Source organism: Panthera onca, chromosome D3 (assembly GCF_046562875.1).
Source record: "Panthera onca isolate mPanOnc1 chromosome D3, mPanOnc1 haplotype 2, whole genome shotgun sequence".
Taxonomy (NCBI): domain Eukaryota; kingdom Metazoa; phylum Chordata; class Mammalia; order Carnivora; family Felidae; genus Panthera; species Panthera onca.
In genome coordinates, this window is record NC_138350.1 from 572,890 (window position 1) to 710,338 (window position 137,449).

Here is a 137,449-nt window from a genome sequence, read left to right on the forward strand (position 1 = left end):
GACACACAGATGAAAACCACGACGAGATACCGCCTCACACCTGCCAGAACGGCTAACGGTAACAACACGAGAAACACAGGTGCTGGCGAGGATGCGGAGAAAGGGGACCCTCGTGCACTGTTGCTGGGAATGCAAACAGGTGCGGCCGCTCTGGAAAAGAGAGTGGAGCTTCCTGCAAAAGTTAAAAATAGAAGTCCCCTATAATTCAGTAACCGCACTACTGGGTATTTACCCCCAAAATACAAAAACACTAATTCAAGGGGATACGTGCGCCCTTTATAGGCGCATTACCTACAACAGCCGAAATACGGCAACAGCCCAAGTGTCCATGAGCTGATGAACGGAGAGGAAGACGGATATAGGCGACGGAATATTACTCGGCAATCAAAAACGAAGGCTGGCCACTTGCAAGGACGTGGGCGGAGCTAGAGTGTATCATGCTAAGCAAGACAAGTCAGAGACAGACAGATACCATACGATTTCACTCCCATGTGGAATTTAAGAAACAACCTAAAGGAAAAAAAAGAGAAACCAAGAAACAGACTCAACCGTGGAGAACACTCCTGGTTGCGGGCGGGAGGTGGGTGGGGGATGAGTGAACTGGGTGAATGGAACTGACAGTACTTACGATGAGCAGCGAGTGATGGATGAACAGGTGAATCTCCGCATTGCACACCGGAAACTAATACAACACTACGTTAACTACGCTGGATTAAAAAAAATTAAAAAAAAAATTTTTGATGTTTATTTTTGAAGGCGAGAGGGAGACAGAGCATGAGGGGAGAGGGCCAGAGAGAGAGGGAGACTCCGAAGCAGGCTCCAGGCTTGAGCTGTCAGCACAGAGCCCCACGCGGGGCTCGAACTCACAGACGGTGAGATCATGACCTGAGCCGAAGTGGGAGGCTTAACCGACTGAGACACCCAGGCGCCCCTGGAATTTAAAAATATTTTAAATGTATCAAACAACAGCAACAACAAAAAGACACTGGTGGCGAAGACAATCAGTCTCAGCACTGTTTGTCCCCAAACCCACCAGACTTCAGGGGGGCACGTGACACTGGTGCAGGTCAGGGCTTGGCTTTAGGTAGATTCGGGTCCACGCAAGCCCGCTACCGTGTCCCGACCTCGCCCCACGCGGCCCTGCTCCAGGCCCTGCCCTGCCCTGCCCCCCCACCCCCACTCCCACTCCCACTCGTGAGGCTCACGCATGCACGGTACTCACCCCGTCCGTCCGCCGCCTTGGGAGCCAGGGCCCACCTCCCCCCACCTCTGCATTGCGTCAATTGCGTCAAACACGGAGGGAGCCCGCCCACCTCTGAAATCGCTTTGCAGGCCGCCCGGAAGTGGTGGGAGGCAGTCCCCAGGTGAGCTCGCTGTTCGGAAGTCCCGGGTCTCCGCGGCAAACAAGGCTCCCAGGTGCCTGTCGTGGAGGGGTACCACGGTGCGCGTGCTGGGCTCGATGCTTGCGAGGCTTCCGGATCCCTCCGCTCTGCCCTCCGGCAGAAGGGATCCACGCCTTCGTGCGGACTGGCGCTTGCAAATAGGCAGGTGCCACGTCCCCCACCGGGCCACGCCTGCGAACCGGCCTCTCCAGACCCTCACCTGTGCGGCTGGAGCCTGCTCAGTAGGCGCCCCGTCGGCCCGCGGAGGGCAGCTGGGGGTATCAGCCTGTGGAACCCCGGGGGGGGGGGGTCTGGGGCCACATGCACCGCCTGCAGGCTGGAGGGGCCACCACCCACACCTCTCTCTTGGATGCCCCTCTCGAGCGGCCAAGCGCAGTCCCAGCTTGGAACGGCCGCCTGAGGCTCCGGGCTTACCCTCCTCAAGGCTCCCAGGTGTCTCTTATCACAGGACAGGACAGCACCGTCCGGGGGCTCAGGGCCACCCGGGCCAGACAGTCCCAGTTCCTCCAGCTCCGGCTAAAAGGGTAGCACCCCCAGCTAGGCAGGTTGCACCCACCTGGGGCGCAAGTATGTAGGGCACGTGGACCCCCTACAGCCGAGCCTCTGTCCTGGGCTCCCCTGACCCGGCAGCTCGTACAAGCGGGATACACACCCCGGCAGCCAGCGGAGCCCTGGACCCCGGTGGAAATCCGGAAGCGCCGGAATCACCCAGCAGCCTCCACGATGAAAACAGGCACCCCCTCCACCCAAACACTTTCTCAGGTGACGAAACGCTGCAGTCCGTGCCCCCTGCGCCTGGCTGCCTGCCTGAGGGGTCCCGGGGTTACCAGGAATCGAGGCTCCCGGGCGTCTCTGGCTGGAAACCAGCCACCCCGGCCCCTCCGACCGAGGCAGCGCGCTCCCCCCCCCCCCCCCCCCGCCTTTACCTTTGGGGTGAAATAGGCACAACTGTGGAGCGGAGGGCGGGGAATCAGGCAGAGGCCTGGGACGGCCGGGCGCCCGCTCCCCTCCCCAGACCTCTCCGCACATTCGCTCCATTCTAGGCACCCGCGGGGCGCGCACGTGCGCACCAGGCCCCCCTCCCCCCCGTGTGTGGAGCCGGGGCCCTCTGCCCGTGGAGCTCCGTCCACACCAGAACCACCTGGACGGCCTTCCAGGACCGGAGCCCTGCCCCCACAACATGTTTCTGAGGGGGCACTGAGCCCCCACGGTGGCGGCTGCCTGCCTGAAGGGGCCCAGGCTCCACCTCCTGCCCCCGCTTTGGGGCCCGGGACCCCCGCGCCTCCCGCGCCTCCCGGCAGCCGGAACAAATGTAGCGGGTCCCCAGTGGGCCTTCGGCTGAGCGTGCCCAGGGGCCCCTCTCTCTCCTCCTGTGTCCCCCGCCCGCCTCCCGGCCTGTCGGGCTCAGGTCGATCCCCAGGTTGTAGAGAAGTCACACCCCCAAATCCTGTCTGAGGCAGAGCTGGAAGCTGGGGACAGCCAGTCCCCTTTACGTTGGATGCCCGGTGGGCCCCGGGGCCTCCCAGATCACTGGAGCGCTCTCCGGCCTGAGTTGGGGTGGCCCGGGCTCTCCCTGCGAGTCCCCCGGGTTCGGGTCCACGCCTCCCCCGTGCCCCGGCGGTCCGCGCACACACAGCCGGCCCCTCGGTGTCGCGGCCCCTGCAGGCCTCTGTCTGCCAGCTCCCTCCCGGCCTGTCGTCTGGGGCAGAATTCGGGTTGGAGGGAGCCCACTGCGCACCCCCTTTCTGAGGCAGCAGCCCTCAGCTGCCCGCGCGCCCTCACCCTTTCCTCGGGAGGCCCGATGGGCTCCCGGGTGTCCGTTCGCCGCCTGCCCGCAGCAGCCGGGCCTGGTCTGCAGGGCAATCCGAGTCCTCCCGCGGGCTGAGCGCTGGGAACTGAGGATCCAGGTTCCTCCCGCCAGCCCCTCCCCCCGCCCCCCCCTCCCCCCGCTGCGGGCCTCGTCAGCCCTGCCCCAGGCCCGGCTCCCCGCCCACGTGCCCACTCACGCAGCTGTCCTCACTGAGTCTGCCATCCCTTGGTGCAGGCCCAGGCTCGGAAACAGGCGGATGCTGCCACAAACCCCCCAGCCGCTCCCACTGTCCCCCAGCCTGGCGGGACACGCCCTGTTCTGGGGCCCGGCTCCCCTGACCCCCCTCCCCGGGCCCGCCCCCGCACAGTCAGCACCCTGGGAGCTGGCCCCAGGCCCGGGGGGGGGGGGGGGGGGGTCTGGCTTGACCTCCAGGGTGCAGGGGCCACACTCCGAACGGCCTTCTGGGCTTCCTTGGACACCAAGGACCGTCGGTCCCTGTGGGGACTGGGCGCTGCTTCAGCGGTCGAGGCCTCCGGGAGTCTCTTCTCGGAGGGGATCCCCGACCTCCCATGGGGCCATGCCGCGGCCGTCCGGATTCCTCCAGGCGTGCCTTCAGGGCCGACACACACGTTTGTGGAGTTGGAGGCTGGAGCTGGGCAGAAGCCGGCGGCACCCACCTGCCCCCTCCTGGGTCCGGCGCCCCTACAGCCGCCCCCGCGCGGGTATCTGGGTCTGCTGGTCCCTGCGGGGCTCTGTCGGGCAGCCTGGGGAGCCTGGGCGGTCCGGGCCTGTGGAGCTAGGGCCCGGCCCCACACCCCGCAGAGCCTCAAGCGTGCAGTGACCACACGCAGCTGGCATCTTTCGGGGGGGGGGGGGGCAGCTCTCCACCGACGACCGTCACCGCCCATTTGCACAGGCTGCCCGAAGGGGTGGACGTCTGTTACCGAGCTCGAGGCTTCCTGTGTCTCCTGGGGCTGGCCGCCCAGGCGCTGAGCCAGCAGGACACTCAAGTCCTTGCTCTGCCCTCGGGGGTGACGGGCCTGGCCGTGCTACCAAGGCCCCGGAAGAAGGCAGAGGCTGGTCCCCCCTCACCTGCTTGGGTCTGGCTCCCGACCCCGGCCCCACACCGTCCTCTCCCAGCTCCCGGCTGCCCAGACCGTCCACACCCCGTCATCTGGCGTGGCCTTAGGAAACCCCGCACGCCCATGGAAACAGGCCTTAACCCAAACGCCTGCACGGCCAAGACCACACCGGCCAAGCCACGCGAGCACGTGCCACGTCTGGCGAAGCCACGTTGACCTCGAAAACACGGACCGAGGCCACGAGCCGCCACCACAGGGACCGAGGCCACGTCAGCCAGCTCCACGAGTACCGAGGCCACCCCACTCTGGCCTCCGGACCCGGCTGCCCTATTCGGTTTAGACCGAGAGCCCCTCGGAGGAGGGGACCCACCAGGATCCACCGACACCCGGGCCCGGCCCCGAGCGGGAGGTGGCGCTGGGTGTGACGTGTGGGTGTGAGGGAGGGGCTTTGCGGGGAAGGTGGGGCGCGGCCCCCAGCCCCCGTGAGGAGAAGGGGAAGGGGAAAGCCGGCCGCCCGCCGCACAGTGCTGTTGACAGAGGTCGCGCTGGCACGTTCACGTTTCTGTGCTCAACAGCTCCGGCTTGAGCCAAGCGGATCCCACAACAGACATTCCTGCAGGATGTGAGGCCAGGATGGAAGAAATGGTCGTGGGGGGGCGGGCAGGAAGGGACCGCTCCGCTGAGACCGAGATCCCGGCTTGGGGAAGACGTCCGGCTTCTGGGAAGCTGGCGCTAGGGGGGCACAGGGTGTCCCCTCCTCTGCGAGCGCAGGATGGGCGGGGCGGGGTTGGGGGCGCGGGCGCTTCCGGGAACTTACTCCACACGGTCTCTCCCCCCAGAATAAACCACTAAGAATTAACGAGAGGCATCAGCCCCCTGGTTCGCGTCCCCCAGCGCGCTATCCCGAGGCGTCCGCTCTGGACCAGCTTGGTATGACGTGGTGGGGGGCCCGGACGCTCCGGACACGGGGTGTCACATCAGGAAAGAGGAGGGAACCAGAGCTCAGCAGAACCCCCTGGTCCTGCGGGACCCCCACCGGCCCTCGCCAGTGACCCCCCTCCCTCTGCAGCCCGGGCTCCTGACGGAGCAGAGGGGACGCTGGGCGGTGAACACGGGGCGACGACAGAGGAGCCTAGGACCGGGACCTGACCCCCAGGAGACTGGTTCCCGTCGACACCAGGGCCAGTGCCCGGCCACACTCGCCCTGCCCTGCTCTCGGCTCTCGGCCTCCTGGGCTTTCGCCAGAGCACACGGCAAGCAGGGGGGCGTCCCCGCGTGTCAAGGCCAGGCCAGGGGAGAACAGCACAGACAGGCTGGCCGCCAGTGTCGGGGGCAAAAGTGCGCAGTCCTCAGAAAGGTCGCCAAACAGGCATCGTGTTAAGTAGCCATGGTGACACGGGGGAACTGAGTCCCAGTTTCCCCCTCTGGATTCAGAGACGTGGAACAACTTGTTTGCTTAAAGCGGTCACGCGCACAACTTTTAAAACCATTTTTTTTTTTTTTTTAACGTTTATTTATTTTTGAGACAGAGAGAGACAGAGCATGAACGGGGGAGGGGCAGAGAGAGAGGGAGACACAGAATCCGAAGCAGGCTCCAGGCTCCGAGCGGTCAGCACAGAGCCCGACGCGGGGCTTGAACCCACGGACCGCGAGATCGTGACCTGAGCCGAAGTCAGACACTCAACCGACTGAGCCACCCAGGCGCCCCTTAAAACCATTTCTAAAGTAAGAGTGCCTGCATCAAGGCAGTGACGTGGTGCCCGAGTGCACCCGAGGTCACTGTGACCGGTGTGGGTCATTTCATAAAAACGTGGGCCAGTGAATACAAGATGGACCGCGTTAGAAGGCCCACGTGTGGGGTCTCAGGTGCTCCCAGACTGACGGAGGAACGTGCTCCAGCCCCGGACGTCAAAAATGCCGTGAGGCTACACACCCGTGACCGATTCAAACCTTTAAAAGGAAGCCAAAAGAAAAGAAAAGCTACTAATTGGATATCAAGCTCCGGCCACATCTGAACAGCGAATACCACCCTTGACCGTGGAGCTGGTCCCCGGCGAGGGACAGGAAGGTCACTGCCCGCTGCCAGTACTGTCCCGGAGGCCCCGGCTCACACGGCAGCACGGCGAGCACAGCGAGAAGCAGGCGCGGGGCCGTCCCTGTCCGAAGGTGACCTCTTCCCGGGAAGTAAGGAACCGGTAGGAGGGTTAGTAAACAGGAAAGGTCAGGAGAGGTCAGCTGTGCCGCCCCGATGGAAACCCCAGCCACAGGGGCTCCTGACGGCCAAGGTCACTTCCCGGCCACGCTGCACGTCCAGCGTGGCTCAGCCAACGCTGGGCTGTGCTCCCCTCGCCCAGAGCGGCCGCCCTTACGGCCCTGGCTGCGGAGGCGGGGGACCCACGCCGGTGGGTCGATGCCTACTTCCACGGCAGATGCACTGACCGGGGTGAGTCCCGCCCCTGGCTGCGAAGGGCCAGGAGTACTGTCTACCATGCACCCCAAAGACCGGGGAGCTGGTGCTGATCCGCCACAGCAAGGCGTACCACAAATACACGTGGCCAGGAGCGGTTCGGTGCAATCGTGAAAGCCAGTGCAAACCCACAACTTTATTAGAAGCCTAAAGAACACAGGACTACATGTGGCAGGAAGCTGCAAAACATCCCCAACAACAGAAAAGGAAACCCAGATAAATTAGTGAGTTGCGTGGTGGCTTGGGAGGAATCGATACTTAAAGATGTCTGTTCTCCCCCCAAATTAATCTACGAATCCAGTGCTATTCCAAAATAAAGTTCACAGGGAAAAAACCGAACAAAACCCCGAGAAGCTAACCCTAGAGTTCACGCGGAGAAGGGCCAGCAAGGAGGACGAAGTGCTCGCGGCACGCAGGTTCCCCCAAGACCGTCCGGGCCAGAGTGCTCCCGCACCTGCCATGCAGATGTCATCCTGGGTCTCCCCCCGCCCCGCTGCCCTCCTGACCTGCGGCCTTTCTGTCGGTTTACGGCCTTTCTCCCACCTGAGTTTTCCTCTAGTAGCTTCCAAAGGGAATAAACAGCACGGGAATAAACAGCATGTCTGAAGATGCCTTTATTCTTGACTGGCATTTGGCTGCGGTGTTCTTCCTACCACTTCTTTTAAATGCCCCAAGTCGTTAGGCCTTTTTTCCTGAACATTCTAGGAGTCGGGGATGGGCATCCTGGGAAAGCCTCTGTCTTATTTGTCCTCAATTTTTCAACTCACTGTCTTTTCGTTTTACCTTCTCGGAGATTTTACAAATTTTATAAACTCTTTTAACTCTTTTATAGAGAATGTTTATCTGACATTTATTTTTATTTATTTTTTTTTTTTTTCATTTTTTTTTTTCAACGTTTTTTATTTATTTTTGGGACAGAGAGAGACAGAGCATGAACGGGGGAGGGGCAGACAGAGAGGGAGACACAGAATCGGAAACAGGCTCCAGGCTCCGAGCCATCAGCCCAGAGCCTGACGCGGGGCTCGAACTCACGGACCGTGAGATCGTGACCTGGCTGAAGTCAGAGGCTTAACCGACTGCGCCACCCAGGCGCCCCAGACATTTATTTTTATTTTAAACACACTTCCTAGGGAGTGATGCTCCAGTGTGGACCCTGGGTCCCTGGAGTCTGGTGCTGCGTTAGAGGACAGTCCCTTGTGGGTCACTCAAAGGATTACGGCCTTTGGTGGGGAGTGCTCCCCAGGAGGTACCCACCAGAGTGCTCCCCAAGAGGTGCCCACCAGAGTGCTCCCAATGGGATGCTTCATCAGAGTGCTCGCCAGGAAGTACCCACCACGATGCTCCCAGGGGGATGCTTCACCAGAGTGCTCCCAGGAAGTACCCACCACAGTGCCCCCAGGGGGATGCTTCACCAGAGTGCTCCCAGGAAGTACCCACCACAGTGCCCCCAGGGGGATGCTTCACCAGAGTGCTCCCAGGAAGTACCCACCACAATGCTCCCAGGGGGATGCTTCACCAGAGTGCTCCCAGGAGGTACCTACCACAGTGCTCCCAGGAAGTACCCACCACAGTGCTCCCAGGGGGATGCTTCACCAGAGTGCTCCCAGGAAGTACCCCCCACAGTGCTCCCAGGGGGATGCTTCACCAGTGTTCCCAGGAGGTACCCACCACAGTGCTCCCAGGGAGATGCTTTACCAGAGTGTTCCCAGGAGGTACCTACCACAGAGCTCCCCGGGGGATGCTTCATCATAGTGCTCCCCAGGAGGTACCCACCAGAGTGCTCCCCAAGAGGTGCCCACCAGAGTGCTCCCAATGGGATGCTTCATTAGAGTGCTCGCCAGGAAATACCCACCACAATGCTCCCAGGGGGATGCTTCACCACAGTGCTCCCAGGAGGTACCCACCACAGTGCTCCCAGGGGGTGCTTCATCAGAGTGCTCCCAGGAAGTACCCACTACAGTGCTCCCAGGGGGATGCTTCACCAGAGTGTTCCCAGGAGGTACCCACCACAGTGCTCCCAGGGGGTGCTTCATCAGAGTGCTCCCAGGAAATACCCACCAGTGCTCCAGGGGGATGCTTCACCAGTGCCCCCTAGGAAGCACCCACCACAATGCTCCCAGGGGGTGCTTCATCAGAGTGCTCCCAGGAAATACCCACCAGTGCTCCAGGGGGATGCTTCACCAGTGCCCCCTAGGAAGCACCCACCACAGTGCTCCCAGGGGGTGCTTCATCAGAGTGCTCCCAGGAAATACCCACCAGTGCTCCAGGGGGATGCTTCACCAGTGCCCCCTAGGAAGTACCCACCCCAGTGCTCTCAGGGGGTGCTTCATCAGAGTGCTCCCGGGGGGTGCTTCATCAGAGTGCTCCCAGGAGGTATCCACCACAGTGCTCCCAGGAGGTACCCACCATAGTGCTCCCAGGGGGATGCTTCATCAGAGTGCTCCCAGGAAGTACCCACCAGTGCTCCAGGGGGATGCTTCACCAGAGTGCCCCCCAGGAAGCACCCACCACAATGCTCCCAGGGGGTGCTTCATCAGAGTGCTCCCAGGAAGTACCCACCAGAGTGCTCCCCAAGAGGTGCCCACCAGAGTGCTCCCAATGGGATGCTTCATTAGAGTGCTTGCCAGGAAGTACCCACCACAATGCTCCCAGGGGGATGCTTCACCACAGTGCTCCCAGGAGGTACCCACCACAGTGCTCCCAGGGGGTGCTTCATCAGAGTGCTCCCAGGAAATACCCACCAGTGCTCCAGGGGGATGCTTCACCAGTGCCCCCTAGGAAGCACCCACCACAATGCTCCCAGGGGGTGCTTCATCAGAGTGCTCCCAGGAGGTACCCACCATAGTGCTCCCAGGGGGTGCTTCATCAGAGTGCTCCCAGGAAGTACCCACCAGAGTGCTCCCCAAGAGGTGCCCACCAGAGTGCTCCCAATGGGATGCTTCATTAGAGTGCTTGCCAGGAAGTACCCACCACAATGCTCCCAGGGGGATGCTTCACCACAGTGCTCCCAGGAGGTACCCACCCCAGTGCTCCCAGGGGGTGCTTCATCAGAGTGCTCCCAGGAAATACCCACCAGTGCTCCAGGGGGATGCTTCACCAGAGTGCCCCCCAGGAAGCACCCACCACAATGCTCCCAGGGGGTGCTTCATCAGAGTGCTCCCAGGAGGTATCCACCACAATGCTCCCAGGGGGTGCTTCATCAGAGTGCTCCCAGGAAGTACCCACCAGAGTGCTCCCCAAGAGGTGCCCACCAGAGTGCTCCCAATGGGATGCTTCATTAGAGTGCTCGCCAGGAAGTACCCACCACAATGCTCCCAGGGGGATGCTTCACCACAGTGCTCCCAGGAGGTACCCACCCCAGTGCTCCCAGGGGGTGCTTCATCAGAGTGCTCCCAGGAAGTACCCACCACAGTGCCCCCAGGGGGATGCTTCACCAGAGTGTTCCCAGGAGGTACCCACCACAGTGCTCCCGGGGGGTGCTTCACCAGAGTGCTCCCGGAGTATATCCACCACAGTGCTCCCTAGGGAGCAGAACCTCACTATGGATTTTGTTCCATCATGAGCCACCCTCCTCAAGGATAACACACCGTTAGAGAAACTGACCCCTTGACGATGACACCCCTCAGGGCTGTTACGTCCTGCCCGGGTGCAGATACCAACTCTCTCCCGCGGGTGCCATTGCACCAGGGGACCTTACCTGGGACGGGGTGAGCACTGGCCTGCTCCCCTCACCCTGCGGTTCAGTGCAGACTGTGTTTTGGCTTCTCACGCAAATGCTGCATTTACGTGCCGTCCCTGGACCCGCAGGTGGTCCTGGTCGAGGGAAGAGCCTGAAATGCATCTCTGCTCAGACCCACCCATGAGCACGTCCCCAGAGCCCTGGGGGCCGGGGGGCCGGCAGCCCTGTGCATCTTCTCACTGCGCTGCTGGGCCTTGGCGGTGGTGCGGTTTAGCCCGGGCCACCGGGCACAGCGGGCTCCGTGCGAGGCACCCCCGACTCTCCGTGGTGGGGGGGGGGGGGGGGGGGCGCCTCTTAGGCTCAGGGCACTTCCGGTCCTGGCTGCTCACCTAACAGGCAAATCCACGCAGGGGGCTCCGTCGGGGCCCCCGCTTCCGGACCATGGACAGAGCAGGGGAAATGGCCCCCTGCCCTTCTCCCCCAGGGGGTGGAGGTGGCCAGTTCTGCCTCTGCCCCCTCCCTCCCTGAGCCCTCGTTTCTCCACAGACGGGTCACCCGGCTCTGAATGGTGCTGGGGCAGCGGGAACAAGGCCGGCCCTCCACGGAGGTGAGCCGCCACCCGGTGCGCAGAGAAGACTGAGCAGGCAGAAGGGGCGGGACGGGACAAGGGACAGGTCCCAGGCAAAGGCCGAGGGCATCCCGCAGCAGGAGCAGCCCCGGGGGAGCCAGTCCAGGTGAAGCCGGAGATGGGAAGGTCTAGAAGCCCACGAGGCGCTCCGCCCCTAGGCGGGGGTGACCGGCAACCCCGGGGCTCCGCCCAACGCACCCGGCAGAGACCCCCTACCTTCTCCAATGCCACACAAAACACCCAACCACCTCGTGATCGAAATCAAGACTGTATTTATCTTCATTGATTGACACGAGAACTGAATGTTTAAAGCAACCACAGTCCACAGTGGAAACGGGTTGAAAGTACAGAACGGAGCAAACGGCTGCGGACGTCGAACCGACAAGGCTCAAAAGTGCGGCGGACACACGTGTGGCCGCCGGGGAACAGAAAAGGGCGCTGAGGGCAGGGCGAGGCGGCGTTCGAGAGGTTATGAGAGCAAACCCGAAAGCAAAAGGAAATCATGCCAAGGCCTCGGTCGGGGCAGGGCCACGCTGAGAAACGTTTGCTGACGGCCTTCGCACAGGAGAGAAAACACCAGTTACCGTTTCGTTTTGTGATGAACCTTTACTCTTCACTCCTGAAAGTCTGCTTGTCAGGTACAGATTCCGAAAACGCTGCGCAAACGAAACCAGGATCCACAGAAGTGTCCTGCGGCCAGAGCCGGCCAGTCCCAGGGAGGGCAGGGCCCCGGGGCTGGGGGCCGGGGAGGCCGGCGTGGCCGCTCCGAGCCTCGTTCCCCGGACGGCGGCCCAGCCCCACCTCAGAGCGCTTGCATAGTTGAAGGGTCGGTGCTGCAGTTAAACTTGCGCGCGTTTCCAACTGACAGCGAGGGTTTCTTTTTGTGACCGTGTTAAACAAATCACCAGAGAGGTTTCTAGAAACTTTTTATAAAGTCTACCCAGGTTAAGAATTTAATAACGCCATATATTTATATTAACAGACTATTTACATATTTCTTTTTTTAAAAACCGAAAAAAATCCTCTTACGCTTCTGCATAATAAGGCAAAAAAAGTTTTGTACGTTATTATTATTATTTTAATATATATCTGTAACTTCGGTTCCCAGTACCAAGGGAGGGCCAGGGCCGGCCCTGAGTGGGGGCCTCACAGTGCGCTGGACAAAATGACCGTGTTTTCTCCATAAATAAGACAAGATCCTGGGGCTCTAGAGAGGGATCTGAGGCCTTTACATTGCAAATCCGAACTGAAGGTAAAAAAGCAAAAGTTTCTTGTTTTAAGTGTCTAAAGAGCACAAAATTGAAAAAAATACAAATCTATTAAAAACGCTTCTCACCTGTGGGAAAAGATGTACAAACTCGAATTCTCTTCCAGTGGTCTAACCTCAAGCTCGGAAAACGAAAGATCACCCCCAGCAAGGCTGTGGATGAGACTCCCCGACTCCGCGGGCTTCGAGCGGAAAGCGAGTGTCACCCCAGGACTGATGGCGCTGTGCTTAGGTTCTAGAAACGTCCACGTAGAAAAGTTAACAGCAGTGCATTTGTGGGAGGCTCTCTGTACAGGCGGCGCGGGGTCCCGCGGGGACTACCGCGCCTCCACCTCCTGGGGGTTGCGGGACGGGGAGTAGTCGCGCGCCTCGGGCCCGTGGCCCCCCAGCGGCGTAGTCCTGCTCCGCGGCGGCGGCCCCGGGGGCGTGGGGGGCCCGCCCGCGGCCACCAGCGGGGGCGGCGCGCCGAGCGCGGCGGCGGCGGGCGGGGTCCGCGCCAGGAGCCCGTTGTGCAGCGCGGCGGCGGCGGCGGCGGCGGCGGGCCCGAGGCGCGGGTAGTGCAGGGCGCCCAGCGCGGGCAGCAGCGCGGCGCCGTCGGGCAGGTGCGGGGCGGCGCCCAGGTGCGCGGCCCGCGCGCGCTCCAGCTCCTCGCGGCGCGCCTCCCGCAGGCGCTCGGGGCTGTAGTCGTGCGGCTCGCGGTCGCGGTAGGGGCGCTCGGGGGGCTCGAACAGGGCGGTCGGGGCCGGGGCGGGGGCGGCGGCGGCGGCGGCGGCAGGCAGGGCGCGCCGGGGCAGCTCCAGGCCGCGGTAGGCGTCGCGCAGGGGCTCCCACGCGAAGCCCGGGCGCTCGCGGCCCGCGGGGCCGGGGCCGAGCTGCAGGGGCGCGGGGGCGGCGCGCGGGCGCTCGGGCGCGGGGTGCGGGCCGGCCCCGGGGGGCTCGGGCGCGTCGCCTTCTTCCCTGCGTTCCTCCTTGACTTTCACGTCGCCCTGGGGCCGCTCGGCCGGCGCCTCGGGCGGCTTCCCCGGCTCTCGGCCCAGGAGGCCGGCCAGGCGCAGGCTGTCGCCCAGGGCCGCCTTGCTGTAGGGAGACGGCGGGCGCGCGGCCGGCTTGGCGCCGTCGTCCCTGGCCGGCGAGCGGCTCTCCTTGACGCGGGGCTCGGCCTCGCGCTCGGCAGGGACCCCGGGCCGGCACGGCTCGCCCTGGCCGCGGAGCAGGAAGCTGCTGACCGGGTAGCCCACGGGAGCTGCGGGCGAGGCCCGGCTCAGCAGGCGCGTCTTGTCCAGGAGGTCCCTGGGAGTGAGGAGACAGACACCTCACTCAGGCTCCGCCCAGGAGGCGCTTTCAAGCTGTTTGCTGCCAAGTTCCCACCCTCCAGGACCTCAAGACCCCTCGGGGTGAGTGTGTGGGGGTGGGAGGTCCCTTTAGCACCCTGTCTGTCAACACATGGTAACAAACCCACACCCTCACGAAGGACCCCCAACACCCCACACCTCCCTCCCCTCGATAAACTGCTGGAAGCCAGCTTTGCAGAGCTCTTCCCGCATACCCAGGCGGCTAGGCCGGCAGGTAGACCCTCAGTGAGGAAGTCGGGCCCAACCAAAGTCACTGGAAGGGTAGGACCCTGGAGTCCCGTCTTGGCCATGGCTGACCCTAGTTCTCCTTCACGAGGCCGAGTCCGGGGACAGGGAAGAGGTCACGGCTCTCAGGACTGGTGTATGAACCGTGGCCTTGGCTGGGGACGCTTCTCTGCTCTTGTCCCCTCGGCCAGCCGGCCACAGCTCAAAAACCCTCAGATTCCAGACTCTGCTGCTGACTCTGGACTAGGACTCCCGCCTCCCCTGCCCCAGCCTAGTCCTGCTGCCCAGGGGCATCCTCCCGGCCAGAGGACTCCCCCACGGGCGCTCCTCCCAGACCTGGCCCCCACCTGGAAGATGCAGGTGGTTCCGTGGCCCTGCTAACCCGAGCTCCCTGCAGAGGGCCTGCTGTGGTCAACAAGCCAAGTGTCCCGGCCACTCCTTCCAGGGGTGGACCCTCCCCCCTCTGGATGGCCCCTGCCCACATCCTGCCCCATCTGGGACTCTCCCCTGGCCTTGCCCAGCCCTGAGGGTGCTGCGAGGGGGGGGTCATCAGAGCAGAGCCCTGCAAAGCCGGCAGGAGGCCACAGGAGCCGGCTGGGTGCCACTCACCGCTCCCGCTCCTCCCTGCCCTTGTCTGGCTCCCGGTCGTGGTTGGTCAGGGCTGAGACCCGATCGGGGTCCACAGGCTTAGGCCACGGGGGCGGTGTGGGGAAGGAGGGAGGCGCCCGGTGCAGCCGGTTCCAGGCCTCGTGGGGGCTGGGCAGGCCGTGCAGTGCGGAGCTCTCCTTGGGGGCGAAGATGCCGCTGCCCTGAGCTGGAGGGGGGCGGGGTATGAGGCCAGGATACCACTGCATCTCTGCCCAAGGAGCCCCATCCCTGCCCAGGGCACCCCGTGGAACCTCAGGGCTGCTGGGGGGGGTGGGGGGAAGCACTCCATTCCCACGTGCTGAAGGTGTACCCCAGGGGGACAGCCAGAGGGGACCAGTCAGCCAGGGGTCAGGGTGTGGCCCAAACCCACGAGGAGCTCCGGCGTGCACGCAAGTGAATGGGAAGCAAGCACAGGGGTCACTCACTCAGTGCGTGGCTCCCCAGGCCTCCGAAGGCGTTGCTGCCCAGGCTCCCCAGGCCCCCGAAGGTGCCTGACCTGCCGAACGGGTCTGTGGGGACAGCGGGGCTCAGGCTTCTGCGTGGCTCATGCCAGAGCTCCCATGTGACTCATGTGCACCAGGACCTGTGCTGTGACTCCAGCAACTGCTACCTATACAATCTGAGGGTCACCTCCCCACCCACTGACATCCCCTGCCCCAGCCCTGAGGTCTGCAAAGACCCAGGCCGACTTCAGGGACCCGAGAGCACCTACCTGTCAGATGACCAGAGGTCAGGAAGCTGCCGGGATGGGCCGAGGGTCCGAACGGGTTGGTGGCGGGGTGGGCTGCACCTGTGGGGCGGGGTGGTGGAAGCCTGATGTACCGGGGCCTCTTGTTTGTGGCTCGTTCCCAAGGCGGGGCCACCCCAGCTTCCTCTGGGGATGTCCACACCTCCCACCGGAAGCACGCCGAAGGGGGGCAGGTGGTGGTGGAGCCCCTGGGGAAAGGGGCACAGAGAGCCTTCAAGGCTGCCCTGAAAACGCAGACGGGGAACCTCCAACTAGAAGCTAATGTGTCATCGTAGCCACGAAAGTGTCCTGGTGCACAGCCGCCTGTGTCACGGCTGAAGACAGCAGCTCCTCCCGTGGGGTCCCCCGCCACAGCCCACAGGTGTCTGCTCTGCCACTCATCCGTGGCCCTGCCCTGGCTCTCCTGAGACCCCCTGACCCCACCCCAAGGGCAGCAAGTGGAGAAGGGGCACTGGGTCAAGGGGCCCGGCCTTGCCGCTAGGGTGGGACACACGGCCTCTTTCTCGAGGGTGGGTTTCCGGCGAAGACCAGTGATGAGGCCACCGGTCTCTCCGGCGTCCCCCATCTTGGGACACCCCCACAGGGGAGCGTTTATGTTTTTGCTGGGCTGCCGCAGGCACGGAGCTCCCCCACCAGAAAGCTAAACCGAGTCCTGAATGACCCCCGGGCCAAAGAAATCAAACAGGAAATCAGGAAACGAGAAGTGGCTGGCCCAGTGCTAACGAAGGCGAACACCAGCGTGGGGGTGAACCGTCGCCTGGAAAGAGCACAGGCAGCGAGAAAAGGCCGAGTCAACGGGCCAGCTTCCAGCTCATGCTGTTTGGCGGGGGGCGGGGGGCGGGGGGCGGGCGGAGGCAGAGAGGGAATCCCCCAGCCATAGCCTCGGGACAGCGCCCCTTGTGGGGGGGGGCGCGTGTCCTGGGCGTGTGGACCGCACAGCAGGGCTGCGGCGGGGCCAAGTGGGGAGCCCAGGCTCCTGAGCACACCCAGCTCGCGTCCCCGGGGGCTCCAGGGACTGAAGCCCAGACGGGGTCTGCAGAACGCCAGGGCGTTGGAGCCAGGGGCCGAGACGAGCCACCACGCTTGTGCAGGTCCCGGGGGACCCTGCCGCGCCCATCCACCCAGCCTGCTGACAGGCCCACCCTCACTGTCCACGCGTGTCCGTGCGACCTGGCTGCGGGTGGACGTGGGCCTGCGTGAAGACGGGGAGGGGGGGGTGGAGGGGTGGAGGAGGGTGGTCAGGGCGGGCTCTCTGGACCGGCTGCCGGTCCCTGAGGAGGTACGAGAACCGCGTGGGAGCGCACACAGCCTGGGCCGAGGCAGCCGACCTCAGAAAGGCCTGCTCGTGAGGCCGGGAGCTCGGGTCTCAGGAGGGAGGTTTCTCTCCTTTCTCGGACAGGAGTCCCTCCTGAACCTCGCTCACTCGTGCAGACATTGGTTCACACGGAGCACCGCCCTCCTGGGAGTCTGTGGTTTGGGTGTGTGCGGGCCAAGGTGCCCACAAACACCCTGGGCTCTGGGTCCGTGAGCAACCCTGTGAAGCACGTGTTGTCCCGGGACCCCATAGGACGGCGAGCCCTGCGCCTGGCTTCCGCTGATCTCGCCCCACATGCCTCTCCCTTTCGCCCACGTGCTGCGTCCCTCCCCTGTGACACGTGCTAGCTGTGGGGGTGACCTCTACTGAGGTGGAAGGGCTGTTCGTGACCCTCGAACCCAGGGGTGCTCCTGGGGCCCCAGCACAGCAGGCACCCAGCAGTGCAGGGCGGACGCGGGAATTCTCGGGGCAGGGTCCTGCCGTTCTGAGGAAGGCGGTAGCCCTTCCTGAGAGGGAGGTGGGGCTGGGGGAGGGGCAGTCTGGGTGCCGGGAGGACCCCTGGCCCTCCTGGCCTCAGCAGGGACGAGGGAGAGCCTGGGCAAGCGGCAGAGACCGCCGGAGGGCAGGGTGGGGCAGACTTGCAGCGTGAGCAAAACAAACTTTGCCGAAGCGTCTAGAGGGGTCCTGCTCCAAGACCGGCCAGAGGGACCAGGCAAAAACGCCCCCGCCCGCCGGACACCCCCTTTCCTCGTGCTCTGGACGGGGCGCCTTACCCGAGCCGGAGAAGAGGGGCCGGGCCAGCTCCTGTGGGTACTGCAATCCGGCAAACACGCCCGGGGCAGGGGGTCTGCTGGACAAGTCCAGCTTGGCGCCCACCTCCGGCTTGTGGGGCTCCAGCTGCACCTGCTGAAATGGACAGAGCGTGCGCTGGGCCTGCGGCCTGGTCGGCCCCTGACCACCACCAAGCGCGTGACGCCACTTGGGCACTGGTCCCAGTGAGGCCTCGTGACTCAGCACGGAGTGTGGCCGTGACAACGCGTGCTGGGCGCAGGAGGTGTTTCGCGAACTGCTCTTTGAAAGCTGTGTGTTTTACGCTAAAGCAGATGTCGGGTTGGATGTTGCCTTTTCGTTGGAAATACTTTACCCGGGTTAAGATTTTGCAAAGCTGAGCTGAAACGTACCTACGTTGTTTTAAATGTGTTTGAAAGCTCCCCCGTGACTGAATTTGGCATCGCTAGTAACATTTAAATTTATCTAAGTTAAACAAACCGAGAAAGCCCGCGCCTCAGTGCTGAAGGCCACACCGGGCACAGGGGCCGGGCGAGCGCTTCCTGGTTCCACTGTGGTCCCGCAGCCCCTGCGGCCCCGCCAGCCCCCGGCTCCCCATCGGGGCGGCGGGGGCACGCTCGGTGTGACGGGGGAGGGAACCCCAGCCCAGGCGGGGGCACCCCCACAGTGCTGCTGCGTGTGGAGGCCGCCCCGCCCCTTCCCCACCCCCAGGGTTACGCCAGGACACCTGCGGAGGGCAGCACCCAGCGTCTCGTGGCAAGCCCCTGCCGGACTTCTCGTAGCCCCGGGGACGTGATGGTTTTTGAAAGCCGCGCAGGGAGGTGGCGTGTGTGACCAGAGATGTGTGGAGGCGGGGTGGGGATGGGGCGAGGCCCTTGGCTGCCCACCCCCCGCCAGTCTGGGTGGGGGCGGGTCCCCCAGCTGGCACCACCCACCCCTCCCTAACCGCAGCCCGGGGTCCTCCTGCGTGGTCCCCAGCCAGACAAGGGCGCATCAGGGACGCCCTGGCGCTCTGCCCGTCGGCAGCAGGAGCAGCTGGCGCTCACCTTCGTCTTCTGCTGATGCCGAAAGATCTGCCAGGCGATCTGCACGTGCATGGCACACCACTTGCCGGGTTTCTGTGACGGGGCGGGCCACACACTCAGCTGCACAGCGGGGACCTCTTCACCCTGCTCCCCCCACCCCCAGAGTCCTGCCGGCACAGGCACCCCTGTGGCCATCCAGGCGGAACCCAGGATCCTCCCCAGCTGCGGGCCTCCCCGAGACCCCTTCCTCCCAAGGAGGCGTGCACGTCCACGCAGACGCGTGCCACACACTCACCCTGACTGCCGTCCGGTACGGGTCAGACACCTACCGTTGAGAGAGAACAAAGAGTTAGGTCCAGCCTCTGGGGGTGGCCGGGTCCCAGGGCTGGCGGTGGGGGACGGACATGCCCCACAGCGGCCACCCCCTCCCCCAGCGAGGGGCACTGGGCCGGCTGGGGTGACCGCAGGGAGGGACGGGCACTGTCGCACCTACCCCGGGGGCTTTCTGGAGGAGGGTGTGAACAGCACTGGCTCGACCCGTTACCTCGATTGGGTTTGAAGTCTGAAGGGAGAGAACGGGGTGTGAGACAGCTGCAGACCCCAGGTGCCCAAGTCCACCTTCCACACTGCCCCCCCCCACCCCACAAGGGGAGGCCTGGGTTCCTACATCCTCAGCCCAAGGGTTTCTGCAAAGGTGGGAAGGGGCTCCCGACACAGCCATGCCTGGGTTGGGGGGCTGAAACAGCCCGGCTTCAGGGAGGGTCAGAGAAGCAAGCCCAGTCCTGCCCGGGGCCTCCTGTGGTACAGACAGCCCCGTAGCGGCCACCCCACACGACCTCACCTCTGCCCCGGTGCTCCTCACCCTGACCTTGAGCATGCCCAGGTGAGGAGTAAGCATGCATGAAGCATGGCTCCCGCCGTCCCCTGGTGCCCCACCCTGCTGCCGTCTAGACCGGGGGGTCCCGCCGCGGGGCTGCACAGACGCATCCCACCCGGAACGCTGGCTCACCCCCACACTAGGATCGCAGCACGTGACTGCGTGGTGGGGCCTCCCGCTGTGCCCTGAACCCTGTCCCACCCCAGGAGCAGCTGGTACCTTGGGCTGAAAAGCACCCTGTAGGGACCCAAAGGGGCCTGGGTGTGGGAGCAGGGTGGGCAGTCCGGGGATGGCAGAAGAGAAGGATGGGAAAAACTGCAAGAGAAAGAGGGGAGCGTTCCGGGGGCCCCGCTAGGAGCACGGACATCCCGGGTGGGGGCCGTGGGTCCCGGCCCCCTGCACTCGGCAGAAGGTGCCCTGACAAGGCCTCTGGGTAGGCGTGGCTCCACCCTTCACCCGCCCCCTCCAGCCCATGGACCAGTGCAGTGACCACAAAGGACACTCACGTTGGAATGTCGGAAGTAGGGGCTGTCCAGCTTGGGTGCGTATTTGTCAAACTGGAAGGGAAAGAGGTGGACGTGAGGCCTCCCGAGCCTGCCCACACCCTCCACGGGGCCCAGCACCCACGCCCCCGTTGGCCAGCCAGTGGCCCGGATGGCTGTCCTGCCTCCTGCAGCTGGTAGTCTGCGGCCAGCTGTCTCCCTGAGGGCATTTCCAATGGCCTTGAACTGGCCTCTTGGGCTCAGGTTCTCAAACTGGGTGGATCTAAGGGGCCCCTGTTCTAATGGTCCCACTGTGGGAGTTGCAAACTGGACGGTCTGGACAGTCTGAACCTATTCCTGAGGCCCAGGAGGTGCTGCAGCCATGACGGGGGGTTGGGCGCCCAGGGCCAGTGGTCAAGCAGTGAGATGCCCCCAGCAAACTGGCCCAGTGCCCAGCAAAGCCTAGTGGGGGTAGACTCTGCCCCACGCAGCAGCTGGCTCAAGAGACGAGGCCCCAGGCCCCACGGGAGGGCATCCTGGTTCCCCGGCCCCTCAGCCCTCAGTCTCCGGACCTGCTGCAAACTGAGACTTGCAGACCCTGTGTGGGCACAACTGGCCCCAAGGCCACGTCACCTGTGTGGATGTGGGGGCACCCGCCCAAGCCCAGGACAGGGAACCTCCTGACATGACGTCACCCAGAGGGGGGCCAGAGGGAGGGGCCAGAGGGACAGACGGACGGCAAGGGCCGGCGTCGGCCTGCGTGCGTGCGGAGAGCGTCTGCGTGTGCCTGCTGTGTGTCCCGCCGCCCGGGCCGCCCCCGCCCGCCCGCCCGCCCGCGCGCGCGGGGGGTGGGGCCTACGCACCGGCGGGGGTGCGGCGGGCTGCAGGAGCGGCGTCGGGGGCAGCCCCGCGGGGAAGGGGGCAAATGTGTGTTGGTGCTGGTGTGTGTGCTGGTGTGTGTGTTGGTGCTGGTGGAACTCCGCCCGCAGCAGAGCCCCCGGGCCCAGGGGGGCGCCGGGCCGCTCAGCGCTCTGGACCAGAAAACGCGCGTTCAGCTCTTGCCTGAGCAGCTCGTGATCTACAAGAGAAAAAGAGAGAGAGACGGAGAGGCACGTCGGCCGCGGGCTCCCGGCGGGGCGAGGCGGATAGTCACCTGGCACTCCCGGTTTCGGCAGGCCAAGCCGTGGTGGCCGCTCGCTAGGTGCGGGCCCCAGGGTGGAGGTAAGAGAGGTGCCTGTGACCAAGTACCAATCAGAATCCCCGAATGAGGCTGGCAATACATGATTGGCTGGCTGAATGAGATCAACAGGCTGGCATCTAAAGGCAAGAAAGAACACCGTGAGCCGCCGGGGGGCCCCAGAGCCGGCCACAGGGGAGCCCTGCCCCGCCGCCCCCCCACCCCCACCCCCGCCCCGCCGCCCAGCATCCTGGTCCCATTCCGGGGCACGGAGCTGCCCCAGACCTGAGTTGGGCCGCTCAGAATCATAAAAAGAACTTGGAAACAAGACCCACGGGAAAAGAAGTCTTCAATGACCCGAGGTTCGGCTTTGAAGGGGGCGCCCTGCCGGAACCAAACGGGGAGAGAGGCCAGACGGCCGCGGTTCACCTGGAGACCCTCCTACTCCAGGACGCGCTCTACACACCCCCCACAGACCCTGCCACACGAGGGACGAGCAGGTCCTGGAAGTCCCTATTGGCAGTGGAGCAGCTCCAGGCGCCCCTCCCCTTGACCGGGCCTGGCCAGGGCTCGGGGCGGAGCCGAGGGCTCGGTGTGGCCGCGTGCACGACCCAGGTGCAGGCAGGACGCCGTGTCTGTACTGGGCGGTGGGGCCCCCTTGGGAAAGGCAGCCTGCGGGGCCCAGAGCCCTGCCATCTGTCCATGGGGTCCTTCGGCAGGTGCGGGGTGGGGGCCTCAGGAGCCGGCACCCCTTCCCCGGGGCAAGGCCTCCCCACCTGCCCAGAGGCCAGGATCAGAGTGGAGGGGGACAGCGACCCCGGCCCCAGCCAGCACCTACCGGCAGGGTGTCCTGGGATGACCAGGCTGTTGGCCGGCAGCGCCGGGGGCGGGGGCAGTGTCGGGGGGGCGGCGAACATGGCCGCCGCGTGGTGCTGGTGCTGGGCCTGCGAGCGGAGCGCCAAGTGTGAGGTAGACAGGTGGGGGCCCGGCCCGAGAGGCGACAGGGACGCGTGCTTCGCGAGCCCGAGGCTGGCGCTGCTGCTGGCGCTGCTGCTCCTGCTGCGGGGACGCGGGGGCTCAGTGGCTGCGCGCGGGGACCGCGCGGCCCCGCCCCCCGGCCCGCCCCCGACCCCGCCCACCTGAGGCTGTGCAGGCCGTTGTGCGCGGCCTGGCCGGGGCCCGCGAAGGCGCCCAGGGGCAGAGGCACGTGCGTCGGGAGCGGGGCACGGGGCTGCGGGGGCGCTGGCGGCGGCTGCGGGGTGAGGCGGGGCAGGGCGGGGGCTTCCTTCTTGACCGGCGGGCTGGCCGGGGCGTCCGGCGCGGGGCCGGCGGGGGGTGCGGGGCCGCGCACGGCAGGCAGGAAGGGCGGCGGCTCCGCGCTCAGCTCACGGCTGCGCTCCAGGCCCGAGACCTTGGGCGGTGCCCCGGCCTTGGCCTCGGCCTCGTCGCCCAGCGCGGGGCCTGCGGGAGAGAGGGCGGAGTGAGCTGGGCCCACGCGGCGAGGTCCTGCCCTCGCCCCAGCGCGCAGGGCTGGGGCTGCGGCTGGGGAGCTGGGGAGCAGGAGGGCTGCCCGCGCAGAGGGCCCGCAGCAATCCCTGCGCGGGCCTCACGACCCCACTTCACGGAAGGGAGACGAAGGGCAGCACAGGATCGGCCCCAGCAGAGCTCCGGCCCCGAACCTGTGCTTCCCGCCTCGGCTGCACCTCCACTTGTTGCCCTTGCGACCGAGCGACACGCATGCTAGTGGCCTTTTTTCTGGAACCACCCGGGTGACCCATAGCCTGAGCCCTCTCTAGGCCCATGACCTGGGGGGAGGAAGCTGCTGCACCCCCCCCCCCCCAACATCCGCTGTCCCTCATCACCTACCGCGGCAGGTCCACCTGAGGCCGCTCCCTGGGAACCCAGCGTTTGTGCTCAGGTGTGCTCATGACCTTGAACTGCCACCTACTCACTCCAAACCCTCCTTTCCAGGCAGTGTCTCAGGTTACATGCCCCTGGGGCCCAGTAGGTTAAGAAATACCCTAAGCAGGCTAGGCAGAGGGCATGTGTCCAGGCCAGAGGAGGCTTTGCCTCGAGGGGATGGCAGCCCAGTTTCCCAGGAGTGGAAATCAGGTCGCTGAGTGTGGTCACCCTGTTTGGGCTGCTGGCGGACCTCACGTCCTCCAGGGGCCCATCCCCCCTGCAGCCACATGGCTGTGGGACCCAGGCCAGCAGCGAGACCCGAGGACTCTGCTGGAACTGCTGGGGAGTCTCTTCCCTGGCAGAAACAGGCGGCAGCAGGAAATGGCTCCTCCTGCGTCCTCTACAGTGACATCTCCCTCCTGAGCCACCACCTCATCGGTTTGCTCAGGGGCAGAAGCAGGGGGAGGCCACCGCCGCTAGCACTGCCATGAGAACGGGGAGCGAGCACTGCTGGCTTCAGCCCATGGGTCACGGCACGGCCTCTGCCCACGCACAACAGCCTGCCGGGGCCGGCCGGCCCCTTGCACAGTGAGAGCAGCCACCTAAGAGGCAGGTGTGGGCCATGCAGACCGGTGGCCCCAACCCTCTGGCCCTCCTGGAGCCTCTCCCCTCACTGGGAAAGCATGAGCAACTCTTGATCACCCCTGGTGTGCACCTGCCGAGGCCCCTCAAAGCCTCGACTGGTTTCCTGAGCTCTGCCTGCAGCAGTGAGGGACCCGGTAGTGGGCTGAACTGTGCCAAAAAGCTGTGTCCAAGCTGTAATCCCTACTACCTGTTGATGTGACTGAATTTGGAAAAAGGGTCTTTGCAGATGTCACCAAGCTAAGAATTCTGAGATGACATCAGTCTGGAATGGGGTGGGCCCTACATCCAGGGATGAGTGCCCTTGTAAGAGAAAAGGAGGCGGCAGCCAGGGAGGTGAGAGGGATACGGCCACAAGCCCAGAGACCCCCAGAAGTCGAAGAGGCAGGAAGGAACCTCAGAGTTTTCAGAGTGTGGCCTTGCCAACACCTTCACCTCAGACTTCTGGTCTCCAAACCTGTTGAGAGGGTAAGTGTCTGTCCATCTTGAGCCGCCCAGCTCGTGATCGTTTGTTGAAAAGGAGACAGTTCTGTGTTACCCCCAGTGTGAAATGCCAGCAGAGTGCCTTTCTCTCCCTGGACCTGTCTGGCATCCCCAACCCTGGATGCTTGGCTGAAATGCTCTGACTCAAGCGAGGACGAGCCTTCTCCACTTGAAAGCACGTGGAGGCTGTACCCTGCTGCATGGGACCTGTTGCTGCAGATGCCCGTCTGCATGTGCCGCAAAGCCCGTCCTGTGCAGTCATATCTGGATGCAGTCTTCCGAGCAAAAGGGCCCCCTCTCCGTGCTGGGTCCAGTGATCCCCCCCTGGGCCACAGCTGGTACTGGCAGGCTGGATTACAAAGGCCCCTCCTGGCCTTGAATGGCTGGATGCTGGGGCGTTCGCTCTCTGGAGCAGTGCTGCCCAGGACGGCTTTGGGGCACCATGAAATGCTGTGCACCTGTGCCACCCGCATGGGGGCTACCGGCCAGAGGAAGGGCTGCTGTGCAGGCAGTCTAGTCACTTCATGTCAGTGTGAGTCACGTTTGCAGTGGTGGCACTGGTGGCCAGCCTACACTGTGGCAGGGGTGCCTCAGCAGGCCCCAAACCATGACCTGCCAGTTGTCCCCAGAACACCTGACCCCATGAGCCTGGGGGAGGGTCTGGGAACATGCACTATTAACAGTCCCGGGGAAAGGGCAGGAACCCCACTTTGGGAACCACTCTTCCAGTGCTGGCCCTGATCCTGACTTCTGCTTTCCTTGTGGCTTTCGCTGGGGGGGGCTGTAAATCATAGCACCTAACTCCTGCCTCAGGCTCTGCATCCAGAATCTGACCCACAATAGCGCCTAACCTGGAGCCCACTCTCTTGCCCTGAGAGGCCCACTGCTCCCTCCGATGATGACTTCAGGAGTGTGTCCTGTCCCTTCCTAGAGGCCAGGAGGTGAAGCTAAGGAACGTGCTTACCTTTATCGGCTGCTGGGGCAAAGAGCTTCTCGGAGCCCACAGATGCCTGGAAGACAGAGAGGAGGATCAGAAACTAGAGGGAGCTGAGGGCCTGGGGTGAACTAGGCTCTTACCCCGGCCCCCAGGAAACAGGTCTGGGCAGGTTTTGTGCCTGCGAGGGCTGGGAAGAATGTGTCCTCCTGTGCCCACAGCCTCCACAGAGGAGGGCGAGTATGCCCAGGCCCAGCTTTGAGCAAGTGGGCACATAGGCCACTCAGCCTGTGAACCAAGGACGCCCTGCTCAGCAGAGATGTGGGGGCTCAGGGTGGCCCTGCCAGTGGGGGGCTGGGACCTGGGACTTGGGTGTCTCTTGGCAGTGTTAGACCCAGGGACCCGATGACTCCGCCGGGCCTGGGCCTGGAGGAGGGAGCAGAGCCTGGGACCGAATGGGCCGCGGGACAAAATGCGGTCACGGTTTGGCCCAAGTCACAGGTCTGGGGACCACGGCTGTGACGAGGTATCGGCTGTCCAGGGAGGAGCGTTCCACTCCAAGTGGTTTCTGATGGACCCCACCTATGAGCTTCTCCTCCTGGGGAGACACCCACGTGCACGCAGGGTTGCAGGATATTGGGGTGAGGACGTGGTCCTGGGTGGAGACCTTTGTCACGGCTCATGGGAAGGAGCTCCGTTAAGACTGCCCTGACTAGACCTTTTTTTGCTACTTGATTTTTTTTACAGATTTTATTTTTTTAAATCACGGATTTATTTATTTTGAGAGAGAGCGAGTGGGGGAGGGGAGAGAGAAAGAATCCCAAACAGGATTCAGCACAGAGCCTGACGTGGGGCTCGAACTCCCGAACCGTGAGGTCGTGACCCGAGCCCAAATCAAGAGTCAGATGCTTAACTGACTGAGCCACCCAGGCGCCCCTAACGATTTTATTTTTAAGTAATCTCTACACCCAACGTGGGACTCGAATTCACAACCCCGAGATCACCAAGAGTCGCACGCTCTTTCAACCAAGCCAGCCAGGCACCCCACTAGCTGACTTTTTTAAAAAAAAGCTTCACCGGTGGTGCATCTGGGTGGCTCAGTTGCTTAAACGTCCGCCTCTTGATCTCATCTCGAGTCTCGATTTCAGAGTTAAAAATTAAGATAAAAACAGCTTCACTGAGCTAAAACTCACATGCCATACAATTTACCTGTCAAAGGTGACAATTCAGCGGTTTTAGTGTATTCACAGCACTGTCCCCTCGGTGAGGCTTAGGACATTTTCATCAGCCCAAAAGGAAACCTTGAGGTCTTCAGCCATCGCCCCAACCCGCGTGCCCCCTGGCTGCAGGACCACTGCCTCTCCAGCGTGCGCAGAGGCCCTGGGCCGCACTCCCACCGGCTGCTGTTGGTGGGTGTGGCCAGGCGTCGGTGACGCCGGAGGGCACGAGGCCAGCCGCTATGACAACCAGAGAACACCTGGTGCTGGGGAGCATGTAGAGAAACCAGGACCCCTGCACACTGCTGGGGGGGGGGGGGGGGGACAGGAAAAGGTGCAGCCACCGTAGAGGACGGGACAGAGGCTCCTCGGGAGATGGAACACGGAATCAGCACAGGATACCGCGATCCCACTTCTGGATACGTACTCCCCCAAACCGAGAGCAGAGTCTTTCACAAATACTTGCACACGAGTATTCACGGCAGCCAACAAACGGCCCGGCGTCCATCAGCAGATATATGGACACACAGAATGTGCTCCATTTGTGCAACCAGCCCTACAAAGGCAGGCAGTTCTGACACGTGCAGCAACATGGATGGACCCTGACGACACGATGCTGAGACAGGCTAGTCCAGCACGAACGCCGTGGGATCTGCTCAGAGGACGCCAGATCCCGCTTATCCGAGGGGTCAGAGCCGCACGGAGTAACGGGGTTGCCGGGCGGGCCGGGGAGTTAACGTTTAGGAGAGACAGTGTCCGCTTTAAAGGTGACGAGAGTCCTGAGGTGGACGGTGGCGGAGGCCGCGCAGCAGTGTGAATGTGCTTTTAATGCCTCTGAACTGTGCACTTAAAAATGGTGAAGATGCCAAATTTTGTTATGTGTAATAAACACAAAATTAAAAAACCCACTAAGGGAGCTTTCTGGACCGATGAAAACGTTCTCTATCTCACTGTGGTGGTGGAAACATAAACACGTGTATCTGTCAAAGTGCATTAAGCTGTACATTTAAAATAGGAGTGCTCTGGGGCGCATGCGGGGCTCAATCAGTTACGCACCCAACTTCAGCTCAGATCACGATCTCACGGTGTGTGGGTTTGAGCCCCGCAACAGGCCCTGTGCTGACAGCTCAGAGCCTGGAGCCTGCTTCGGTTTGTGCCTCCCTCTCTCTCTGCCCCCTCCCCAACTCGTGCTCTCTCTCTTAAAGAGCAATAAACTTTAAAAATTTTTTTTATAATGTTTATTTTTGAGAGAGAGACAGAGCATGAGCAGGGGAGGGGCAGAGAAAGAGGGAGACACAGAATCCGAAGCAGGTTCCAGACTCTGAGCTGTCAGTACAGATCCCGACGTGGGGCTTGAACTCACGGACCGCAAGCCAAAGTTGGACGCTCAGCCGACTGAGCCACCCAGGTGCCCCTCTTTATTTTTCTTTTTCTTTTGAGAGAGACAGAGCGCAAGCGGGGAAGGGGCAGACAGAGGGAGAGAAAGGATCCCAAGCTGGCTCTGTGCTGCTGGAGCCCCACACGGGGCCTGACCTCACGAACCGCGAGATCACGACCTGAGCCAAAATCAAGAGTCGGATGCTCAACCGACTGAGCCCCCCGGGCGCCCAAAGAGAAATAAACTTTTCAAAAAAATAAGAGCACCTCATGGCAGGTAAATTATGGTGCCGGACAGTCACAAGATGTGGCACTGACCCGACAACAGGCCCACTGGTGGACAGAACAGAGACAAGAATCCAAAACAGACCCAGGCCCATGTGGGACCCAGGCCGGACGCTGCTAGTCTGTGGGGAAAGGGCACGTCGTTCAAACGAACGGTGTGTGACGGGAGCTTGCTGCTTGGGAAAAGGGGAAGCCGAGACCCCCGTTTCGCCCCCCGCCCAGACTGATCAGGGATGTAAACGTGAAACACGGAACCACAGATGCGAGAGGAAACGTGTCGGCGTGACACTTCACGAGCACACCGGAAGGAGGTTAGCCCTTTATAATCGTGTCCCGGTACCAGGAAGAAAAGAGAGCGGTGAGTGCAGCCCCCACAACACAGGCTGGGGCGCCAGGAGCTGGGCCCCTGCACCAGGACGCCTCACACCATGCACTGTCACGGAGCTCGCGGTGGCCAGGTGGGCCCCTGAGGCAGCAGAGTCCCAGACGAGGAAGGTGGGTGCGGCCAGCAGTGCTGGGAAGGGTCCTTCCTGCCCGGCCCGCCAGACCACGGAGGCCGCGTGCGACCTCCTGACCCACCGCCAGCCCGGCAGGACGCGCCGCGCTCACGCACGGGGGCACCACAGCCGTGACCTCCTTCCAAGTTTGTTTCCTTGCCAGTGTGCTTTTTCCAGCACATTCTACCTAGTGAGGCGTCCCCATGGAGGTGCGGAGTCCACCAGAGCTGGGGGGCTGCAGGAGCAAGATGCTGCAGGCCGTCAGCCCTGGTGGGGAGGGGGCAGTGCAGCCCAGGAGACCAGCGGCGCCGGCCCCCAGCCCACCTGGATCCCGGGACCAGGGCGAGGGCGGCTCATGCCAGGCCGCTTTATGGCAGGTGTGGCCCCACCTCTGCACGTGCAGGTGTGAGGCCAGGTGCCTGATGCAGGGCCTGCCCAAAGACCCCCATTTGTCCTGAGCCGGACCTCACCACGACCCAAGGAGGAGGTCCCGTAGGGCCACACAGCAGTGCTGGAGCGACAGCCGTCCCGCTGTGGCCCTTACCAAGGCTTGGGAACGTGCTCACAAGCCGATTCCTCACAAAGCTACGAGCACCTTCTATCATCAAGTCAGCCAGCACAAGTCACTCCCAGACTTCAACACCCGACCACACCCTGCAGGGCTGTGGGAGACCTCACCCCGGGCCCCCTCCCCGATCTGGGACCCAACTGGCCGCACCGCCTGCTCTCTTCAGGCTCCAGCGGCGCCCCCTCCGCGGTGCCCAGAGCCAGCACAGGCCCGGCTGACCAGGGGTCCCCGCCTGGGGTGGGGGTGGGGGTGGGGGGGTGGGGGGGAGCAAGTTCACTTAAGGCCGCACAGGTTCAGTTCAAGGCCTGGGGCTCGAGTACCCACTCCCAGGGCCAGGAGGTGGCGCACAGGCTCTGGGAAATTCAAGGGGAGCAGAGGAGAGGGGGAGGGGGGAGGGCCTTCCCCACCACTCCCAACCCTGGATGCCAGCCTGGCAGAGGCAGGAAGGGAGGCCACTGTCCTAGGTCCATCCGGTCCCCACACCCCCAACGGCCACAACGGACCCAAGTCAAAGTTTGCTTGGGGAAGTTGAGGGAACTGAGTCCCTGCAGGGATCCTGGGAAGGGGGCTGGACATCTGGCCAGGCACAGCCATGCCCATCTGGGAAGGCTCTAAACAGGCATGGCAGGCACGCTGGGCGCTCACAATCTCGGCAGGGCCGTGGCCCAGGTTCCAGCCCCCTTCCCAGGGCAGGCAAACAGGCGCGCGCTCCTGCCGGATCCCACCCGGCACGCACTCCCTCTGTTCCTTCCCTTCCAGGAGGGGTCTGGAGCTGGCCAGCTGACCCAAGGCGGGTGGGCAGCCCCCAGAGCCGTGCAAATAACTTCCCAAGGATTATCTACTGGGACGTGACCCAGGCAGCCACATCTTCTCCAAACCTGGCACTGAGCCAGTGTGGGGGTGGAAGGAAGGGGTCACTCAGGGCCACAATACAGGTGGGAGGTCTCCGGGTTGCAGGTTCAGGGTCTCGGGGGAGGGGGCACGCCCGTTAGGGTGAGTGTCAAAACCCGGCACTAACTCCCCCTGGGTGCACAATCCCGGCCGCAGGCGGAGGTCACGGCGCGCTTTGTCTGCGAGGACCCGACCCCGCGGGGCAGCCTCGGCTCAGACACGCGGCACAGCCTCCGCCGGCCGCGCCCCGCCCCAGACAAAGAACTCCAACTCCGGGCAGGTGAGCGCGGAGGGCGCCGGGAACCGGGGTGGCCGGGACCCCGCCGGAGCGCAGACAAAAGCGCGCGTCCCCCACGACGCCCGGCCCCGCCTCCGCCGCGGGCCCCACCAGCCCCCCGCCGGCCAAGGCCCAGGACCCTCTGCGGGGATGCACCCCCTGCCCGCCTGCCGCCACGTGGGCCGCCGCCGGAGAGACACGGGGTCTCCGCGCGCCTGGCTCGCGGGAGAGACGGGGTGGGCAGAGCGCCGAGGGCCTCTCCTGGGCCCCCGCGCCTCTAGAGGGGGCGGTCGCTCTCCTGTCCCTGGCCCCCGAAGTCCAGAATCCCTCCCCCGAGCCACCAGCGCGCACTCACCGCGCGGGCGCCCCGGGTCAGAAGCGCTCTGCTGGCAGTTGCCGCTAGTCCTCAGGCGGGAGCCGGAGCCGGAACCGGAGCCGGGCGGCATGGACGCGGGCGGCGGAGCGCGGGCCCCCGCCGCCTCTGCCCGTCGAGGTGGCCCCTCTCCCGGGGCGCCCTGCCTAGCCGGAGCCCGCGCCGGGGACGCGCATGTCCGCCGCGCCGCCTCGGCGCGCTCCGGGCGGCTCTCGGGGCGCGCTGGGCCCCCGGCGCCGTCGGCAGCGGCGCGGGCCGGAGAAGGCGGCGTTGGCGGCGGCGGCGGGCGCACTGCTGGCGGGCGCGCAGGCGGCGGCGAGAGCGCGGGCGGGGCGGGGCGGGGGCGGGGCGCGGGCAGGCCCGACTAATCCAGCCCCGAGGCGCGGATCTGCCCGCGCCGGGCCGTAGACCCGTCGGAGCCTCGCCGCTCCCTCTCCGCTTCTGGGTCGGCGCGCGCCGCGCCCGCTCTGCTGCGCGCTTTAGGGGCCCGACCCCTCCCACCCGCGGCAAGTTCTGCACGGCTTCTAAGCTCAGTTTACAAAGGGGGAAACTGAGTCACTGAGCCGCGAGGAAAGAGGACACAACTCGCACGGCCGCTCACGTGAGCCCCGCCGTCCCTGGGGCTCGGTTTCACCATCCTGCGAAACGGGGATGCACCGTGGGGAAGGATCCAAGCAGTTACTTTACGTGCAAACGCCTGCTGCGCAGCACGCGCCGCCGGAGCCGCCTGGCCGCTCGGTGGGAGGAAGCCCACCTTGTGATCAAGGCAGAACCACCGCCCCTGGCGACGCCCAGTAGGTGCGGGCCCTGACCCGGGCGCACCGGCGGGGTACAGCTTCCCAGAGCGAAAAGCGCGCTGTGAGGGAATCCACGCAAACCCACACGCTCCGGGGCACCAGGCTATCAGCTCTGGTGGGGCGTCCAAGGACCCCCGGCTCAGAACTCGCAAACACCCGGCCCAGGCTGTGAGAATCAGCGTCTGAGTCCATTGAGGGGGAGTGTCGCGTAGCCACTGGGAGACACCCTCGGTCACCAGCTCCAGGATCCTATGCGCTGGGCCCGAGGTTTCTGCTAAATACCCACAGCGTACACATTTAAATAGGGCGCGGGAAAGCTCCAAGGGTACAGAACAAATGACTAACAGTGACACTCAGGTGGGGGCCTTAAGTCCTTTTGTTCTGTTTGAATTATTTACCAAATACATGTATTCCCTTCTCCCCGCAAATTAACGCCATTCCCCCAGAGTCCTGCTGTTTCCTGCCATAAAAACAGCAAACACTGCTGCGGGTCAGACATCCTGCTAAATGCCTTGCAACTACGAAATCGCCAGGCCCTCATGCCTATACCCGTTAAGGACACCCCGTCATCCCCATTTTACTGATGAGAAAACTGGGGTAGAGACGTGAGGTGACCCACCTGAAGTCATGCTGCTGTTCGGGGGCAGAGCTGGGGTTTGGACCCCAGCAGTCTGCTTTCCATGGGTGTAGCCAAGACATTCTTTTCCTCTGGGAAGGCAGCAGAGGCCAGACCCGGTGGGAGAGTCAGGGGCAGGGCTCTGCCTCCGAGGTGGGTGTCTGCGGGCTCGTGTGCCTCTCACCTGCCACACCGTGCCCCAGAGGGTTATGGGCTCCCACACGGCCCTGGCTCCAAGGCCTCTGGCAGTGGAGTGTCCCAATTTGCCTCTCCGTGTTCAGCAGCTAAAGAGCCCTGAGACATGTCATGCCCTAACCCCATGAATCTGTGAATAGGTACCCACGTGACAGGGTGGAATTAAGGTTGCTAACCAGCTGACCTTGAGATGGGCAGATGATTTGGGGGTGGTAGTGTAATCACAGGGTCCTTACAAGTGGAGGGAGATGGGAAGATGCCACCCCAGTAGCTGTGAAGACTGAGGCAGGGCCAGGAGCCGGGAGTGTGGGTGCCATCTGCGGCCAGAAGAGGCAGGGAAGGGATCCTCCCCTGGAGCCTGAGGGACAAGCCCAGACACACCTTGACTTAACCCCGTGATGTGTGTTGGAGTTCTGGTTTCCAGAAGTGTGAGATAACCAGTCTGTGGGGAGCTCAGCCCCCAAGTGCAGGTAGCTTGTCCCTGCAGCCACGGGAAACCCTTAGGTTTGCGACCGAGACCCCGATGAGGGGATGGAATGCAGAAAGACGGGCCCTTGGGCCACAGAGAGCTGGTGCCCCCCGTAAGTCTGCCTGCAAATGCCCATCGGCAGGCCTGGGTCCTGCTTACAGCCTAGTGGGAGCAGCCGGCAACGCTCAGGGAAACAGGCAAGACGATGCACGCAGGGTGGGCAGGAAGGGCAAATGGGGCGGGGAGATAGATGGGTGTCCTCCTCCGAGTGGCTGTCAGGGAAGCCCCTGCAATCAGGGGCCTCTGAGCAGAGATGCGGGGGACCAAGCTGAGGGGAACCCTGGGGAAGAACTCTTCTAGGGCAGCTAACAGCCAGTACTAAGGTCCTGAGGCAGGAACAACCTGGCAGGGCCTTGAGGGAGCAAGAGAAGTGGTTCCAGGTTTTAGTGGGGGAGAGGGGGACGGGGGGAGCAAGGAGCCCAGCTGGGAGCTGCTGTGACAAGCCAGGTGGTATGGCGGCCAAAGGGAGTGGGTGGTGACGGGGCTGTTCCATCAGAGGTGACAGGTGGCAGTGGTGACAGAAGCGTGGACCTCCGTGGGGCGAGGTTGGCCAGGGGCCTGCATGGGGCCCTGCCCTGCCGTCACTCTTGTCCACCGGGGGCTTGCTGCCGAGGCCCAGAGAGGCCTGCGTGGAAGCAGGAGGGGGAGGGGACGACAGCGCACACAGGCCTGCGTGGAGTCCCGGCTCCGTCATTTCCTCGGGACCCTGGACAGGCCCCACCCTCCTGGGGGCAGACATACGCCAAGTCGGGTACTCCTCGCAGTCTGAGCACGAACCCTCGGGGCCCCCAGAGGTGTGTTCTACCCTTGTGCCTCCTACAGCGGAGGGACCCAGGTGGCTGGACACCTTACCGCTGGTGGAGTCAGTGGGGGTGCAGAGGGCAGGTGAGGACCACGTGGCACTGTGGAGCCAGTTCAGGCACTGGCAGGAGAGCCGGGAGATGCGCTGTCTGAGGGGGAGCCCCGGGGTCTGGCCATCCGGCCGCTGCTGAGGTCTCAACAAGGCCCCTGCTCCTCTGTCCGGCCTGCCCAGCACAGCCCCAGGCACCAGGCCCCAGGAGAAGCCTGTCTTCCTATAAAATGTGGTCTTCGTTTCAAACATCGCCCCCCAGGCCGCCTCGGGCACTGGTTATTCTTGAGAGCCCCCACCCCCACCCCCTCCAGTCTGGAGGTACAAGTGGCCTGAGAACCCAGGGCAGGTCTGGGTTTAGGAAGGAAGGCAGCTGCGACATGAAAGGTCTGACGGGGGGGGGGGGGGGGGGGAACCTAGAAGGAAACAGAGCGGCAGGTGACAGGGAGGCGGCGGCCAGACCTAATCAGACGTAACCCCCTCAGGGCTCACCCGGGGTTCAACAAGCAGCATCACACCAGCAGCTGTCGTCACAGGCAGCTCCAAGGCACCTCCAGGATAGGAGTCGTCACGGGAGTTCCTGGAGGGGGCACTGGGAGCCACATCAGCCCCGTGCAGGTGACAGCCACCACCACCCCTCCCCCCCCCCCCCCCCCCACAGGCCACGTCCTTGGGGTAAGTGGCTGCTGAGGCTGCAGATAAAAAGGCATGGGGCCCGTGACAGGGAGACCAAGGACAGGGCCCTGGCCGGGGGGGTCTCAGGGAGGGGGACAGGCTGGCCAGGCCTGAGTGCCCTCTCCTCCCTCCCTGGTCGTCCTGGCCACGTTGGGAGTGTGGCCTAGCACGGGAGAACCCCTGGGGGAGGACCGGCAGACCCCGCTGGGGGCGGGGGTGGCGTCCGGCGTTGTTAGAGAAAGGCCCACAAATCTCACCGACGGGCTGACAGAGGCTGAAATCAGACCCCGCTCAAACAGCGAGCTCTGCCTCCTTACTGACCGGGAGCTACCAGTCCAGTGCCTACAGCCATGGGGGAGTCCAGACGGTGCCAGCGACACGGCGTTTCAAAGAACCGAGACAACCCCCTCGGAAGCCCACGGAGGGCCTGCCAGCACCGGGAGAACGGCCTCCGGGACGCTGCCCGGAGCCACAAGGCTCTGAAGGTGCCCGGCCTGGGCGCAGGGGGGCCTGGGCCGTGCACCGTCCAAACACCGTGGCCGTGGCAGCTCTGTGGCTTGTGCTGTTCAGGAGGTGGATGCGAGGGACGGGGCAGCCCGCTGCACTGGCTGGACAGTGGCCCCATACGATACGCCCACCCAGAGCCTCAGAATGTGACCACGGTGGCATCAGGGTCTCTGCAGGGGTGATTAACATAAGGGTATCGAGATGAAATCTGGATCAGGGCGGCCCTAAATCCAAGGACTCTGTCCCTCCAAGAGGAGAGACAAGGAGAAGCCATGTGACGACGGAGGCAGAGACGGGAGGGTGGAGCGGAGACCCCCCCCAGGCCGGAGGAGGCAGGAGGGACCCTCCCCTAGAGCCCCGAGGGCGCACATGCCCTGCCCACACCTGGAGTCTGGACTTCTGGCCCCAGACCCGTGGGAGAGGGGCTGTTCACTGTCCCCCCCCCCCCCCCCCGCTCCTGCACTGGCCACTGCCCTTGTCACCAGATGGCAGGGAGGCTTGGCTCTTCAGGCCTTCCCCTCTGGGGTTAGGGGGCTACAGGCCCCCGGGGGGGTGGGGCTGGGGGACCCCCAAGGGGCAGAGGACTGTGGTGGGGCCAGGGTGGGCGTGGGAGCTCCGACCACCCGAGGCCCCAGCAGGCGCGGGGCTTGACCCCCCGCTAACCCCTGCCTCATCTACCCCTTGGTCTGCAAGCTCTCACTGCCTCTTCCAGCGCCCGGCCGGCTGACTTGCGCCCAGCCGCACCTGCTCGGAAAGACCCTGGGGTTCCCACCGTGCCCCCACCTGTCCTGGAGGTGAGCACCACCCACCCTAAAGCCTTCACCAGGCCCGTGAGGTCAGTGGGGCAGGTGGGGTGTGGAGGGACTATGATCCCTCTGGGCACAGAGGGGAGCAGACCCACAGGGGCAGCGGCCAAACAGACAGATGGCCCCTCTCTCGGCCCCCCCACCCCAGGCAGGCCCGGTATGACCCCCGGGGTGGGGGGACATGGGGGGGGTGCCCCAGGCCCCACACCTCCACGTCCTGCTTAGCTAGTTCTGGAAGGGACAGAGGGACACACAGCCCCCACCATCTGGGCCCGTCACTCCGCTGAGTTGGAAGGGGACAGGTTCCAGGCCGGCTCTGCACGCAAGCTGTGTGACCTCAGTACCTCTGCTCTCTGCTGAACGCCGTGGGTCCCGGGGTCAGTGCTCGCCCCTCTTTCTGTCCCCGGAGAGTGGCTCCACATCTGCTGTGTCCTGCCGGCTCCAGCCGGGGCCGTGTGTGCACCCACGGAGGGGCCCAGCGGGGCTGTGGGGGCGTGCTCCCTAGCGCTGGGGCCAGGCTGGCCCCGGTGGGGCGGCCCAGGGCGGCTGTCCCAGACCCGCGGGGCCCCGAGGCATCATCTGGCTGCAGGGGAAACCCGTCCTCTTCCCCAGCCTGTTTCCCCCAGACCCTGTGTCACTCAGGCTCCCGTGAGGTGAGTGTTTGTCACTCGCAACCCAAGGCATCCTGGTCTCCCTCACCCCCCTCACCCTGCCCTGCTTCTTCTGGGCCCCTGGTCGTAAAAGCACTGTCCACCCTGTGCTATGGCCTGAGACCTGGGCATCGTACCCCAGCAGTAGTAGGAGAGCGGCGGTCTCTATGACACCCGTGTCCTAATCCTCGGAGCCTGTGAACATGTCGTCGGTCACCCTACAAGGCCACAGGGCTTTACACACTGGGTTAAGGAGGACGCAAGCCTGGAGGACCCTGGCGAACCCAACCTGGTCACAAGGGTCCTTACAAGAGGGAGGAAGAGGAGGAGGGGGAGGAGGGTCAGATCCGAGAAGACGTGACAACAGAGGTGGAGACCTGATGTGAGGAGCCGGCGGGGAGGCCACACGGCTGGAAAGGAATCGTGTGCTCCCTGGAGCCTCCAGAAGGAGCCGCCTGGGCTGACGCTTCCGTTCTGGCCTTGTGAGACCCATTTCGCACTCGCCACCTCCACAACTATAAAGCTTGAGCTGTCTGAAGCCACTGAGTTTGTGACAAGTTGTCACAGCAGGTGCTAAGGCGACCCCCACCCTGCAGCCAGAGCCCAGGCCACACCACCTCTGCCAGGACACCACGGCCTGGCCATCCCGGGGGGGCCTCCAGTCCTGGTGGATCCTCACTCTGGGGGACCCGGGGCATATCACCGAGGCTTTCTGTCCCTCAGATGCCCTACTCAGAACGGGTAACAGAGGGTTATCTGGGGCCAGGTGAGCTGATGGTCCTTGCTGGGACCTACATGCCACACCCAGTGCCTGCCTGGACCCTCAGTAAGCAAACAGCCCAAGACCCTGCCTTGGACAGACCCAGGAAAGACACTGTGGGCACAGCTCAGAGTGGGGGTTGGCTTCACTGCCCCCGCCCCCACCACCACGCCATTCCCAGCACCCACATGGGGTGCAGGGGAGCACAGGCTCCCTGCACCGTCATCCCCACGGCAGCTGGCCGGGAGGCAGGACGGCAGGTGAGGGGGACAGGAGGGCCTCCTACGGACTCCTGGGCAGGTGTTCGCGGGAGCGGGTCTAGGAGAGCCACGTGGGGAAGCAGGGAGCTCCGAGGGCCAGGAGGCTTCCTGCAGGAGGGGCTGCAGGTGCTAATTCGGGAGGCAGCTGGCCTGGGGGGCAAGTACAAGCGCCCCCGTCCCCGCCCCCACCAGAGGGGGGTGATCCCAGGACACAAGCGGGTGCTGCTCTGAGCACGGGCCCTCCTCCTCCCAGGATCCTTCGGGTTACGGGCCGGAGGGCAGGGGCTCCGCTATTTGGTCCACGGCGCCCTCTCCTTGCAGTTCACGGGGGCCCGGGAGGTGGACTCTGCGAGCCTCATTGCAGAGATAAAGCAGAGGTTCAGAGAGGACCCCAGTCAGGCACAGAGGAGCCTGGTCCAGAGCGTGTGCTCCCTGCAGACAGCACACAAGGAGCGAGGCTGACCCAGGGGCACAGATGCCCGCTTGGCTCATTTGGGGCAGCCCCCAACGTGCTGTGTACGGGCCAGATGCTCGCTCCTATGCCTGGAACGCTTGCCTCCACCCCAGACCACAGGCACCCCTGTGACCCCCGCTTAGCAGAGAGGAAGTGAAGCCCGGAGGGTGCGGGCCGGCCGTACAGGTGCCGGTGGCCACAGACGACCCCTGCCCCCACCGGCTGGCCAGCTGCTCAGGAGCAGGCAGAGCCTGGCGCTGGGGGTGTGTCCTCACAGGGGATCTGGCAGGCCAGACAGACAGCCTGCCTACGAGGGAGCGCGCGGCCTCGGCCACCTGGTGGGGCCACTTGGGCAGACGGCAGCCAGTCCAGGCCCAGGAGGCTGCCTAGTGAGCCCCACGCAATTTTTCACCCCATACTTTTCCAATAAAAAAGCGGTTAGACACCACCCACAGCCTTGCGGAGGGGCCATCTGGCAGCCCAGGCTGCCTTCCCTGCCAGCAGCCAGCGCCCGCAGTAGGGCCGGGATGGGGTGCTCAGGGGCAGAGCCTGGCCTGTCAGGAGGGGTGGGGGTGGCCACCCGCAGGGGGAGGCAATGGGGAGGGGTGGGGGTGGCCACCCGCAGGGGGAGGCGACGGGGGGGGGGGGGTGGCCACCCGCAGGGGGAGGCGACGGGGAGGGTTGGGGGTGGCCACCCACAGGGGGAGGCGACGGGGAGGCCTTCCTCCAGGGATGCTGTTGGGCGGACACAGAGCCCAAGGCCAGGGGTGAAGCGGGGGATGGGTTGGCAGCAGCCCAGGGGACCAGTGAGGAAGGCGCGGGTGCATCTGACCTCAGACCCTGGCAGGTCTAGGAGGAGCAAACAGGCTGGCAGAGAGGGAGGCTGGCCCGCTCGCTGCCCCGTCCGGGGGGTGACCTCCCTGGGTGCCGCCCACCGGCCATGCTTTCCCGGGCCCAGTGCACGCATCCTGCCAGCGCGGACGGATCCAGGGCCCGAGCCGCACACTGTCGCCCTCCTGCCCAGACTGCACATGCAGCACCACCACCACCCCCCCCCCCCCGCCCCAGCCCCAGAGCCGCGTCGGCGTCTTCTGCCCGCCACACAGCAAGCAGAGTGACAAGTGGAGCCCGTTCCAACGCTGTGTGGTACACGAGTGCCCCGGGGCTGAGCGAGTGTCTGGGAGGCACCCCGTGGCCAGGCCCCAGGTGGATGGCTCTGTCTCTCACTCCCGTGCTCTTACAGTCCTATAAGATCAGGGCTCTGCCCTTCCAGAAATACTGTGGGGACACCTGACCTTCCTCCCCTGACCAGCTCCTCCTGGAAGGGGCGAATGACCTCACCCTGCCGTGCGCCTGGAGACAGGTCGGGGCTGCAGAGGGCAGAGGCCCTTCTCTGGCTCCTCTGGCAGGTGAGCTGGATGGGGGGCGGGGGGGGGTTGGGGGGGGAGGAGCTGAGTGTGCAGGTGAGCTGGACCAGGGGGTGGGTGGGGGAGGAGAGTGCACCACACCCTCTGAGCTGCACCTGCCTCTTGATGGGCTGGGAGGAAGTTACCCATCACCCAGAAACCCAGCCTGGGTCAGCAAAGGAAGGCAGAGGAAGTCGGGTCTCTCTTGCTATCCGAACTCACTACTCACCCCCCTAAACTCCAGAACCAAGCGGTTTTGAGTAAGGGGGTGTCCTTGCCGTGGGGGAAACTAAGGGGTCTGTGCCACAGGCAACACCCACCGGGCACGGTATCCCCGTGCAGCCCGGAGGGACAGGGACCTCTTGGGACAGTGGTTCCCCCTCAGCTTCCCACTATGATCTACACAAGGGGCCCGTGTGAACTCACGCACTCTCCCTCTCTCTCTCCCTCTGCTCCAGCCCCACCGGACATTCTGCACCAACATTCCCCGCCTCACCACGCAGGAGGCGATCGGTGCGGTGGGAGGTGAGCTGCGGGAGACGTGGCACCGCGGCCTTCACGGGCAAGGGGTCACTGTGAGGGGGGAAAGCCGTATGTGAAGTCTGGCCGGGCCGACAGGCAGCAGCCTGCTGAGCACGGACAGCCCAGCCTGCACTTTCAGCTGAGAGAGACCAAGTCCTCTATCAAATCACTGTTCACTCCCGTTTCCACTACGGCAGCCACACGCGGGCCCTAACCAACGTGGGCCGTGTAGCTGAGCTGGCATGTGCTCCTTGAGCGCCAGGACTGAGGGCCGGGAGGTCCCGGTGTGCGGGCAGTATGGGTCTCTGCGTCGGATGAGGGCAGACTTGGGAGGGGACCAAAGGGCCTGTGCTCTGTCCAGATGCGAGGCAGTGAGGGCGGGGGGAGGCGGGGCTGGACCTCTGCAGCACAGGTACAGTGGCCCGACCGGTGCCGGTCCACCAGGCACGGCCCACCCAGGGGCAGAGAGGCAGAGATGCAGACACGCATCGGCGGTGGGTGGCGAACCGTTCCTCGGGGAGGCCTCGCTCCAGGCAGCCTCTCTGGGAAGCAATCCTGAAGCTTTAGGGCCCCGTCCGGGCCCTCACCCACCCAGCCTGTGCAGAACCAGGGTCGGCTGCGTGGAGTCTCGGCCCCGGCTTGGGCCTCCCTCCCAAGCTGCGCAGGGACGCGGCCTACTGTCACAGACGATGCAGACACTCATGGGAGCGGCGAACCCGGGTGACCAGGGACCAACCTGAGCCCTTTCCCGGGCCCTCCAGCCGAGGGCTTGCTGAAACACGGTGGCTCGCTCACTCTGAGTTAACTGACTCAGAGCTTGCCGTGGCCCAAGACAGGTGTCTCTATGACCCTGGTGCGGGCAGGGATGCCGGGGCGGGAGACGGGGGTGGGGAAGGGGGGGAGGGGGCGGCCCTGCTTCCTCCTCTGGCCCCAGCCTCCCCGAAGCTGGGGACAAGGGGAGGCATGGCCTGCCACCTGACCTGCGATGGAGCCAGAGACCGTCACACGCTAGGGCGGGATGTGTGGTCACATCACCCGTGCAGACCACGGCCATGGCTGGGGCCCAGCACACAGCGGTGGGGGAGGCTGGCCCTGCCCATGGCCACCATCCCCCTTCCTTCCCAGGACCCGCAGCTACGGGCCCCAGTCACAGCCCGAGGCGGGTCTGGGCCAAGTGACCACACCTCACACGGCAGAGACATGGGCCCCAACACAGACCCCAGCCAGCCCCTCCAGGCAGGGGGCCCTGGAACCCAGACTCTGGCCGTCCTAACACCCTCTAGGGCAGCAGTTTACGAGGGGATCCGCAGGAAGACGAGAACCCTCAGCTCCAGGCCCTGCCCCGCACCCGTCCGCGGTGCACCCCACTGCCCACCCCGCACCTGCTCTCCCCCGTTCCCCGGCCGGGACCGGCCTGTGGGCTCCCTGCTGGATGTGAGTGCGGAGGAGGCCAAAGCTCCGGCCTCCTGCTACCCTCGGCCGTGGCCTGCCACCCGCTCCAGGGCACTGACGACCACGTCAGCAGTGACCTCTCGTTCCTGGGGCGCGGTCTCCACCTCTTGTAGCAGGGCTGGACTCACAAGCAGAGAACAGGCAGGACCGGGCGCGACCAAGGGGCCAGGCCGAGCTCTGGAGGCCCCTAGGGGGCCAGGGTCGGCCCTGTGCTGCCGGAGGGAAGGAGGCAGCGGTTCTAGGTGGCGGGGTACCAACCGCAGCAGCGTCAGGGCTTGGACAGATGGAAGGAACCAGCGTGGGGGTAGCGGTTCAGTTTCTCCTGTGGAAACAGGCCGGGGTCCTAATGGCGGCGGCCGGCGGCCTCTGGAACCCCCTCGAGCAGGCCCTGGCCTCAGAGAGAGCTGCCTGCAAGGTGTTTTTAGATCAAGGACAGGCCGAGGGCGACGCGGTGGCCCAGGCGCGTAATCTAACTCACTCAGGAGATCTCGGAACGACTGTTCCCGTGGACGCACGCCCATCCCGGGGCCCATGACAGCCACGGAAGTGCCTCAGGGGACCCCGATGGCGATGGCGTTCTTTCCCAGCCGCCCGGCCTCCGGCCACCTTCCCCAAACCATCCAGACCGCAGGGACAAGCCCACGTGGGACCTCCAGGCTGACTTGCCTCGGATGTGCGGCTTTCCAGTCCTTTGCACACTTGCTCACGTATTTGTCTCCCGAGAGGGGCCGTCTGGCTGTCCCCCCAGGACAGGCGGGGACACACCAGGTAAGCGGGAACCAAGGTCACACAGCACACAGATGTCCCGTGGGACTTTACCCCGTGTCATAAAACTTGCCTCAGAGCCGGTGTTCAGGGGGACCCTTCGGCCCATCTCCCGAAAAGAGCGCTTGATCGCACCGTCCCCGTGGCCTGGACGTTCGTCCCCCTTACCCGCTCAGCCCCTTGCTGCAGCCTGGTGCACGGCCATCGCCTGCAGCCTCATCACCAGCTACGACTCTTCCCAGGTGGGCCGTTCACGTGTCCGAGAGGACTATGCACCCGGCCTGCCTGGGGTCCAGGCGTGTGACCCTTACCCTCCCTCTGCCTCGGTGTCCCCGGGTATCCGTCAGGGAGGCTCGGTGCCCTCCCCCTCTCCCTGGGCTGGGGGAGAGGCCCACAGTGAGCGTAGGAGCCTGGGCCGGCGGGGGCCGGGGGGGCATCTCTGCCCATAAGGCGCCCAGCTGCTGAGCTCAGGGCTCTGGGCGGCCTCTTTCCCTGCTCCCCACAGAACACCCCAGGGCCGGTAGATGACCAGGACCGAGGGCCCTAAGGAGGCCTGCGCTGTGGTTTCTCCAGCTGCATAAATCCTGAGTTAATGGGAATTTCATTGTTCCTGAAAAGGAGGGTAATTATGAGGTGCTAGCACGCTGCTATTAACGGAAGTCTCTATTTTCTGGTGACGTTTACAGCCCCCAGCCTGGAAAGCTGCCCTCCCACCCTGCTCTGCCCCTGGCGGTCTCCATCCCAGGGAGCCCTGGTGGAGCCTGTGGCGAGGCCCCTTGTCCTCTGCACCCCTGTGGGTGGAGGTCTCAGGAGGAGGTGGGGGGGGGGGGGCTTACCTTGTCGTCCCCTTCACTCTCGCTGTCACACTGCGGGGAGAGAGACAGAGGAGAGTCAGAGCCCCGCAGCACCCCTGGGCAGGGCGGGGGGTGGGGGGGCTTGTGGGGAGAGGGGGCCTCGGTCAAGGGCTCTGTGGGGCCGGCCAGGCAGACCCTGGGGCCCAGAGTGAGCCGTGCAGCCCCCTCCTCACCCCGGCCACACCTGGAGCAGCATCACCCCCGTCCCGGGACAGAGCTGCTACCCTGCGACCCCCTCAGGCCTCCTCCCACATGCTGGTCTCCAGGCGGGAAGAGCTTGGTCTCCTGGGCGGCAGGCACAGGCCACACCCCACACGCTTCACGAGGCCCACGGGTGGGGGTGGGGGCCCGGGGAAGGGATCGAGGGTGCCCTCTGGGCAAGGACACGGGAGCCTGGCCCGGCTTGAAGGGGCGGCAGGGAGGGCGAGGGGCTAGCGGGCCCGGACCCCTGGGACAGACAAGGGGGTCAGGACAGGCCGCGGCCACAGCACCGCCTGCGGGAGAGCCGCCACAGACTGGGCATAAACCACGCCACGTGTCAGCTCGGCTGCTTTAAAGGAAGGCTGGCAATCATGCGAACAAATCTTTGTTTTCCGTTTTCAGTGCGCAGAGCTTTAAAAAGAAAGACTGCTCCTCTAGAAACCACAGCAATGCCCCCCTGCAAGAACATAAAGAAAAATAATCCCTTTCCAGCAACTGCAATTACGACACGTCCCGTCGGATGAATTATCCCGCTGAAGAGAAATCTCCGGGGCCCACGCAGGAGGGTGGGAGGGAGTCAGGGGTACGCACTGCTCGCGCGGTGCCCTCCACTTGGTTAGTGCAGGGAGGGGGCCGGGGTGAGGGCAGGGGTGCGCTCCACGACAAAGCTCACAGAGTTGCGCACGTGTGCCACTCGCTGCAGCCGAAAGTGACCCTGGGGGCTGGGCACGTTGGGGGGGATCTTCTGAGGCCACGAGCTTCCCACCCTCAGCCCCACGGACCCCCCCCTCCCCCCCGCAGGGCCTGGACAGAGGCCCCCCGACCCCCAGAATCGGGGGGAGGTCCTTTCACAGAAGGGACCGGTGGGCCCACAGTGTGCTGGCCGCGTGGCTACTAGAGGCCAGGGCAATCCTGCGTGGCCGGGTCCGGGGGTGGGGAGAGGGGAGAGGGGCTGAAACTCAGGAGGCATATGGGAAGGCGAGGAGGGGCTGGAACATTCCAGAACACGTGGCGTGTCACTGTGCAGTCCCAGTGAGCTGGGACTGAACTCTGCTGTGGGAGCCCTGGCCTAGAGACAGGGAAGGCCAGGGTCTCTGTGCTGGCAGAGAAGGGGTGGGGGCCAGAGGGTCGTGGCCTGTGGGAGGGGGCCCTGGAAGGGGGCCCGTGCACAGCTGGCGCAGAACAGCCAAGCTGCCGGCAGAGCTGTGGGAGGCCCCCCGCCGGGCCTCTTCCTGCTCCGTTAGTGGCACCAAGCCCTTGGGCTGGACACCGCGGTCCCTTCACCCTGCCGGGAGGGCTGGGCCTCGTGTGCGGCCAGACCGCGCTGGGGCGCCCGGAACCCCCCAGGCCGGGCTGCCTCACACCTCTCGCCACGGCTTCAGGTGTCGCGATGAGAGCTTAATGGCCCGACAATCAAGGCGGGGTGAGGGTGCGTTGTGGCAAGTGCACGGATCCTGTGATTAACCAAACAGCACGCACACCCCTGTCAGCCAGCACAGGCCACGTCGTAGATGAATTCGCGCTATTAAGTCCTACTGAATTAATGTTTAACTGCAATAGAGTCGGAACTGAATGAGGCAATTAATCAGGGCAAGGAGGGAAAAAGAGCCACGTCCGTCTTACAGGGGCCGCCTGAACGAGGTGACCTTCACAGGGTTGGGCCGGGTGGCCCCGGCGTGGGTGGGGGTCCAGGCGGGGAGTCCACGGAGCACAGGACAGACTCCAGGCCCCGAGGAGACGTGCCGGCTATGGCCGGGAGGCCACAACACGGGATCCGGAGCAGACGCCCACTGGGACGCTGTGCCACCACCCATGCTGTGCAGGCCTGGGCAAGTCCCTTGACCTCTCTGTGCCTCAGTCTGTGCTTCTGCAAAACACAGACAACAGCGCACCTACAGGGCTGTTGCGCAGGTTCCGTGAGTGAATCCGCGCAAAGCACTAGAACAGTGCTGGGTACGAGGCCAGCAGGACATACAGCACGATGGTATCTTCATCACCATCACCACCATCGTCGCATCGTCACCACCGTCACCGTCACCGTCTTTGCCATCGCTATCATCCGCGTCAGCCTCTTCCCTCACATCACCCGAACAGCCCTTGGATGCGTCTAGCCCCCCAGAGGGTCTGGGCACAGACACCTCTCACCTGACAGTGCCCTGCTCCCCTACGAGCACCCGCTCAGGAGGTCTGGAGAACTTGGCCTCCATCACCAGGCCTTTCTTCCAGAAACCCGGGCAGCCGCTTGCTCGGGTGGGGCTGCTTGTCACCCTCCAGCATTGGGAGACGCAAATCAACACGGTCATTCGACAGCAACAGAAATGTGCCTTTTTCTCGTCTCAGTGCGAACGTAATTACCGCTTCACGGCGGAGCTTAGGGGAAGGCCGCTGGCCTTCCATTTCTCAAACAAAGGCATGAAAAATTCATGGGCGGGGAAACTTGACGCTGAGCCCACGGCTCCCATCAGCTGCTCTAGCACCTGGGCCTGGCCCAGAGGTGCCCACGGGGAGTGGAGAGGAGAGAGGCAGGGAGCCGGGGCAGGGTCCCTCCTGCTCACGTGGGGCCCAGAGGCTGTCCTGGGCCCTGTCCTGGATGAGGATGCTGGAAGTCCTCCCCGCTCCAGCTTCCCACTCGGTGCCCCACTCTACCCTGCGAAGCAGGAGGCGTGTGGTGTGGTCCACAGTCTGGGGTACCGCCTCTGGAGGTCCAGCTGGCAGAGCTGCCCCGGGGGCAAAGGAGAACCTTACTTCTCACCAGTCTGGGACTCACTCCGGAAGGGCACTGTTGCTCACAAAGGCCCAAGCAGCTGCAAACCAGAAAAATCAGCAGGGTCCATGGTCTACGTGGGGGTGGAAGGCAACGGAACATTCTATGCCGCTCACTTGAGCGTGGAGACAGAAACTCAGACTGTCTGAGCTGCTGGACAGTTAGTGCTGACCCCACCTGGACCAGACCCATGCGCCCTGAGGTGTGTCCATGCACTTTCCGTGTGCCCTGGGGACACCCGAGGAATCCTTGCTGTGGTCGTCTTCCCTGGGCGTGCCATCATGGCTCACGCGTGCGTGTGCATGTTGCGACGCGTGTCAGGGTGTGCTCTGGGCCTCTGTCAAGTGAGCGCCTGGGCATCCTGTCCAACGGGTGTCCCACCGCACGCCACGTGTGCACCCAGGGGACCTGACAGAGCCGCCTGTCCCCGTGCGTGTGGCCGTGCCGACAGCTCGTCTGTGCTTAGGGCCCTCACCCTCCCGTAGCCCCTCGCGGGTCTCACCGTGCCTGCTGGCACTGCTTCTGAAGAACCTGGGGGAGGGAGCGGCTGCCTTTCCGCCTGCGTGGGTGTCCCTCCTCCTGGAGAAGGACACGAGGGTGCTCCCTTCCATCGTTCTGCACGCACTCCACGGGGGTTCAGAAAGCACGCCCAGTAAGCAGGGCAAGCTAAACAAGGGGCCGTGGACAGGCTGGGCGCTGGGGCTGGGGCGCCCCGGTCACGTGAGTGAGCACCACCAATGCAGGGCCATGCCTCGGGACCCCATGGGCAGGCAAGGGTGCCAGGAGTGGGGTGGGGGCCGCAGTCTCCTCCGGGGCGGCCACAGGACCAGCTGGGTGACCGTCTCAAGTGCTGAACGGCACCGCAAGTGTGGGTCACACGACACAAGGCGGGAGCTGTCCAACCAGTGCTCGCCGTGGTATTAGCCCATTACACGGACAAGAAAGTGGAGGCTCAGGAGCTAAAGGGACTTGCTTGCAGTCGTGTGGCCCAGAGGCAGGAGCCAAGCACTAGGACCTGGGGGTCCGCTGGGCCGGCAGGGCAGGCAGGACAGAGGCGTCCCTGCATCCCAGCAGCGGGAGGCCTGGGACGGTGTGGGGGGTGAGGCTGACGGCACATTTGCTCACTGGGGTCACTTCTGTACAACTCAGGCGCCACCACAGACCCACCTGCGTACAGATGGGGAAACTGAGGCAGAGTAGGCGAGTGGGTGAGGGGGCTCTGGAACCCATGGTCTCCATCTGACCCCTCTGGTCAGGACCCCAAGCCGGGGACGCCCTCATGGCAGCTGGGACAGGGCTGGGTATCACGCAGTATCACCCTGCAAAGGGCTCCGGGCCACTCTGGCCCAGAAAGTCACAGCGAGCCTGATTAATTATGCACGATAGCTGGATGGGGACCCTGAAAATCCCATTCTTGTTTACTCAGCTAATTCACTTTTATGAGTATTTAGGCTTTAAAGCAAAACAAAGCACTAATTACCCAATTAACGAGCAATTAAGTTACTGCAGCCTAATAGCCCGAGCGCGGACGGCCTCCACGGGCTGATGGTGAGCGAGACCCACTTAGCGGAGACGCGCAGCTGGAGCTGCGCAGGCGCGCGTGGGAGGAGGGAGGCGGGGCCGCGTTCTCTGAGCAGGGCGGTCATCGAGGGCGGGGCTGCTTCCCCTAGGCCGCACCCCTAGGCAGCCCCGCGGCCCCTCACAGCCAGGAGCGGTGGGAGGGGGCCCCAGGCTGTTCCCGCCCAGGGAGTCTGCGTCTCGGGTGCAATGGGGAGCTCCGGGCGGCCTCCCATCTGGAGGCCTCCTCACGGGCAGCGGCGGGCAGTGGGCTCTTTGGTGCCCCGAGAGACAAGTGGGCTGGCGTTCTGTCTCCTGCTCCCAGGCCTCCTTGGAGACCTGGCTGGGAGCAGTCACCAAGGTGACAAGCGTGGGGCCTGGTGGCAGCCTGGGACCATCCCTGAGCCCCAAGTCTGAGCTGAGGCGGGAAACGCGGCAGCTTCTGAGTAGCCAACTGCACGAGCCCACATCAGCGAGGACAGTCCGGGCCACGGGGCGCCGGGCAGATCCAGCACCTGGTCAGAGGGGAGGCCCGACCCCAAGCCTCTGACTCTCAAGAGGACCCGGGGCAACATTCTGATTCTTCCACTGCTTGGCCCATGACCCACCTGCTGCCCCTGGACAGAACCCAGACAGCGCAGGCCTGGAACAAATGCCTGGATGGACGGATGGAAAACTTAGCGTGGTGCACACAGTACCCACGTGGAGCAGGCAGGGGACGGATGCCCGGATGGACGGATGACAGAACGGAGGCATGACCTGGGCTCTGACCGCTGATGTCTGAACTGTCCTGTCCTCCTCCCGCTCCTGATGCAGGGGCTCAGGGGGATGGCACTCCTGAGGGATTCTGGGTTTCCCAGTGGGGGCCAACCTACAACACCACTGTGAAAAACACGAATTACTTTTAATATTCCCTCGTTGCAGTTCCCTAAGATCTCGAGGAGAGCTGGGTGTTGTTTCGTGGGACAGCTTGTCTGAGATCGCCTACCAGGGCAGAGGATGCTCGGGTGGTGCCCCAGGGTGGTGGCGGCATGGGGGACACTGCTGCCTGGACGGACCGAGGCCTGGCGCCCCGGCTGCTGCCTGCTCTTGGACGCCATCTCCCGTCATAGCCGGGGTGGCCCCGTCCCTCTCGGGAGTCCGAGCCCCAACAGGGCCAAACCTGCCTGCCCGTGCACCCCGCTGCGCCCCGCACTGGGCCCCTCTGTTCCCACCGGCAGCTCCTTCTCCCCACAGGTGTCGAGGGCCCCTTGCTAACCCTGCCTCCCCTACCTGCAGGCCACGCTGTGAGTGTAATAACGCACGTACGCGCATGCCTGCACACTCATGCTGACACACACACACACGTGTCCCCGTGGAACGCCCGCCCCCAGTGTGCTCAGTGGCACCTCTGGACCCCGGCCCGACAGCCCCTCCACGTTCTCTCCCCGTCCCGCTGTCCCATGGCCCCCGTGAGAGCGGGGGTTCCTGGGCTTCCTCCAATCCCCTGACCACAGGGCCTGGGGCCGCCCCCCGCCTGCACTAAGCGCTCAACAAACACCTGGGACGGCAAACAGCCCCACCTCACGATCAGGTCCCTGCTCGCCTCTCCCGAGCCTCAAGGGGACGGCGGGGACCCTCTGCTCCCGCCTCAGGGGCCTCGCCAGTCCCTCAGGTCCGTGTCTTCCTCCGTGCCCACGGCCGGCACAAACCCCCTCTTCCTGTCCCTCGTTAGCGGCTCCCCCGCCAGCCCTCGCGGGGCTGGCATCATTAACGAGCCCGTGTCAGAGGAGAACAAAAGATGGGCCGCAGCCCCGCCGCACACGGCTGACCTTTCGCGGCGTCGACTGTATTAATATATTCCCGTGTTGTCAGACTCAAAGCGCTAACTGCCTCATGAATTATTTATCAACACAAAAAGTCTCAACCAGAACAGCGTTAACATTAATTCCTAACCTCCTGTGCCCTCACAGCCCCGCGTGTCCCACATAATTGAATCTCCCAGCGGCCCGGCCTGTCGCCCTCCCTCCAGCCACGGCTCCCGCGCGTGTGGCCGCCGCCCGGAGGCGTCCTTGCGGGCCTGCGCAGAGAGTCTGTGTCTGGCCTCTGGGGGCAGGGCTGGGGCCTGGTCACGGGGGCGGACGGGAGTCCCAGGACTCGGCACCAAACTGCCCCGGGGCAGTTACGCGCTCAGTGGCTCCGAGCAGGGTCCCGGGCAGAAGGGGGACCCTCCCGGGCACCCGCCCGGAGGCCGGACGCAGGAACGGGGAACCGAAGCGCGGGGCCTGGCAGAGGTGGGAAGCCACGGTGACCTACAGCTGAAGGGAGGGCAGGGGCTGCCCCGCACCCCAGGCCAGGCAGGCAGGGAGGGTGCCAGCCTCCCTGCCCCTCTGAGGTGTCCCGCGTGCTGGTGGGGGGGGGGGCGACGTAGGCAGGGCACAGGCACGGGGGCTGCAATGGCCCCCACAAGCCTTCCTGGAGTCCACACCGTGTGTAGTCCCAGCCAAGAGGACACTACAGAGTGACCATAGTGTCCGAGGCTGACACTCCCCCGGCCAAATGTCCCCAAGTGGCCCGAGTGGGTGCCCTGGAGTCCACAAGGCAGCGAGGGGACAGCTGGAACATGTGTGGCCCGTGGTGGGGCCTTTCCTACGGAGAGCAGGTAGGAAGATAGACTCTGTGAGGCCTGGAGTTTTTGGGGACGGGGTGCAGGGGACACACGGGATGGCTTCTCCTGGCAGTCCCTGCAAACTGACCGGGGCAGGCCCCAATCCGTGGCCCACCCGTGTGCCAGACCCCCACCTGCCCAGTTAGGGGCGTTCTGTCAGCTGCTCCCCGAGGCCGGAGGGCTGGGCACCTGCCCTCAGGCGCTCCCCCTGTAGTGGGGCTGAAGCCTCTTTGTGCGCCTGTTGCCAGTTTGAAATACGACAATGGGGGAGGAAATTTTAAAGACGGTTGGAAAACGTCGCAGAGGGGCGCCTGGGTGGCGCAGTCGGTTAAGCGTCCGACTCCAGCCAGGTCATGATCTCGCGGTCCGTGAGTTCGAGCCCCGCGTCAGGCTCTGGGTTGATGGCTCGGAGCCTGGAGCCTGTTTCCGATTCTGTGTCTCCCTCTCTCTCTACCCCTCCCCCGTTCATGCTCTGTCTCTCTCTGTCCCAAAAATAAATAAAAAAAAAAAAAAAAAGAAAAAAGAAAACGTCGCAGAGACAAGCCAGTTTCTCACAAACGTACGCTCTCCTGACACTAAATCCGGCCCTTGATCTGACAGAAGCACGAGGGCCGTGACACAACTGTGTGACCCCTGAGGCACAGACAACCGTGCTCAGGGTTCCAGGCCCCCAGCTGGAGGGCCCTGATGCCTCCCAGAACCCAGTCCCCTCTTGCCGACAGCGCCCCACCCCTCATGGAGCCATCTGCCCAGAGAAGTGCCAACGGGCTGCATGTGTTTGGGCTGCTGGGACAAGCCTTGCCTGAAGCTGGCATCCCTTTTGGCCCCATGAGACGGCTAGGCCCCCTCAGCCTCCACGTGGCCCTCTCCTTCTAGCACTCTGTCCGGACCTTGACCTTGCCCCCCGCCTGGCACCCCGTGCTTGCCCCTCTCTGAGTGAGGGTCTCCTACCGGTGGCCAACACTGTGAAAGCGCCTGTCGGGTCTGCTTTCTCCTGCCGTCTGCCCAGAAGGGCAGGCACCAGAGATACGCTCTGCTTGCACCCTCGGTGCGGGGGAGCTCCCGGGGCCACCGTCACGGACGCGCAGAGCTCCAGAACCATGTGCCCTCGGAGATGGCACAGGAACAGCAAACACTTTCACTCTGTCTCTGTGGCCCTGTAGGGCTACCGCCCTGGCCCTCTTCCAGAGAACACTGAGGCCCCCAGCCTCAGGGCAGCGTCACGCTCCTCCCCTGCAGCGCAGACCCTGGCCTGACCTTACCCAGCTGGCCCTTCCCTCTAGGACAGGGCTCTGTGGCGCTGTGGAGCGCGGGGAGGAATGCGAGCAGGGGCCGTCCCTGTCCCCCATCCCGGCGCGCAGGAGCCACACGTGACCCTTGCAGGCAGCTCTGGCGAGGCCCCAGCAGGATGGCAGGTGCTGATGGCAGGTGCTGCCCACGGCACCAGGTCCCAGGGCTGGGGGCGGAGGCGCTCATGGCTGTCCTGGGCTGTGCTGCCCTGACCCGACGGCGACCGACCAGCTCAGCACACACGCAGCACTGCTCTGTGAGTGGGGGTGGCGGGCAGAACACTGGTGGTGGGGGGGTGGACCCTCCAGGGGGACTGTTCCTTCCCACCTCCAGCATCTGGCAGGACAAAGGAGTGGGGGTAGGAAGTTTCTCTGTCCAGCAGGGTGAGTCCCCAGAAACCCGGGAAGGGGAGGGCATGCAACCCTGGTGTGCCTGGGGCACACCCTGCCCTGGCTAGGCTGACCTCACCTGGGACAGAAGAGCAAGGGGACAAGGCCCAGGCTACCCGCAGAAAATGGCCACAGAGAGACAAGGTAGAGAAATGTGCCCACGTGACTGTCCAGGCAGGTAGAACCTGTCAGACACACACAGTTACCTTCAGAACCTGCTCATACAAGATAGTCAGAGATTGAGGACCCTCCCCCCTACCCGGGCACCCCTCCCCCTCTACCCCGGCACCCCCTCCGCCTGTATCTTTCCTAAGACCATTCGCCAGCAACTAAAGTACTGGGTAGGTCGCCTGTTCATCATTTCATCCTCTGTCCTGTCCTTGCCCTACCTGGGAGTGCACAGCACTTCATTGCCCTGCCCCCTTCCAGGAACATCCTGCTACCTGGCTCCGGGGAGTGGGGCCTGCAGCCCTGGGGCACAGGAAGGGAGCTCGGGAGCAGAGGCCCCTAAGGCCACGCCCCTCCCGGTGCCCCATCCACAGACTGCACAGCAATAAAGGGCCGGCCTGGCTGTTCTGGGTCAAACCCTCATCAGCCTCCACATCAGGGTCGGCTTCCCTGGGAACACAATCTTGGAGGTACCCTAGGGCCACGTTCGGAATCTCACAACCAGCCTGAGAAAGTGGCCCTGCCCAGCTGGGGCTGATACCCCCTGACCCAGCCGGGCTGAAGCGCTGGGTGACAGGCGCCCGGGACACAGGGGCTCTTCACCCACCCACAGGGAGGGGCCTCCGTGTTCTACCAGCTGGACACACGTGGGCCACGGCTGCACCCCAGGGCCCTAGGCGGGGGGCTGATTGAATGAAGGGTGGGTAGACAGTGGATCCTCTGAAAAGAGACACCAGGCACTGGCTGGGGCTGCGTCACAGGGAAGGACACTGTGCTCAGCGCACACCCCCACCGTCCCCGCTGTCCCCCGAGCAGCGGCTCAAGGACTGCCCTGTGCTCAGAGGTCGTTAGGAGAATGCAGCTCCCTGACTCCAGGGACAGGCTGACTGGTTTTTATTGCTTTTGTACAAATTACGGCCGCTCAGAAGTGGCCCAAGGAGCAGGGTAATGGATGTCGTAAACCTGCCTCGTAAAGACACAGCCCACGCTGTTCGGGGGCGGCCACTCCTGGGGAGCAAGCAGGTCTCAGGATGGCTTGGGACACCCCGGGCACCTCTCCGCCAGCTCCCCCAAAGAGGACAGCCGGCCGGGGTTCCGCTGCACGTGTCCACCCACCCTCCAGCCATCTGACACCTCACCGGGACCCAGGTCCACCCCATCTCATGCTACACCCCACCTTTAACCACAGATGGCCCTGGCTCGAGGAGGCAGAGCCGGCAAGAGGCCTGCATGCACCCGTCAGTTACCTCGAGCTCTGTCCCTGGTCCCCGGGGGGGCCACCTGCTTGGCCCCAGCAAGCACAGGGCCCACCTGGACTCAGCACCCGGAAGGCACGACGGAGGGCGGGACACCACGCACGGAGCCAGGAGCTACCACCACTGTCCCGGGAGGAAGTGGTGGCCCAAGGCCACAGGGGGACCCCACGCGTGTGCTGAATCACACACACGTGGCCCTCCGTGGCTGCAGCTGCTGCTGTTTTGGCCGGGCTCAGGTCAGCCTCATTCACAGCCACACGGGGCCCGGCACGCTGCAGGCACTCGCCAGACGTCGGCTGCAGGCGCCAGCTGCCTTGTGCACGCACGCGCCTGTCTTCGCCGGCACAGACCTGCTGCGCCCCCGCCCCCCGGGGAAGGACAGGCCGGGTCGGAACGGGTGAGGGGTGTGTGTGCCCATCAGCCTGTGTCCGCTCACAAAGTGTGGGCACCCTCCTGCCGAGGAAGAGGGCCTCGGACCTGCCCCTTGAGTCCAAGTGGCTCTCTGGTGACGAGAGAGGGTGTGGAAGCCACACCGCCGACGCGGCCTCCTCCCGGCTCTCGCTAAGGCGCCCTAATGCTGTGAGGAGGCCGAACCGGCCCACGCAGGGGCCACACAGGGAAGCCCACAGCGGGGGAGCGGAGGCCCAGGTGAGGGAGTGGTCTTTCCACACTGAGCCCCTCCGGGCTTCCTCAGCAACTGACGGGCACCGGCCCGGCACCAGCTGGGGCCCTGCCAGGTGCTCTCAGGTCTGCCCGGCTGCCCAGGCACTGAGGTGAAGGGGACAGCCTGGGGCACAGCACAGTCCCAGGCAGCCTCCCCCCACCGCCCGCCTGTGGCAGGAGGTGCTGAGACCGGCCGGTCCGGTAGCCCAACCAAAGTCTTACAGTCAATTTCCAGAAATGCCCCCAAGGCGATCAGGCCAAGCGGCTCGTTCCACCCTGCCCTGCGTGAGGGGCTACTGCCCTGGCAGGTCTAGCAGGTGGGGCGCTGCTCAACCCCGATGAGCCGGCTCTCCCACACGCACCCCTCCCCTCCCGGCTGCCTGGCCGGGCAGACACCCCTTCCTCCCCATCCTGCCCGGAGTCCAATTAGAGCCTCGCCTGGACCCTCCTGCAGGTGGGGACCCCTCCCGCAGCAGCGGCCGCCCCACACCTCTTTACACACGGAGGTGGGCCCCTCCCGCGGCAGGGCCGTGGCCCTGGGGGCTCCCGGTGCCACTGGCGTGGTGCAGACGCCTCCCCTGCCGCACCACGTTCACCTTCCTACCGCCTTCCCACCGCTGCGCTCACCGCCTCCACCTGGGAGTGCTACTTATCTGCTCTATCGACTGTCTTCTCCGCGGCACCGTGAGGCCCGCGGGGCAGGGACATTGGCCATTCGGTTCCTTCCCAGCACCAGTGACGGGTGCAGAACAGACTATAAGCGCTAGTCGAGGGGGGACAACGCGCAAGCACCTTGTGGGCCGGGAGAATCGCCCGAGCCCGAGGGCCGAACCGAGGGCAGAACAGGTTTGCGAGCCCCAGCGGGCGAGGGGCGGGGCCGGCGAGCGAGGGGCGGGACAAGGTGCCGGGAAGGGGGCTCCCTCTTGATGGTGACAGACCAGAGCAGGACTGGCCCGCCGGCTGCGCTCCGCGTCTCGGCTGGGCCCCTCAGTGGGTACCTGGGGGGCCTCTCTGACCCCCCGCGCCTGAGTGTCCTCACCTGGAGGTTGGGGGGGGGTCATCGCCATGGCAACAATGTCCACCACGGAGAGACCTGAGACCTGCCTGGCTGATGGCCCCACCTGTCGGGGCTCTGCCAGGCCCCCCATACCTCTGTGAGCACCGACCACCACACTCACTCGGGATGCAGAGGGCAGGGCCGGCCTCCCGGCCTCAGTAGCCATCTGGACCCTCGCTTCTCTCTAATAAAGGAAACCCCAAGTCCCTGCTGGGGAGGGAGATGGGTCATCATGCTCTCAGTTGCAAGCAGCCAAATTGAGAGAATTCCTTTCCAACTAATTTCATGGCACTAGCATCTGATGGTGAGCCGGGGAGGCTGCACCAAGCTTCCGGGACAGCAGCTGTTGAGGATGGGCAATAATTGGGGATTCGCTGGGGTAAGAACCTCACAGAATTAAGCCCCTTTAAGTCCAGTCTATAAGCACCTAGCGCAGGGACGCTGTCAGGGACGGGCAAAGACGGGCACGAGCCCTGCTGAGGCCCCAACTGCAGACACACCCGAGCGGCAGGGGCCACGGGTCACACACAGGCACGTGTGGCCCGCCTGCAGTCAGCCACACACAAACGAGACGCACCTGTGCCACACCTGGCACTTACACACGGCCCACGGAGAAACACGAGGCACCTCTAGGTGCTGGTGTGCACAGCCCCACCACGGCCACACGGAGAGACCACCTGCCAGACACATGTCAACGCACAGGGGGATGTGGCACACACCCTCCTCTCACCGAGAGCCACACGGAGCTGCACACGAGGCAAGGGCACGCAGAAGCCACGCGACCTACCCACTGAAACGCCACGCACACGCCCGCACACGCACACGCTCAAGGGTCCAGGGTCGTCCCATGACGCACACACCCTCACACGTACGCGCTCAAGCGCCCAGGGTCCCATGATGCACACACACAAGCTCAAGAGTCTAGGGTCCCATGGCACACGCCCGCACACGCACACGTGTCCGGGGTCCCATGATGCTCATGCCACACACGCACACACTCAAGTGTCCAGGGTCCCATGGTGATGCCCAGGTCTAGAGGCAGGGCTGCAACCCCTCTGCCCAGTCCAGCTGGCCCAGCCCTCACACCCCTGGCGGGCATTGCCAGCACCACAGACAGCCCTGAGGGCCCGAGGCACGCAGAGATCTGGGTGCTGAGCTCACTGTGTTTTCCAGGCCTGGGCCTGGCCACCCACCCGCCCCACTCTGCCTGCTCCTACTGGACGAGGGTCACCTGGGTCAGTTCCGGCTCCCCGGGGCCAGAGACACCTCTGCTTCGGGGAGGGTGGGGCCAACCACCCACACCCTGCAGGGCCCACAGGCACGTGCCAGGGACCAACACACACACCCACTCACACCAGGGCCTAGTGCACACATCTGCACGTGCCAGGGCCTGGCGTGCACACATAGGAACCCCCACGGCCCCAGCAGCAGGCGGAGCCTGTCCCTGCCGCCACCTGTCACTCCCGTGCAACAGCTGTGCGGGGTTAAGTTGCAAGCAGCTGGCACCTTAATTATGGGTTCTTCTCCAGGAAACATTCAAAAAAGCTCTTTGGGGAGAAGATCGTGAATGACGCACGCAATCTGAGAGCAGAAGGGCTGTCCAGTGGCTTGGCAAGGAAGCTCCGGGCAGGGAGACCCCAGCAGCCCAGGGGGACTTGGACATAGAAGGAGGCTCCAAATGGGGCATCCCTGGGCCTGGCCTCTCTAGGGGGCCCTGTGGGACCAGCCCACGTCCCTCACCTCACCTGCTGGTGGGGGTTCTGGCCCCTCACTCTCTCTCATCCCGACCACAGCACGTTACTGCCAGCTGCCCCCGTACCACAGGCCCACCGGCCCTGTCCCTCACCGGAGCCCAGTGCCTGCACAGCTGAGGCTGAGTGCTCAGCGTGGTCACCTCTGAGAGTGGCTGGGACGTGGGGACTGCCCAGGCCCGTGGGAGGAGGAGGTTGTCACCTGTGGCTGTGACTGGGGGCAAGGGAGTCACGGCTGCCTGAGGAGGGCAGGGTTCCCCCAGAGAGACGCCCCTCTGGCGTCTGGATGCGACCACCACCCAGAAGCGTACGGCCCTCATGGGCAAAGCTGGAAAGCACCACACCTGATCCGGGTCGGAACCCGAAGGCACAGCCGCCCAGGCAGCAGACCCTGAGTTGGATGGCCAGGGGTCAAGGGAGGGCCAGGGGTGCGGGTGGCCCTGCCACACAGCGAGTCAGCGGGTTGATGACACCCTATAAAAAGCCACTGTGATTTATGTAACCAGCCCAGCAGGCCCTGGAACTCTGGAACTCGCAGTAAATCAGGGGCTGCAGCGATGAGGCGGGCGGAGCCCCGGCCCCGCCCTCCAGTGAGCCCAAATGGCCGTAAATCTGCAGAAATGGCTTTTACGGAGCTCTGGGTTTTATGGTGTCATTAACGTTCCTCCTGACACTTAAGGGGAAATGAAATGAAGTCGTGAGGACCGGGCAGGGGCTGCTCCCCCGGACCAGGGGCAGAGTGGGGGTCCCCACACAGCTGGAGCCATTCGGCAAGGCCAGCCCCTCCTGCCCTTGGCCCCGAGCAGAGCTAAGGCCAGAGGGCTGCCTGCCAGCACGGCTGTGGTGCGGGGAGTCGAGTCCCCGGGGGAGGGGGGACCAGTCACTCAGGCCCCAGGGCCCTTCACTCCAACTGCTTCCTGGCAGGCCTCCAGAGGCAGGGTCTCCCCCACCCCTACTCCCTGAGGAGGTCTCTCCAGGGCAGGGCCCTGAGCGGGCGTGATGTTCCCTCCCCATCTTGGTGGCTCTGGCCCCACCCCAGCCCGGTACCAAGTTACCCCCAGCCCCGCTGCAGGGCCAGGACCATCCTGACATCTCTCCAGCCCCGGGGGAAGCATTCGGGACAGTCGGGGGCTCCAGGGAGATGTGGCATGCAGGGCACAGACGGCAGAGGAGAGGCGACGGACTTACCGAGTAGCCCCGGCCGGAGACCGCCTGCGCAGAGCTCTGTGCGGAAGGAAGGACAGTCAGTGAGAGGGTCAGGGCCCCAGAACCGCTGCCCACCCGCCCACCCCCCCCAGGACCACTCCCTCCACCCAGGACCTGAGCCTTCGGAGCCCCCATCCCTGGGTGCAGATGCTGTGACTCCAAGCTGCAGGGGAGGGTAGAGCAGAGCATCACGGAGCCCCAGGAGCCTGGCGCTGTGCCTGAGCACCGAACTGTCCTCAGGAGACTCGGATTCCCCGCGTGCCCTCAGTGATGGGCTCCGCCCTCCGGCCCATGTCCAAGAGGCGCCCCACCCTCTTTCACAGCTTGTAGCCTCGGGAATGCAGGGAGGCAGGCCCCTCCTGGGGCCCGGTCTGCAGCCCCACGACCCTGTGTCCAGGCTGGCCTGGTCCTTACCACCCCCAGCCTCCCAGGGTCCTGGCAAGGGAGCTGGACCCATAGCCTCGGGGTCAGGGAAGTGAGAGTTCAGGACCAGCTGTGCCTGGAGGCCAGCGGCCACGCAGGGAGATCCCCGAGGGTGACCCCAACAGCACTTGACGGAGCGTGGGGCAGCCGCGTGGGGAGGCGCGTTCCACGAGTACACAGGCTGGCAGGATGGGGGACAGGGCACAGGAGAGGGCGGGCCGGGCGGACGTGGGGGTAGGTGTAGCGCGTGCGCGAGGGGCGCGTGCGCGAGGGGCGCGTGCGCGAGGGGCGCGTGCGCGAGGGGCGCGTGCGCGAGGGGCGCGTGCGCGAGGGGCGCGTGCGCGGCAGGCCAGGCAGGCTGGCTGGAACCCGCACACCAGGGTCCAGAGCGCGCTGCGGGGGACGGGGGGCGGGGGGATCTGGCTGCAGATTCCTCGGGGAGGGTGGGTGAACACGGGGGAAGCGAGGTCCCCTCCTAGCGCAGCCCAGCCTGCACCGCTTTGCACAAAGCAGCCTCGCCTGGGGCTCTGGGACCCTTCCTAGCCCAGGCAGGCCCTTGCCAGGTCCTGGGGGAGGGCCACCCCCAAGCCCCGCTAACGGGGGCGGGCGGGGTGCTGTTGACTGCCCTGGAGCCCGTGCCCTCAGGGCCGCCCCTACTGTGCTCAGAATCCGTCTTCACTGGTCCCGCCAGCAATTAGAGTCCGAAGTAGGGCAGCCCTGGGCCCCAGACAATTACCAGCCTATTTTCCCATCTTGTGGCGACAAGCTTCTCAGAGCTGGGCAATTAGGCCCTCCTCCAGGCCTCCCCCTGCTGGCCGCGCCCCCCCACCCCCGCCCCTTTTGAGATGATAATGAGAGAGGAGAACTCCATTCAGTCACCCAGAAACCAGGCCCTGCCCCCCCCCCCCCCCACCGCATCTGCAGCTGAGGGTCCAGGAAGACAAAGGCCTCTGGGAGGGGGAGGGGCTTCCTCCAGGGACCCCCATCCCCCTGTCCCCGTCCCAGTTCCTGCTGTGCCCACCCACCCCCTCCTCCAGGTGGCTGTGGCCAGGGAGCCAGGGAGACCCAGGAGGGTGCCCAGACGGCTACTGCCTGCCAAGTCCCAAGTGCAATCTCTGCGTGTGGCCAGGGTCGCCCCCATACTATGCCTGAGGCCCGGGGACCTGTCCTCTGGGACACTGTCTGTCCCCCAGATCAGGCACTGAGCGTGCCTCCGCGGGGCACCGTGCTCCCAGGGGGCCCGAGGCTGCCTCAGCACCAGAAGCATCACCCACTGCTGTCCCCCCACAGACCCGCCTCCCTGCCCACCACCTGCCCAGCAGCACCCGCGGGAGAGGGCGGCCCCGCGGAAGAGGGGCCTCCCCTGCGGCTCCTGCTGGGGCCTAATCGGCGTTCCTCATTTAAACCCCTCCTGGTGGGGAAGTCCTAATTAGTGAGAAATCACGTTTTAATGAAGGCAAAATGCTAATTGCAAAGGCAAAGCCCTCTCGTGAGCCTCTCGGGGTCCTAAGCACGCAGCCTGCAGCATCTGCTGGAGGTGGGGGGCACCCGAGAGACTCGGGAGCGAGCGGCTGAGCAAGTGGCTGGGGCACTCACGTCACTGAGCTGGTCCCGAGAACTGCTCCTCCGGGAGCTGGTGGCTTCGTGGAAGCTGTCATCCCCACTGTGGCGGTCGCCCCCTCTGGACGCTGTGGCCTTCATCTGGGGAAAGGGAGAGGCAGGCTCAGCAAACACAGACCCACCCTCTGCCTGTGGGCTCCTCACCCCTGTCCTGCCCTGCTCACCCACACAGGGTCCCCGGCCACCACCCAGGGCGAGGGCAGCGGGGACAGAGCTAACCATTTACGACTCAGAATGGAGAGAAACACCCAGAAGAGCAAGCGCCAGCCCCGTCCCCTTTCCCGGAAACCGCGGGCCATCCCTCCCCATCTCACTACACCAGGGAGCTGGTCACCGGGCCTCCAGGACGGGCCAGGGCAGCTCACCCACCCTCTCTGCGTCCGCGCCCACCACGGCGGTCCCAGGGCACCACCAGCTGGGTGTGTGCGGGCCACGCCCCACCGCGGGACCCCGGCCGGCCCTAGACCTCCCTGCGCCTCGGGCAGACAGCACCCCGCGGCGGGACGGCTGCTTTGTCATACGCTGTCCAGCGTCCCCCCCGGCCTGTGGTGCTCAGCTCTCTGCTTCTCCCCCAGAAGCCCTGATGAGACGTTTGTGCCCACTTTACAGAGGACCGAACCAAGCCCCGAGAGGTTAAGGAGACCCGGAATTTTCGCTCCTATTTTTTTTTTTTTTTGCTTGGAAATAACGTCAAACCTCACAGAGCCGTGGCAATGAAGACATCGCAGCCCCGACCCTGACCTCCTACAGCCCCGAACCACCTGGCCCAGCTTTCCTGGGCTCCTGACTGCCCTCTCAGCCTCCCTGACTCGCCAGCTGGGGTCTGCCGTCCCACGACCTCCCTACCCCTCCAGCCTCCCGGTTCTGGAACATCCCGGCAGCCCTGTCCTGTGTCAGTGTGTGGGACACACGCTGACCGCACCTCGTCTGCATGCCTGGTGTCTCCTTGGAGACTCAGCTGGTGGTTCACCATCCAGCCGACCCCTCCCCCTGGTGCTGTTCAAGACCCCGTGGGACAGTGTGGGGACACCGCAGGGCATGTGAATGTCCCACCCTCCTCTTTGCCTCCAGGCCTCCCAGCCCAGTACCGGCGCCCTCCAGGAGCCCTCAGAACCTGCCTCACGACCAGGGTCAGGGGGCCCTGGCCAGGATCCAGAGCCCGCAGCCAGTCCTCTACAGCCAGCCCTCTCGTCTCAAGCACCCTCCAGCCTGGAGACCCCGACTGGGCCAAAGGTCAGGACGGGACTGCAAGGTGCACTGTCTATGCTCTGAAATATTCCTGAGTCCCAGGGAAGCTCCCTCAGGCCTGGGCCCCTCCTCCTGCAGACCCCACGCCAGGCTCAGCCTCTCTCAAGGCTTCTCCTCAGAGCCCTGGCTCCCCAGGGCCACCCCAGGTCCCACGATGGGGGTACAGCCCCTCAAAGCCACAGGCCCCATGCTGTTGGCCAACAGGGCGTAAATGACAAGACAGAACTAGTATCCACAATCCGCAGCCCGGGGCCCAGGCCCAGGGGAGGCCCAGCCTCGCCAGCACCCTCCCACCCTCCTTCCCCGAGCCAGGCCGAGGGCAGGGTCCTGGCCCCACCCCAGGCACGAGCCCCCACCTCCCCTGCTCCATGCTGCTCAGCTGGGCAGTGAACGTACAGACCCTGGGCCAGAATGGCTTCTTCTGACTGTCGGCAAGCCTCAGTTTCCTCACCTGTGAAATGGGGAAGCCAACGGAGTCCCTCACACATGCGGGGGAGGGTGGGGGTGGAGGGTGTGGGAGGTGGAGGGATCTGTCAGCCTGGGCCCAGGGCCAGCCCTGAGAAGCCACCAGGTGTCACTGTCGTCACCTGCAGGGCTCTAACTGCCCTGGACCCCAGGACAGACAGGGGACCCTCCTTTCTGCCTTGTTTGGGGGAGCCTCTCTAAGAAGCCAAGAGCCATAGTCCAGTGCTTCTCAAAGTGGGGTCCCTGGGCCTGCAGCATCAGCAACACCCGGGAACTTGTCAGGAACGCAAATACACATTTCCAGGTCCCACCCCAGACTTACTGAATCTGAAACGCAAACCGTGTGTCACCAGGCCCTGTGGGAGACTCATGGCCCTGATCATTAGTAATCACCCCCATGAGCCCGACACTCACTGCTGGGGGATAGCAGTTCAGGTTAGCTCGGGTCAGGGTCCCTGCCCCAGAAGAGAAGAGCTGAACCCTAAGACACTACAGGGACAGGAAAGGACCAACACAGGGCTGCCACGTACAGTTGTGAAGGCCGTTCACTGCACAAGTACAACTGGTTAGGGGAAAAGGGAAGGAGGGCCTACGTTACAACCCATACGCAGCTGAAATTTCAGGAAGGAGGATCCTGAATTCTACTTCATACACTCATACAGACTGTCTCCTCTCTCAGCTGGGCCCTAGAAAGGGTGCCTCAACCAGACTCCTCAGTGGTACCCTGCAGGAGGGGCAGGCTGGGTCTGTCACCCTTCCTCAGGTGGCCAGTTTTAGTTCTGAAAGCCCCATTTCCCAGAAAATCCTGTAAAACTGAGTCCTGCATCCTGGGAACCACCCCAATCCCAGACACATTGGGATGGCTGGTCACCTACTTGTGTCCCCAGGTCAGGACCCCAAATAGCCCAAGCTGCAGTCTGGCTGTCTTGTAGCCCTGTCCGCTTCCCTAGCTGCTCAGAAACACCACTGGCCAATCATGTTAGGGGGTCAGGGTTGGCACACCTGTTTCCAGCTGGAGCTGGAGAGATGAGATCAGAGTCCCTGGGCCTCCAAGTCCATGTCCAGGGCCAGAGGGTGCCCTGATTGCCCTGGGAGAGTAGGTGAGAGCCCCTGTGCCTGTGCCCACCACTGGGCCTTGTGGTCCATCCACTCATCCATCCATCCGCCCATCAGCCCATCCCCCACCTAACCATCAATGCACCACCCATCTACCCATCCATTCTCCATTCACTTATCCATCCATCCATCCATCCATCCATCCATCCATCCACCCACCCATCCACCCGTCCATCCATCTGTCCGTCCATCCACCCACCTGTCCATCCACTCATCCGTCCACCCATCCATCCACCCATCTGTCCGTCCACCCATCCATCCGTCCATCCATCCATCCACCTATCCGTCCGTCCGTCCATCCACCCATCCGTCCATCCATCCATCCACCCACCCATCCACCCACCCATCCACCCGTCCATCCATCTGTCCGTCCATCCATCCACCTGTCCATCCACTCATCCGTCCACCCATCCATCCACCCATCTGTCCGTCCACCCATCCATCCGTCCATCCATCCATCCACCTATCCGTCCGTCCGTCCATCCACCCATCCGTCCATCCATCCATCCACCCACCCGTCCACCCACCCATCCACCCGTCCATCCATCTGTCCGTCCATCCATCCACTTGTCCATTCACTCATCCGTCCACCCATCCATCCACCCATCTGTCCATCCACCCATCCATCTGTCCGTCCACCCATCCATCCGTCCATCCATCCATCCACCTATCCGTCCGTCCGTCCATCCACCCATCCGTCCATCCATCCATCCATCCATCCATCCATCCATCCATCCGTCCATCCCCCATCTACCCATCAATGCACCACCCATCTACCCATCCATTCTCCATTCACTCATCCATCCATCCATCCACCTATCCATCTGTCCATCCATCTGTCCGTCCGTCTGTCAATCCATCTGTCCATCCACCCATCTATCCATCTGTCCGTCCACCCATCCATCCATCCACCCATCAGTCCATCTCCCATCTAGCCATCAATGCACCACCCGTCTACCCATCCATTCTCCATTTACTCATCCATCCATCCATTCATCCATCCATCCATCCACTCATCTGTCCACCCATCCATCTGTCCATCCGTCTGTCCGTCCATCCATCCATCTGTCCGTCCATCCATCCGTCCACCCATCCATCCATCGTCCGTCCGTCCGTCCGTCCACCCATCCATCCGTCCACCCGTCCATCCATCCGTCCATCCATCCGTCCATCCACCCGCCCACTACTCATCCATCCATCTACCCATTGATCCACTCATCCATCCACCCACCCACCCGATGCTTACTGGATGCCTAGGAGCTGGCTCTGTTCTGGGCAGTGAACACATCAGGCACACCCCCACCTCCTGAAGCCTACAAAGTAGAGGCTGGCACATGGCTGGCAAACAGCCACAAGTACCAAAAACACAGCATTCTGAAAAAGGACAGGGTAGCCGGGGAGGTGGCACCCGTAAAGGCGTGCAGCTGAGTCAGAAGGCTGATAGGAAAACTACGGGACGGCACCTCCTGGGGGAGGGGAGAGCCCCGACACGGGGCACCCGCAGCTTCTGTGTGTAAACACACCACGGCTGGCTCGGCTGCCAACAGTCTGGAAACTGGCTTGCAAATCTAACAGCCCGCTCCTACACGGTGGCGTGCCACCAGAGCGTGCCCTCGGACTGGTGGGGCTGGGACTCTGCCTTCAGGCTGAGGGACACGTAGAAATAAGGCACTGCCCTCAGCCTGGCAGGGCCAGGTCACGGCTCTCAGAAGGGTGGGGAGAGGACAATTCCCTTAAACTAGCATGTTTAGGTCACTGCCATCAGACTAGTGGGGTGAGGGACACTACTCTCAGACTGGGGCGTACCAGGGGCACCTGGGATCCTGAGCTTTCTGGCAGTAACAACAAGGCCATGGCAACTCACCCTTCCAAGACACCTCCCAGGCTGCCACCCCATCTTGTGCCCTCCCAGCTGCAACCTGGTGCCCCCGCTGCCTGTCACCTACTCGGGTGATAAGCTTGGGCCCTGCTTCTTCCAGAAATCCTTCCCAATACTCTGTCCGCTCCTGCATCAACCAGGCTGGGTGAGCGACCGTAAAGGCCCCAAGTGTCCCTCTGAAAGTGAAGTAGGACCACGGCTGCCCTGTCTGTCTCCCTGCATCATGCTGTGAGTGTTCAGTGGGAAAGGTTGTCTGTCCTCTGTCCCCGACGACCAGGCCCGGGGTCCGGCGCAGGGAAGGGGGCTCGGGCAGTGCAAGTGTCCCCATGCCCAGTGCCAGGGAGCAGGCCGCCGCTGTCTGAGGCTGGTCACCCCTTCCGCTGTGCCAGGTTCTTCCACTGAGACTTGGGTGGGTAGATGGGTGGGGGATGGATGGGCCAACAGATGGACAGACGGGTAAGATGCACAACAGATTATAAGGGATGCTGTTGAGGCCGACTCCCAGGTGACGTGTGGCCAGGAGGCCCTGGGGGACGCAAGCTGCCTGTGAGCCCCGTCTGTGCCTGGGCGTGGTCTCCCTTGCCAGAGGGACAAGATGGGCAGCCATGTCTGGCCCCCAGAATGTATCAGAGTGGGCTCAGGAGTGGTGCCCCCAAGCTGGAGTGGGGTTCTCTGGGCTCTTTTTGGCTGGGCCACTGAGCCACTCAGATGTTGTCCCCATCACCTGAAAGACTAAGGACTTGATTCAAGCCACCCAGAGCTTCCTGCACCTGCAGAAACCTCCTACCCATCCACTGCCCACCGGGGGCAGGACATCAGCTCGCGCCCTGAGCTGCTCACAAGCCCCGGAGCCCCTCTGCAGGACAGCCGGGCACTTGGGCCCTCCCCGGGCGGGCCGGGAGAGGCTCCCTGATCCCTGCTCTACAGGGGCCCCTTCTCCCTTTGCGGGCAGACCCGTCGGCACGTCGGAGTCCCTCCACCTGTTCCACACCTGTCTTCCCAACTGGAATGTAAGCTTCATGAAGGTAGGGACCGTCTTCTGTCACGTTCACTGCTACCCCCGATCCACCCCCCACACAGGGAGTGACAAGGGAGCTCACGCCGGATGCTGAGCCCTTCCCTCTGGTGCAGGGCCAGGTGGGGCCGGGCGGGCCGGGTGCCTGCCACCCCGGGCCCCCCGTGTCCCCTCCTCTGAGCTCACAGGAGCCCAGGGCTTGTGGCAGCCCCGCCCCAGCCTGCCGCTCCTGGGGAAGGACCCGAGAGGGTCCAGCAAGGAGGCCACAGAAGCCTTCTGTAAGAAAACCGGGCCAGCAGCAAAGACAGACCCAGCACTCGGCAGGCGTACAGACTTGCTTGCCGTCTCGCGTGCATGTGAGGCGCGTAGGGTTGCTGGCACCTCACCTTAGAGAGGAGGAAACGGGCCCAGAGGCAGGGGCAGGCGGGGCTGGGGGTTGAGAAGGGTGACGGGGGGGGGGGGGGGGGGGGAGGGGAGGGGAGCGCTGAGCCCCCGCCGGGGGGCCGCACCTGTGCGCTGACGTGCCGACGGCGGCACAGCCCAGCCTGGGGACCGCGAGCGTCCCTGAGCCGCAAGCCAGCTGTGAGAATGAGTCGGGTGGGAACTATTTCCCCGAGTAGGAATCAGCCGTTCCCATCGGCTCGGGACCCGGCGCTGTTCTGAGACTTCACTGAATTAAGGCTCCGCTCCCGACCACCCTGAGGAAGCAGTGTCCTTACCCCACCGCACGGGCGAGGAGACCCAGGCACCGAGGGGTGGAGTCAGCTGCCCAGAGTGCCAAGGAGGCCCCCGCCAGGACTCCAGTCCCCTGGCATGCAGTACTGACGTGGCACGGACATGGGGAACAGCAAAGACAGCCAATGTGGGGCATCCAGAACCCGCCTCCCTGAGCGCCTGCCTCTGCCAGGCTCGGGGTCACGGGGCCTGGCTGTGAGCCGAGGACAGGTGCACAGGGCACGAGGGGCCTGGAGGGGCCTGGAGCGGCAGGGAGGGCTCGGAGGGTGGACAGTGCATGAGCTGAATGTGGACGGCAGTCAGTCAGGAACCAGGCAAGTCGGGGGAGGAGGGTGACTCAGGTCACCAGGAGTAGAGGGAACCTTCCAGAACACTCTCGGCAGGGGAAGGACATGCTCAGATGGGCTGCAGACGGCAGGGCGACAGGAGCCCGGGAAGCCAGCAGGTGCCACCGCCACGGTCTTGCAGAGGAGGGTCAAGGTCAAGGACACAGACTCCAGGGAGGGAGTTGCCTGGGCTCCAACCCCGGCTGCCTGCTGTCCTGTTCGTCCTGGGCGTTAGCTGCTGCTTCTGGGGTCTGGCCTCAGCATATTCGTCTGAGACGCGGGGAGAGCAACGCCCGCTACCTCCTAGGTGTGGCCAGCTACGTCAGCGGGTCAGCGGTGTTGGGCCTGGACGGCGGGGAGGCCAGCTTCTGTCAGGTGCCCGGGGACCGTGGTGGCGGGCGGGGTGCGGTGACATCCGTTACGGACACGAGACCATTCAGCTCGTCGGCTTCGCCGTGGGTCCGCTGGGGAAGCCGTACGTTTTGGGAAGCGCGCACCTCCCCCCTGCTGACGACTCCCTAGGATGAGCGGTCCCTGTGCGTCCCTGGCGTGTCGGGGTCTCCTGTCTCAGGCCCGATCCTGGATGAGTCTGGGGTTCTTCATTCCTCGTCAGTCCAGATCGGGGTCACTTCGGTGGCGCTTGCGGCCTGGTCATTCTCTCTGTTGTTCGCTGCGTCACTCCCCTCCTCACACCCACCCTCTCCAGCTCCTCGTGGCCACCGGTCTCGGGCCCATCTCGTCCTCCAGCACAAGCACCGGGTCGCTCCGACACCGCTTAGTGCACGCTCCCCGGCTGATGATGCGTCCCGACAGCCGTTCGCTTTGAATTCTTTCCTTTTTTTTTTTTTTAATTTTTTTTTTTTTAACATTTATTTATTTTTGAGACAGAGAGAGACAGAGCATGAATGGGGGAGGGGCAGAGAGAGAGGGAGACACAGAATCTGAGACAGGCTCCAGGCTCTGAGCTGTCAGCACAGAGCCCGACGCGGGGCTCGAACCCACGAACCGTGAGATCATGACCTGAGCCGAAGTCGGACGCTTAACCGACTGAGCCACCCAGGCGCCCCTTCTAATGAAATCTCATCGACGGACATTCGGAAGGTAGAAGCAAGGACCGGCCTTGGGTGGGAGTGAGCGGCACAAGACGGCTCTCGCGCAGACGCCAGCTCACCCCTGGGACGGGGGGGAGGTTCAGAGCTCGCGGGGAGGCTCTGGGCTGCCGCGCTCAGCCTTGCGGCCCAGTGCCGGGGATTCAAACCATGGGCTGGCTGAGCGTGAGCAATCCAGCAAGAGTCACGAGGGTGAGGAGAGAGACTCAGGGAGACAGGTCCCTGGGGACCCTCCCAGGCCATGCCGCCCTCCACTCCCCCCAGGCCGGAAGCCGCACGGTTACGGAGCGTGTGAACGCACCCGTCTGACCCACGGAGGTCTACAGCGGCAAGACCCACACCCCCTTCCGGAGACTTGCTACAGAGAGAGAGAAACATCCCGCTGATAGTTTCGTTGATTGCACGTTGAAAAGATACCACTGAGAACACACCAAGTTAAAATACGTTATTCAGATGGATTTTGTCCCTTCTCGAATTTTGACGTGGCCACCAGAGTGTTCACGGCTGCGTGCTCCGGCCAGGACCCCGTCACGCAACACTGCCGGCAGGCTCCACCCGCAGGACCAGACTTGCCTTTGAACAAGGCCCGGGGCCCCCTCAAGTGTGGGGGCCCCAACCCAGGCCTGGGGCAGGCTTCTTGCCGAATCCCCCCAGGCCAAGTGGGCGGCGGGACACGGACGCCACCTTCCTCAAGCTCCCTGGGTTCGGCAAGCTGCCCGGATGGGTGGTGGTCCCCACAGCCTCAGGCTGGGGCAGGGGCAGCCTGGATGCACGCCGGCCCCTTCTAACCCAGTGAGTGACTGACCCACAGGCCGCCCGGCTAGATCTGAGCTCCAGGGGGCAGGGCTGGTCTGCGTCGGACGGACGCCTCTTCAGGGCCCGGAGCAGCGCCTCGTAATGGAGGTGCTGGCGCAATCCTCACTCATCGAGCGGCGGGCCGGCCCGGGGCTCCTCCTCCCTGGGCGTCTGCGTGACGGGGCAGGACGTGTCGGGAGGGCTCGGGCATCCACCTGAGCTGGGAGCCCGCTCGGAGAGCACCGCCACACTCAGACGGGGACACGGACGGACACACACACACGCACAGATGTGCGCGTGGGGCAGACGAGCTCTTCCAGGGGGCCCTGGACCGGGGCGGCCCAGGCAAGCGCTGGATGAGGCCCACCAGGGGGTCCCCGTGCTCAGGAGGGCCCTCCCCTCCCTGCGAACCACCACCCCAGCCCCACCACCGCTGCCCTTGCTCCTCGGGGCACAGCGGGGGGATGGGGCATGGTCTCCTCCCCAGGGCCCCATCCGCTGGGGCTGACGGGGAGGTGCGGGCTTGCAAGAGGCGGGCTGCGGGGCTTGGAGGAAGACCCCCGCGAAGCACGGCGCCCAGCTCCGGTCCCCATCCGAGGGGTCCCCTGGGACCCACGGCACCCGAGGACTCGTTCCACCCCCCAAACGCCAGGCAGAGCTGCCCCACTCTCCCCACAACAGGGCGGGCCACACTTCTGGCCCTGGGGCCACATTCCGCTGGAGCCCAAGCCTCTCTCTACCCCAGGCCACGCAGGGGCCCGTGCAGGTGTGTCCTTTGGCCAACGAGTGATTCGTAACATTAGAATGAGCTGCCAGTTCACGATCTCCAAACCCACAGAAAGACCCAGATTACCAGCTGCCAGACACGTCCAAGGTGTGGCCACACAGGACCCTCATTTCCTCAGGGCGACGAGGGCGCCAACAGCCCCCCGCCCCAGGACACAGCCCACGTGGTGCAGCCCCTCCCCCCCAGCACGTGGTCGTCTCCCCAGAGTGCACTCCCCTCGGGGACCCGTCACTTTGAACCCAAAGCCGGCTGCGGCCACGGTGTGGGGTGGGGTCCCTTAGGGCCTTGCGGGGGCCCCTCTGGGTTCTCATGGGACAAGAGCTGCTTCCTCAGCACGTCCTCAGGCAAGGAAGAGCAGGGGTCCGAGGGCGCCGTGGGTCACCCATGGCGGCATCGCTCCAGAGGGGAAGAAGTGGGCCCAGCCTAGGGGGGCTGCGGTCGCCTGCCCTCTCCTGTGGACCAGCACCGTTTCCCCCACATAGGCACTCAAGTGCCAGGGCCAACACTCCCAGAGCGGAAAGGCCTAGAAGGTGGCGGCGGCACGGTTCACACCTGCCTGACCCCACCCACGAGCCTGCACAGAACCGACAGGGAAGATTCCAGCACTGCGGCCCTCAGGTCAGCAGGGCTCCGGGGCGGGGCGAGGGAGGGGCGGTACAGTCCACGACAAGCCTCCGAGGCCCCTTCTGCAGCCCCCCGAGAGAGACCCCTTCTAGAGCAGGGACTCCAAGGAACACGAAATGGTGTGAGGGCCGGGCCGGCCACGGAGGCCTGGACGGCAATTAAGGCGAGCGCGGCTCCCCCCACCCCCCAAACACACATCACACAGCATGGCGAGCCGTGTCCAGGCCCTGCACCCCTCCCCGGGCAGCCCCTCCCCGGGCTGCTCTCCTGGTGCTCAGCAGGTGTGCAGTAAAGGGAGGCAAGTCCAGATGTGCAGAAAACCACTTGTGGGAATAAGTCAGTTCACGTATGACACACACTCACTGATGCTGTTATAAAAATAATGGCACGGCACTTTTTATTTTCTTTAATCAGAAAAATAAGCCCCGCGTTTCTGGGAGGGAGACCCGGGTGAGGACCAGATGCCTGAGGGCCCTGCTCTGGGCGGACCCCACACCCAGCCAGCCAGGACCCCAAAGGGCAAGAGGGGTGGGGTGGGGCACCTCCGGGGCCTTCGCAAACAGGATCAGCACGCGAGTGGCCGTCGCAGCCCCGTGAGACTGGGCGCACAGAAGGCTGGCGGGAGCACAGCCGGGCCACCCTCAGGGGGCTGATGCTCTCCAGAGAGGGCTGCGGTCCCCTCTCCCAGAGACCCTCAAATCCCGGAGAGTCAGAGCTGAGCCCTCGCCTCACGCCCAGGACTCCGGGAGCACCAGTGTGGGACTGCCCCGAGCCAGGGGTCTGGGGTGAGGAACGGGCGACCCCTGAGCACAGGTGTGGGGTGGGCGGAGGGCAGGCAAAGCCCTGTAGTGTGAGGTCTGTCCCAAGAGGGAAGACCCTGGGGGGCTGGCAGCTGACGGCTGCACAGGCTGAGTGGGAGGCCGGGAGGAGGCGCTCTGAGAACAGCCCGGGGCCCTCCTGGTCCAGAGCTGGGGGGATGGGACACTCTGCCTCTGCTTCAGTGCTTGGCCTCCTTCAGTGGAGGCGGGGTGGGGGGGGGCCCTCCTTGTCACCACCAGTTCCTAAGTGGCCACAGACAGCCTGAGCGCCCTTGCGTCCGTCCCCTCCCTGCATTCACAGAACCGGGAGGTGGACACACATCCCCACCCTGGGCTAGAGGGGAGGCGAGCGGGACCTGTGGCCAGGCCCCAGCGGAGCCCGCTTCCGGCCTAGGGGTGGGGGATGCGCGCTGGCTGGCTGGGTTGGGGCCCAAGGAGCGCCAGGCCTACAGCTGGCAAGCCCCACGGCACGTATGCACACACACCACGTACATGCACGCACACGCTGCACACAAACACTTGAGGGGCAGCACACACCTGGGGCGGGTGTGCACAAAGACTCCGACACAAGGACACGTGGGCACTTCGGAGGCACAGAGGCACCGAGACCCCCTGCGAGAAGCCTGAGCCCTCGGGGGCAGCCGTGTTCGCTCTCTTAGGGGCGTGTACATCACAGGGTAGCGGGCACGATGGGGGGGCGGGTGTGGCGGGGGGGGGAGCGGGGGGGAAGATGCTGGGGGTCCTCTCCCCTCCTCCTGGTGCAGGTGGGCCTCAGCCCGGTGGCGGCTCTGCAGGGGGCTGCCTCTGCTGAAACCTCAGTTTGCAACCACGAACGGCCCGGCCTGTCTGGCGAAGGCCTCTGGCCAGTCTTGGCGACACAGGTGCCCAGCACAGCCACACCCAGGGTGGTACAGAAACTGGGCATCAGGCTCCAGGGCTCACGGATGGGGCCTGGCGGGCCACCGCAGGGGTGGAGGACCGAGTCCGTCGTGACCTCAGGGGCCTGCAGGGCCGGCCCGCTGCCAGGAGTGAGAGCTGGGGCTGATGGGCCCGCACCAGGTCCAGCAGGGAGCGCCGCGGCTGGCTCAGGGGCCCCAGGAGGGGCCGGCGGGGCGGAGCAGGCCGGCCCAGGAGTGACGGGCGCTCAGGGATGGGGAGTAAAGGCTGGGGTTTGCAGGGCTGGCCGGGGCCCAGAAGTGACTGCAGGGGCTGGCACGGCTGCTTTGGGCCCAGGAGTGGCCGCTTTCGTCGGCAGGGCTGTTCTGGGCCCAGGAGTGGCCGCTTGGGCGGACGAGGCTGTTCTGGGCCCATGAGTGGCCGCTTTTGTTGGCACGGCTGTCCGGGGCCCAGCAGCGAAGGTTTCGGGGGGCCAGGGTGCTCTGGGGCCTCAACTAACTGCTGGGGCTGACTGAGGCCCAGCAGTGACCCCTGGGGGTGGCTGGGCTGGCCCAGGAGGGACCTCCGGGGCTGGCACGGGGCTAAGAGCACCCGCCGGGGGCAGCAGCACTGGCCCGCAAGTGAGGCAGCGGGCCGGCGGCGTGGACGCAGCAGGAGGAGTGACTGTAGGGGCCGGCCCCGCTGTCCTGAGGACGCCCGGCTGGGCTGGCCGCGGAGACAGGGAGCCACCCATGACCGCAGGGGCCGGCAGCGGTGCCAGAGGGCCAGGAGGGACCGCAGCGGCCGGCAGAGGTGGCACGGGGCCAGCAGGGACCGCAGGGGCCGGCAGAGGTGGCACGGGGCCAGCAGGGACCGCAGGGGCCGGCAGCGTTGCCTGGGGCCTAGGAGCCCCCAGCGCGGCCGGCAGGGCTGAGCCAGGAGTGACCGCTGGGGCCGGCAGTGCTCATCTGGGGCTGGAAGCAGCCGCTGGGGCCGGCAGGGCTGACCCGGGCCCAGAAGTGACCGCCGGGGCCGGCAGGGCTGTCTTGGGCCCAGAAGTGACCGCTGGGGCCAGCTGCGCTGACCCGGGACTGGCGGCTGGGGCCGGCAGGGCTGCCCGGGGTCCGGGAGAGCCCGACGGGGCTGGCAGCGCTGACACGGGGCTGGGGGTGACCCCTGGGGCTGGCTGGGCTGGAGCTGCCGCTGGAGCTGGGCCGGGCCGTTCTGGTCCCAGTGGCTGGCTGGGAGCGGCCCCCCTTCTGGGGAGCACACCTGCTGGAAGAAAGAGCACGTGTCCACCCGGGCAGGCGTGCCTGCACACCCCCCGACCAGCCCGGGGCCCGGAGACATGCTGCCCCTGACCAGCAGCCCAATCCCCAAGGGAGCTGAAGGGGAGTGTGGAACAGCGAGAAGAACCCCTCTCTGAAAAGAAGGCGCGAACCAGCGAGTCCCCGAGGAGGAGAGCAGCTGCAGGACCGAGCCGGCACCCGGGACACAGCCCCTTGGTCCCCGGCTCCCCGTCCCATCCCGGCTGGGCTCTGGGGACAGCGAGGACGGCCCCTCCCGCCACGGGGGGAGGCCCCCGGGCGGGGAGGGGCTGCGGAGGGGCTGCTCCCCGCACCTGGACCCCTGACCGCGAAGTCACGTGCCCCCCCCCCCCCCCCCACAGGTACGCTGCGCTCCACAGACGTCCAGCAGGCGGAGAGCACCCAGCACTGAACCTGGCCCCCCGCGCATTACAGACACGCCGGACACCCCGTGGTCGGCGGAGCCTGACAGACGCGATGGGGAAACGGGGCCGGCCTAGCAGCGGGTGCGCCCTCCTGCCCCGAGAGCACGCTCCCCCACCCCCAGTGCCTGCGCTCCCGGCCCGGCCTCTCCGGCTGGGACCCACCGGGGGCGGGTCTTCCGTCTGCTCGGGCCCCGGGCTCACGGTGAGCAGCTGCCTGGGGCCCCAGTCCACGTGTGCCCTGCACCCCCTGCCCAACAACGATGGAGCACGTTGCCAGGCGGGCCCGGATGCCGACGGTGGTGTCCAGGTGCTGGTGTGGCCCCGAGGGCACGGAGACCGCGGTTCTGAGTGGGGGCGGGGCCCGGGGCTCACCTGCTTGGTGGGCTGCAGGGGGACCTTCTTCTTCCCCCGGTCGCAGGCAGGCTCCAGGTCCTGCTCAGGGCTGCCCATCTCCAGGGGCCGCCCGTTCTCGCTTGGTTCTGCAGACGGGCAGTTTTCTGACTCACGGGGCTTCTTGGCAAGGCGACGCTCCCATTTCTCCTTCCGCTCGTGTGGCTTCAGGGCCATGTCCTTCTGCGAGTGAAGAAGGACAAGGCCGGTTAATTGGCAGTGTCATCCCTCCAGTGACACCGTGTCAGGCCATGCCGTGCTGAGGGCGGGCCCCGGGTGTGTGACCGCACCCGCCTGAAGGCGCCAGGCCCCCCTGCTGGGATCACAGCTCAGGAGGAGGGGCGGACGGGGCGGGGAAAACTTGGGTGGGCCTGTCAGGACAGGTGGGGGGCAGGGGGAGCTGCAACAAAGCTGCATAAGGGAGCAGGCTTCCCAAGGGGCACCACCTGGTCACGGGGGGCCCTGATCCTTGGCCCAGAACTGGGCGGGTGCCGGGACCAATGGCTGCACCGGCCCTGGTGAGGCGCAGCCCCCGCCTAGGGTGCCCTGGGTTCCGGAACTGCAGGCCGTGGCCACAGCACATGACGACCGGCCCCTGGGGCAACCCGGGGATCTACCTGCCCGCCCAGCTGCACGCAGCCTGGCACCCTGATATCACGGAGGCCCGTCTTAGGAAATCAGTCCCAGACTCGGCCGGGTGTGCAGACCTCCGGGGACCCCAGGCCCCTCCCTAGAACGGGGACTTGTGCCCATCTCGTTCGTAGCTGCGCCTGGTGCCCAAGGCAGGGCCCGGCACGCAGCGGGTATTTACTGAGCATATGCCGTGCAGATGCCAACAACAGCAGCCGGCTCTCTCTCGTGCCCCCCGCGGGGTCCCCGCACCCAGCACACCTGCAGTCCGGCCAGTGAGCCCAGAGCCCAGGAGGGCCTGGCATTGCTCGGTGGTGGGCAGGTAGAGTGTCACCCGCCACCCTCCCGCTTGGGTCCGTGGGGTGGGGTGGGGTGGGAGGCACCGTCCCCACTGGGCTGCCGAAGAAGAGGGAGGGAACCGCAGAAAGGGACCCGGAGGGTTCTGAAAGCATTCACCCCAGGGGGAGGGGAAGAGGGCCCGGATGAAAGTGATGCCCATGGCGGAGAGGCTCCCCCACGTCCCAGGTGACACCCTCACGTCCCCACAGGAAATGCTTCCTGAGGCCTCTGCTCTCGGGTGGGCACCCGGCCACCGCCAGGCCTCAGAGGCCTCAGCCCACCCGGGCAGGTGGCAGCAAGAACCAAATTCCCAGTCTGTTGCGGTGCCCTGGCCTGGCGACGGAGACAGGGACACGCTGGTCCTCGTCCGGCGAGGTCCTCCGACCCAGCGCCAGCGGCCCCACCAGGCTGGCCGGACTAGAGCCGTCTGTCCGGGCACGGAAGCTCCCGTGACTGTCCCGCCCCATGTGACTCCACAGCCTGGGCCGGGAGCAACCACGCACATGTGGGGGCGGCAGACCCCCCTCACGTAGGGGGGGACACCCCACGCCCCCAGGACTCTCCTGAGGGGCCCGAAATCACAGTCACACGGACGGAGGACAGCCCCTCAAAGCCTCTCACGTCTGAACTGACGCTAAAGGCCGAGCGTGCACCCTCCTGCGCCCCTCCCCGCTCCCTAGGGCCAAGGGGCAACGGGAAGGGAGAGGGAGACCAAGCTGGCACCCGTCCTGGGACACCTCTCGGTCAGGGACTGTCCCTCGCTGAAGCTCTGCCCTAAGTCTGATGCCCACCTTCACCCAGGCTATAGGGCTCTGCCCAGAGCTCCGCGGGCTTGTGCCACAGCAGCGAGTGGACCCTCACTTCCCGGACGGGACAGACCCTTTCCCACGCCCGCCCTCTGGAATCTCAGACCCCAGGGACACCGCGGGTCGCTGGCGTGTCTATAGCCTGTCCTGGAGTCCTGGGCACAAGTCCTCGTGCCCCTCTGAAGCTCTTGGCGCCCCTGCTTATCTCAGCACACAGGGGCCCCACACCCTGACATGGCGGCCCTGCTCACACCGAGACCTCCGCGCTCCCTCCCTACCCGTGGGTATCAGGCGGACTCTGGACTCCGTGCCCCCCCCCCCCACATCTGCATACACAAAGCAGGTGCTCAGCACTGACTATGCCAGTCCAGGCACCAGTGACCAGCTCAGAAGGGAGTTGGCCCAAAGGGACAGGAGGGCAACCCAAGCAGGGGAGCTGAAGGGAAGGGCCCACTTGAGAGCTGCTTAGGGAGGACCCGTGGGAGCCGCCCAGAGAGGAGCAGCCAGTGCAAAGGCCCTGAGGTGGCAAGGAGCTCCATGCTCCCTCTCTCGTGCCTGCCTCCCTGGCTCATACAGCCACAGGCGTCCCTGGGGAAGAAAACCGAGGCAGTCCCTCCAGGGACGGGAAGGTCTCGGTAAAGACCGCAGCCCGCTCTCCACGTGCAAGGCTCTGAATAGTCATGGGCTCCTGGTGCCCCCACAACACACGAGTGCCGTGCCTCCTTCCAGATAGTCTCGCTCCAACTCGTAGCTTTCAGCCTCCTGCCCCGGGTCGCCGTTGCTGCTAACAGGCCGTTCCCTCCCACACAGGCCCTAGAGAACAGCAAGGCCCCGACCGGATGCTGCCAGTCAACTGCAGGGCGCCAGAGCCTCAGAACCTCACCGCCCCTGCCTCGGACACCCTGCCCGGCCCCAGCCTCCCATCGCGGGACAGAGGGTGGGCCCAGCAGGCTGTGTCAGAGCCCACAGTGCTGTAGGGGCGTATCGGCCAGGGCTTTCCGGAGAAACCGAGCGGCAGGGCACGTGTATGTGGGGAGCCTCGCTAGGGGGAGCCGGCCACACAACTGTGGGGGCCCAGATGCCCCGAGGTCTGGTGTGGATTCCCTCCCCGGGGCCGGAGAAAACCCCTGTCCCAGCTCGAGGCAGCAGGAAAAGCCGGGCCTTTCTGTTCTGTTCAGGCCCTCGGTCGATCAGATGGGACGCACACACACGGGGCAGGGTTCACAGATGTACGTGCTAGCCTCGTCCAGAGACACCCTCACCGAACGTCCGGGCCCCTGGGGGACGCCGACCGTGTCAGGGCAGGTGCGGACACAACCCCAAGTGTGTGTGGACACGACGAGGAGGGCGGGAGTCGGAGGCATCCCACCACGCACGCACACGCACAATGCTCACACAGGTACACACTCGCACAGCCCGGGGGAGTCTCCGAGCAGGACGGGGGGGGGGGGGGGGTGTCTCTGCCAGGCCCGCCCTGTGCCGTAGCCCCACTGGATGGGCTCCGGGGCCCCACCCGGCTCTCCATGCCCGGGTGTGCGCACACCGCGCGCCCGCCATGGGCCACCCACACCTCCGTACCGCCGCAGAGAGCAGCCAGTCCCCCCCCACCCCCCCCCACCCCAGATTCCTGGGGGCCGCCTCCTCCTGCGAGAAGTGGGCATCCTGCCACTGCGTGACTCCACACGGCCACACGGCGCGCTCCTGAGTCACGGTGAGGTGAGTCCCCCGCAGCCGCTTGTTCTGACGGAAGGAGCAGGAACGGCTTCTAGGCCCTTCCCACCAGGTAAGCCCACAGACACGGTTTCTGGCCCGGGGGCCAGCCTCTGAAGCCCCCCCCCCACCCCATTGGAGCCCTGGGCGGAGAACAGGCCGGCCGCGGGGCACGCCATCGGCACGAGCAGAGCCCGGCACGCGGAACCCGTGGGAACGGCCTGCCCCTCGGGGACACTGGGCTGGGCTGGGATCCGTCTTTCTAAGGAGCACTTGTCATCAAAACAGACACAGCAGGATAGATGGACGGAAGGGCAGACGCGCTGCAGAGCACGTGTGGTGAACCGTCAACCGCAGAGCGGGCCGTGGGCTCCACGAAGGCCTCCGTCTAGGCCCTGCCTCCGCCCCTCTGTGGGTTCCGGAATGGCCTCGGGGCAACTCCAGGCCACCTCTCCAGACACACCCAGTCACCACATCTTTCACGAGCCATTCAACGCCTCACACTTTCTGTTAAACCCGCTATGACACTGTTTGTGTCTTCTGAACAACAAACCGGGAAACTAAACTGTCACAACCCTTGAAGTATCAGCGACGGGGCCTCCCCCCCGCCTGGACTTGGTCCAGCTCCATCCCGCCCACAGCCAGACACCCTCGCTTTCCTGGGCTGGAGGCCACGGGCCAGTGGGGGCAGGTGAGGCCCTCGGGCAGGAGCTCCCGTGTCTGGAAGAGCACGGGAGTCGGGAAGGCGCCTGGCCGGGGCCCCGCAGAGGGCGAGCCGGCAGGCGGCGGGCCCCGGCGACACCACAGGCTCCCTCCTGGCTCCAGCAGGCAAGAGGCCTGGTGCCGCACCGGGATCCAGAGGCGGCCGCCCCCCCACGCAGCCACTGCCCTGAGAGTGGCCCCAGGCATCTCTGAGCTGTGCGTCCTGGGGGCTCCCAGCCACAGGACTCAATAGACCCTGCCTCGGGGCACTGCTGCGACGTCTGGCTGGCCCTTTCCTGGCACCGCAAGGCCGGGGCTGGCCCTCCCTCGCTATGCTGACCCTGACCCCGCGCGAGGCTGGGCCAGTTCTGGAGGCTCGCCCAAGCCCAGGTGCACGCTGCCAGAGTTCTGCGCCCTCTGAGCCTGCTCTGGCGGTAGTGCTGCCCCCGGTCCCAATCGCGGGGCCCCCCTCATCACCCGACTGGGGCAGCTGTGCCCAGACTGTGCCGACCGCCCCGGGCGGGGCCTAGCCGTCACAGCGACGACGGCCCCACCAAGGGCCAGGGCACGTCCGCAAGCAGAGAGACCCTCTGGAGAGATCCGCAGGGAGGGAGGCCAAGGCGAGCAGCGGGCTGGCGTCCGAGCCACGGGACACGCGGTGCGCTGCTCGGGGACCCACGCCACGCACCCGGAGGAGCGGAGCGCGCGCCCTGCCGAGGCCGCAGCGATGGTTTGGGGCGAGCCGGGACCACCTCCAGCGGTCGGGGTCAGGGCCGGGTCATGTGTTCACGGGCTGCCTTCCGCCCACGGACCCGTCTGTGAGCCGCACGGACAGAAGGGCAGACGAGGCCAAGCACGGCGGTCCCCCACCCTCGAGGCCTGAGGCAACGGCCCCACGGCGACGCTCCCAGCGCCCCCAGCAGCAGCGAGGCCCCTGGTCCCCCCCGGGCCACGAGGGGGTAGGGGTGCTCGGTGGCGTGAGACCAGTGATTAGATTTTCGTGTAGCAATTTTATGGGACTGTTTTTAGCTCCCCTAACCGTTCTCACTATGCAGTACCAGTAAGATCTCTGACTGCACTTCGGTAAACCGACCGCGCACAGACACGAGTCATTATAGCCGGCAAACACAGACCCAGAGTCTCTCTCACCGAGGGCTGAGGCTGCCAGTTCCTACGTGGGCCAGGCCCCTCCAGCTCCCAGACCCAGCAGGCAAAGGCATGGTGCCGCAGCCAGGTGGGCGCCCCCTCCGCTCCCGGAGCTGCGCTGGGGCCTCTCCCCCCGCACCTGGGTCTGAGCCCCCAGGGTCACAGAGAACCCACCCTTCATTGCCAAGCACGGGCACCCCCTCGGTGGAGTGGAAGGCCTGGCCCACCTGGGACTCACCCTCCCCGGCCCACCTCCCCACCTCCCCGCCCTGCCTGGCCGAGGCTGCTGGTCTCCCAGAACCTCTGGGACTCAGGGCCTCCAGCAGACCTTGCTGGCTCTCAGTTCTGTCAGCAGCTCTTCGTTGTTCCAAAAGCTCAGGCCGAATTCCACCCACTGCTCACCTGGCAGGCCGTCATCCCTAACCTGGAAGCCCTTCGGCACACATGCGCCCCAGGGCCTTGGCACAGCTGTTCCCTCCACCCTGGCATCTATGTGGCTCACTCTCCTTCACCTGTTAAGTTCTGAATCAAACTTCTCCACCCGCCCGCAAGTAAAACCCACGCCCTGCCTGCTTTCCGCGCCATGAGTCCCCCTCTCTGGCCCCAGGGCAGAGACCACAGTACAGGTGTCTCCTTCCGTGTGGTCAAGAGAGCGCATGGTTCCGTGCAGGGTCTCTACCCAAGAAGGACCACCTTCCTCCCCCACCTCAGCTACCAAGGAGGCAGCTTGTCTACTGCCCACCAGCAACTGCCCCCGCCCCGCGCCGCCCCCCCCCCCCCCCGAGTTGACCAACCAACCATCCCTGTTGTCTGGGACCGAGAGGGTTCCCTGGATGTGGGACTCACAGTGCTAAAACCGGGGAGGTCCCAAAGAAACGGGAGGCCCCGTGAACCAGAACAGCAGCACCCTCCTATTACAGACCACCTTCAGCAGAGTCACAAAAAAACTGGAAGACAGGTGGGGGTGACAGCGTCCCTCTGCCGGGCCCACCTTCCCGCCCCGGGCCCCCCGCGTCCAGGTGCAGCAAGGCCTGGGGCACCGCTGACACCCGCCGCTGACCACCGTCCAGACGCAAAGGCCGACGGAGATGGCCTGGAAGTCCCTGCGGGCAGCGGCCTCCACCCTGGCATGGGGACCTCGGGCTCTGATGCTGGGACGGCACTCCTCCCTGACCCGTCCCCTCCTCGGTGCACACCCACACCAGACGGACGGCGCTCCCTGCCTGAGAGGCCCCTCAACCCCCCGGTGCCGTGGCTACTCGAGCGTAACCCTGCCCTCGAGGACCGTCCCCTAAAGGCCTCACAGACACCTCGGCTGCTCCAGAACCTTCCAGAGCCTGCCTCGTGAGCCTTGGTCCCTCTGGGCCAGTCGCCTGCTAGCTCACAGCACTCCTCCTCGGCACCCCTGCTTCCAGGCGCCGCTCACAGGGTGTCCTACACGCCGGGACACCCGGCGAGGCAGAGAGCCGGGAGCTGGGAAGCGGGCCAGCAGGGGCAGGACAGCTGCCCGCAGAACCACTGCAGCCTGCCCTGCGCTCTAGCGGGGACCCCCCACCTCAGGCTCTGTGAAAACACTCCGTCCTTCCCATGTCTGTGCAGCGCCCATCAGCCATCACACGCTGCGTGGCTGCCGGGGCAGAGGAGACCCACCCCGTGGCCAGGGACAAGTGGAACAGATGCTGACGGCGACAGGCACTCTGATCAAGGCATGGAGGTGGAGGAGGGCGGCGGGCACAGAGCCCGGAGCAAAGAGGGACCCGGATAAGGGACAGGCAGACCCCGCTCCGGGCCACCCGCCCAGGTCTGCACCTGAACACCACAGACGCACCCTCCCACGCCCCCGCACGCACACCCCGCTGCAACCCCACTCTGTGACCCTGTGCCGACCCCCCAGGCCGCCATCTAACCCACATTCGACGGATTTTTGTGTTCACAACCGCTGTCCCGGCAACCGGGTTTGGAGGTCAGTCTCCGGCCAAGTTCCTCCCCAGCCCTCCGCACACAGACAGCACGCCGTGCACCAGCCCACGACTGCCGGAGCCGGCCCCAGGCTCTCCGCCCTGCGAGCCCCCCTCGGTCTCTGGGACCTGCTCAGCTGTCACACACGGTGGGGGCTGCCCAGGGAGGCCAAAGCCAGGGCCACTGTTGCTGAAGTGTCTCCTGCCTCTGTTTTGTCCTGTGGTGGGGGACAAAGAGAACAGACCTCAGGGGCAGCTCAGAGAAGGGCTCCGGAGAGGGGACAGGGAGGGGCCCAGGACCATATGGCAAAAACTTTTAGCTCATCACCCCCACTTTCCAGATGAGGAAAACAAGGCCCAGAGCAGGCAGGGGGCTACCTAGGGGCCACATGGCGAGAAAGAGAACTGAGTTTAAACCGGGCATCTGGACTGGGCTCACTCAGTGGGTGGGGGACAGGGGAGGAGTCAGAGGAAGCATCCTGAACTTGCTCCTGGGAGATGGGCCCGAGCATAGCATGTGCAAAGGCCCTGAGGCGGAAGTGTGTGGGGCCCCAGGTGAGGGGGTGGGCAGGGCCGAGCCTCACGGAGAATGTGGGTTCATTCCATGGATGACAGACAGGGGCCTGCCCTTAGAGGATCTGGGACAGGCAGAGAGATGACCTCAGGAGGCAGGGGCCCCCGGCTTTATCCAGGAGACGATCTACATGAATTCCTGACAAATCCCCACTGTGCTACAGATGGAACCAGGTGCTGAGGGGGAGGCATGCAGCGTGTGGAACAGCACTGGCTGAGGGCTAGCCAGAGGCCTGTCAGGGTCTGACAACCAGTACGTGGGTTTGGGGCAAGGGGCCAGAGGGGACAGCTGCAAAGGGTAAGGTCAGAGAGCTGATGGGTCATGGCAGATCCCGAGGGTCCCTGTGGGGGCTCTAGGTCTGAGGGGCGGGAGCCCTAGGGCCACATGAACAGCCTTCCCCAAGGCTGGAGAGTGTTTGCGGGGGGCGGGGGGCGCACGGCAGGTGCTGGCCACTCAAGGCAGCATGGCACCCGGCGTGGCCATGCAACCCGTGGCCTCCAACCCCAGCCCCCCTGAGGTGCACACACTCGTGCCCCATGCCTGGTTTCAACCCCATGCCGGCTGCAGACTGACTCCCCTTGCCTCAGCGTCCTTGTCTATACAGCGGCGACAGCACGGCTCCCGCTGGAGGAGCTGCAGGGAGGTGAAATGAGCGAACGCCTCATCTGGTGCAGAGGAGACACGGCACTCTGCCCTGACCTCGGCCCTGGTCACCGTCCTCCTGACCCTCGTGACTTTCAGCACGGCTGCACCTCGGGCTGGGCTCTGGCCTCCTGCTCCTCCCTGGCAACGGGGTACAGGCGGCAGCCTTCCGGCAGGGCCACCCCCGTGCCCACACAATGGCTGCCCTGCCTCTACGACCACCTGCTGACACCCCGCTCTCACCAGAGTGCCCGCCTTCGTCCAGGGCCCACGGGCACCTGCAGCTCGGTCAGAGTGTATGCGGCTCCGGCCAGCCGCGTGGAGTCCAGGGAGCGGCCCGCCCCGAACAGCTGCTCCGAGAAAACAGCAGAGCCGGGGCCCCTGCAGGGCCTCACTCGGCTGGAGTCTACGCTGGGCCGCCGGGAGGGTGTGGGGAGGGACGTGGATGTGCCCCCCTGGCCTTTCTGCAGGGGGGTCCTTCTCCCCACGCACACACCACTCCTGTGCTGGGCTGGGCAGCAGGGTCCTGGTACACAGTCCTGGGGGGCTGAACAAGGCCGGGAACTCGCTGGTCAGTTTCCTTTCTTTAGCTGCCCTGGTGAACCAGGGCACCAGAACAGGCTCCACGTGGAACCAGATGCCACACCTGCCCAGAGTCCCCGGAGCACTCATTCCATGTGGGTTTCAGATTCCGGATCCCAAGGGAGAAAGTGCCTCGGGTGCCCTTGGGGCCCCAGCCCGGCCGCCCCATCAACCTTCTCTAGGCATCCCAAACCGGTTGTGACTACGTCAGGGCACCCTGGTCAGGCCTGTGCCCGACCCAGCTACTCTTCCACCAGGGGCTATAAACACAAGCCTGGTGCCTCAGTTTCCCCCTCAGTTTCCCTAAAGGGCCGACCATGGCCCCCGCCTCTGGGAGCTCCGTGAAGGGCATGCGAACCACAGCGGTCAAGGCCGGGATGATGGTGGCTCCCGTGTACGCCCTGCCCAGTCACTGTGCAGCTGCTGCCTCTCGGGCTGCCCCGAGAACATGCCAATGCCCAAGCCCACGGTGGGAGCAGTTTCCGGACTCTGGTGTCCTTCCTCCAGAAAGCAGCCACTGCCCTCCCGAACAGAATGCAGGGGGACAGGGCCTGAGGTCTCACACCTGCCAGCTCACAGGCAGCCCTTCTCAGGAGCTCCTGTCCCATGCCAGCCTGCTCCGGGGGTTGGGGGTGGAGTGCCCTGCTGACCCTGTTTCCGGCAAGCTGGTCCCACAGAGCCCTTACCCATCACCTGCTTCCCCATCCCAAAGGGAGCTGACACGGGTCTTGAACCAGCCACCAGCAAATGAGGCTGGAAAGCTGGGACCCCAAGTGTTCTTTCCAGGTGTGGGAGGAGTTGATGATTCTCATGCCACTCTGTTCCAGGGCACAAGGAAAGATGCAGCGGGCACGAGACCACATGGCAAGGCACTCAGGGACAGCCTGCTGTCACTGGGTCCAGAGAAGGAAGACAATCATCACACAGGAGGGTGAGTACAGCACACGGATCACTTCTGGTGTGAGCGCAGACCTCTCCCAGGCGGGACACAGCAGCCACACGGAGTCCAGGGGAAGCAGGAGCCCCGCCGGAAAGGACGGGGCCCCCACGCGGTGCCGTGGAGGTGCTGACAGACGCCACAGGGCAGGAAGGGAGGTAGCAGGGATGGCTGCCTCAGTGGCCAACGGGAAACCTAGACGCTCTGCCGGGAAACTCTCAGAACTGAGAAGGAAATTCTACAAAGTGCCCGGGTACAAACACTGAAGCAGCCAATCAGAAAGCAGAACAACCCAGGCCCGAGGCAGGACAAGTCAGCAAATGCACAGACCCTCCGCAGGAAGAGACCCGTACCACGGTCAAGGACAACGGCCTCCCACGTATCAAAATGAACAGAGCACCGCCACAGCCCCGCCCCAGGTCTAGGAGCTTCTCTCGGGAAACAAGCACACAGGAGGTTCTGGGTGGGGGACACCTGAGTCTGCAGGGCGGGGCGGGGAACAGACGGTAAGCCGGGAGGGGCTGGGGCGGCCTGGACACAGGAGTTGAAGACTCCCTGCCAGGGAAGGGGGTATGTGATCGGACAGTGAGTCACCCTGACAATTGGGGAAAGAATCTTCTGGGCAGGGGACAGAGCAGACAACAAAGGCCAGAAGTGTGCCAATGTGTGTGTCTGAGGATTCTCGGGGGGGGGGGGGGGGGGAGGGGGGTCAGGAGTGAGGGGCTGGCTGGGGTGGGGTGTGGAGGGGCCCCAGTAGGGGCAAGGTTACTGAATTAGAAGTTTAGAGCAGAGAAGCTGATGGGCCCAAGAGGCCAGGGGGGGCGGTAGGGACAGGGGCCAGCTCTGTGAGCTCATGAGCATCTGCTGCCCGCTGGGGCGGGGGTGGGGGTGACCATCTTGCAGCAGGCCCAGGACAATGGAGGGAGGGGGTGAGGCCCTGTCCTGGAGCTCCAGGACGGGGTTTCCCTACGTGTAGGCCTGTCCTCCGCTCTGTCCACGCCACAGAGCTGCTGCCCCAGACGGGGTCTGCGGCACACAGACGTTCACAGGGATTTACACACGTGCCCAGACAAGGACACACCACAGACGTGTGTATCCACATGTGCGCGCGCACACACACGAATATACCTCGGACGTGGACACGCTACACACACGCACCTGCCGTGGACCTGAAACTCTGTCTGGAAGCTCAGAGCGAGGGCAGAGGGAAAGTGGGCTGTGGCCTGCCGCAGGGGTGCCCCCACGGCCCGTGCTGCCCCTCCCGGCCAAGCCCACTGGCCGGAAGGGGAGGCTCCACCTCCCGGTGTAGCGCGGCTTCTTCCGGGCACTCGAGGGCAGCTGCCTCTGCCGCCGTCGGTCCCGTGCGGGGCCACGGTGTGGGCAGGACAGGCAAACTGAGGCCCAAGACCCTCACCTGTGCCCAGGGGTGGCAGGGACAGCAAGCTGGCCACCAGATACACAGGGCCACCACGTATCAGGAGGACCACGGCCACCTCCACCGCGCCATGCCACCGTGCGTGAGCGTTCACCCTATGGCCTCACCGCCCACGACAGGCGTGTGCGGCGAGGAGTGGACCCCTCCCAGCCTGTGCGTAGTCAAAGGCTCTGCAGACCGTCGATGCCCACGGAGCTCAGACGGGGCGGCCCTTCCCCAGAGGTCAGGCAGCGGACCCAGGGCGGCGTGGGCACCTACTGCCACTCCTGCAGCCCGGAAAGGCCATCCCTTTAGAAGTCACGCAGACCACTGCCCTCTCTGCTCGAGCTCAGATTCATCCCAAAGAACGTCTAGAAGACGCAACACAAGTTTCGGTCGAGACTCAGGAGGTGTCTGTGGTCTGGTGCTATGCTGGGCAGATCCCAGGTGAGAGCTCGGCCACCCTGGGCTTCAGTCTCCGCATCTACGGAGGGCTGTGTGAGGACAGCGCCCTCGGCCGTCCGCGTCACCAGCGCTCCCGTGACACACCTTCCCACAACAGGGCGCTGACCCACAGGACAGGAGAGCCCAGTCCACACTCCCACCCCACACCCAGCACACTGCTGCTGTCCAGGCAAGGCAGCGGGTGTCCACGCGGGCAGAGCAGGCCACGCCACGGCTCTACTTCCACCCAGCTGGGGGGGGGGGGGTCCCCACCTTGGTGGGAGCAGCCCCTCCCCAACAGCAGTGGCCCTCAGGAGGACGGGGGAGCGACCCAATGCTGGCCCAAGCAGGTCCCAGGCTTGGGGCTGTGCCTGTGTCCCATGACTGCAGGCAAAATGCTCCCCCTCTCTGGGCCTCGGTTTCCCCATCTGGAGAGTAGGAGGCAGCCTGGAGGAGGTGCTCTGGCTGGTGGGCATGGACACTCCTCTCGGCACCAACTCGCCTTTGTCCCCCTTATTGGAGGGATGGGCCGGGCGCGGCACACGGCCCCCTAGATCAAGGCCCCCACCTGCGGGACCAACAGCGTGGGCTTTTGCACATGGACAGCGGGGCCACATCGTGACCCCCCGCACTCCTGGCCCTTAGCAACCAGACCTAGCATGACTGTGTGCCCCTCGCCCCGGGGGACACTGAACCCAGCTTGCAGAGAGATCACTACCACGGAGCGCCCTGCACGTGGCCTAGGGGAGTTCTGGCACACCGCACACCCCTCCCACGGGGCCACCGCCCATCAGGACTGAGGCAGCCTCCCCCGCCTGCCTCGAAGCCAGTGGCCCCAGCATCCTAAGGCTGGGAGAACTTGGTTATTTCTGGCAGAAATGCACACACACCCCTGGACAGCACTGGGAGCCGGGCAACCAGGCCAGGACCACCTGCCCACACAGCCATTCACCTGCTGATTTGGCCACAGGGAGGCCGGGGCAGGGTTTCTCAGCACAGCTCTGTGTACGGCTGGTCGGGTTACCTAGACAAGGCGCAGTGATCGGTGGGGGAAACAGAATTAGAGAAAGGAAGTCACCTGTTAACCACAGCTAGAACTTTGGGTGTTTTCCTTTTCATCTTTACTCTCGGGCACGTACCTCTTAGACACACACGCAGGAGTGGTGAATAACCCTCTCTCTCTAGCAAAAAGGGAGGGACGTAAGAGTACACATCTGTGTGCGTACATCTACACAACACGCTCTGGAAAGGCCAGGAGCTGGTGAGAAAAGTTACTGCGGACGTCTGGGCCGGGGCTGAGAATTTTCTCAGGACAACCCCTTTTCGCTGATACCGACCTTTGAACCAGGGGCAAGTGTCTTGCTGTCTGAAATCAAATTAACAAAGAATTACACAGGTGCCGAACCAGAAGGGTGGTTTCCGCCGGGTGCCAGCGGTACACGGCTTTCTCAAGAGCTGGGCACCGACAGGGTGTGGAGGGAAGGGCCGGCGCACAGGCACCCCGAGGAAGGTGCTGGCAGGCGCACGGCAGGTCTGCAAAGTGAATCTCCCGGGGGACCTAGGGGCTGGTACCACCTGACCTGTGGCCTAAGGGTTGCCTTTTGCATTAGGGAGGAAGACCCAGGCAGAGCATTTCAATTCTGCCCTGGCCTGTCTGTCCTCCAAGGGCCTTCCCCTCACCTCTGGAGACAGAGATGTCACAGGAACCAGGATGGCAGGAAACATCTACCTGTCCCCAATGTTCCCGGCTGGTGAGAGCAAAGACAGCTTCTGTCCCGCTACCAAACCACAAGACCCCTGTTCCACCACCACCTGCTTCCTGCTCCCACCCTGTTAAACGGAGAATCAGAAAGTTGACGAAAGACGAGGGCTCAGGAGGGCACACCCTGGCCTCGGACGCCGAGCTCCGGCCATCCAGCCCCGGACTCCTGTGGGGACAACACCACGAGCCAGACGGGACCTGGGAGCCCTCTCCTCAGCCAACAACACTACTGCCCCACGCGTGTGGCCACGGCATCTCACAGAAGTGGCTTACATCCTCAGCCACACGGGGCAAGGACTTGTACTCCCTTAGGGGCAGACACGGGTGCGTACGGGGCGGGGGTGCTGGAAGGGTGGGGCCAGGGGCTTGCGGGGGCAGGGTAGGCCGCACCCTCAGGACAAAGGAAAGGAGGACTCCTGGACATTGGCACTCTCCAAATGTCCTGGGCAGGTCTACCCGACATTTGGCCGTTCGTGCCCCGGGGGTTGGCAGCTTGACACTCACGGCACGGGGCCTCAGTGTCCCCAGCTGTACCACGGAGTTCGGGGACAGACTCAGAACGGTGTCCGCTCGGATACGTGTTCGCTGTGTGCTAGTCACTCGATGCCCTTATGAGTTATCTGAATTCTGGGGAAAACCATTACGCTTTAGCAAGAAAAGAGCCCGAACAACAGAGCCCAGCTAGAAGTTGTGACTTGTGCAGAAGCCCCGTACTTTCCAAGGCAGGCGGATCCCTCCCGGGCTCAGCAGGGCAGAGAAAGGGGCCTGCTGACGTGGCTGTATGAACGCCAAGCCGAAAGCAGGCTCCGGCCCTCTGTGACCTGACCGGGACTGGTCCGAGCCCCCAAACCCACAGCTGCACTTCCAGTGTTCCTGATGCCAGAGGGGCAGTTACAGCCAAGGCCGCCGCGGGCAGCGCGTGCAACTGGCGGGCTTATGTCAGCGGGGCGCAGCGGGGCCCCTGGCGCAGCCTTCCTGAACAGCGGGGTCTGCTCTCGCTCCTTCACTCCGCAACACGCACGGGGCAGGGGAACTCACGAACGACACACAAGACACACGTGCTGCCTGCTCCCTCCCAGCCTACAAGTTCTGGTGGGGAGAGAGCCAACACGGAGAGCGAGTAAATCACCAGATGGCTTCAGACAGAGAGTGGCCACTGAAGGAAGGAAAGTGGGAGATCGACAGGGCAGAGGTGGGGAAGGAGGGACGCCCCTTCAGAAGGTCGGTGGGAGGGGGGGGGGGGTCTCTCTAGGTGACATCTATGCTGAGACACGAAGGCTCCTGAAGACCTCGGCAGAGGGGACAGCAGGAACAGGGGCCCCGAGGCAGCAGAACCTCACAGGGGCTAACAAGCTGGTTCGAGAGGACGTCGGGTGGGAGAGGCCAACCGGATGGTTGCGGAGCCTTGGGGACCAGTTAGGGTTTTGCTTGTTCCCCACCTGGCGGGGCAGGTACACGTGCAGAAGGTGGCTGGCGTGAGCACTCTCAGAAACCACAGGACACAACTTGGCCACCCCTTCTCAGTTCGGAGCTGTGGCATGTGCCACCCCCCCAAAAAGCGTCTTAGCTGGGGACCCCTGGATCCGGGAATGATGTCAGGCCCCCTAGGGATGCAGGGGTGGGGGGGGGGGGGCTGCGTGGTGGGTGTAAATGCCCCGCCTCTGTGCATCCGCCTGCCCAGACAGAAAGCAGCAAACCTGTCCCTGGGCCACCTCTCCTTGGCGGCCAGCGTCTGACACTCAGAATGTCCACAGACCTGGAGGACCTTAGGGACAGGGTGCGCTGCAGGGGCCTGCAAGGTAGGCCTGTCCCCTCTCCCAAAGCTCAGCCTCTGACTGGGGATCCCAGGCCACTGGCCCCGAGGCCCAGGAAAAGGAAGGGGGCTGTGAACTGAGCCATCTCTGGGACCCCAAACGCAGCAGATGCCGGCCTTCCCAAATAAGAGCTGCATGGGGCCCCTGCAGGGTGTGGGGCTGGCCAGCACGCCTACATCGCTCTAGGAGACAGGGGCTCCCCACTCGCCCCAGTCGCCAGATCTCTGACAGTCAGCATTCCTGTCCTTCTCCACTCACCTGGGTCCATGCAAGAAGGGCAGTATTTGCTGAGCAAATAAGCCAGAGGATAACTCGGCCATACAAGCAGTATTTTTTGCCACCCTATTTACCAGCCGGTGAATACACAACCGGGAGGGAGGTCTTAGATACTACCCCTCCCCCTCCGTCTAAACAAAAACCTCCAGGAGGACGAAAGGAACAGGAAGAATCTCAAAGTATCCATTCCACGACTGCCTTCACCACCGCCAGCAGCGCTCCCCTCCCCGGCACGTCCTGGGCCGGATGAAGTGAGATTTTGCTAAAAGAAACAGCTGAAAACAGGCGAGTGTGCAACCAGACGGCCTTCGGTTTGGACAGTGTAATTTAGACACTCTTCTCGCTCGCAGCTCCAGACACGAACACCCGCTGCATCCACCGCAGGCGGCCGGGCCCTCCCGGAGCCACCTGCGAGGCGCGCGGGCCCCGGGCGGCCCCGCGGGGTGGGTGTGCCGCCGCCCCAGGCGCGCCCCGCCCGCCGCCCCACCTACCTCCAAGGCCTCCAGCGTGCTGAAGCTGGCGATGGCGAAGCCGTCGATGACCTCCTCCTCCTGCGAGCTGGACTCGCGGCGGCGGCGGCGCGGGGGGCGCACGGCGGCGGCGCGGGGCGGGGGCGCGCGGGGCAGGCCCGCGTTCTCCTTGCCAGGCCCGGGCTCGGTCTCGTCGCCCGACGACGCGCTCTGGTCACGGGCGTCGCGGGCCGCCTCCCGGCGCCGGCCGCGGTCCCGCTGCGCGCGCGAGCGCCGGCTCTGGCGGACCTTGGCCTCCATGGTGCGCGGTGACCTTGCGGCCGCGCCGTCGGGCTCCCGCGCTCCCGCTGCCGCTGCCGCTGCGCTACGCGGCGCCGCCGGGCTCGGTGCGGGCCGCGCGGGCTCGGGCCCTGGGCGGCGGCGGGCGGCGGGCCGGGCCGGGCATGCCGCGCGGGGTTCCTCAGCCCCGGGCCCGGCGCGGCCTGGGAGCCCCGGCGCGGGCGGCCGCGCGCATCGGCGGGGCGGCCGGCGCTCAGCGGCCCTCGGCCGCGGCCCCGGGGGCGCGCCTCATTCGCGGCGGGCGGCGACGGCGGCGGGCGGAGCGCGGGCGGGGCGGGTCCCGAGCTGAGGCGCCGTGGCTCGTGAGGCTGAGGCGGCTGAGGCGGCGGCGGCGGCGGCGGCGGCGGCGGCAGCGGCAGCGGCGGCGGAGCCTGGAGCAGATAACAACTGACGTACTTCCGCCCGGCAGCCAGCGCCAGAGGAAGTGGGCGCTCCGGCGGAGCCCAGAGCCGGCCCCGCCCAGGCCCCGCCCCGACCGCGCCCCGGCCCCGCCCCCCCCCCCCCCCCGGCGCGCCGCGGGCCCGACCGCGCCAAGGCTCCGCCCCAGGCGCCGTCCGCCCCGCCCAGGCCGGCCCCGCCCCGCCTCCTTCGCCCGAGGCCCCGCCCCTCCATGCCCCGCCCCGCCCTTTCAGGCTCCGCCTCTCGGGGAGGGAGCTGGGAGGCCCCGCCTCTTCCCACCCCTATGCCTGCACCTGGACAGGCGCGTCTTCACGTGGGAGGTGCCGGGTCCAGGGGGTCTCTGCGCCTTTCCAGGCTGGGTCTCATGCCGGAAACGTGGGGCCTCTCCAGCCAAACCAGACACGTGGGCCGATGGGGCAAGCTCACCGTCACACCCGGGCTGGGGGCTGTGGTGGGGTGCGAAGCATGGGGCTTCTTAGTCCCCGCTCCCGATGGGGAGGGCATCATCAATGCCACTGCTGATATGGGGGCGGGGGTGGGGTGTTACTGGAGGAGTTCTCGCAGACCCCTAGAAGTCCTGCCCACGTGTGTAGGGATGTGCGTGGAAGGGGAACGGACCGCCGCGGCCCAGAGAGCGAGTGTGTGAAGGCCCAGTGCACGTTTCCCAGCCTTCCACTACTCCGTCCCCCAGTCTAAGCCGTCTCTCCGTGTGCCCCCTGCCCCTCTCCCTGGGGGTCTCCTGCAGGCTCTCAGCTCCAGGTAGCCTCCAGTGCTCCCCGCCCAGGTGGAGCCCTGACTTCCTGTTGCGGTTCTAGGTCAGGCTGCTCAGACTTTACAGTAAGGCGGCTCTCCCAAGGTCAGAGGAACCCAGAATGTACCCGTAGAGACTGCCTCACTGATGCCACAGGGCTGCCTGGTTTGCATAGAGATAGCAGTTTGGGCCGCAGGGGTTGAGTGCTACAGCGGAGCAGGAACTGACGGGAAGGGGCGGCTGAAGAGTTGAAAGCTACATAGACGGGTGAGCTTCCTCTTTCCCCAACAAGAGACCGCCTGGGGTAAGGAGGGACACGCAGGTGGGGAGAGGCCGTCCGTTTTCTTCAATCGTAAGCTCATTAATTCATTCAGCACATATTTACCAAATGCACTACGTCCCGTCCAGGCACCAGCACCGTCTGTGATGCTGTGACGGAGGAGACAGATGGCCCTTTCAGAAGTGGGAGGGAACATGAGCACAGAGCCAAATAAGATAATATCTAATGATAACATGAAGAAAACTGAATAGGGATCTGTCATAGGAAGTGAGTGTTGGGTGGTCCCAGAATGCCTCCGAGTGAGGATCTGAGCTGAGACCTGCAAGATGGGAAGGAGCTGACTGGCCGTGCACGGAACTGGGGAACCGTGTTTCCCTGCAGAGAGCACAGCCTCTGCAAAGGCACTGAGGCGGGGAAGCATTTGCTGGTGTGCGTGGAGAGTGAAGGAAACACAATGGATGAGCTCTGGCAGGTGCCCCTTTGCTTGATGAGGAAGCACTGCCCTGGGCAAGGCTGGAGGGATGTTCTGTCCTCCCGTTCAGGAGCTTGGGCTCCCGTTCAGTCTGTATGATCCCGACGTGGGGGGGAGGGGCAGGGAGGTGTGTGGTCTGGGGGCCCTGTTGGCCGGGCTGTCCCTGGGGGCAGTTGGGAAGGCAGCTCCACATACTCTGGGTGCAGGGTCAGGCCCCTGAACTGCCAGCCTCCAATCCACCCCGGCCCCTCCCCTCCCCCCTCCTAACCTTCCTAGGGTGGGGGCAGGGCTCCCCTTCCCTTCTTCGCATTCCGGGTTTTGTTATGAAAACTCTGACTCCATCAGCATCATCCCTAGTGATTTGTCAGAACCTCATCAGGAAGACAGAAATGGAACCCGAACGTCTCTGTTTCTTCTTCCTTAGTTACCCCCGAAGACAGAAGACCAGAAAATGTGGGTGTGGGAGGGTGTCCCAGGATAGCGCTTCAGGATTTCATTTGGATACAGGCCTTTGGGTCCATGGCCTGCTCCAAGGGCTCCATACCTGCTCTGGAGGGTACAGAGACCCACCTACACCCAGCCTGGCGCTTTCTATGGGACCTCTCCCGTCTCCCCTTCCCCACCCTCCTAGAATGAGGCTGCGCTGGGCAGGGTAGGCCTAGAAGCAGACTGGGTGAATAATCTCGCTCCTCTGGCCTGGAGTCCCTGCTCTGAACAGGGCGGGCGGTGATGACCCTGCTCCCTGCGGCGGGTTGTCTGCGGGTTCAGAGAGCTCCCCAGCTCTGAAGCTGTCAGCCACGTGGGCCTGGGAGACTCACCAGCATACATCTCAGGGCCCCGGAGTTCCGGGGTCATCCGGTCTTGAGAATCTGCAGTGGGCAGGTTCGGGGAAACACAGGTTTCCGCACCACCGCAGCACCTGGCACATAGTAGGGCTTGCACATGAGTGCCGCCCCTTGTTCATGTGAAGCCACCAGCGTCCTCACTCACCCCCTGCCCCCACCTCCCCCAGGCCATCCCCACCAGGGCCGGGCTCTTGATGACCGTGATAGCCTGCATCTTTCTGCCCTAGTTCTGGGCATCTCACTGGCTCCCTCCCAGGCCCCTGGGGCTTGGCTTCTGCCCTACTGCCAGCCCAGGTCCCTGCTGTCCCTTCGTCGCATCCCTGAGGACCGTCCTTCCCAGTGCAATAAGGGCAGAGGGGTCCTCCCCTCCCCACAGGCGGGAACGCCGTCTCCACCGCCACCACCCCTCCACCCCTCCACCCCCTCTGCCCTAGGAGCGCCGGCCCAGCACTGCGGCCCCGAAGCCCAGCCCTCACCTGGTCACTGCACGGGGCACTGCGCCCTCCCCAGCAGAGCTCCAGGAGACATTGTGGACAAGTAGCTCCTTCCAGGACAGCCCGGCCGCGTCAGCCCCATCAATCTTCGCGGTTGGGTTTTGCTTCAGAGTCATTGCTCCTCTGTAAGGCTGGGAGCAAAGTTAATTGACATGAAATTGTATTCAAAATTCAATTTGCTCTCACGGATCCGATTCAGGCCCTATAAATCACCAGAGCCAGCTGCTCCTTTGGGGTTCAGACATGCTTTTTGCTTGCAGGGTGACAGCTGGAAAACGTGTTCTGGCTAACAGGCTGGCCCCTGGTGCCGCATCTGTGAACCAGAGGTTTGGTCCACCCTGCAGAGCCTTCCCGGTATGCGTCCCACCTCCTTCAGGTCATGGCACGTCAGTGTATTTGAGACCATTTCTGTGGCTGCAGTCTCGGTTGGGGGGGGGGGGGGTTAGCTCATTGAGATGCCCCTCGTCCCCTAGCCATTCCCCTCTGTCCCCTAGCCGTCCCCTAGCCAAGGGTGGGCAGATACGACAGCTCCTGTGAGAAAAGCTTAGAACACACACTGCTCAGAAAGCCCTAGGACTTGAAAACATCATGTTTTTCTTGCTCCCAGGGCTGTAGGTTGACCTGAGCGGCTCTGCTCCAGGCCGTGGGTCAGGTTCAGACCCCCAAGGGTCTCTCTCCTCTCTCTCTCTGTCTCTCTCTCTCTCTCTCTCTGGGACCCAGGTGGCAAGAGATGAGCTACGTGGGGCATTCTCTTTGCCAAACCCACAGGGCCAAGCAAACCACACAGACACCCTGAAAGCCTCTTCTCTAAGCCTGGCATCTTGTCTGTTCATATACGATGCCAAGCAAGTCAGGTGGCCGAGACCGTCCCACACGGTCGGTCGGAAGCCCGTGCCTGCCACTGAGGGGGGGGGCGGGGGGGCTGGTAGTGCAGAGTCACGTGGCAGGGAATGGGTGTGGCTCTGTGACAGAGGAAGTAAACATTTGGGGACTGTTTTCCCATTTGTGACAGCCTGTTCCTGGAATCCCAATCTGTCTTGAGCCCTGTGTTCAAGAGACTGAACTTTGGGGTGCACCCATCCCAAATGCGCCCCTTCCCCTAATTCCTGCTCCTCAGGACCTGCTCTGTGGTCAGTTTCTGAGGCTGCTCCTGCCCTGGGGGCTCCCCACATCCTGCCCCTCCCCCCCACCCACACCCTCCGTCACCGTCACCAGTCCTGACACCGCATTCCCTCCCGGAGGCCAGTGGCTGGCTTCCTGCTGAGCAGGGAGCCCCGCATGAGAAACCACCGGCATGTCCTGGCAGGCAGAAGTGAAAGCGGGGCCCGATTCACCCCAGAGGGCGGGCAAGGCACCCAGGTTTGCCCCTGTCGCACACAGAGCTGGGATCCACGGTGCCCTGCCCCCAAGCTGGCCAGGGCAGCTCCAGGCCTGCAGCCAGAGGGCTCCCGTCCACCTCCTGCCACCTCTTGGTCCCCGTGAGGCGAGGGCTCCGCGGGGTAGTTGTCATGTGGGTGGAGGCGGCTTGGGTTTGTCTGGAGTATTTTCACAGCGGCTGCCGGCCACCCTGGAGACAGGCCCACACCCAGCCTCCTGTCCCCACCGCCCGGTCCCTCTGTCATAGCAGGCCAGGAACCCAGTCCCACAGGCGGTGCCCCCGAGGCCTCTCCAGCACGAGTGCCCTCTCCTGCTCTCCTCTGTGAGCGCGTCTGTTCCAGAAGAGCAGCCTCGCGCCCGACTCGGTGCCAGCGCACAGCGGGGGCCGTAAGCAAGGTGTGCTTTGAGCGGTCATCGCGGCTCTCTGGCCGTCCTCGGACGGTGCTCTCCAGCCGGCCTTGCCCCGGGCCGGGAGAGGGAGGCTCCTGCGAGGAAGTAGTGTCTGCCGGGTGTTTGCAGGGCAGGGAGGTCCCGGCCTGCGCGGTCTGAGTGGTGCTGACGGCAGGCCGGGCCTGTGAGAGGCAGGAGAGGGACGGACGCCCTGGACTCTCCGGGCTCTGGGCGTGGAAGTCGACAGAAAGCCCAAACCCGAACGGGCTGAGTCCACAGTGGCGCTTCAGAGTCTACCTGGGCCATAAGTAGGACCGGCTCAAGAGACTGGCTTTGCCTGGGGAGGTGAGGGCTGCCGTGGCGTCGGCCTGCCAAGTTCAAGGTCAATGGTCACAGTTTTTTCAGACCCTTCAGAGGGAGCCCGGCCTGGCTGACACCTTGATCTAGGACCTCCGTCTCCAGAACGATGACAGAGCAGGTGTCTCTCGTTCTAAGCCAGCCAGTCTGTGGCCACGGGAGATGACCACAGGCCTGTACCTGCCTGGCGCCCCCACCTGGGCCTGGCCACGCCTTGCCTTGGTCCGTGGCAGGGATAGAAGCGGCTGTGTGCCCACTCTGAGCCCAGACTTGAGAGACCCTGTGTTTCTGCCTGTTGTCCTGTGCCTCTGCCACGGCCTTGAGGAGGGTGTGACCAGGCTGGCCCGCTGGTCCCAGACACCAGGGACTAATGCTGTGGTCACGGTGCCCAGGCCTCACCCTGGAGTGAGTCCAGTTGACATGAATGGGCACAGCCCACATTCAGAAATATGAACCATTGGGGTGCCTGCGTGGCTCAGTCGGTTGGGCGGCCGACTTCGGCTCAGGTCATGATCTCGCGGTCCGTGAGTTTGAGCCCTGCGTCGGGCTCTGTGCTGACAGCTCAGAGCCTGGAGCCTGTTTCAGATTCTGTGTCTCCTTCTCTCTGACCCTCCCCTGTTCATGCTCCTCTGTCTCTCTCTGTCTCAAAAAAATAAATAAACGTTAAAAAAATTAAAAAAAAAAATATGAACCATAGACATGGGTTGTCCAAAGCTGCCAGGATCCTGGGGTGCTTGTTACTCAGCACTTTTGTGGGCTTGCTGACAGGTGCAGGTGGGGGTGAGGCATGGAGGGGCCAGGCAGCCATGTGGGGAAAGACCTTGCGTAGCTCCTCCAAGGTGGCCGGGTGCCTTTGGGCATAGACTGCTGAGCCCACCTCTCGGGGACTGAAACGTTTCTGTTCTGCCAGCCTAGGCCATAGGGACAAGCAAGCCATGGGTGACTTTCAGAACATCTATGTTGTGCCGGGGAGGGAGTGGCGATCTCAAGAGAGGCAGACCTGGCCCCCCAGGGCCCGCGATTGGCCGAGGCAAATACTTAGCAGATCATTGCACTCCAAGTTACCGATTCCTTTCATCTTTCAGTTTCCGCAGGGCAGAGGTGACAAAGCCACCTTTGACTTTGTGGAAGTGAGCGAGGAAGCACAAACCCCTCTTCCAGGGAGTGTGACCGTGAGGGAGAACATGACCTGGACGGTAGCTGGGCAGGACTGTGGGGCCGTGTGGCCGTGTGACATAATGACGCTGATGATACTGACGGCTATCAGTTGCTGGGAACTTATTATTACCAGATATGATTCCAAACACTTCCTTATGTTAACTCTTTCAACCTTTATGAGACTTTTAGTTGGTAGGTCGTGGTGTTAACTGATTCTTAATAGCAATTCTTCATAGTCTCCTACCAGAAAAGTGTCGCATGTTACCCATGCAACAAGCAAGAAACAGAACATTGCTCCCGGCACTGGCTTTGCTTTTCTTACTTGCTGCTTTACGGATACAGCATGGCTGCTGCAGCACCAGTCATCATGTCCGTACTCCAAAGGCCTACGCAGAGAGGAAAGCAAACTGGGTGTCAGTCCCAGGAGTTCTCATGGATCAGACGAGATCGGGCGCGTTCAGGGTGGTATGGCCGTAGACTCATGGATCAGAACGTAGTCTCGTGGACATTAATTGTTGTAAAGGGGGCTGGGAAAATGAAAATCCGGCAAGGGGCGGGGTGGGGGAGGACTTTACTATGTCTGCCTTAAACCAAGTGTGATTCGTCATAAGGCCGAAGGAAGACGGCCATCTTTCCTGTGGTCAAGGGGTTTCTGCCTCTTAGGGAACACATGGGGCTATGTGAGCAGGGGAGCAGGGTGTGTATGGCTGTTTGGGGACAGGGCGCACTGCCCCATCATGCTGATTTGGTAACAGCACCCTCATTTTCCTCTGGCGTCACTCTCTCCTATACCCATTTGGTGAAATTAGGGGGGTGTTAATTCCATCTCTGGCTCCAGGTGTAAGCTCATCACTCAGTTTTGCCAATGGAAAAATCCCATTTCCTTGTCCCCAGCGATGGGTCCAGGCACGGGTGGCCATCCTCGGAAGGGACGATCACTCTTTCCGTCAGGGTTTGGAGGCAGGTGGGTGTCAGCTGGGGCTTCTGGCTGCCACGTGGCCATCACAAGGGGAGGAGTGCCTACTCCGGAATGGATCCCACACGGAGCACAGCTGAGCGAGGAGACGGAGGGAACTACGTCCTGAAGACGCTTTTAACTTCTGGATCCCGCTGTGCCTGAGGCCAGAACTTCCCATGGACTTTACAGACACACGATTCAATACGTTCCCTTTTTGTTCAGGCCAGTTTAGGTTGAGTTTTCAGCCACAAGCACAGCAGAGTGCTGTCTGAGATGACCCTGTTACCCGTCAGAAGCCCCTGCAAGCCACAGGGCCCGGTGGGGGGTGGAGCCCGGGTTTTCTAGTTCCTGTGCCTTGAGGCGTGATGCTCCTCCCCAGGCCCCTGACTGCCCTCAGGCAGGGCTGCTGCTCTGGCGGGCAGTGGCCCCAGGGAGTGGGCACCTGCAGCTGTCAGGCACCAGGCTGGCTTTTGTTTCTTTGTTTATCCGGCAAATGCTTCCTGAGCTCTGTGGGGCTTCTGAGGTCCGGCAGGACAGCATTTGTATCTGCCAGCTCTTTTTTTCCCAGACGCCCAGCCTCGGCGTGGGTGAGGGACGTGGGTGTGAGGGCACCTCGGGCCGCCGGGCGTCAGTGCTCCTTGCTAGCTGTTTCCTGCTTCGCGGCTCACCTAATGCAGCTGCGAGGGGCCGGGCTGCGCCGTGGCCACCTGCTCTGGTTGCCTGGGTAACAGTGTACCCCTCGCCTGGCGGGGGCGGGGGGGGTGGGGAGGCGATGGGGCTCTGCTCCACGCGGTGATTCAGGGGTCCGGGCACGTGGAGCGTCTGCCACGGCCCCGGCTGTGAAAGGGAGCCCAGAGGGAGCCCCCCGATGTGCGATGCCTGGTCCCCGAGGTGACACGTGACAGAGCAGCCACCGGAGCCCCCCAGATACAAGAGGAAGCCGGGCACTGGGGGGCCAGCGGCTACCTCTGCAGCAGCGGGTAACGGTGCTGGTGTGTGGACGGCCCCGATGCACACCGGCTGCTGCTCCTGTCTTTGTAAATTGCCAGACTCACACTCGGAGGCTGTTTTCTGGGCCCTCGGAGATCAGGCAAGGTCTGAGTTTCAGGGTGGTTCAGGTCAGCGTTCCCCCGGAGCACCCCCTCTGCGCTGGGCCCTCCGGGGGAGACACCAGACACCGTCCCTGCCTGCGACACGGAGTCTCCGTTTCAAAGCTTCCGAACCTGATCTCATTTCTGCTGCAGGCTCGCCTGTTTGGTAGGAGGGGGTCGCTCGCCAAGGTGCTTGAACACCCGCGGGCAGATGGGACCCTCCTCTGCCGCAGTCCCCACCCCTCCCTCTTCCCTTCCACCCGTGTGCCTGGCCTGCCTGTCTCCCGTCCGTCTGCACAGGCGTCTGTGGTGCTGGATCCCTTACCTGCCTGGTCAGTTTACTCTCCAGGCCTCGTTTCAGGTATTTCCAGAGAGTTCCCCAAACCACGACTTAGCCTGCTCCGAGACGACCTTTAGAGATTCAGGCTGAGGATCGTCACTCCGGATACAGGCTGGAGCCTGAGTGCTCGGCATGCCCGGAGCTGTGCAGAGCACCACCAGCGTGGGCGCAGTGCTGGCCCCGCTCAGGAGCCTGGCCACCGTGTGACCACCCGGTGCCAGCCCCCCCAGTTTACCTCACTCTTCAGACCTTGCCTGGCTCAGCTTTCCCAGTCTTACCTGCCCTCTGTAGGGGCTCGTGGCAATTGCATAGGGCCCTTCCTGTTGGGAAGGACATAAACCCAACTCAACCAGCTCAGGTAACAGGGAGAGACTTGATTCATGTGGCCGTAGAGCGTAAACCCAGCCTGACCCAGGGGTTCAAATGGTGCCAGCAGGACCCCGCCCGCCTCCATCCGTCCTACTGTCCTCCGTGTCGGCCCTGTTCTTAGCCAGGCTCACACCTGGGGTGGCAACACGGCCCTCACCCGAAGCTCCAGGATCACACTCTCTCAGGGTAGTGACTCCAGCAAGACAGTCCTGCTAAAATCCCAGGGTTCACTCTGATTGGACTCACTTGGGCTACGTGCCCATCCTTGATCAAACACTGATAGGGAGATGATGACGGTAACAGTGAGAGTTAGCAGTTTTTAGTGTTTATCAAGTGCAAAGGAACCATCTTTCTATCTAGACGTTTGTCACAACAGCCCAATTACATCAATTTTTTTAATCCTCGTTTTCTAAATGAAGAAACTGGAGCGAATGAGTTCGAATAACTTGATTCCTCCTGCACACGGGCCTCCAGCCCAGATGTCAGGTAAGAGTGCTGTACCGCCCGGGGAGACTCAGAGGAGCACGTTGGAAACAGGAAAGCTAGGACGAGCCCTTGCTGGGGGATCCGTATGTTGGCTGCAGGCTCACCTACTCTAGAGTATCACTTCTCTTGATGTCACGTGATGTGGAGACCGGGGGACTTGGCTCACATAAGGCAGTCGGGGGCGGTGGTAGAATTTTCCTCCAACAGGGCAAACTGGATACGGAGCAGCCCCTTCCCCGTCCCTTGAGCCCCCCCCCCCTCCGGATGCCCGCGCCAGAGGAGGAAGTGCTGAGGTGTGGGAGAGCCCCCAGCCAGGCTCCCAGACCGCCTCCCACCTGAGACTCCCACAGGCTGGGCCCAGGCAGAAGCCAGCCCGGGAAACTCCACGGCAGGGTCAGGACGAGGCGAGGACTGAATTCCGGGGCAGACAGCTGGGCCAGGATGGAGCGTGAGGGTGGTCACCACGAAGAACTTCCCGGCGGGTTACGTACGGAGACGGCGCCGTTCTCGCCCCGGCGGGGCCGGAGGCTCAGACTTCTGCTACACAGGTAGGTGTTCGGCCCTCCTTGGTCATCTGTGCGTCCTGACACTTTTCTAAGGCGGAGAGAGGCTGGCGTCACAAGGAAGGACTTTCGAGGTCCTGACAGCCCGGAAGTGGAGAACACTCAGAGTAGGGGCGTTGCGGCATCAGTCCCCACGGCAAAGGAGACCAAGGCCCCCGGGGGGGGACTTATTCAGAGTCTCACAGGGCGGGGGGGGGGGGGGGGGCGTGGATCCAGGATCCAGCTCACCTGCACGGATCTTTTTGGAGCCAAAGGGCATTCGTAAGGACTCAGTGAAAAACCCAAGCCCATCAGATGTGAGTGAAAACGGAACGATGTTAGTTAGCACAGGCAAATGGGAATGTCAGGGAGGCTGGCTTCAGGTATGGCTTAATCCAGAGGTCAGCCTGGGCCAACATGTCTGGATCTCCCTGGCTCTGTGCTCAGCTGTTCCTTCCTGATCATTTGCACCGACCCGGGGGCATTGCTGGCTTGACTAAGGTTACCTGCCCGTACCTGGGCCATCCAGGTCATGAATGGGGGAGACACAGGCCCCCACTGACTTACCAGACCTGGCTTTGGCCATGGTGAGGGTAGGGCCCCTGAGACTGTACTTACGGGGGGTGGGGGTGCTCCTCAAAGCAGGCTGAGGGGCCTTTAGCAAATGCGGGAGGGAGGCAGCAGGCAGAAAGAGCCCCTGTCCCCCACGAAGAGGCTACCGTGCCCCCAACAAACGCGGGAACGGAGCCCCGTCTGCCCCTCCCAGGGGAGGCTCCTGGCCGGAGCGGGTTCCCTGCTGCACGCACGTCCTGGGGGCTGGGCCAGCAGCCCGGCCCGGCCGCAGGGGGTCAGGCTGCCAGACAGCCCCCGCGCCCCGAGCTTTTCCACGGCAACGCCTGCACCAGCCGACCACCGGGTTCAGCAGTCACTTTATGAGCCTCTCGGAGGAGGCCACACCCCACGCCCCGGAGAGGACAGGGGCGCCAGGCCGGGGGCGCGTCCACGGTGACTCCACGGAGGGCCGGCAGGGCTGGGACAGGCTGAAGCTCGTTCCTCGCGGACACCTAGGTTCTCCCGGGCGGCCGAGCACGGCTGAGGTCAGGCCTGACGTTTTGCAGGTGGATGACCTCAAGCACTAGCGGTCTGGGTGTTGGGCTCCTCATCTGTAGAACACAAAGAATCACGCCCACGCCCGAGGGTGAGGGACACGGCCAGGTGTGGCGATGGAAACGTCGTCGGGCTCCTCCACTGGGCGCCTTGAGGACAGGCAGGAAGATGCGGGCGCCCAGAGATGACTGAAGTCAGGGACTCGGGTCTAAGAGAGGAGGCGTGTTGGGGAGAAGCAAACCAGAGTCCTCCCTTCTTCCTAATTGATCCAACAGATCTCGGTCTCCTCGGGACGGAGCCGGGAGCACCGACCCGGGTGAGTGCAGCCGTGGGTGCGTGAGCGACACCAGGTCACGGGCCGGGGGCAGGGAGGGACTCCTGACGGTTGTCGAAGGTGTGGCACTGCCGGTGGGACCCCTACAGGTTACCGGCAGTGGGCCCGGATTCGTTGTAAAGGCACGTGGCAAACTCTAGGCTGACCACCAAAAATGTTTTCCAAGGGATGTTGTTGATACGCTCGAAAGGGATACGGGTGTGTTTGGGGTGCCGGGGGCCCCAGGGTGGCGCCACCCTGGGGCCGGCACACGAGGGACAGGGCCGTGGACGCTGGAGCAGAGACACGGGAGCAGGGAGGGAAGGCCGGGGGGAGGGGGCTGCGGCCGGTCCAGGGAACAAGCACCTTCTGTCTCTGTCCTGCCAGCACTGCCACCAGGGCAGGGGCCCCCGACTCAGCTCGTCAGCTCTGGGGCCGAGCAGGACGGTGAGGCTGGAGGCTGGGGCGCCCAGACGGAAGTTCCAGGACAAGTACAGGCCAGTGGCCTGCGCCTGTCCTGAGCCCTCGGGGAGGCTGGACTCTGCAGCCTGTGGGCCTCAGGGAGGCTGGACCTGTCCTTGGAGGCTGTTCTCTGTGGGTCTGGGTCTAGCCCCTGGGGTGTTCAGTTACCGCCCTTGTAACCGCCTTGGACAGATTGTCTGCCCGCCCCCCCACCCCCAGCAGCGTTGTGCTCTGTCTCCCACCCCTACCCCCGGGGGGAACGATGGTGTGCTCCCCCCCCCCCCACCCCGACCCCGCCCTGGGAACAGTGGTGAGCAAACAGCCAGCCCCGAAAATTTAATAAAATTTACGAACCGATGTTACTCACCTGAAAACTCCAATCGCTCTCCATCCACGACGGCCTTGGGCCGACAGACGGCAGGCCCGCTGCCCTGGGCCCCTCCGGGGGCTGTGGGTGGTGCTGGGGCGACTCCTGGCACCAGTGGCTACGGCAGTCGGGCCCAAGGGCCTGCACCGATTCCCGGTCCCAGGTGCCCCTCGGAGGCTGTCAGAGGGTGAATCCAGGGAGCACCTGCCTGCTGCTCCAGCAAGAGCGGTTTTGGAATGGCCCTGGGGGCCCCGGGGGGTTGTGTACCCTCACAGTTTACATGGGTGGCCTGGGCTGCTTAAGGGCTCCACAGGCTGTGTCCTTCCAGGCGCTCTGGGGGGGGGGGGGGCGCTGTGGCCAGAGAGGGACATCGGTCGGCTCGCGGAGGGGCTTGCAGAGCAAGTGCCGTGCGGCTCCATGCAGGGTGGCCGCGGGGGGATGGGCGCATGGTGGGATCAGGCTGGACCGTAGGGGGCAGAGCTCTGAAGTGCAGGGCACGGTGTTGGGAGCTGAGGGAATGGACCGTGCGAGGTGAGGCGAGTAGAGAGCATGAGTGGATGGTATGTGGGGGGGAGGGTATGGCAGACGTGGAAGGTATGGGTGGACAGCCCAGCGCCCCGTGTGATCTGAGTCAAGGTCAGACCCACGTGTGATGGGGCCCTCAGCCCCTCAGAGGCCCCTTGCCACGTGCTCGGGATCCAGACGAAGCAGAAGCAGGGTGTCCCTGCGGCCTGGGGGGTACCCAATGTCTGCACAGACCTGAGGGAACGTGACATCTGGCTCACACCCGTGACAAAAGCTTTTCTGCAGGGGGGGAGGGGGTTGGGCACGGGCAGAGCGCGTTCAGCCCAGCTCCAGCCTTGCTCTCTGTTGCTGAGACCTGACGGCTTTCCTAGAATCTGGAAGGCCCCCCAAGTTTCTCTCCTACCCTCACATCCAACCAGGCCACTCACTGATCGCTCTGTGCTCCGGGCCAGGGTGGGGACCGGGGACTCACATGGCGAGCACACGGTGTGGGGCCTCCTGATGCCCCAGGGCTGTGCTGCATGCTCACTGGTTGCCCAGACGTGGCTGGAGCCCCTGCCGAAGGCCCGCGTTCTGGGCCCGGGACGCAGCTGCACCAGCTGGCCTGCTGGGTGCCATGTCAGGTGCCACGGAGAGAAATAAGGCGGGAGGGGTAGGGGGCGAGCGTGCAGGGAAGGGCCCGCTGGGAGGCACCTCGCCTGGAGAAGGTGAGGCCGTGAGCTGGGGCGCCTCGTGTCTGCTGCTCTGCGCCGGGACCGTGGTTACCCCGGCGGTCCTAGAACTCAGCCTGCACTGCGGCACAGACTTGCCCAGGCCTCCCACGCGCAGACGGCCGGCCGGCCGGGGGCTGCTGAGTCTCCAGCGTGGAGGGAACCAACTCCTATAAACAAGCAAAGGCAAGAGGCCCGGGGGGAAGCCGGTGCCCGGCCAGAGGAGAGGCGTGGTCGGAGACCCGTCCTTGACCTGCTGCGCGCATCGGCACCCCCCTCCAGGCGAGGCGCTGGCCTTTGCCGCCGAGCTGGCTGTGGACCAGAGGACAGACGCGCGGGAAGGCCTTAAGGGTTTCCCATTGGCCTAAGCCACCCGGAAGGACTGGCCAGTTCTCAAGCCGGGGCGCCGGGGGAGAGGCGGGTTTGGGGTGCTACGTTTGTGTCCTGGGGCCACAGTAACAAAGCGCCACCAGCCGCGTGGCTTCAAACAAGAGACATGTCGTGTCTCAGTTCTGGAGGCCAGACGTCCGAGATCAATGTGTCCTCAGGGCCGGGCTCCCTCCGGAGAGCCCCGGGGAGGGCCCTTCTTGTCCCGTCCAACTTCTGTCGTATCCCCGGGTCTCTGACCTGCGCCCAGCTCAGCTTCCTCTTCCATGCAGCCCTGTGGCCCCCCACCCCCACCTCCCGAGGGATCACAGGCTCTGGAGTGTGTCTGTGGTGTGGCCGTCCCCAGGTTTGAATAGGAGGGTGAAGGCCACCTCCGCCCCCACATGGACTTTGTTCAGGAGGAAATGTCTAACACCACGTGGTCACTGGAGTAACAATGACAGCCTCTGCGGCTCGTGCACTCTGGGCGCCTTATCCAGTTACCTCCCTGGGGCGCGAGACCACCGAGGAGGCGTCACCGTGCCGGGCTTCCCGTGAAAGCGGACGGTCGGAGCCCGGATCACTCAGCTGGAAGGCATGCTGCTGAGGTTCAGCGGCCCGTGCTCCCCCTTCCAGGCCATTCTGCACGAAGACAGAACAGCAGCCAGAGCGGCACTTGGCAGAGGCCGCGGGCTCTGAGGGCGGGGGCAGGAGGCCAGCCGCCCTGGGTCGCATCGACTGTGGCTTCCAGCCACACCAGCTGTGGCGTGAGGAGAGGGCAGCGGCACTTGCTCTGCCCGCGACGGGGCTTGTCTACACGGCCGTGAGGAGGCCTGGGCACCACAGCCGCCTGAGGCCAGGTCACCTGCTCATCCCTGCATCCGCTCATGAGCGAGGGTGACGGTGCGTGTGCTGTGGGTCAGGCCCCGTTCTGGGCGCTGGTAACCAGCAGAGGCCAAGACGTGAGGGGCCCTGCCCTGCGTGGGGCTTTCACAGGCGGCCTCTGGAGCGACCGTCTCCAAGAATGTCCAACCGGACACATCAGAGGGAGACACAGGGCCCCCTGCTGAGGGTTCGCAAGGCCAGGGACTCTGCAGCCTCTGTGGGAGACGCGATGGGGCCAGGCGGGGCTGGGGTGCGGGCCCCCAGGAGCTCCTTCACCTGGGCACCCGGGGGCTGGGAGCGAGAGAGGAAGGCGAGGCTGAGGGCAGACGGGAGGGGCTGGGGAGCACAGGCTGCAGGGGACAGTCCGGTGGCCTGAATTCTGCCCGCTGGTGGGGCCCCGGCCGGCCGGGCAAGAACTTAGCTGCCCTCACGCTGCAGACTTTCAACATCCGTTCCGGTTCCACTGAACGGCGGGGGGGGCGGGAGAGTTTTTTTTTTTCCCAACACTTCGTCATGAAAGCTTTCAAACACAGAAGCTGAAGGAACGTCCGGGGCAGATCGGCGTGCCCGCCACCCACCCCCCCCTCCCTCTGGGCAGCCGGGACAGGCGGCCCAGACAAGTGTCCACAGCCCCGGGGGCGAAGAGCCCAGGAGTTTCCCCTCCTTGTTCCGGGGCCGGAAGCTGAGATCCTGGTGTCACAGGCCGCTGCCCCCCCCCCCCCCCCCAGCCGCTGGCGTCCTTGTCCCATGGCTGTGGCCCACCTCTGCCTCGACGTCAGGTGCCCTCCGCCTCTGTGTCCCTGGATTTGGGGCCCACCCTAATCTGGGCTCATAACATAATTGCATCACAAAGACCCTTTTTCCAGATGAAGTCCATGCGCCCCACGGACACCTCTTTTGGGGCCACCAAACGGCCAGCAAGGGCTGGGCCCGGGGGGCGGGGCCCTTACCCACGAGTAATGACTCACTAAACACCGAGCCTGCCGGGGGGTGCTGGTGCATGCCGGGCTTTAGGTGCACGCTGGCCACCGCTGCAAATCAAGACGTGGGTCTTAGGAAGTGCGGGGGGTAGGCTGAGGGCTGCGGATGTCGGGGCGACCCGGTGCTCGCCTTGCTCCTCGGCACCGCTCATTTCCGAGCACACACATACGCGGACGATGAAGGTAATTAAACGAGATGAAAATTTAACTTAAAGCCTGACCTACAAACAAAAGAGGCCTGGTGTCCCCGAAAGTCAGTCCTGGGGGGCGGCTGGGGGCAGGTGCAGGAGGCGCTGAGGAGGCGGTTCCCTGTGGTAGGGCTCCCCGGGTTTGCCGTGTGGGGCGCTGGGCCCCAGAAGGGCCGGGATTGAGGGCTGGCTCTGCCTTTGCCTCCCCGATTCCTTCTCGTCCCAGCCGCTACCTCTGACCAGGAGGTGCCAGGCGGCTCCCCAGCTCTCTGAACAGACACGGCCTTGTATGTCCCCGAACGGTGAGGGCGAACCTTGGGCCCGGGCTGTCCACGTGCCCCCCACCCCCACCCCAGCAGAGCCAGCAGGGCTCTTGGCCGGGGAGACAAGGCTGGGGACACAGAGAAAACCAAGGGAGGTTCCCGTGTCCACGAGGGCACAGGGCACGGAGCCCACGGACCACTGGGACACGGGCCTCAGGCGACGTTCTCACCTGAAATGATGCTCCAGGGCACAGAGAGAGGGAGCAGTCACCGTCCCTGCTGCCTACCTAATCTGCACGGACTTGTGGCTCAGAGCGGCACGTCTGGGGTCAGACGTCCGAGGCCCACGCGTGGGCCGGGCTGGTCCCTCTGGAGGCTCTGGGGGGAGCGCACCCCCCGCCCCGTGTGCTTTCAGGATGCTGCCCTCATCCTCGGCTCTGCGTCACCCCAGCCTCTGCTGCGGCCTCGACCCCTTCCGGGCCTCACCCTCCCACCTCCGACGGTAAGGGCCCTTTGGGTGACTGGGCCCCTTCCCCGGTCATCCAGGACAATCTCCCACTGAGGAACCTTAGTTTAACAATCTCTTCAAAGGCCCTTTGCCTGACAATCTGACGCATTCACATTATAAGCACACAGAGCAGGACCTGGTGTCCCTGGGACTCTTCTGCCCACCACACCTGAGTGACACAGAGCCTCACTGGATATTGAAACACGTGCATTTTAGGGGCGCTTGGGTGGCTCAGTCGGTTGAGCGTCCGACTTCGGCTCAGGCCATGATCTCGCAGTCCGTGAGTTCGAGCCCCACGTCGGGCTCTGTGCTGACAGCTCAAGCCTGGAGACTGCTTCCGATTCTGTGTCTCCCTCTCTCTCTACCCCTCCCCTGCTCATGCTCTGTCTTTCTCTGTCTCAAAAGTAAATAAAGCCATTTTTTAAAAAAAGAAAAAAGACCACGTGCATTTTAGCAGTATGTTTGGCAGACTTTCGACGTGTTCTGGGGTGAGCTGCAGCCGCTGAGGCCGGCGGGAGGGAGGCGTGGCCCCGCCCTGTGCCAATCATGAAGGCGGTGGGGGGGGGGGGTCCCCCAGAGAGAGACCCAAGGGCCGTGCCAACAACGTCGTGTCCCACCTTGAGGACAGGTGGCGCCGTGCTGTGCGTGGCCTCGGATGAGTTACGGACCGCGCTGTGTCCCCGATTCCTCACCAGGAACAGTCTGCCTCGGAAGGGGAGCGAGGGCTGAGGCAGGGTGACACCGGCACGGCAGGTGCACCTCCAGACACGCCGACAGAGCTCCCCCACCCGTGTGCTCTCCTCCCGTCCGCGTGCAGTGGAACCTGGCGGGCTCGTGCCCCGGCCGGAGCAGCCCCGAGAGTCTCCTCTCCTAGGACATCCACGCTCAGGGCCAGCCACCCTGCTGAGAGGAAGCCCCGGCAGCCCACGTGGGGAGAGGCCACGGGGGTGGGGGAGGAACCAAGCCCTCGGCCCCCGGCCACTCACCGCGGACGTGCACCCTCAGCCTGGCCAAGCTCCTCTGGTGACCGAGTCCCGGGCAGAGACGTGCGGGTTCAGGAGCGAAAGAAATGAGTGTGGCGGACTGAGCCGCCGAGTTTCGGGGTGGCTGGTCTAGCGGCGGCAGAAAAGCGACGCACCACGACGCACCGAGCACGGTGTGAGCACGAGGTCAGTGCTCGCAAACGTTGGCCGCTCTGGTCGGGAGGCCCGGGGTCACTGCCGTCCCAGGGGTCCCGTGACACCACGCGACGCTTCCTGGAGGCGGGAGCAAGCGCCACCGGCCGCCAGCGTCCTGGGGGTCCTGGACTGGGCGAAGGCGTGCAGAGGCGCCTCCAACACGCGGAACCGGGGGGGTTCCAGGGACGTTGTCTTCCTGGCGCCTCGTGTCCGACTTCCTTGGGGCGCCGTGTCTCCCTTCTGCGACGGTCCACTCTCCCGGGCCCCCCGCCCCCCAGGGCCCTCGGATGGAGGGGAGAAGGGCTTCCTGTGGCCCCCGCCTCTGCAGCAGAGCCCCGCACGGCCCTGGGCCTGGGGACGGCGTGGACACCGGCCGGCACGTCAGATCGGTGCAGGGGTCTCTCCGGGGGTGACCGTGCCGCCAGGGACACTTTGGTTTTCACATCAGGCGTCTTTCTCCCCCTCTGGGCTCCTCTGCCTCCCCGAGAGGCCTCTCGCGAAGACAGTGGGCCCACCCGCTCATCCGGGATAATCCTATTTTAAGGTCAGCTGATTATCGGCTTTAATTCCATCTGCAGCCTTAATCCCCCTGCCGTGTAACCTAATATATTCATAAATTCTGGGATCAGTGTGGCAGCCAGGCCTCGGCTTAACTTGATCACGTCAGCAGAGACTTCTTCCAAATAAGGTTGCATTCAGGTGCTGGGGGTGAGGGCTTGGGCACATTGTTTTGGGGGCTGTCCGCCCCCCGACGAGAGCTTAGGTGAGCGTGTGACACGCCGTGAGCTCTGTGCGCTGGGTGGCGCGGCGGGGCACGCGCAGGGGCCTGGGGCCAGCCTCCTCACCCTCCGAGAGCCACCTCACCTGTCTCTGGTGTCTCTGCACGGACCTGGAAGGAAGCCTCCCAGAATGACAGCTGTAAGCCTGACCTGGCTGCCAGCTCACAGCCGTCGAGGGGCCCCTCCTGCCCCCGCCGTCTCTTGCTCTCCAGCCCGCTGACCCGATGGCTTCTGCGGCAGCCGCCTCTGGGCTCCCCAAGGACAGGAGGGTTGTTGAGGCCCCTGAGATCTGGGCCAGGAGCTCGTGTGGCATCCCTCCCCACGTCCTAACGGTCAAGGCCGGACACAAGGCGGGCCCTGATCTGGGCTGGGGCACGTGGACCCCAGCTGACGGGGAGACGGCAAAGTTGTACCGGGAGGGGCCTGAGCGCAGGGGACAGCGGGGCCTGGCGGGCCTCGCCTCGCCCCACACCCAGCAGGGCATGCGTGTGGGCCCTTGCTCTGAACTTCAGGAAGCTGTGCTCCTGGCTGACCTCATAGCCCACCCCGTCTGCTGGGTGTGCACCTGCACACGCGTGCTCACGCACTCACACACAGACCCAGGATTTTCCTTATAAAGCTGTAACCCTAAGACTTCAAATACCCATGTTTATTCCAAATACAGGGCTCTCCTGCCCAGGCCATCTGCCTGCATGCTGGTGTGATGCTCAGGGCAGCAAGTCTTCAGCAACCCTCCTGGTGCCCCCTTCATGCCTGGCCCCTGGCGATCCCTGGTCTCTGCATGGGACCCCTGGGCATCCCTGGTCTTCTCAGGGGGCCCCTGGACACCCCTCGTCTCTGCCGGGGCCCCTGGGCATCCCGGGTCTCTGCTGGGGGCCCCTGGACACCCCTCGTCTCTGCCGGGGGGCCCTGGGCATCCCGGGTCTCTGCCAGGGCGCCCTGGACACCTCTGGTCTCCGCCGGGGGCCCCTGGGTATCCCGGGTCTCTGCTGGGGGCCCCTGGACACCTCTGGTCTCCGCCGGGGGCCCCTGGGCATCCCGGGTCTCCGCCGGGGGCCCCTGGACACCCCTGGTCTCCGCCGGGGGCCCCTGGGCATCCCGGGTCTCCGCCGGGGGCCCCTGGGCACCCCTGGTCTCCGCCGGGGGCCCCTGGGCATCCCGGGTCTCCGCCGGGGGCCCCTGGGCATCCCGGGTCTCTGCTGGGGGCCCCTGGACACCTCTGGTCTCCGCCGGGGGCCCCTGGGCATCCCGGGTCTCCGCCGGGGGCCCCTGGACACCCCTGGTCTCCGCCGGGGGCCCCTGGGCACCCCTGGTCTCCGCCGGGGGCCCCTGGGCACCCCTGGTCTCCGCCGGGGACCCCTGGGCATCCCGGGTCTCTGCCGGGGCCCCTGGGCACCCCTGGTCTCTTCCCTGTGGCCTTGGAGCAGAGAGAAAGCAGGGCCCTACACCAGTCAGCAGCTCTCCTGTCTGAGCAGCCCCAGGCCCCTGGAGACCCCTGCCCCACCTGCTCCCCGAGGCAGCGCTGCCCAGACCCCTGTCTCCCACCACCGGCCTCTGCTGTCACGAAGGGGCCAGGGTCTCCGGCTTCCCCGGGGACCCTCCCGGGACGCTGGCCGCCCATCTGCAGCCAGCGCTCTCCTGGCCCCACGGACACCTGTATCTGCGGGGAGGAGCCCTGGGTAGCCTCAGCCCTCTCCCACTGTCTCTGTGAAGCTGGGCTTTCCAGACCTGCTTCCGCCTCGGGCTCCTCACCCCTGTCCCTCAGAGAAGGGCAAATGCCTTCAGGGGCAGGCAGGGGTGAGGAGGGGGCTCCCGGGCAGTGGGAAGGAAGCAGAGATCGGAGGTGGGTCGTGGGTCCCGTGCGGATCTGCGGGCCCGGCCAAGCGGGGGGGTCCAAGGAGCAGGCAGCTCTGGGGACCCCTTCACACCACACACCGTCTCCCAGAAGAAAAGCCGCAGTCCTCAGGAACGTCTCTGGAGGCCCGCCCCCGGGCCCCGGGCCCCCACGCTGTGGGCCGGACGCCTCCTTAACCCTTCCCACGCAGGCCAAGGATGGGGGCCCCTGACCACCGGGGCTGGGCGCCCGCTCGCCCTCACCGGGGCCGCTGCCGGCAGGCTGGGGGCAGGGCCAGGCCGGGTGGGGCGCCCCCCGCCTGGCCGTCCGGGGCCCGTGGCGAACCCGGGCCCCGGGTCTCCCTGGCTTCACCAAATCCCCCTTTGGGGGAGTAACAGGGCCTGCTCGGCTCAGCCCCACTCACTGCAGATGAACGCACTTCCTGAGTCAGCGCGGGGATTCCGGGACTCAGTTCCCTGCCCGACCTCCTGCTGCTGGCTGGTGAGAGGCCGGTCGGTCGGGAACCTGGCTGCTGGGGCCAGCCCTCCCTGGAGCCCCCCAGCCCTCCACACGGGACCCCGAGACGTCGGTGGGGCACACGGCTGGCCCCGCCGTGCCAGGATCTGGGCCCACAAGAGATGAGCAAGACGGGGCCTCGTGGCCCGGGGGAGCCAAGCTGTGTGGTGGCTGGTGCCTCCTTAGGGGCCTGAGGAGAGCCAGGAGGACTGGCCTGCGAGGCTTCAGGGGTGAGCAGGGGAGGTGACCCGGGAAGGATTCCTGGGGGAGGGGCCGTGTTAGGACTGGGGGCTGAGGAGCAGCCCGAGGCCAGGGGCCGGAAGCGGGTCTTTGCAGATGCCCGTTAAGATGAGGTCGTATGGGATCAGGGTGGGCCCTGAATCCAGGCACCGGGGTCTTTGTAAGGGGAGGAGGGACACAACGAGGCTGCGAGAAGAGGGCCCTCCGGAGTCCCCAGACGGTTAACGAGCCCACAGGTGAAAACTTAAGTGAGTCAGGGCGCCTTCCGTGGAGACAACAAGCGGGTGTCCGTGCCGTGGAAGAGTGTGCCGTGTAGCTCTCGTGGAGGGAGTGGCTGGGGGTGACCCCTCAGAGGCGGCGCTGGGGACCCCGAGCCCGGGCCTCGGTCCCTCCCTCCATGCTCCGTACCTGCTCCCCGAGGGCCTCAGTAGCTGGGGGGCTGCAGCCCTGGAAACCTTTTCCAGGGACCCGAGGGTCTCGGGGAGGGGATGGAGGGACCGGTGGCCGTGGACATCTTGTCTGGGGACCCCCGGGCCTGACCTCCGAAGCCGTCCATCTGTCCTCCGTGTGCCTTGGGCTGCCCAGGTGGCCCTGCCCGGCCTCCGCCTGTCCCTGGGGGCCAGCGTGCTCAGTGGCCGAGCGCCCCGTGGATGATCCCACCCTGCTCCCTGCCTTCACTGATGTCACAGGGTCACCTGGTGGGGGAGGGGCGTGTGTGCAGCGGCCCCTAGGCTCCCCCTGCCACGTTCGTTCCCCTCCCACTACCCTGGCCCGTGGCTTTCTCAGTCCCTCCCATTTAAGAGCATGTTCAGGCTGCGTGCTGTAGAAAATCAATGAAATCCTGGAGAAACCCCCAGAGACCACACACTGGGAAATGCTCTCTATTCAGACACTTGGAGACCAGGGAGCGGATGTGGTCCTGGGGCCAGGAGGGGTAGGGGCAGGCCCCAGAGCCTCCCGGGGAGGGGTGGCCATGGCCCTGCAGGCTGGCCCCAGGGCGAGGTCAGGATGCCTCCCTGCCCCGGCTGCCCACCCCCCAGGTTCACCCTCCTCCCCTCTGGCCCCAGGGCGAGGTCAGGATGCCCCCCCCCCCCCGCCCCTCCCAGTCTCACTCTCCTCCCCACTGGCCTCTGGGGGGTGGGGGGGGGGACACAGGCCTTGGGGGCTGGGCTCCCAGGGGCAATGAGGCCTGGCCCAGCTCCTGGGGGCCTCCCCCCGGGGTGGTCTGATTACCCCTGCACTGCAGGCCTTCGGTACCCTCCCTGCCAGGAGGCGTCCACGCAGTGGGGTGGGGGCTCAGAACCTCTCACATCAGCCCATTCAGGTGGCCTGCTTTGAAAACCCAGCCTTCCTGGTGGCTAGTTGTCCCTCCTGGGGGGTACTGGTGCTGCTCCGAGCTGGGTAGACGCAGGTCGTGTGTACTCTGGGCGTCTTGCCCGGTGTTTGATCGATGCGTGCTCAGCAGCGGACGCCGCGAGGGAGCCTCGTGGCCTCTGACGCCAGGCTCCGCTGCTTCCACACGGGCCGGTCTGCCTTCCTGGCCACCCCTGCCCTCTGGGGCCAGCAGCATGTGGTGGATGCCAGGGTGCCGGAACATCGCCAGGGCACATGGGGCACCCCACGTCCAGCGGGGCCCCTGAGCAGCTGGGCCAGCGGGTTCCGGCGTCTCCAGGAGGAGATCAGTCCCTCTGGGGCTCTGGCGGACCGTACTTGTCCTGGGGGGTTTATTGGCTGTTTCTAGGGCCTGTGGCTCTGGGTGGTGGGTGGGCCGGCTGCATGGGCACCTGCAGGGAGACCCAGTCTGTGCCCTTCTGTGCACTGTGGCTGTGAGACAGGAGTGTGATGGCTGGGGACTCGGTGAGCGTTCGAGGACCCTGTGTGGGAGCCACCGCTGGGATCCCACGTCAGTCTGGAGCCTCTGGGGTTCAGAGGGACCCGGTACCACAGGCAGAGGGCACCCTGTCTGGGGATGGGCAGGGGATGGGGGGCACTGAGCATGTTGGTGGGCACGCGGGGGGGGACTGGCAGGGCACGGGGGGGCATTGAGGGTGTTGGTGGGCATTCAGGGGGCACGGTTCAGTGACAGGACTCACCACCCCCTGCTGTGCCTCCCAGTGTGCAGGGCCATCCTGACAGCCACCCAGCAGGCTCCAGGGTCCGCTGGGGACAACAGCGCAGCAGCTTTGACTGGGGCCCTCATGGGCTGGGGGGCCATATCTTGCTGTCTTCTCCCGACCCGCCTCCCTCCCTAGGAGCAGCTGTCTACGGCCTCAGATCCTGACCCACCAGACACGGGCCAGCCCCTGGGACAGCCCGAAGTCCCGTGCGTGGCTCACACGTCAGTGCCCGGCCCGGTATGGGTCAGTGGCCAAGGGGTGCCCGGACGACAAGACTGAGCCGGGATGCCAGCCAGGACTTCTGCAGACCCCCGGTGATGGGGTGCGGGCTTGTCACCTGCTGAGCCCTCCACCTCTCCAGCTCCTCACACGCCCCCCCACAAAGCCCACAAACGGCCCTCTGCAGACTGGACAGCAGCACAGAGCCTGGGGGATCCCCGGCCACGGAGGCAGCCGATTTCGCACCCGAGACAGACAGCGAAGTGAATGCATATTTCACACGGGTCAGAAATGGAGTGGTCCTGGTGACCCCCCCAACTTTGCAGGTGACAGGGAAGGAATTATGCCGTCTCCTCCGCATGTGCACCAGGATCAGGTCAGTGGAGGCACCGAGGTCGCGGGTATGGGGTCTGCGCTTGCCCTGTTCTGACCCCAGGAGGGCCTGGGGAGTGTCTGGGCTCTGAGGACGCCCTACCCCCACCGTTTCTCCACCGTCAGCGCGGGCAGCAGCAGCCTGTCCCGCAGACCCTTACGGGCCAGGAGACGGGACCTCCCTGGTAGAATGGGCAGGAGCAGGGCAGCCCCTGTGTCCCCAACAATGATTAGTGTCACGAGGTGTGGCCAGACGGGGCCTGGAGCAGCCTCCCCGAGCTGGGCTCGCGCTCGCCTGGGCACGTCCCACGGGGCACAGCTCCCAGGTCCCCACTCCCCCGTGTGCAGGGGCAGCCCCCATTGGCCCTATTTCAGGGTCGACGGTGCTGACCCTCCGGCATCCTCTGGGTCCCTCGACACCTGTTTCAAGCACCCGCCTGGATCACGGGTCCCGCTACCACGAATGACCCTCGCCTCCTGTCCCCAGGCTGCACCCCATCGGCCTGGCCTCGGGGCTCCTACTCTGGCTTGCTGCCGCTCCTGTGTCCTGACACCCTGCGTCTGCTTTGCTGAAAATCGGCGACTCTGGTTAAATCCAGGTCTCTTTCTGTTCTTGGCCTCTTTCGGCTGAGTCACTGCAGGGAAACAGGAGCGATGTGCCAACTGGTCTCGCTTTAGGCTCACGGCCACAGAGCTCCAGGCAGCTCTCTGGGCTGCGGGCTGTGTTGGAGGCCGGCTCTCCTCTCCCCTGAACACCCCCCCCTCCCCGCCCCCGCCGACTTGAGACCTCGCTTCCTGTTTCACAAGAGCAGAAGCTGCTGAAAGAGGGCTTTCCCAGCCCTGCAGCCAACGGCCTTGTGACTTGTGCCCGTGAACCCCAGCCCCTTGGGGGGGATGGGCTGGCAGCAGCTCCGGGAGGCCCTGGCCCACCCACACCCCCTCCAGCTGCCGCGCATTTCCAGGTCGAGGTGCACCTGTGGTCTCCTGCCGCGGCCTCTCAGGGCACAGCCTCCCCTCGCTCACTCCCCTGCAACCACAGGGTCTTTGCACTGCTGTTCCTTGGCTCCATCCTTGATCCAAACCCCGTCTCCGAAGCCACGGCCCGAGAGCCCTGCACCGGCACCAGCCTGTCCCGAAGGGGACCTTGCCGTACTTGAATGCTCCCTGGCCGAAGTCGTGACCATTGCAGTGATGTTGTCCCGGGGTTTGTTTTGTGACGAGGTCGATGGGACAAGGGAGTGTGGGCCCGGCCTCCCCGGCACAGGCTCTCCACCACCATCTCCCCTGCCAGACCCTGGCTGGCCGCCCCAACGGGGGCCTGGGCGAGGGCGGAGGGGTCAGGGCGAGGGTCAGGGTCAGGACTGGGGGCTCCCCCTGCAGGGCAGGGTGTCAGCAGGAGGTTGTGACTTAGTGCCGGATCCGGGAACCACACGTGGCCCGGTGCGGAGATTTAATTCCTTAAGGGTCGCCCACCCGTTCTGGGTGGTGGTGTGGGTCTGTGGGGAGATGCCTAATCCGACTCCCCCTATTCCTGCCCCAGCCATCAGACTCTCGGGGCACCTGGCGATTGTCCGGTCCCAGGGCTGGCCCACGTTGAAGGGGCTGGGCTCTGGGCGCCCGGGAGGGGCCACGCGGGTCCCACAGAAACCCCCAGGCCTGGGGCTCTCCCTCTCGTCAGCTGGGCACCGGGGGCCTCGCTGTCCTGAGGGTGGAGTGACCGTCCCTGATTCCGCTGCTGCGGAGGGAAAAGCCAGGCCTGTGTGTGAACCTCGCCTGCTGGTTTTCTGTGTCTGATGACGTGACTCCTGGGCCTCGCTGTCCTCAGGGTGGAGGGACCGTCCTCCTGGACTAGCCGATTCGCAGGGGCAGCAGACGGCCTGCCCGAGGGGCTCCCTTGGCGTGCAAACCACCCGGCCCAGGACAGCCTCCGGCCCAGCCTCCTCCACCCTGGCCTCCTGGCCCCGAATGCCCCCCGTGGCCTGGCTGCCCCACCTCTGGGCCCCCGAGGAACACCCTCTCCTCAGAGGCAGCCGGGCCCTGACCTGCCGGCCCGGCCCAACCTCACATTTCCTATCAAATCTCGCTGTTTGGCAACAGCCCCCAGAGAGCAGCCTGACAATAGGCTCCAAGCTTTGGGGGACCCGTTCCTCCTGTGACTTTCCCTGGACCGGTGTGTGCTTTCCCTGTGGCAGGTCGAGGCACCCTCGGGGACCAGCCGCACGACGCGAAGCACGCGGTTTCGGCGACGCTGGCTGTGAATCACAGGCTCTGTCGCGTGCATTTGAAACTGGCGTCACAGGGGGTAACGGAACAGCACAGTTCGTGCTTATAATTTCGATTTTTTATTTAGTGAGAACGGCATCAAATACCGAGTGGAAAACCCTCTGTGAGCAGAAAGGGACGGAGGGAGGAAGGCTGTGGAAGAAAAAAACCCCTCTCATTTGGTGCCTGTAACGGCACCGTTTCCACGTTTTGAGTTTTGCACCGGGCCCCACCGATTACACGGCCGGTCCACGGCACTGCGTTCGGTGCCCGGTGGGCGTTGCCGTGGTGATGGCGCGGCTTCCGTGTGGGCGCTGGGTGCTGTTGCCAACGGCACGGCGTGGGCGGTGCTGAGCAGAGCCGGCGTCGGAGAGGTTTCCAGGGAAAGGACTCGGGAGCACCTCTCGCCTCTGGCCCGTGTGCGTCTGGGCTCACGGCTGTCTTCAGGGGCCGTGGCGAGGTCCCTCTCGCTTCCTGCCGCTGTATCTCCCAGGCTACCAGCAGGAAACAGGCTTCACATAAAGGAATGTCATACACGAAAATTTGCAGACGTGCGGGCAAGGCTGAGGGACCCCCAGAGACAGGCAAGAGCCGGGAGCCTCACCTCTCCTGAAGCGACAGGCAGGGAGCACTCTTTCCTCCAGCCCCCTGTGGGCTGGGGACCCGGGAGGGGACGCCCACCAAGACTGGGCGGCCAGCACAGGAGCCGGTGGGCAGGGGGGCCGGGAGATGCGGCCGTAAAGCGTTTCCCGAACAGCAAGGTGGCCTAAGGTGGAGAAGGGCTTGGGCAGTAGGGTGGGTCCCATGTTGACCAGCCACACGCCAGCCCATCCAGGAAGGACCCATCCCAGCATCTCTCCACAGCCTGCAGCTTTGGGGGCAAAACCTGGAACACGTCTGGGGAAGATACCCTCAGAAAGTGCTCTCCGAATACCCCAAGCACAGCACTGGATCCTATCTGCCTTTGGGGGAGTTGGGCTCACTGCTTGGGAGGAGGGCACACAGAGGTGCCCCATGACCTCAGGTCAGCTTCCGGGAGTCCCCCGCCCGATGCCTTGCCAGCTTGGAGCTGGGCCCCCACCCTCAGACCTCAGGAAGCCACCCCCCCCCTCCCGGCTGGGGTCTCGTGCCACCAGGCTGAGGACTGTTAATCACTCCGTTAATGACTCAGCCCTCAGGGTTCCCCCGGCTCTGCCAGCCCCTCCTCAAGCCAGGACCGCAGCTCAGCAGCGTAACACGAAAAATGTGGCAAATCACTATTGTTCACGATGGTTAACCCATCCCGGCAGTGACGGCGCAGGTTATCAAGTTACTCCGAAGGGCAGCACATAGTGGGGAGTGTTTGCTGGTGAACAGGGCTGCTGTCACCGCCATCCGGGGGCTGGGGCAGGACGCAGGGATCTGGAGGCTGCGGACAGGACAAGGGAGCCCTCTGGAAGATGCTGTAACCCGCACGTGCTCTGGAGGGTTCTCTATTTCCTCTCCTTCTCTCCTCCAGCCAGAGCTTCCCCAGAGAGGCAGATGCCTCTGGAGGTGGGGAGGCCAGGGAAGCCGGGGGGGGGGGGGGGGGGGGAGACCTGTGCAGGGGGACTTGTGGGTTCTGGCAGGCCCTGGGGGCAGCACAGATCAGCCACCCCTCCCCCACCCCGGGAGAAGCCTCCGCCCTGGACTCTGGGAGCCCGCAGGACGGGACCTGCCCCGACCCCGGACCTCGGAAGACCCGCCCCAGGCAGGCCTTCCTCTTGTGCACACGAGCGTGCCCATGTGTGGGTAATGTGCCCGAGCGCACGGCTGCACACACGCGGGGCCCGGCCCCCGGCTGCCGCGGGGCTCTGTCTGGGCCCAGACTGAACAACCGTACTCTGTTCGGTGGAGGTGGGGGCAGGTCGCGAGGCGGGGCCTCCTCTTAAATGCCTTTGGCGAGGCGCCCAACAGCAGGGAGGAAGTGAGGCTCTGAGGCTCTGAGGCCTTGCTCTGGAAGAAAAGCCCCCAGACAGCTGCAGCCCAGCCCCCTGGGCCCCACTTGGCAACGTCTCCCGGCGGGTGGGGGGCGGCCTCTGAGCTGCTGGCTCTGGAGACGCAGGTGGCGGCCGAGGGCCCTCCGTGCGCCCGGGAAGCGGAGGCCCCAGGGGCCGCCTGCCCGAGGGGCCGAGCCTCCCCGCTGGGATACGGGCTCGTGTAGGGCATCGGGAAACCGGGCAGCCTGTGCCCCACGCGCTGGTCCGGGGCGTGGCTCCCCCACTGGTGGCAGGACCCAGGCGCTGTGCCCACCGGCACGAGAACAGCTCCATCTACCCCCCCCCGCACCCGAGGACGAAGGTGCTTTCACAGCAGCAGGTGGGACTGTCTATCGTTGCTGCTTCAAAGTCCACGTTTTCGTCTTGCCGGAGTCGAGTCGCAGGGTCCTCGTGGGCACGGGACGAGTGGCAGAGCAGGCTCACGAGGCCCCTCTTACTGGTGGGCGCATCCCGGCTGCCGCTATGGAGCCAGAGCCCCAAATCAAGGGCTCGCTCTCTCTGGAGGCTCCGGGACAGTTGTTCCCGTCCCTCCCGGCTCCCGGTGCTGCGGTGGCCTTGCTGTCCCCCGTGTGTAGACGCCTCCCTCCACCTCTGCCTCTGGCTTCGTGCGGTGACTCCTCTGTGCTTCTGTCTCCTCCTCCGGTAAGACACCGCTCGCTCGCTCGCTCGTCGCATTCAGGGCCCACCCTCCTCCGGATGACCTCATCTTAACCAATCGCGTCTGCAAAATCTCCCAGATAATGTCACGGTCTGGGACCCCAGGGGACACGCACGTTGGGGAGACACCGTCCGACCCGACTCAGGACACACATCCATACTTACCCGCGCGGCGCTCCGTGGGACGGGCGCAGACGTGGAAGATGTGCGCACAGGGGCAGCGACTTGCCCAAGGCCCCTCGGGGCAGACACTCTCCCGTTACCCCCGGCTGCACCACCAACCACCGAGGGGGTGGCGCAGAACCTCGAGCACGCTGACTTGTGTCAGGAACTTGGGCCGGGCCGGCGGGGGGCGGGGAGCTGCTGCGTGCTGGGGTCAAGCTCCTCTCTCGGGGGCAGCTGGCTGTCAGAGCGCTGGCCTCTCCCCGTGGAGACGCGGTTCCCAGCACAAGCGTCTGTGGCGCAGAGAGAAAAGCAGGTGGACACTGGCTGTCGTTCCAGGTGTGCCCAGGTGTGAGCAGGTGTGCTGGGTGCCAGGCCCAGGAGTACGTGGACGTCAGCCTGGCTTGCCTCAGGCCGCTGCTGCCCGAAGTCTGGTGTGGGAGGTCTCTAACCAAGCGCCCACACGGAGCGCGGAGGACCCTCCAAACCCTTGGCATCCAGCCCAGAGCCAGGGCTCAGAGGCGGGGGTGGGCAGGACGGTCCCACACTGCCACCTGGTGGTCGCCGCCCCAGCACAGGGGGATTCTGGGTCCCCGGTCCATAGCACGCCTGTGGCTTCTCCAGGCCCAGGGTGTGGACGGGACAAACCCTGCTCTGGGGGTCTCAGGACCCCCCAGGCTCCTTCACTTTCCGTTTCCTCCTGTGCTGGGCACTGTCACCCAGGAGCTGTAGGGAAGAATTCGGGAGCCTCCGTAGGCAACCAGACCCCCAAACAGTGAAGAAGCCCCACAGAGGAAGAGCTGCCACAGCTCGGGGGCTCCCCGCCTCTCCGGGCCGCCTTTCCCTTCCTGAGGGGCGGTGGATGGGCCGACTCTTCACGCGGGGTGCAGAGGTCAGCAGCCACTTGCCAACAGGACAGACGGAGGGGCCGGGCGGGGCAGGGTGGGCGGCTGGGCATGCGTCCATGAACAGGTGCTAATGGCTTCAGGATGCGTTTCCAACCTTGCCCAGCAGGAGTTTCCTGCCATGCTCGACCTCCTCAACCTCCTCCTCCTGTCATGACCCCACATGCCCCCATGCCCCCATTCACTCCCATCCTGGGAGTCGGGACGTGACTGGCACACAGGCCAGTCTCCCCCCGGGACTTTCACTCTGGGGAGGGGGAGGCTCATTACAAGTCAGTCTGGGGGGCAAGTGCCCTGAGACGTCACCGGGAGGCTTTGGGCGGGCGGTCCAGGAAGGAGGTGACCAGTGAGGGAGAGCAGGCGTGCAGAACAGGGAGGTGGGGAGGAGCCAGCGGGCCCACAGGCGCCAAGGACAAAAGGCTTTCCTCCTGGGTGACGGCCCTCAGGGACTGCTGCTCCGGCCGAGGGCTGCTTCTGCTTTTCTGGGCCTCCGGAGAAGAGAGAGGGTGCTGTGGTGCCTCAGTTTCCCTGCAATCTCGTCTTCGAGGTGTTTGTGACTCTACTTGGCGCTCAGTCCGGGACTATTTTGCAAGGAAGGTACGGAAGGAAGCCAGTTGTCGGCCCCAGATCCCCTCTCGGTCACGGTCACGGTCACGGGCAGAGCAGGATAGCCGCCGTGTCCGGGTGAACAGAGGGCAGGGACCTAGTCTCTGGCACCCCACCCCCACCATTGCCCTGAGCAGTGGGATATTGTCCCTAACCTGATTACTGGCCCTGCCACTGCCTCCAGTCTTAAAGAGGATTAAATGGGAGGGTTGGCGGGTTCAGGGACCCGGGCGCCTCCGAGGCAAAGCGGCTGCAATCATGCAGCGATTGGCTAGTTTAGTTGCAGGGACTGTGGCCTGGAGGTCAGGGACAGGTCAGGGACGGCTTGCAGTTAACAGGCGTTGGGTGGGCGTCTGCCCTGAGGTGTCTGCGCTGGGGGCTCTGGGTCTTGGGTTTTTACCCCCTCCCTCCTCACCTCCCTCTTCTGCTGAGGGGCCCCATGTGGGTGGGGCTGGTCAGCCCCATCTGAGGTCGGCACGGCCCCATCACTAGGCCGAAAACCAAGGTGTCTCTCTTGGTCCCTTGGCCCAAAGATCCTGTTTTTTCCAGCATTTTCAAAAAGGGTGCAAATCCAGGGGCACCTGGGTGGTTCAGTCGGTTAAGCATCCACACTCTTGGTTTGGGCTCAGGTCATGATCTCTCAGTTCGTGCGTGGGTTTGAGCCCCGCACCAGGCCCTGCACTGTCAGCACAGTCTGCTTGGGATTCTCTCTCCGTCTCTGTCAAAAATAAATAAACATTAAAAAGAAAAAAAGGGGGCAGGGGCGCCTGCGTGGCTTAGTCGGTTGAGCGTCTGACTTCAGCTCAGGTCGTGATCTCACAGTCCATGAGTCCCAGCCCCGCGTTTGGCTCTGTGCCCACACCTCGGAGCCTAGAGCTGCTTCGGATTCTGTGTCTCCCTCTCTCTGCTGCTCCCCCGCTCACACTCTGTCTCTCTCTCTCTCAAAAAATGAATACATATTAAAAAAAAAAGAAGTGTGCAAATCCAGCCTCTTCCCAGGACACCCACCAGCCCCCATGCTCCTGCTGCCTGGGCCTGGCTGGTGCTGGTCCCTGAGTGGGGCTGGGACTCGCCTCCGATGACCAGAAGGCAAACGCCATGGGAGTCACGTTAGGGTATAAAGACTCTGGCTTCTGTCTGTCTGTCCCTCCTGCTCTGCTTCCTCCGTCTGATGGAGCCAGCAGCCGCCGCCTTGACAGAGGCCCCCGGGAGAGGCCCTCAGACAGGGGACCGAGGATGGTGTCCGGCTGAATCCTGCTTCGAGGCCTGTGCGTAAGCTCGCATGGGGGTCCCTCCCCGGTGGAGTCTTCAGACGGGCCTCGGCCCCGCCGACGCCAGCTGCGGCCCGTGAGGGACCCTGAGCCAGAGGACCCGGTAGTCCCAGCAGATACAGGCACGGGAGCTGCTGGTCTGGGGTCGCTTGCTACACAGCAATGGACAGCTTCCAGACACAACTACTCACTTCTCACACAGCCCAGTGCCCGTTCACACCCCAGCAAAGTCCTTCCTGCCGCCGTCTCTGGCTTGCTTGCCACCTGGTGCCCCTTCTCCTCCAGCCACGCCATGCCTTCTGGTTTTTCGACCTTCCAAGTGCTTCTGTCTCAGAGCCTTGGCACTGGCTGTTCCCTCTGCCTGGGATGCTTTTCCCTCGAGATGTGCGAGTAGCTGGCTCTCTCTCCCCCTCCGGGCCATCACCGCCTTCCTTCCCCTGTGTATCGGTCCCCATGGCATCCGTCGGCACCCGCACTGCCTTCTGCCTCCCTGCCCTGTGCCGGGATGGCAGGCGGTTCTCCGTGCGTGCCCAGTCCCCCCGTGGCTGCACCCGACCAGGGTCAGCAGACGCTCAGTAAATGTCTGTTGAATGAACAGGGAGACAGAGGCTGAATCCAGTCAGCCCAGCAGACACCAACTTCTGGGGCTCAGCTGACATCGGGTGTTCCACATGCATTCATTTTTTATCTTGAGAGAAAGAAAGAGAGAGGGAAAAGGAGAGAGAGAGAGAGAAAATCTCTGCTGTCAGCACAGAGCCTGATGCAGGGCTCGAACCCACGACCCTGGGACACGACCTGAGCCTAAATCAAGAGTAGGATGCTCAACCAACCGAGCCACCCAAGGCGCCCGCACACGTATCTATTGGGTTCAGTCTCCGTGTCCTACGGGATGCAGACGGGGGTTCGAAATTCTGAGCATATTGGAGGAAACTTAATCCACAGGCCTACCCTGCGTGTTTCTGTTCCCATGACGTCCCGGGGAGGAACCGGAAGGAAGGAGGGGGCCGGACACCGTGGCACCTGGACACCCACACCAGCTGGGTGGTCGGAGTCCTTGCAGCCTGTGACCGCGGGGCCGAGGACGCCGCCTCCCGGCGGGTCTTCTGCGTCCCTCGCGCTGTCCTGTGCGGAAGGGAGCCCTTTGCAACAAGCATCCCAGCCCTCCCTCCCTATCTTCTCCGTAGAAAGTCACGATGTGCTGACGGGAGCGGCCGCCTGCCTGGCCCCTGAGCGCACGAGCCCCCCAGGGCCCGCCGTGCTGGAGTGAGAAGCAGCCCCTGCCGTGCCAGGTCACCTACGTGTGGGGGTCACTCGGTGCTGCGGGGCGCAGGCCGCCCCGCCCGCCGTGAGAACCGCGTGGCAGGGGCCCACGTGCAGGGAGGAAGCCAGGCCGCAGGCCCGGCACGAGGGCAGCCCTTGGGAAAAGCGGGGAGGAAGGTGCCCGCGGCTGTCGCCTGCGTTGGCCAAGATGCGAGAAGGAGCCAGACCAGATGAGAGCTGCCAGCGTGGAGCGAGAGCGAGAGAGGACGAGGCTCCGAACGTCGTCCCGCCCGACGCCGGGACGCTGGCAGATTTCCAGGTCCCCGAGTCCGGCCAGATCCGACAGGGTGCGGGTGGCCCCCTGGACGCCGCGGCTGGCCCACGTGCATTCTGGGACGCCGGAGGCGCCAGCAGCACGTTGCGGGCGACAGGGAGCGGGCAGAGGAATCCACCTCAGATGAGAGGTGTCCCTCGTAGGCCCGGAAAGGGGCCTCCCAAGCAGGCATCCCCCAGAGGCCCCGGCTCGGTAGGGCTGAAATATGGGGCCGACCCGCCGGGGAGACAGGAGGGACGGTGAGCAGAATTAAGTGATCCGGAAGGCACACCTGTGAGCCTTGCCAGCCGTGCACAGAGAACCCGGCCTCCTGTTCCAGACCCGCTTTGGCCAGTGACCTTTAAAGGCCATTTCACGGGGTTTCCTGTGCTGGTGGCCGAGAGGTGTGTCAGCCGGGGCTCCCGGTGCCCCCCCCCCCCCCCCCGCCCCGTGAACTCTGCCACCCCACCCTGGACACACAGGGAGTGAGGGTGCACCTTTGACGTGTGGGATCACGGTGGCGGTGGCTTGAGGCACAGCCCAGCCCAGCGGGACTGGGGCGCTTCCCAAGCGTGAGTGGGGTCGGCCTCTCGAGACTGCTTTGGAGACAGTGGGCACAGGGCTGTTTCTCGGGAAGACTCAGAACTCCTTACTCCTACATCCGTCAGACACAACGAGAGGCAGATGGGGCCTGGGGGATGGGCACAGGGGATTGGGGTGGGACCCGGCGGAGGGGGTTTGACGGGACGGGGCAAGACGGGGCGGGGTGGGGCGGGGACAGGCAGGAGCGAGGGTTCCAGGTTTCGAGAGTCCCCTGGGCTCTGTCCCGAGGGAGAAGCAAGTCCTCTTTTGAGCCTGTCCTGGGTCCAGGCTGATGAATGCGGAGACGTGAAGCACCCCCCCCCCCCAGCCCCCGCTCCCTGCCCCAGGCTGGGGGAGGTGAGACCCCACAGCCCACCAGCTGCCCGGGACCGGCAGCCCAAGGGCCTGCTTCCGGAGCCCCCAGAAGCCCCAGTGACCCCTCGCTTGGAGACGTTGCCGGGAGCCTTGATTCTGCTTACATTACAAACGCAAGGTGTTTATGATGTTCTTAGGAACAACGATGCCGTTTTGCGTGCGCAGAGGAAGCCTGCGCCCCAGGATGGTTCACCGGTCTGTTCGCACACAATTTCCATACATCTCTAACGATTACCATTTTAACAGCTCCTGGTATAGACAGCAAGAGGCAGTTCCATTTAACAGGGCACAAACCCAATTCCCTCTGCACTCAATTTTACCGGGCTGCAGAATCAACTTGAGCCTGTCAGGGCCTTATTCCGGAGTCTACCCATGCCGGCTCTTTCCCTCATCTCCCTGCCTGTGTCTCCTCTCTCAGGAACTCAGTCCTGCAGAGGAAGATGTGCTGATACCAAGTAACAGCCTTTATCTCTTTACAACGAAATCTAATTAGGTGTAAAGGGAACACCCAGCTGGGACCAGCAGGCCTGAGGCCTGGAGGATGCTCCTGGGGGCTGCCCACCCCAGGCCACTGCCACCTCTCCAGCCGCCCCAGTCAGGAGGAGGTCTCTCCGGGGTCTTCTGGGGGTCAGCAGCGTCTGAGGCCTCGGCCCCCTGGATCCGCCACATGGATTTTTGTCCTTGGTCAGAGGAAGCTTCTGCTGCAGTGCTAATGACACAGAGGCACAGCCACACGTCCCCGAGACGTACGTATGTCATTACCCCCATTTTACCTATGGGAAACGGGCACAGAGAGGGTGAGTAACTTGCCCCGGGTCACACAGCGAGCGTCAGAGCCGAGCGGTACTCACCCAGAGGCAGTTTGGAGCCTCGTTAGCTCCTGGGGGCACCATGCCGTCCTGTCTCGTGCTGTGGCCCGTGGACAGCCCTTGCATTTACCCGGCCGTATCTGTCCTGTCTTCTGCTAACAGCTCCGGTGTCCCCATTTAGAGCCACCTCTGCCCTCTGGGCCAGTCATGCCGGGAGGGGACGCACCCTGGTCCTGCTCTGCTGACTGGGTCGCGCCTCAGAGCTGGCGGCCGCCCTCCCCTGTCTGGAGCCCACGGTCCAAGCGGCACCAACCGAAGTCGGGCCTGGGGCTCTGGCTGGGGCTGGCAGGAGGGGCCCTTGGGCAGCAGGCAGGGGGCACTGGTGTGGCAGGGGGGCTGCCCGGGGTCCCCCGTGTAACTCCTGCTTCAGCACCTGCATGACAGTGCTTCACAGCCTGCTGCTCTGTGCACGTGCCGGTGTGGGTGCATGTGTGTGCACCAGCGTCTGGGTGCGAGTGGGGCTGGGCGGGCAGGACGTTCGGGGCGGGTCCTTCCCGTGCACCCACCAGACTGTGCACGGAGCTGGAGGGCTCCGAGTGATCACCTCTGAGTTAGCCCTCGATCCGGGAAGACCCCAGGGCGGCCGTCTGCAGCACCCCACCGCCCGCCCACCCGGGCTCCCGAGATGTCTCGCCAGGCTCCCACTTAGGATCTGGCCAGAGTCGAGGGTGCTGAGGGACCCCTTAGGAGATGTGGTTGCACTCACCTCCCTGAGCCTGTTGCTTTCCTCACCTCATGTCTGTTTACAGGAAAGCTGAGCCAGAAGGAGCTTCCTGGAGAGCACCCGTGTCTGGAGAGCTCGCCAAACAGAACCCAGCCCTCCGGAAGCCCGGTCGGTCGTGTTACCGCCGCATCCCAGGCATGCAGGGAAAACCTGTGAGTCTAGGGGAGGGACAGTGGGGAGGGTTCGAGGTCAGTCTGGGGCCCCGGGTCCTGGCACATTCAGCCTCTCAGGACACAGTCCCCTAAACAAAGGAAGGTGCGGGAGTGACACTGTGGCGACTCAGAAGGTCTGGCAGCTTCCATGCCTACCCTCTTGGGAGCCCTGAATTGGCATGTAAGAAGTTCAGCTGCCCAGACTATGGAGAGGCACGTGGGGGACCACGTGGAGGGGCCACGTGGGGAGGCCATGGTAGGGAGGCCACGAGGGGGGACCACGGGAGAGGCCACAGAGATCACTCAATCTTGCCAGAGAGAGAAGAGCTCTAGTAATCCCATATGGAAAGGTCTCTTTAGCAGGGACACTTAGGGACAGAGAAAAGATGTTGGACAAGATACAAGAGAAGATACAAGATACGAAAGATGCAAGACTAGACACAAAGAGGAAATAATATCTGAGATTTGAGGAAAAGTTGTTAGACCCCCAGCGACAGCCTGCAACAGCGGGATGGGGGCTCCCCACCGACTCCCCTGGGCTGGTTGGAAATTGGCCAGGTGTGAGCAGACGTGGACGCTGCCCGCGGTGGCGGGGGAGGGGGGGGCGTGGGTCTCCGACGATTCGCTGGGGACCTCAGGTCGTGGCCCCATGGTGTCAGGAAAGGAACTAGGCTGGAAGGACACACACCTCACCTTCCTGCCAGGGAAGCCCAGGTCCTGGTGAGTTCATGCGGGCGGGGTCTCCGGGTACAGCCCCCCCCCCCCCCCCCAGGGCCGCACCCTGGAGCCCTGCGCTAAGTTGGCAGCTCCTGCACCAGGCATCACGACCCGTGGGGCGGCCTCCTGCCTCCTGCTTTGTTTGGGACCCTCGGCAGAGAACCAGCCAGGGGCTGGGGGCAAGCCGACCAGGAGGGGAGCCGGGCAGGCCCACTCTCTCCTGGGCGCTGTTCCCAAAAGCTCGGTGGTTCACAGAGGCCGCCCGGAGTTGGGCACAGCTAGCGAGCTCGGGGCCACAGGCGGGTCCGGACCCCCGGCCAGGGGCGTCCACGCGCGGACCGCGGCAGCCGGAGACCGGGCGGCCCTCTGCCCCCACTAACTGCGACTTCAGAAAGTTATTTAATTTTCGGGGGCTGTTCCTCTTCTGCGAAGTGGAGAGAACGACGGGACCCCCTCGTCGGCCTCTCCGCCTGCACACTTAACCCCGGGCACACGGGCCAGACTCAGGAGGTGTCAGCTGCTACTCCCGTCACTGGGAAAGACCATTGTCCCGGTGCAGGAGGGTAACGATGTGTCCCCAGAACGGGACAGGGGACGGACCTTCTTGTACTGAAGAGTCCTTAGTGATTTTATAACACGTGTGGGTTTTATTCCTGATGTTTCACGCGGCGGGGAGCTGCTGGGACACTGGGGCCTCGGTGGACACTGCCCCACCAGAGACGCGCAGTGTGCCGATGGGGCGGCGGGGCGGTGTCCCCGTGTGGGGCGGGGCCTGGGGGGGGCGGGGGTGGCACCGCGTCCCCGTGCGGGGCGGGGCCTGTGAGGGGCGGGGCGGCAGGGCGTCCCCGTGTGGGGCGGGGCCTGGGAGGGGCGGGGCGGGGCCTGGGAGGGGCGGGGCGGCAAGAGTCCCCGGAAGGAGGCTTGCTTGTTCCTGGCCGGGCGGAGGCCCACGTGTCGCGCGACCTCCTCAGCTTTCCGCCTGGGGTCAGCTTCCGGTGGGGTTGCATTAACCGCCCCCCCAACCCCCCAGCCCGAGTCGTCCCAGCGGCCGGCTCTGTGCAGCCACGTCGAGACCCATTGATGTACTGTCCCCGTCGCTTCCCGTCTGTCCTCTCCCAGCGCTTCAGACCACGCGGTTGCCACGGCGGTGACATGACCCATAATAGTCCCTGCCTCCTCCAGTAAATGAAGGGACAGAGGTTTCCCACGGAGCAGACAGGTGAGGGAGGGGCGGGGAGAGCGCGCCACCAGCCTCACGACCCCCCTCACGGGAGCGCAGCCCCCCTGCGGCCACCTCACCTCAGTCTGCACGTTGCTCCCACTTCCGCGTCCGCTGCTGCGAAATGTGGGCGGCGCACAGTTTGCGGGTACGAGATGCAGAAGTCTCGCGGGAAGGCCGCTCTGCCGGCGGGTTGTCCGGACGCTCATTGTGACCGCCGTGCAGCCCCGTCAGCTGGGACGGGCGGTGGCTGTGCCGCCAGCGCGCGCTTGGCGGCGCTTCTGTTCCAGTTAGGGGGCGAGAAGGCGGGGGTCACGGCGCAGCGCTCGCGCGCTCACACGCGTGGCACCGGGGCGGCCTCTCCTTTCCCTGATGGCCCTCGAGGGAGGGCAGCACGACGGCCGAGGAGGCCGGCTTAGCCCTCGTGCCGTCTCCTTCCCGCTCTCCGGCTCTGGCTCTCGTCCCCTGCCTCCATGTCAGGATGGGGGTGCCCCGGCCTCGGTACCGGCCGCCTGTGCTCCTCCACGACTGATGGGGCTTTGGGACCCAGGACGAGGTCAACCAGAGGTCGCCGCCCGCTCCCCGAGGTCCGGCAGGGCCCTGGGAGGGAGTCACTGCCCGAGGCCATGACCAGTGAGGCTCAGGTGCACTGACGGGAATCCGAGGCGGACAAGAGCCCAGAGAGGCAGACGCTGGGACCATCTGGGCCTCTTGGTGCAGGATTGCGGGGAGTCCTCCCAGGGCAGTGGGGAGGGCGTGGGGACCGCAGGATTGGGAAGGGGCCAGAACCCAGGCAGAGAGCAGGAGGCGGTGACACCTGGTGGCGTGTATGCCCCATGGGGCAGTGGGGGGCAGCGGGGGCGCTCGAGGGGCTCAGGGGCAGAGTGAGCAGGAGGGAGGCTGCAGGGAAGGTCAGGAGCCTAGACGGCCCGTCACCTGCTGCCAAGGACTGTCCCTCTCCTGGCTCGGGGGTCACAGACCACGTCTCTTCCTGCCTGTGGGGTCAGCAAGCAGGATGGGGACCGTGGAGGGGGGCCAGCCTCCTGTCACTGTGGCCCGACCTCTTGGGCTGGACTCTCCTTGTGTACGGACACTGACCTGCTGCTCCTGGAGGGTGTCCTGGACCCCCACCTTCCTCGCCGTGCCCGCAGCCTGGCCCACTTCCTATCTCAGGGCTTCCACTCTCCCCGGGGGGCCCCGCTGTGAGGGGTCCTCTCCTGTCTCTACCCGCACTGCCCTTTCTCCGGGAAGGCCAGATGCAGCCTTGCCTCCTACAGGCAGTATTCCAGGACTGCCCCAATTGTTGCCTTCTCTCCTTCCTTCGCTTCTAGGACACCTGCTCAGGCCCGGCTGACCGCACGCTTCCTGTGGGGACCCGGCTGGGCTCTCCATTTCAGGGGTGCTGCAGTGGGCTGAATAGCATACCCCCAAATTCATGTCACCTGGAACCTCAGAAGATGGTTTTAGTTGGAAATAGGTCTTTGCAGATGCAATTAGTTAAGAGTGGAATGGGCCCTGATTCAATGACTGGGTCCTTACAAGAAAAGACCCACAGACAGAACACATGGGGAGCGGGCCACATGGCAATGGAGGCAGAGAGGGGAGGGACACCAAGGATGGGCCACAACAGGGGCTGAGAGAGGCTGGGAGCAGGGGAGAGGGGGTGAGGGGCTGGGAGCGGGTGGGAGGGGGTGAGCGGGTGGGAGGGGCTGGGAGCAGGGGAGGGGGAGGGGCTCGGAGCGGGTGGGAGGACAAGGAGGGGCTGGAAGCGGGGCGGGGAATGCTGGGAGGGGCTGGAAGCAGGTGGGAAGGTGGCGACGCGCTGGAAGCGAGGGGGGTTGCCTGGGAGGGGCCGAAAGGGGCTGGGAGGTCTGGGAGGGTCGGGAGGGGACCGAGCTTCCATCAGAGCTCCAGAAGGAGCGAGCCCTGCCGGCGCTCTGATGTTGGGCTCTGTAGTCTCTGCCCCACAAGGCACTTGTCCCAGCCCAGCGAGACTGCACAGATTAGGCGAGCCGGTTGGGGCCGCGCGTGGTGAAGTGCCTGCTCCCAGGGGACCGTGGGGACAATGACCCCTCCCCCCCGCGCGCGAGCGCAGGCTCGGCTAGCGCCGGCTGCGGCTTTCTCCTCCCTGGTGGTCCTGCGAGCGCGGACCATGCAGTGCGGGCAGGAGGGTCGCTGGCACTGCGGTAGGTAGGGTGTTGGGGGGTGAAAAGAAAGTCTTAGGTCTTTTTAAATGTATATCCATTCTACTTGGAACTCGAGCTCAGTTTTAAACTTTTACTACTTTTTAAATTTACAAGCTTTTTTTTTTTTTTTTTTAAATTTCAGAGAGAGCGTGTGCAAGCAGGGGAGAGGCAGAAAATCACAAGGAGGCACCACGTTCACCTCGGAGCCGACGCGGGGCTCAACCCCACAACCCTGGGATCATGACCTCGGCTGAAACCAAGAGTCAGAGGCTCTGGACTCCTGGGTGACTCCGCTGAGGAACAGACTCTTGATTTCCGCTCAGGTTATGATCTCGTGGTTCATGAGATCGAGCCCCATTCGAGCTCAGCTCTGCTGAGTGTGGAGCCTGCTTAGGATTCTCTCTCTCCCTTTCTGTCTGCCTCTCCCCTGCTTGTGTGCTCTCTCTCTTTCTCTCAAAATAAATAAATAAAAAAAAGACTCAGTTGACTGAGCCACGCAGGAGCCCCTGGGAATGGGTTTTTAAAATATGGAGGGAATGCGTTCCTTTCACGTTGTTTGCGAAATGCAAGGCAAGGACTCCTTGTTCTGCTAATTTTGCTGTGCCATTGAACAGAGTGGGTCCTGAAGGATGGTGGTCGGCAGGCCAGGCGCTCCCGTCCCCCGTTCCGGGCCCTCCCTGGTGTGGCCCCTTCCACTGAGGCGGTTGTGAGGCAGCTCTGTGTTTCCACTTTACATCAGCGTCCCCGCTGCTCTTGCAAACACGAGCTCAGCGCTCGCGGTCTTAACACACCCCGGACCGAGCTCCTGCACATCCCTCAGAACCCCTTGCTCCCCACCCTCCCCATCTCAGGAAATGGCTCCCCAAGGTGTGGGTTGGGTCATCCTTGATTCGGTCTTGTCTCACCTTCTGTGTCTCATCGTCAGAAAATCCTGTCGGGTCTATTTGCAAAATATACTCAGAGCCAGACCAAGTGGCATCCCTCCACTATGGCCCCTTGGTGATGAGAGGGAGGGGAGGTGGGCTGGGAGGGGGAAGGGAAGGGGCAGGCCAGTGGGACGTCTGTCTGTGCTCCTCTCCTGCCTCCCGTATCCCCTCCCCATGTCCGGTCCCCAGTGCTGGCCTGGATGCAGCCACAGCCCTGCACACCTACCACAGGGACGTGCCCTGCAAACCCCCAGGGGTGAAGCAACTCGGCCGGGAACCTCCCCCACCTGCTGGCAGGCATCCAGCTTCACCAGCTTACGTGACTAGATCACCCTGGATGTTATCTGACCCGGTTTCAGCCAGCGGTCGAGGGTCGTGGCCTCAGGGACCTGTGGGCGGGCTGCCTGCTCCTGGCCCGTAGTGTTCCTCCCCTCCCTGAGGTCACCTGCCCACCCTGCAGGCCGAGAGGGCATTCCTGGAATGGGCTGCAGGCTGGGAGGGGACAGGAGCGGGCTGCTAAGGGTCACCCAAGGTTCATGGTCAGAACAGGAGCAGGGAATTCTTGCCGCAAGCGCTTATTAAGCACCTACTGTGTGCCAGGCACTGTTCTTGGTGCCCTCTGCCGTAGATTCCAGGCGGGAGCAAATGTGAAAATGAGATAACCCATCATCGGAAAGTGTGACCGGGCCCAACGCCCAGATGGCTACTCCCTGGGCTGACGGCTGGGAGCTCCCCGGGGCCTGGTTTCAGGGGGGCACCTTCACGTGGAAGCGTCATCCCAGCCGCCCTAGGTTGCCCCTAAGTTGTCGGGCCGGTCTGACCTTTTAGAGGGCAGACCAAGCGCACGCCCAAGCCAGCGTGCAGACGGGCTTTGCAGCCGTGGCTTGGACCTGGCCCCAGAGGGGGCACAGTGTGAGCTGTCCGCCCTCTTCACGGCCCCTAGGCTGCCTTGATGACGTCCTCTTGAAAATGCAGTACCTGGACTTGGTTTAAAACATTTTCCTTAAAGCAATACAAAAGAGGAAACGATGAAAATAGCCCGTTTTCCCTGCCCATGCCTGGCCCTCTGCATGGAGATGACCACCATGTCCAGATTCACAAGGACAGTGGACCTTCTGCAGCCCATACCAGGTCCGCGTGGAACGTCTGCCCCCTCGTGGGCTTCGGGAGGCTCGCGGGTGCCGGGGCGTGGCAGGTGCTTGCAGAGGCTTCTCCCCTCCCCCGCTCCTCCCAGAGGCTCCCCGGGGCTCCAGGGCTGCGAGGCTGTGGACTCGTCGCAGGGCCTGTGGTGTAGATGCCACTGGCCCCTGCCCGCAGAGGAGGTCGTGGGGCCGGAGCAGCTGATGAGCCCCCGTGGTCACGCAGCCCGCGGGAGGCAGAGCAGGGATGTGAGGGTCTGCAGCCCCTGGGGAGGCTCCGGCTCCGGACACTCCCCGGGTGCACGTCGGATGCTCTGCGGGCTGGGGCTCTCTCGCCTGCTGTGCCCAGACACAGACCACGCACCTGCTGGCCAGCAGCGCACGGGTCCTGCCCCCCGGCCTCCTCTGTCCGCCCAGGGCTGCCCCAGAGCACCTGCCTCTGTCCTTGTCTCTCCTCTGCGGGCTGCGAGGACAGGCCTGCAGGTTGGCAAGCTCGGAGCGTGGGCCCGGTTCACGGCCTGGGCACCTGGAGGGCGCCAGTGGACGCCAGTGCTCAGTGGGCCCACAGCACCCAGTTTTCACGCCTGGTCCCGACTGGATTAACAGAGGGAACCGGGGGCTCCCCCTCCCATGTCGGAGGACGGGGCAGGTAACCCACGGGGCTTAGGTGAGCAGATGGCTGCCCCACAGGAAGAGCTTGCTGACAGCGTAGGGCGTGTGCCCGTGGAGGCGGGGCCCCTCAGACCTCCAGCTCACGGCCAGCAGTAACCAAGCCCAGCGGGTCCGCCCCTGCGGGCGCCCAACGCGGTTCCTGCCCCCGGGGCGCCAGCACACCGCACGGCCAAGCGTGACACCTAGCGGACAGACCGGACACGGCTCCTAGTGCTCTGGCAAGGCTGGGAGGAGCCTCAGCCTGGGAGGAACCTTAGTCCTGGGAGGAGCCTCAGTCTGGGAGGAGCCTCAGCCTGGGAGGGACCTTCGTCCTGGGAGGATCCCCAGTCTGGGAGGAGCCTCGGCCTGGGAGGAACCTTAGTCCTGGGAGGATCCCCAGTCTGGGAGGACCCTCAGCCTGGGAGGAGCCTCAGTCCTGGCAGGAGACACAGTCCTGGGAGGACCCTCAGCCTGGGAGGACCCTCAGCCTGGGAGGAGCCTTAGTCCTGGGAGGAGCCTCAGCCTGGGAGGAGCCTCAGCCTGGGAGGACCCTCAGCCTGGGAGGAACCTTAGTCCTGGGAGGAGCCTCAGCCTGGGAGGAACCTCAGTCCTGGGAGGGCTCTCAGTCTGGGAGGAGTCTCAGCCTGGGAGGAACCTCAGTCCTGGGAGGAGCCTTAGTCCTGGGAGGACCCCCAGTCTGGGAGGAGCCTCAGCCTGGGAGGAGCCTCAGCCTGGGAGGAACCTTAGTCCTGGGAGGAGCCTTAGTCCTGGGAGGACCCCCAGTCTGGGAGGAGCCTCAGCCTGGGAGGAACCTCAGTCCTGGGAGGATCCTCAGCCTGGGAGGAGCCTCAGTCCTGGGAGGAGCACTCAGCCTGGGAGGACTCTCAGTCCTGGGAGGAGCCTCAGTCCTGGCAGGAGACACAGTCCTGGAAGGACCCTCAGCCTGGGAGGACCTTCAGTCCTGGGAGGAGCCTCAGCCTGGGAGAAACCTTCGTCCTGGGAGGAGCCTTAGCCTGGGAGGACCCTCAGCCCGGGAGGAGTCACAGTCCTGGGAGGACCCTCAGACTGGGAAGACCCTCAGTCCCGGGAGGAGCATTCAGCCTGGGAGGAGCCTCAATCCTGGGTGGACCCTCAGCCTGGGAGGAGCTTCAGCCTGACCATGTCCAAGGGTTCATGCCTCTCACAGAACCATCTATTTGTTGGGGGATGAGACATGGGAAGATAGGCTGCATATGTTAGAAGCAACCACCACAGGCTTCGGGATTCACCTTTCCTTGGGGAGAAATCGTGGAAGCCTGGCCACTTGGGAGACCGAGTCCTGTCCCCAGACCCACGGGCACTCGGCTGCGCTCTTCACCCAGGGTGTGCGTGCCCTGGCCTGCAGATGGGGGGTTGAGACCCTCACCCAGGGCGTGGGGGCTGTTCCAGGGGTTCATCCAGGTGGGTCAGGGCTGGCGGGAGGGGCATCCCCAGGCTGGGATGCGTGGCTTGCTCTGTGTTGCCGGGAGGTGTCTGAGGAGACTTTCCCAGCCTCCAGCCCCAGACGGGCTCCCGCTCAGGTCATCCCCAGACACCGGCAGCCTGTTCTTCCCCTTCCCGCCTGGTCTGTTCCTGTTTCCACCCGGGTCTTGAATGGATGTGTCAGAGCTGCGTTCAGCCCCCCCTGTGCCTTCTCCAGGTGACGCACCTGTGGGGTGGAGAGCCACCTTCTCCCTGCGGCTCTGGGACCCGGGTGAGCTACCAGCCCCTTTGGAGGCCCTGCGGCCGCCACTCCCCTTTGGAGGCGCGGCAGGGGTCATGGGCCCTGTGAAGGCCCTGGAGTCACAGCCCTCAGCCCCTCCACTTGAGTGTGGGCTGACTGGGTGAGTCACTTCTGACAGACGAGGAGGCCTAGCCCTGGGGTCAAGGTCACGTCGTCAGCATGCCCCAGTGAGAAGGTGCTTTAGTTCTGCTCAGTTATCCCCAAAGCCACACCGCAGAGAATCACAAGGGAGCATCGGAGCAGCCCAAATAGACTGAGGGTGGTCTGGAAATGCCTGGCCAGTATTGTTCAAAGCTGTCAAGGTGAGGGCAGAGCACGGGACCCGAGCCTGGGTGTGAGGGGGTGCACTGGGCCCTGGGCACAGGACGGGCGTGGAGATGTGGCCTCCACTCTAGGGAACAGCAGTCACCGCTGTCACTTACTGTTTTGACCATGAACTGTGGGAAGTGAGGTGTGAACCTACACACAGGTAAGGCGTCCAAAAGAGGCAGGCGGGGTTCCAGGTCCTGCAGAGCAGGGGCGCGGCTCCCAGGGCCTGCAGAACCACACGTGCCCACTAGATGGCAACAGCGCCCCACAGCCTGGACTACCTCCCAGCCATGACCTTGCCCGCCGGTCAGGGCCCGGTGGGGTGGCGGGCAGGCCCTCCATGCCACACACAGCGGGTCGGACGACTGTGAAGGGCAGGCTTTGATCTGGAGTGCAGCGGGAGGCACCGGGAGGGCCTCTTCATACGGAAACCTGTGCTTTTCAGGGTCAGCAGCACGGGCCATTCTCTCTGTCTCTGTGTATCTCCCGGTCTCTGTCTCATTGTCTCTCTCTGTCTCCTGATCTCCTGACCCCCTTTTCCAGACCGGGGTCAGACTGGGTTCGAGCCCCAGGTCCCCCATTTTGGGCCCTGGGTCCTTGTCTCCAAGCCCAGTGTCGGGATGTGCCGGGCACTGCCCTCAGCCCCGACTCCGATCAGACTCCTCCTTGACTAGATGAGACAGCAGGCTAACCTCCCTCCCGATGCCCCCGGACCTCCTGCCTGATGTTCCCCGACCTCCTGCCCGATGCCCCTGATTTCCCTCCTGATGTCCCCTGACCTCCCACCAATGCTCCCTGACCTCCAGCCTGATGCCCTCTGACCTCCAGCTCCATGCCACCTGACCTCCCGCCCGATGCCCCCTGACCTCTGGCTGACAAAGCCAGCCAGCAAAGCCCAGGTCCTGACCAGGTGGTCTTCCCAGCAGAGCTGACACCCTCGTCCACACCAGCTTCCCACAAAGCTGGACGCCAGTCTGCGGGCAGATCTGGGCACCCCATCCTGATCCAGGAGTAGCGGGCTCTGGGCAGCCCTTTCATTTTGTTTGTAATTGAAGCTGCTGTCTTAAAATTACTGGCCTCTTCCCCCACATAGGCAGAGATTATCTTAAAGTGGATTTTTTTCCCCTGAGAGGTCGCTTGATTTGCTGTGAATGTGTGTAGGTGCGCATGTGTACGTATGTGTATATGCATGTGTACCAGGCACACACATGTGTGTTTGTGTGTATATTTGTGTGTGCATGGATGCATGTGTATGTGTGGTGCACGTCTATTGTGTGCATATGTGTATGTGTGTGCATGCATTTGTGCGTACATATATGTGCGTGCGCACACACATGTACATGTATATGTGCACACATACACACGTGCATATGCGCACAGAGATACATGCACATGGGTGTACAAGCGTAGGTGTGTATGCATGTGTGTATAGGTATATATGCGTATATGTGCACACACGTGTGCATGCATGTACATATCTATGTGTGTGCACCTGTGTACACGTATGTGTGTGCGTGCATACCTGTACCTGTGCACATGCATGTGTGTATGTGTATGTGTGTGCGTGTGTACCTGTACCTATACGCATGCATGTACATGTATATTGTGCATACCTGTGTATATGTGTGTGTGCATGTGAGTATGTGTGTATGTGTATATGTGTGCGTGTATACCTGTACCTGTGTGCATGCATGTGTGTTTGGGGTACCATATGGGGAGTCATGACCTAGTTTTGGAATTTGGGGGTTGAGAGAGAACCCATATACACACATGTACACGTCTTGAAGGGCTGCACCACCTCCTCTGCTGCTCTTGCTCATGTCAAAGGACACCCACCTCTCCTCCCCCAGGAAGCCATCTGTCATCTCTGCTCCCCCCCAGGACATGGGGGTTGCGAGGTCCACTTCCCACCACATGACCCCTCCTCTTCAGCACTTTCTCTGAGCCTGCAGGGTCCTGCGGTTCGGGGTCTATGGACCGGAGCTGGCGGGCCAGTCAAGGGGAGAGACAGTGGGCATGGCAGGTGTCAAGCAAACCTTTGGGGATGCCGACCACGCCTGCACCTGGCGTTCCAGGACGGTGGAATCCGTGTGAGTGGGAGCGGGTGGGCGGGGCCCCGCGTGAGGGGGATTTGTGGGGGTTTGTCCAGCTGTCCACCCCAGGCCAGAGTGGGGGT

The 137,449-nt window shown here is 64.4% G+C and overlaps 2 protein-coding genes and 2 long non-coding RNA genes across 20 annotated transcripts; 2 read left to right on the forward strand and 2 right to left on the reverse strand.

The window, feature by feature from the left end:
* Positions 1-11,321: 11,321 nt before the first annotated feature.
* FBRSL1 (fibrosin like 1) lies at positions 11,322-90,113 on the reverse strand. 11 transcript variants are annotated; one of them, XR_013551427.2, is made up of 21 exons: positions 89,653-90,069; positions 73,408-73,608; positions 59,487-59,591; positions 57,450-57,485; positions 42,501-42,530; positions 24,966-25,011; positions 22,114-22,435; positions 21,813-22,033; positions 21,046-21,114; positions 20,661-20,875; positions 19,822-19,872; positions 19,535-19,630; positions 18,932-19,000; positions 18,734-18,763; positions 18,460-18,531; positions 17,398-17,530; positions 15,274-15,351; positions 14,987-15,070; positions 14,523-14,727; positions 12,406-13,626; positions 11,322-12,315 (listed from the first exon to the last, which is right to left on the reverse strand). XR_013551427.2 is itself a non-coding variant. In XM_078435985.2 (20 exons), exons 1-20 carry the CDS (start codon positions 89,929-89,931, stop codon positions 12,654-12,656), a joined length of 3,312 nt encoding a protein of 1,103 aa, XP_078292111.2. In that variant the 5' UTR covers positions 89,932-90,073; the 3' UTR covers positions 11,322-12,653. The 11 variants fall into 11 exon arrangements, 10 of the variants coding, with proteins under 10 accessions (XP_078292111.2, XP_078292112.2, XP_078292110.2 ...); XM_078435985.2 differs by having other exon boundaries at positions 11,322-13,626; positions 21,813-22,030; positions 89,653-90,073; XM_078435986.2 differs by having other exon boundaries at positions 11,322-13,626; positions 17,398-17,527; positions 89,653-90,073.
* Positions 90,114-100,173: 10,060 nt separating this feature from the next.
* Positions 100,174-102,397, forward strand: LOC132665237 (uncharacterized). The gene is made up of 3 exons (XR_009604017.3): positions 100,174-100,285; positions 101,662-101,702; positions 102,087-102,397. It is a non-coding gene; the product is annotated as an uncharacterized LOC132665237 (long non-coding RNA).
* A 14,137-nt stretch (positions 102,398-116,534) lies between these two features.
* LOC132665238 (uncharacterized) lies at positions 116,535-128,759 on the reverse strand. Of its 7 annotated transcripts, none has more exons than XM_060612047.3 (8): positions 128,381-128,759; positions 126,195-126,370; positions 124,724-125,392; positions 124,160-124,353; positions 123,038-123,211; positions 119,311-119,600; positions 117,075-117,236; positions 116,535-116,982 (listed from the first exon to the last, which is right to left on the reverse strand). In XM_060612047.3, the coding sequence occupies exons 5-8, from the start codon at positions 123,056-123,058 to the stop codon at positions 116,646-116,648; spliced, it is 810 nt and encodes a 269-aa protein (XP_060468030.3). In that variant the 5' UTR covers positions 123,059-123,211; positions 124,160-124,353; positions 124,724-125,392; positions 126,195-126,370; positions 128,381-128,759; the 3' UTR covers positions 116,535-116,645. The 7 variants fall into 7 exon arrangements, with proteins under 7 accessions (XP_060468030.3, XP_078292106.2, XP_078292108.2 ...); XM_078435980.2 differs by having other exon boundaries at positions 119,311-121,536; XM_078435982.2 differs by having other exon boundaries at positions 119,311-123,211; positions 124,724-124,868.
* Positions 127,958-130,977, forward strand: LOC132665240 (uncharacterized). Its single transcript, XR_009604020.2, has 2 exons — positions 127,958-128,300; positions 130,629-130,977. It is a non-coding gene; the product is annotated as an uncharacterized LOC132665240 (long non-coding RNA).
* Positions 130,978-137,449: the final 6,472 nt, after the last annotated feature.

Bases quoted from the DNA above. Each gene is read 5' to 3' on its own strand.
- FBRSL1 (XM_078435984.2), bottom strand. From the start codon at position 89,931: ATGGAGGCCAAGGTCCGCCAGAGCCGGCGCTCGCGCGCGCAGCGGGAC. The intron at 21,115-21,812 runs GTAGGTGCTGGC...TCTTGCCTTTAG, and splicing joins CATCCCAGGACACCCTGCCG to ATGCCAGCCTGTTGATCTCA. The intron at 13,627-14,522 runs GTGAGTGGCACC...CCTCACTCCCAG, and splicing joins GGCAGGGAGGAGCGGGAGCG to GGACCTCCTGGACAAGACGC.
- LOC132665238 (XM_078435983.2), bottom strand. From the start codon at position 119,804: ATGCCAAGGGTTTGGAGGGTCCTCCGCGCTCCGTGTGGGCGCTTGGTT. The intron at 117,237-119,310 runs GTAAGTATGGAT...TCTCCACCTTAG, and splicing joins TCCCACGGAGCGCCGCGCGG to GCCACCTTGCTGTTCGGGAA. The intron at 116,983-117,074 runs GTGAGGCTCCCG...CTTTATGTGAAG, and splicing joins TGCCTGTCGCTTCAGGAGAG to CCTGTTTCCTGCTGGTAGCC.